This window comes from Grampus griseus (genome assembly GCF_964374135.1).
Source record: "Grampus griseus genome assembly, chromosome: 5".
In the NCBI taxonomy this organism is placed as follows: domain Eukaryota; kingdom Metazoa; phylum Chordata; class Mammalia; order Artiodactyla; family Delphinidae; genus Grampus; species Grampus griseus.
In genome coordinates this window covers 72,185,417-72,307,312 of record NC_138998.1, presented here as the reverse complement: position 1 = coordinate 72,307,312, position 121,896 = coordinate 72,185,417, and the positions used below count along the sequence as shown (strand labels likewise).

General features: G+C 42.1%; 6 protein-coding genes and 1 pseudogene across 8 annotated transcripts; 2 read left to right on the top strand and 5 right to left on the bottom strand.

Moving 5' to 3' along the window:
• Positions 1-1,889: 1,889 nt before the first annotated feature.
• Positions 1,890-15,277, bottom strand: ZDHHC19 (zDHHC palmitoyltransferase 19; the record flags this gene model as incomplete). Its single annotated transcript, XM_082655309.1, has 8 exons — positions 1,890-2,018; positions 5,937-6,141; positions 6,486-6,571; positions 12,501-12,606; positions 13,012-13,184; positions 14,013-14,152; positions 14,682-14,803; positions 15,153-15,277. 8 exons carry the CDS (start codon positions 15,275-15,277, stop codon positions 1,890-1,892), a joined length of 1,086 nt encoding a protein of 361 aa, XP_082511435.1.
• A 1,534-nt stretch (positions 15,278-16,811) lies between these two features.
• Positions 16,812-17,043, top strand: LOC309823269 (cyclin-dependent kinases regulatory subunit 2-like; annotated as a pseudogene). Its single transcript has one exon. The product of its transcript is annotated as a cyclin-dependent kinases regulatory subunit 2-like (transcript).
• Positions 17,044-22,684: 5,641 nt separating this feature from the next.
• Positions 22,685-40,297, top strand: SLC51A (solute carrier family 51 member A). Its single transcript, XM_082655181.1, has 9 exons — positions 22,685-22,923; positions 23,537-23,631; positions 34,639-34,793; positions 35,577-35,650; positions 36,061-36,219; positions 36,769-36,880; positions 37,167-37,313; positions 38,839-38,944; positions 39,497-40,297. The coding sequence occupies exons 1-9, from the start codon at positions 22,886-22,888 to the stop codon at positions 39,652-39,654; spliced, it is 1,044 nt and encodes a 347-aa protein (XP_082511307.1). The 5' UTR covers positions 22,685-22,885; the 3' UTR covers positions 39,655-40,297.
• A 108-nt stretch (positions 40,298-40,405) lies between these two features.
• On the bottom strand, positions 40,406-84,822 carry PCYT1A (phosphate cytidylyltransferase 1A, choline). Its single transcript, XM_082655180.1, has 9 exons — positions 84,702-84,822; positions 67,608-67,734; positions 56,735-56,834; positions 51,250-51,366; positions 50,361-50,512; positions 48,053-48,131; positions 47,436-47,578; positions 45,799-45,987; positions 40,406-44,903 (listed from the first exon to the last, which is right to left on the bottom strand). The coding sequence occupies exons 2-9, from the start codon at positions 67,722-67,724 to the stop codon at positions 44,697-44,699; spliced, it is 1,104 nt and encodes a 367-aa protein (XP_082511306.1). The 5' UTR covers positions 67,725-67,734; positions 84,702-84,822; the 3' UTR covers positions 40,406-44,696.
• On the bottom strand, positions 70,378-70,569 carry LOC309822831 (translation machinery-associated protein 7-like; the record flags this gene model as incomplete). Its single annotated transcript, XM_082654871.1, has 1 exon — positions 70,378-70,569. The coding sequence occupies one exon, from the start codon at positions 70,567-70,569 to the stop codon at positions 70,378-70,380; it is 192 nt and encodes a 63-aa protein (XP_082510997.1).
• A 2,543-nt stretch (positions 84,823-87,365) lies between the features above and the next one.
• DYNLT2B (dynein light chain Tctex-type 2B) lies at positions 87,366-108,278 on the bottom strand. Of its 2 annotated transcripts, XM_082654865.1 has the most exons (6): positions 108,042-108,278; positions 105,117-105,250; positions 99,144-99,213; positions 93,683-93,740; positions 90,560-90,623; positions 87,366-87,505 (listed from the first exon to the last, which is right to left on the bottom strand). In XM_082654865.1, exons 1-5 carry the CDS (start codon positions 108,164-108,166, stop codon positions 90,594-90,596), a joined length of 417 nt encoding a protein of 138 aa, XP_082510991.1. In that variant the 5' UTR covers positions 108,167-108,278; the 3' UTR covers positions 87,366-87,505; positions 90,560-90,593. The 2 variants fall into 2 exon arrangements, with proteins under 2 accessions (XP_082510991.1, XP_082510990.1); XM_082654864.1 differs by lacking the exon at positions 93,683-93,740 and having other exon boundaries at positions 87,369-87,505; positions 108,042-108,272.
• Positions 108,279-113,635: 5,357 nt separating this feature from the next.
• Positions 113,636-116,751, bottom strand: TM4SF19 (transmembrane 4 L six family member 19; the record flags this gene model as incomplete). The annotated part of the gene is made up of 4 exons (XM_082655267.1): positions 113,636-113,816; positions 114,067-114,236; positions 116,171-116,248; positions 116,572-116,751. The coding sequence occupies 4 exons, from the start codon at positions 116,749-116,751 to the stop codon at positions 113,636-113,638; spliced, it is 609 nt and encodes a 202-aa protein (XP_082511393.1).
• Between the last annotated feature and the right edge of the window lie 5,145 nt (positions 116,752-121,896).

Sequence of the window (121,896 nt, the reverse complement as noted above, 5' to 3'; positions counted from 1 at the left end):
TTTTGTGAGTTTGCCTATGGGAGCCAAGTTACCAGGCCTCCAGGAGAAGAAAGAGTGCCCTTCCTGTTTACAGTCCAGGCCTCTGACCCATCCGGCCTCTGACCCACAGCGGGTGGTGGAAAGGGCTGAGAAGCAGGAGATGGGGACCCAGCCTCGCCTGGCCTCTACTTAGCTGCGTGACCCCAGGGCAAACCCTGCTGAACCTCTCCCTGAGTGCCAGTGCCTTGGTTTTCTTCTCACTGAGAAATAAGCTAGATATTCAATGTGGGAATACCCCTTCCAGTGTGGGAATCTCCAATGTCAGCAGCAAAACGGTCCCAACCAGAAGCAGCTGAGAAAGCGTGTGCCTGGCTTGGAGGAGGCCCCGGTCAGAGACAGACAAAGGCGCCCTGTGCAGGCCCTGCCTCTGGCCTGGCCCAGAGTTCTGGAGGTTTCCATGCCCGGGCCCAAGGGCTTCCAAGAATCACAGTTGAAAGTTATTACTTGAAAATTGTCAGACCGTTTACTTTGTGTTCCTGGAAGCTGTTGTCCAGGAAAGGTGGTGACGGGTCGGGAGAGAGACAGAGTGAACACAGGAAGAGCGTGGAAGACAGTGAAAGGAGGAAGAGGGGGAGGAGAGAGAGGAGATGGAGTGGAAAGGTGAGAAGAGGTGAGGCAAAGACAGACACGGACAGACTGGGAGGCTACAGAGAGAGGGCAGAGCTGGCAGAAGCGGCAGCGGTGGCTCTGAGCGAGGCCCGGACACAGGGTTCAGATGACCACAGCTTTGGCCTCCTTCAGCCCGGGCACTGCCCGGCCTCGAAACAGATGCAACAGGGTGCTTTCTTAAGCGGAAACCTCCTCTCCCATGAAGGGGGGCAGAGCCGTTGGGTGGTTATCTTGCTGTTCCCTTGAACACACTCAGCCCACACCTCCATTCCCCGTTGGCCGGGGGGACACAAACATTGCTTGATTTTCTGTAAAACACCACAAACCTCCCCTCCGAAGCAGCCCTTCTCCTTTGCTCCCCGGCCACCAGGAAACCCACACCAAACGGCAGCCACTGTGACTGGCATCGCAAAGGCCCTAGCAGGTCACAGAGTCCCGACCCAGGCATCACCTGGTTCCTAGTGCGGCGACAATCACTACCATTGAGTAAGCACCTACCACGTGCCCACGCTGGGGTCAAGCTCTCCACGTGCGCTGCACACCGAATCCTCATAAAGGCACAGTAGAGGCAATGATTCATCCCATTACACAGCAGGAAAGCAGGCCGGCCGGCTGGCTTCAGAGCCCATGCCTTAGCCACTACTCTAAGTTGAAATAAAATATAACTGCCTGTGAAGCACAGTGTCGTGACAAAGGCTAAAGGAGCTTGGCTCTGCCGCTTAGAAGCAGTGCCACCGCGGAGAAGTGGCTTGTTTGCTCAGTTCGGTTTCCGCAACTCTAAGACAAGAATAACAACTTCGGGGGTTGCTGTGAGGATTAAAGGAGATCATGTGAATCACTGAGCCCAAGCCCTAGCCCGGTGGGGCTCAGTAAAGTTTTGTTATTCAGGACAGGCCTGGCACACCTTCAGCCCAGCCTCCTCCCTCCACCGCGCTCGGCCTGCGGGAACTGGAGGAGGATGTGGGCGTCGCTGGAGCATCACCTGGGTGTCAGGCACGGTGCCCGGGTGCCCAGGAGGGTCAGCCAGCGAGGGGCCTGTACTCTGGGAGGTATTAGGATTCTGGCCCCCCGATCCCATGCCGCAGCCACCTCCTCTGTCCTATCTGTCCCACCCTCAGCCACTGGCAGGGCCCCCTTGGGTGGGGTGGGCAAGGCAGGGCAGGGCAGGGCTGAGCACAAGGCAGCAGGGCGTCATTATCGCTCCCAGCAGAGCTGGGGTCAGGGTTAAGCCTGCCTTCTTATCAGGTCCCCAGGCCCTGTGCTAACACGTGCTGCCTGGCTCTCTGGCGACTGGTAGGGGGGCCCTGAGGACGCTGCTCAAGGTCTTCCTCCTCTGAAATGGTCCCTGGAGCAGGAGTGGGAGAGGCAGCCTGGAAACAGAGAGAGCGCGCCTGGCTTGGACACCGTGTCACCCTAGGCAATCCCTTCCCTCTCTAGTGAAAATCTGTGAAATTGAGGGTGGAGGGGCAGCTGGATGACATGACCCCTAAGTCCCTTCCAGCTCTAAAGAGTTAGGATCCTGTAGCCACCTGTGAGCTAGCCACCATGGTCATCCTGTTTACAGACGAGGGAGCTGAGGCCAAGCAGGGGGAAGAGACTCGCTCCCATAACATACTAGTTGGTAGCAAAGCTGAGTGACACTCAGGCCTCCCAACTCCTGGCCCAATGCTCTTCCCACCCCACATACACTCTGACCTTCTAGAAGGTCATGGAGGAAAGGTATAGAGATGACAAGGGGGTGGCTGCTTCCAGTAACGATTGTTACTATTGTTGTCACTTTTGTGAGTTTGCCTATGGGAGCCAAGTTACCAGGCCTCCAGGAGAAGAAAGAGTGCCCTTCCTGTTTACAGTCCAGGCCTCTGACCCATCCGACCCTCCTTTCTTCAGGTTCCAGGAGTGGCCTGGGGACCTCTCAGAGGGGCTCCAGACATGTGGGCACCTGGCAGCCCTGCAGGGTTGGGGCCCAAACCACTCCTTGGTTCCTGTCCAAGGGAATGCAGGGACGGCAGGGCTTCCAGGCTGTGTGTGGAGAGCTGGCCCCATTTTCGGGCCCTGATAACACCCCTCCCCGTATCAGTGGGCCAAGGACTGCGAGGGGTGTGTCTGGGCATCAAGGGCAGGTTCGGCAGAAACGTGGAGGTAGAAAGGGAAGGTGGTGCAGCTCAACTGAGGCCTCCAGCCTGGCCGGAAAGAATCTCTGAGGGCGCCCAAGGCTTAGGGGAGACGGTGTGGGGAGTCACAGGAAAGGGTGAGCTAGGTCTGCTTACACCTTCAGGAGCAGAAGAGCCTGATCCAGGGGGCTTTCCTAAAGAAATCCTAGAAATGTCAGGTTGGGAGGGCCCAGAGACCCAGCATCTACATCCCAGAGCGGGAGGGGACATGGCCACCTCTGAGAATCTGAGGGAGGTTACGTCCTTGCCCAGTGAGAAAATGAGGCCCAGGCTGTGGGGGGAGGTGACTCACGTGTGACTGAGGACCTGCGAGGCCCTGCCTGAGACAGAATGAGCCCCCTGTAGAGCTGGAGACAGGGACCCGGTAGGTACAGTCCTGATGAAGCAGCCAGGACCACGGAAGGACGGCAGCAGGTCAGGCAGGACTGGGCCACCCCAGACTCTGTGGCCCGGCCTTCTCAGCGCCCTGTGGAGCTGGGGTTCTGGGCAGGCACCATTTGGGCACCCAGCCAGTTCCATGAATATCCCTCCATCCAGGCTTTGGCCCAGGTTCCTGAATCTTCTTCCTCTCTGGCGGAGACCCAGACCACCCTGAGGACTCCCATTTGGGAGGAGGACTGAGGGCCTCTCCTCACTGCTGAGCAGCCTGGGCTGAGCTGAACACACGCACAGAGGCCACTCATGCAGATCTGTGTAGCACATATACCCTGCGGTCTGGGGCTCAGAAAGTCTCATGCCCTCATCCCCTCACCCCGTGACCATGGACTGTGGGCTTCCTAGACAGGAAAACCTGCTTCAGCTTTAGGTGTAAACGTGGCCCTAAGGATTTTAAATGTGGCCACTGAGGCCATTTACAACAAAGCTGAAACTGGGCTGCCTTTTTCTATGGCAGTGAGTACCTTGCATCCCTCCCCAGAACCCAAGGTTAACCCTGAGAGAGCTGAGAAAAGGCTTGAACCCCAAGGGGGGCTTGGGACTGGGGAGACCCTGGGACCAAGGCAAAGGAGAAAGAACTGGAGACCCTGGGTTGAATGAAGCTGGCCAGGAGCCGGAGAACCAGAGCCACAGGGGTGGGCGAGGCTGGGCCTGGGGCTGCCAAAGACAGGGCGGGAGGAAGAGGGAAGGGCAGCTTTGAAGGCGTCCCAGCATAGAGAGAAACAGAGCCGAATCCTGCATCGTAGGTCACCCACCTCCCCAGACCGGGCCCTCAACACACAAGCACATGTGCACACACAGACACACACCTTCACAGGCCCCCGGGGTGCTCATCTGACCCTTTGGTGGTGTCCTTCCCTCTCACCTTCACCGCACCCCACTTCACCTGGGTACACGGGGGAGAGGAAGCAGTGTGGTCAGTGTCCATCTTCACCTCCTAAGGCAGCAATTCGGTAACTTCAGGGTGGTAGGATCCCATGGAGCACTTGACGGTAATTCAGGTTCAGATTCCTGTCCTCCCCCCACCCTGAGATTCTGAGCCCGTGGTCTGGGGCCCAGGTAATTCTGAGAAGGTGGTCCTTGGAGGGATGCTGAGTGGCCTGCTAGCTGTGTGGTGGAGAAAATCATCATAATCCTACTGGCTGCATTCATTGCGTGCCTACTGTGTACCTGGTGTTTCTCACGAACCACCTCGTTTCATCCTGACAGCCTTCCTGGAAGGTGCCATTATTTCCATTCCCAAAGTCACGCTCTGGCCACTAGAGGAGCCACAGTTTGACTTGGTTCCCTCCATTCACCCCAACCTACCCACACACACAGACTCACAGAGCCTGGGACCCACGCCAGGGACAGGACCAGAACCAGCATCTGACTCCCCACAGCAGGAGGAAATGGCTGGGTGAGACCCACCTGCAGGAAAGTTGCAGGGCTGGTCTGTGACGGAGAATACTCCCACCCACCCACCCCACCCGGGATGAGGCAGGGGGACCAGCCCACCCGCGAGGCTCCAGGGGTCACGGCTGGACCGGGCCAGTCTTGGCGAATTCCCAGGTGACGGGCGCCGCCTGCAGCCAGACAGGGGTGGTGCAGGGCAGAGGCAGGACTTCGGGCTCACACCCCGGCATTGCTGGGTTTTCTCTTCCATAGTCTCCAGCCGTCGCTGTGGCTGTTATGGTTGCCCCATTTTAAGGATGAGAGCAAGGTTGAGTGTCTTGCCCGAGGTCGCAGAAGGCCCTGGCTCTTCCCTCCCAGGGGCTTCGTCCCAGCCCTTCAGAGCCCGCCTCATCCACACTCCCTCGCATCGAGGACAGACAGTGCAGCAGGGCAGTTGTAGGAGGTTGGCAAAGGGTATTTAATGGGCTTTGGGGGGGGGGGTGGTCTCAGCACTCCCGCCAGGCGAGTGGGCAAGGGCAGGGCACAGAGGTCTCCACAAGGGGCTCAGGAGGTGAGGTTCGGCTGCGGGGGCTCCTGGCATCTCCCAGTGCGAAAGGTCAAGAGGTAGGCGGAGCCTCGTCTGGGGGCCTCTCGCAGCAGGGGCAGCACCGGGCTGGCGTGGAGCTAAACACACAGTGGGGGGGATGGGGGCTCTCCCTAAGCCCCGCCCCGCAGGCCACCCATTGGGGAGCAAGAAACTGCCCAGACTGTCACCCACCAACAGGCAGAGCAAAGGGAGTGGGATGGCACCCCAGAATGTCACTGCAGGGGCTCTGGAGGGGCTGTGGGTTACCCACCCCTACATCACTCTTAACGCTCCACTTCCACGTGGTTCATAGACTGGGCTTCAGAGTAGAAGGTGCCTTTTAGTAAAGGAATTCCCCCTCTCCCACCCCCGCCAATTATAAACCACTGGACTAGTCTCAATCCTCATAAATAGCTGAGGAAACTGAGGCCCAGAACGTGTAAGTGACTGGTCCAAGGCCACCCAGCAAGTGAGTGGTGCAGCCTTTTCCCTTTGTGTTTCCAGGGACCCCTGGTGTGTTCTGGAGGCCTGTGACTCTACTGTCAACACTCTTCAGGCCTGTAATGCCCCTCTCTCGAGCTCTAAGTGCTCCAGCTTCAGGGCCAGCCCAACACTGGGGGGCTTCTCCCAACACCTGTACAATCTGCAGACGCCCCCTCCCAACACACACAGGCACACATGCATGCTGCACACACACACACACACACGCACACACTCCTCACCTCCTGGAGGGCTGCAGCCTCACCACTCCCTGGGGGCCCCTTGCCTGGTTGGTTGAGACCCAGAGGTTGGGACTGGGGGCCAGACCCAGGCCCAGGGAGGTCTGGGGGACTGTGCGCGGAGGGGCACATCGGGAAGTGAGGGTTCTGCCTGGGCACCCAATCAGGCCCCACCACTCTCTGCAGCCAGACAGCTTCGGCCATGTACCTGGGGAGCAACAAGCCAGATGCGAGTGGTTGTGGCCCTCCTGGCCTGGTCCCCCTCAGCCTGGGGAGCACACAGCCTGGGCATGGCCCTGCAGGGAGCTGTCACCAATCTCATCCAGGCTGCCATGCCCCTCTAACCCCATTTCTTGGAGCAAGAACCCACAGAGGCAAGGAAGGGGAAGCTCCAGAGACTCCCACAATGCCCTGGAGAAAACTCCAAAAGAAGGAAAATAGTGAGCGTAAGGTGCTGGGAGCTATGCTAAGGGGCCAGCGGAGACGCCCCAGCTTCACCCCACCCCACCCGCGCCAGGGGCCACCGCTCAGGCCTCTGCTTTGCCAACTCACTTGGGTCCCAGCGGTGCACAAATTGTTAAATACCAGTTGCTGGCACAGCCATGGTCGAAGGGGTTGTGTCCTTCCAGGTATCGGCACTGGGCGGGGGTGTGGGGGGTCGAGGACAGGAAGAAGAGCTCAGATCCAGCAGGACTGGGCAGGCCACCCCCACCGGCCCTCCCTGCACCGGTCAGCTCAGCCCAGGGCTGCAGCAAGACTCCAAGGACAGAGGAGCCAGGAGAGTCAGGCGCGGCGTCCCCAACCCACTTCTGAGCAGCTCTGGCACTGCACCCACCTCTCCTGCCTGCTCAGGGATCCCTCCCCATCACCTTGTATCCCCTTTCGCACTGTCCTCCCCCACTGTCTCATTTGGCCACACACATCCTCCTGCTACCTCCTTCCAGATCCTTTTGGATCTTCCTTTTGCTGATAAACTACTCCAAAGACAGTTCTCCACCCATGTTCCCTCAACTCCTCTACTTTCCCACATCTCATTCTTCCTCAAATTGTGCCTTCACTGAATTTCACTATCTGGAAGGACAGTTTGTGGTGCCTAATCCTATTTCCCTAAGCAAAATCACATGGCCTTGGAAATCTGGGCTGAAGCTCCTGAGCACCCAATGCTTGACCAATGTCAAGCCCAAAGGTCAAGTCCTCCCCTGGAAACTCTTGACCAGGTTTTCTCCTCCTCCCCTCCTTCTGCCCATCAGCCTCGCCCCCTCCTCCTTCCCAGCACAGGCTGTCTCATGGGGACCTCAAGAGCCTTAGCTACAAAGTGTTTGTCACGTCCTAAAGTGGCCCAAGAGCACCTCTGCCCACCACCAGCTCGCCTGTGTCCCATGCCCTTAACCATTGTGATTTTTTGAGTTCTCCCTACTTTAAGGTGTTTCAAGAACTTAAGGGAAACTGGCATTCTACTCTCAATTTTAATTAAATGGTTAGAAGAGTTTGATTAAACTTACAATCAGAATTTTAAATCTAGAGAAATAAATTTTGATTTATTAGATGTACACGAAGAATAGAAAAATGTTGATTGCTCAGTGCTTAAAGGGATGGGAATTGTTTAATGAATTCATAAGAACTGACTAATAAAGTAGAGCCCTTTCTCTCCCCATATGGGACCCTCATCCATGAAGGGAATCCAACAGCTCGGAAGTTCCCAGACCGTCCTCTCTCACCGGCTTCAGGCCTGGTCTCCTGCTCCAGTTCTGTATCTCAAACGCCCTCATGCTCCACAGACCAAAACCAAAGTGGGTATCTACTCGCCCCATCTCCTGCCCAATTCCCTGCTGCCTCTGCTCTCTCTCCCCTTCTTCCCCAGGGATCGGGGAGTCAGACTTCTCTCTCTTTCTCTCTTTCCTTCTCTCCCAAAGCATTATGGATTCCTTTGTTTGTAGGTTCACTCATTTGTTCATAAATATTTGGGGACCTCAACACTGTTCCAGGCATTGCTCTGGGGACTGAGGACACACCACAGACAACAAGGCCAGCCTTAACTTTCAGGGTGCTGAGGGCAGTTGGGGAGTGGTCAGGGCAGCACAGAGAGGGGATTGGTGAGAAGAGCAGGCCGCCCGGCCAACACTCCAAGGTGCAGGCAGGGAAGCAGCAGCCCAGGGCAGCAGAGAGAGCTGGACCCTGAGAGGCTGGGGAAGGGCCACAGCAGGTACGTTCTGTTTCAGATGCTGCTCTGTGCAGCCTGGAAAGATTAGTCTGAGGATTGCCCGCTGGCTTTGGCCACTTGGAGAGTGCAGCATCAGTATGACAGTAAGGACGGAGGCTGGGCTGAAGTGGGCTGAGGAAGGTGAAGAACGACGCTAGTGAGCACAGCCAATGCTTTCAGGAAATCTGGTTGCGCTGGAGGGGAGAGTACAACAGGGGATGTCTGCGATGTTAAGGGATGTTTGCTTTGTTTTTAAGATGTGAGAGACAAGAACATGTGTACTGATGATGGGAAGGAATGGCAATAATGATGACCTATGGGGCACTTACTCACACCAGCCACTGTTCTATGTATCTCACACACATTAACCCATGCTGTCCCCTTTTACGGATGGGGAAACTGAGGTACCAGATGGCTAAGTAACACAGCCAAGATCTCCCTGCTGGTGTGTTGTGAAGCTGTGATTTGAATTTATGTGGTCTGGCTCCAGAGCCCTCGTGATCTAAGCAAGTGGCCCAGCAGAAGTTGTGGTCAAGGGATGGAGGTAAGAAGGCAATAAAGTTGAGGTGTGTGAAGAATGCCTGAAATGGGTTCTGGTAATGGGAAAGAGCCCTGCCTGGTGAATCACAGAGTGCAGATCACATTTAGGTTTCTTAAGGCTGGAGATCCTGGATTAGGACAGCCCCATCTGAGCAGGGGAGGGAGGGCAGGCCTATGGCCTGACCTGGGCTAGAAGAACCACAGGACATGGGAAGGGAGAATGCTGCCCAGGAGAGGCTGAAATGAGGGACTGAGGCTGGAGAGAGAAGACATGCAGACCACAGGGAGCTGATGAGTCAGGGCTGCACAGAGGAGTCACAGGTGGGCTGGGAACCAAATATGGGTGGGGTGGAGTGATTAAGTGGTGACTGGAAGGATGGGAAATGGTGGGCAAAGAGGGTTCCTCTGTCCTTTCAGCTGTCTCAAGGTCTCAGGCCCCTCCCTCATTGATGTGACCTACGACAGTCTTCCTAAAACAGCCTTTAGTCAAGTCATTGCCATGTGGAAGGAATCCCATGGCAAGGGTGTTCACTTTTACCACTCCTAATCAACACAGTACTGAAAGTCCAAGACAGTGCAGTAAGAAAAGAAAAGGAAATAAAGCCATACACATTGGAAAGGAAGAAATGAAACTGTCCTTTTCACAGATGACATGATTTTCTATGTAGAATCAACAAAAAAACTATTAGAACTAATGAGTGAGCCTAGAAAAATTGCAAGATTCAAGACTAATAAACAAAAATCCATTGTATTTTCTTATAATAAACAAATGGAAATGAAATTTTTAAAAATTATAATAGCACACAAAAATGAAATACTTAGAAAAAATCTAACACAATGTAGTCAAGATCTACACGATGAAAACTGTAAGACATTAATGAAAGAAATCAAAGAAGCCCTAAATAAATGGAGAGTTATACTACTTTCATGGGTTCAAAAACTCAATATTGTTAAAATGTCCATTTTCAAAATTGATCTCTAGGTTCAACACAATCCAAATGAAAATCTCAGCAAACATTTTTTGCAGAAATTGACAAGCCGCTTCTAAAATTTATATGGAAAATCAAGGTAACTAGAATAGCCGACAGAACTTTGAGAAAGAACAAAGTTGAAGAACTCACATTGTATGATTTCAAGACAATATAAAGCTACTAAGCGAGGCAGTATGATACTGGTAAAAGGACAGAGAGTCCAGAAATACACCCACACCTCTATATTCAATTGATTTTTGACAAGTGTTCAAAGGCAACTCAATGGAAGGATAGTCTTTTCAAAAAATGGTGAACAACCCATAAGCAAAAAAAAAAAACACAAAAAAAACCCATAAGCAAAAAAAAAAAATCTTGACCATACCTTGCATCATATACAAAATTTAACCCCAAATGAATCATAGTCCTAAATATAAAACCTAAAACTATAAAACTTCTAAAAGAAAACGTATGAGAAAAATCTTTGTGACCTTGGGTTAAGGAAAGATTTCTTAATTACACACCAAAAGCACAATCTATAGAAGAAAAAACTGATAGAGGGACTTCCCTGGTGGTCCAGTGGCTAAGACTCTGTGCTCCCAATGCAGGGGGCCCAGGTTCAATACCTGGTCAGGGAACTAGATCACACATGCCACAACTAAGAGTTCGCATGGTGCAACTAAAGATCCCATGTGCCACAACTAAAAGATCCCATGTGCTGCAACTAAGATCTGGCAAAGCCAAATAAATGAATAAATAAAAATAATAATAAAAGGAAAACGTATTTAAAAAAGAAAAGAAAAAACTGATAACATACTTCAAAATTTAAAACTTCTGATCTTTGGAAGACACTGTTGAGAAAAATGAGATGACAAACCACAGACACGGAGAAAATATTTGCAAACCACATGTCTGAATCCTGAATAAATAAAGATTTCTTAAAACTCAATATTAAGAAAACTACCCAATTTTTCTAATGGGCAAAAGACTGGAACAGATATTTAATCTAAGACATACTGATGGTAAATAAGAACATGAAAAGATGTTCAAAATCATTAGTCATTAGGAAAATGCAAATTAAAACCACAATGAAATGTCACTACACATTTATTAGACTGTCTAAATTTTTAAAAAAACTGACAAAGCCAAATGTTAATGATGCAGAGCAACTGGAATTCTCATGTATTCCTTACGGGAATGCAAAATGGTGCAGCCATTTTGGAAGACAATTTGGCAGTTTCTTATAAAGTTAAACATACAGTTACCATATGACCCAGCAATGCCAGCCTTAAGTCTATACCCCCCCAAAAATGAAAACTTGTGTTCACATGCCTGTACACCAATGCTTATAGTGGCTTCATTTATAATCACCCCAAATTGGAAGCAACCCAAATATCCTTCAATTGGTGAATGGGTAAACAAGCTGTGGCACAGCTATATGATGGAATACCACACAGCAATAAAAAGGAGGAAGCTCCTGATGTGGGCAACAACATGGATGAATCGCAAATGCATTATGCTAAGTGAAAGAAACCAGACTCAAAAAGCTATGATTACATTTATGTGAGATTCTGAAAAAGGAAAAACTATTGGGACAGAAAACAAATCAGTGGGGACTTCCCTGGTGGCACAGTGGTTAAGAATCCGCCTGCCAATGCGGAGGACACAGGTTCGAGCCCTGGTCCGGGAGGATCCCACATGCCGCGGAGCAACTAAGCCCGTGCGCCACAACTACTGAGCTTGTGCTCTAGAGCCCGCGAGCCACAACTACTGAGCCCGTGTGCCACAACTACTGAAGCCTGCGCGCCCTAGAGCCCATTCTCCACAAGAGAAGCCACCGCAATGAAAAGCCTGCGCACCGCACCGAAGAGTAGCCCTGCTCCTCGCAACTAGAGAAAGTCCGCGGTGCAGCAACAAAGACCCAACGCAGCCAAAAATAAATAAATTAAAAAAAAAGAAAAGAAAACAAATCAGTGGTTGCCAGGGGCTGCAGATAGGGAAAGAAACTGACTCAAAAGGCCATGAGGGAATTTGGGGGTGGGGGGGGTTGGGGTTGATGGAACTGTTCTAAATCTTGGTTATGGCAGTGGTTACAGGACTTATGAGTTGGTCAAAATTCACACAACTGTGCACGTAAAAGGGTAAGTTTTACTGTATGTAAAGAAAAAACCCTATCAAGGCTCCCGGGTTTCCACTGCACCAAGATTAAATTATCCACCTGACTTCTTTGCCTTTTAAATCTGGCCAATCCCAGGCAGACCACTTGCCCATGCCACAGCTGCTCCAAATAGAACTGTTTCCTCATCATCCTATCAACATTCCACAGGCTTTCAGGCTTCCCAACTTTTCTAAAAGCTTTGCCCATCACTGCAATGCCCTTCCCTCGATTTATGCCCGTCCGAAACCACTAAGTGGCACGTCCTACCCTACACTGAAGTCCTCACTGAACTCTCAGTGCTCTCTCTGAGTCTGTGCTACACAACGTAGGCAGGCCCCTCTCCCAGAGTGTTCGCGGGTGTCTGGCGAGGGTTACTCTGATTTCCGGTTCCTTGTCAACGCAAGTGCAGGAGGCAGCCTTACTCACCTTCCCGCCCATAGCTCAAAATAATGAGCACGCGCCTAGCACACAGTAGCGCACCTTCGACGCAGCGCACCCAGGAAGGAGAGTGACCACCAACCTCCAGGAGGACGTGAGATCTGAGCTGAATTTGGGTCTGGAAGGACTAATGAGGCACCTTCGAGAGAAGTCAGGCCATCAAAGACCAGGGCGTTGCAGAAAGCGGAAAGTGCGGAAGTCCGGAAGGGGCAAGGTGACCACCCACAGCCCGATATAGTGGCGCCCCGCTCGGCCCCACGTACCTTGCCCTCGTAGGAGCGCTCGGCCGCGCTCACCGACATGGCCTGGATCAGCAGCAGCAGGAAGAGTGGCACCAGGAAGCCGGCGGCGGGTACAGCCACCACGATGCTGCGCACCGGCTAAGGAACAGCGCCTCCGGCCAGTCCTCCTCGGCCCCGCCCTTCACCCACCCCGACCCCAAACTGCCCCGCCCACGAGCCCCGCCCACCCTCTCTCTGCGCTCTATCCCAGTGTAAACCTCACCTCACCCTGCTGTCCAGGCCCCTGTGCCACCTCTAGCACTTCCCCTCCTTGACCCTGCTAGATGCTCACCCCTTTGCAGTTCCTCCTATCCCCACCCACCTGCCCGACTCTACCCACCGTCACCTAGTCCCACACTGGTCCTCCCGAGCGGCTTCGCGGAAAACCCCGCCCACCACTACCTCTGCACCGCCCCCTCCCCGTGACCCGCCTCCTCCGCTGTCTCCGCCCTCCCCACAGCTCCCCTCGTGGGTCCCGCAGCCCCTCAGATACGCAATAGCCTTGTCCATGGAGAAGGGCAGGTGGGTCGTGCGCACCAGGAAGATCAGACAGGTGACCAGCATGGCACCTGAGTAGAGGCATAGTGACAGGACGAGCAGCATAAAGAAGCGAAAGTTGCGGTGACCAATGCAGTTATTGACCCACTTGCAGTGGTGATCAAAGTCCTAGGTGAGAGGGAGAGGGGGACCTCGAGGACCCAACCTCTGACTCAGGCTCCGTTGCCCCCAAATCTGAGGCCTTACCCCCACCCTCTAAGCCCTTGGCCTCATGCACTGGCTCCCATTCCTAGGGAGACACTGAGCCACAAAGTCCCTAACACTGCTGGCATTTCTGTGGTTAGAGCACCATACGGCTCTGTGGCTCACATAGTTTCATGTCAAGAGGCCTTTAGAGCCGGGGCCTGCTAGTCTTCTCTGGGACACATCCTGGTGTAACTTCAGGCAGGACATAGAATATTTCTGGGCCTCTGTTTTCTTATCCACCGGATGAGCCTAATAATAACATCCTTGCCCAGCCAGTCTCCCAGGGTTGTAAGGACCAGTTAAGACAGCACATTGGTAAACTGTTGCAGGCTGTGCACTTAGAGCCCAGGAGACCAGGAGACCCTCTGGCCTGGACAGCCAGAAGAGGACAGGCAAAGTTCCCCTGGCCAGGCCTGCAACCTGCCTGAGGGCCTCGGGCATCTAGTGTCAGTGAGCCCTCGATAAGTCAGGGGTATCTTTCCTTCCCCTGGCCTGACCAGGCCCAGCATAGATGTGGATGCCCCTCTGCATGTCAGCACCAGTGCAAGAAAGGGCCAGCCTCCCAGGAAAGGTGCAGGCACAGTGGCAGTGACTTGTATGAGTGACCAAGAGTGACTGGGAATTACTGCCACCCTTGGTCTTTAGCAGTCCTGGAAGTAGTTTCACACTGACCACAGGCCCCCGTGTGAGTGGGCCTCCTGGTCCCCGGCAGGTGCTGGGAGGGTAGGTGGGCAGGTGAGAGGCACTTACCTCCACACAGATGTTGCACCAGGGGCAGTGGTAGGTCCGGGGCGGACGGTGGAAGCAGCACTTAGGGCACCACTGCAGGCGGAAGGCCCTGTGGTTCACCCATACCACATGCACCATCGTGGGGCCCTGTTCATTGGAGCCTGGCATGGGAAAGGGATTGAGCAGCAGCAAGAGGCCCTTCTGTCAGTCTGCTGCAGCAGAAGGGTGTGGGCACGCAGCCCCACAGCATCACTGGGCTCCAAGAAGGGTGGGGACCAGGTGGGCAGGGGACTCCTTAGTCCCCACTGAGCAAGCTGGCCAAGCTTAGAGAGGCTGGCAGTCAAAGGGAAGGTGGGTTTCCAGCCCGAGGAGTTCTTTGAGAACTCAGGCCTTTGCCACTGTGAGCGATGCTTTAAGGAATCTGTGTGGTAGGAAGGAGGAAGAGAAAACTGAGTGGTTGTGAAGAGCTGGCTTCTCTACCCAGCCTACCCTAGCCCTCCCCTCCAAGGCTACTGGAAAACCTCCAAAGTTCTGTTTTTCCACACCTCTGTGGCTTGAGCACACGAGGACATGGGGTGAAGGGGTCCTGAGGCCCCAGGCGGGGAGATGGAAGGAGCACTTTAGGAGTCATCCCAGCAGGCAGGAGCCCTTCGGGTGCTGCCTCCTTCTCCCAGGGGGCCAATGTCTCACCTTGATGCAAGATGCCAGGGTCTGAGAAGTTGAGTGAAACGAGACTGAAGAAGGTGAGGATAAAGAGGAGGCCTGTGACGATGGGAAAGGCCCATTCCCCGTTCTGGGCCAGCCACCTGCAACTGAGACCAGAGTAGGAGTCAGCCCTGATCTGGGGTGGCCTGAAGCTCCCCCAGGACCCAGTCCACCGGGTCAGGACCCCCAGACCATAAATCCTGGTCTAAATATCCAGGCTAGTGACAGATCCATAGAAACTCCACCAAAGGTCATCGAGTATTACCAGCCACCCGCAGCTCCCAGGTGCACCAAGCACTCTGTACCTCTGTGCCTTCGCACGTTCAGTTCCCTCTGCCTAGAACCTCTTCCTTTCCCTGACCCCTCTTCTATACTCTCCCTGTCTCCATACTATCGTTATGTGTTTTCCTTTCTGTTGCTCTGTAAGAAACCTGTCAGCTTGTGTGGGAGACTTACGGGAATGCGAAGAAGAGGCCACTGAAAATGACCAGCAGCACCACGTTGAAGGCGGCAAATAGGCTCGGGAGGATCCAGGGCGGTGGGGCCTGAGGCGGGCTATGGGGTTCCTTCAAGAGCGGCATGGCTGGACCTCCCATGGCCCCAGGGGAGACTAGGGCCCCCAGGCTCCCTCCCCACTGCTGGCTCCAGGGGCCCCATGGCCACAGCAGCCTCAGAAGCCACAGCCCAGGGTGGAGGGAAAGAAGTCGCAGTGTGACATCACAGAGGCTGAGGAGAGTGGGGTCTAGGGGCCCTTCAGCAGCCCTGTCTGCCATCTGTGACCGTCACTTCCAACAGCAAACCATACCCCTACTTGTGCTGGGGACAGAGAGGTCCTGCCCCTGCGAGGTTCGAGACTACATGAGATTAGAGCAACACGTGGGGAGAAGCTGGGTGATACTACTCACCGTTTCAGGCTCAGTGCTAATCAAAGCAAACGGTGTTCATTGTTCTATCTCCATTTTTTCCTTGTTGTTGTTACAAAATTGCACTTTGGGGGAGGAGGCAGCTAACTCTTCCCTTGTTTCCAGGTTTGGCTTCACAACACAATTCTGGTCAATGAGACATAAGTGGATGTCTGAGGGTTTCTAGAAAGGCTTTTGCTTTCCTGATAAAAGGGGGAAAAGACACAGTTGGTGCAGCTTTGCCCCTTTCTTCCTGTTTTGAACCTGGACGTGCTGGGCTTGGTCCACCTCGACCCATTAGGCAATAAGTCAGCATGGGACACGAACAGAATGACAATAATGACACTGAGTCACTGCCCCAGCCTTGAACCGCCTCCCTCTGAGCTGTTTATTATGTGAGAAAATAACTGGGTTTTCTGTTACATACAACTGATACTTGTCATTTATTTTAGTCACTGAGCATCTGAACCCCTCTGTGTTTGGAGGATCCCTGAACTATAAGTCTTGATGAAGGGCAAAGACTTTCTCCATCCCAACTGAACCTGAAAATGCCAGATACTTGCATTCGAAGCCTCTCTTGCAGCTAACACACAGACCTGTGACTTGGGTGCCACCAATTAACCTCAGATCTGCTACCACCAACCAACTGAGGAGTCCACTGAGATGCAGCAACTGTCCTTTTAAAACTTAGATCGTGGCCTCCGATTAGAACCTTCCAACTGCTTCCCTGCCAACTCAGAGTAAAGTTCAAAGTCCTTACCATGGCCTTCAAGGCCCTCCCTGATCTGGCCCCACTAACTTTCTGACCTCATTTCCCAACATTCAGCCTCATACTCACTCCACACTCGCCAGGCACACTGGCCTCCATGCTGTTCCTCAAACACACGTGGTATAGTCCAGTCCTGGGTTCTTCACACTTGCTCTTCTCTTTCCCTGGAATTCTCTGCCACATATATTCACAGAACTTGTTCCCTCACTTCATTGTATTCTTTGTTCCAGCGGTGCCTTCTGCCATTATCCACATGCCTGCATCTCCAACTGTTTCCCTACAATAGATTCCTAACAGTTGGATTTAGGGCCAATGAATACGAATATTGAAAACATATGTCAGAGTCGAGTCGTTGCCTTACCTGACTTGGACGTGTCTCTCGCCTGCGTCCACTCTTCGCGTCCTGTCATTCCAGTCTTGTGCTGCCCAGTGCCCGCCTGCAGGATGGCCCACGAGCAGATCTGCTACTCGAACAAGTACTTCGATGAGCACCACGAGGTGCTGGCGTGTCATGTTACCCAGAGAACTTTCCAAACATGTACCCTAAACCCATCTGATGTCTGAAGAGGAGTGGAGGAGACTTGGGAGTCTAGGCTGGGTTCATTACACGATTCATGAGCCAGAAGCACACTTTCTTCACTTCATACGACCTCTTCCAAAAGGCCAACAAAAATGAAGTATATCTGGGGATCATCAATTAAATCTTTTTAAATTTAATGTATATGTGTATATAAGGTAGTATTCAGTGAATACTTGGAAAATGTACAAATGTACAGATCGTTCATCCATGTCTCTGCATGAGCTCTATTCTTCACAGCAACAGAGCTCAGTTAAATGCAACTGCAGGTAGGTTAACTATAAGGTGGTTAAGATAAAATTTCTTCTAGCCAGTTTTTCTCTTAATATAAATGCCTGTTTGACTTTACCTGTTACTTTTGTTAAATAAAGTTTGTATGTCACATTTTAAGAAAATTTAAAATAAAACATATTTTACATAATTTACAAATGCTTTCTAGAGAGTTTGTGCACGTTTATACTATTATGACCATACCCATATCATAATACTAACACTATAATTAGGTATTAATGTAAAATAATTTCTCCAATTTTATAGATGACAAATGATAACTTGATCTTTTAATTTATATCTCCTTAAATTACTTATGAAATTAAATATTTTTATATATCTATAGGTCATTTTATTGTAGTTTTGTGAATTGCCTGAGCTCTTTTTCTTATTGTGGTAAATATACATAACATAAAACTTATGTTATGTATAAACCATCACTACTATCCATTCCAGAACTTTTTCATCATCCCAAGTGGAAGCTCTGTACCATTAAACAGTAACTCCTCATTCCCTCTCTCCCCAGTTCCTGGTAACCACTGTTTTACTTCCTATCTCTATGAATTTGACTATTCTAGGCACCTCACAAAAGTGGAATCATACATCTGTCCTTTTGTATCTGCCGTATACCACTTAGCATAATGTCCTCAAGGTTCATCCTTGAGCTCCAGCAGTCTTGGAAGTTGGTATGTTGTAGCATGTATCAGAATTTCCTGGCTTTTTAAGACTGAACAATATTTAATTGTATGTATACGGCACATTTTGTTTATTCATTCATCCTAAACGTTGATGGACGTTTAGGTTGTTTCCACCTTTTGGCCATTGTGAATAATGTTGCTATGAACATGCGTGCACAAATGTTTATTCAGGTTCCTGCTTTCAATCTTTTGGGTCATATGGTAATTCTATGTTTAGTTTTTTGAGGAACTGCCATAGTATTTTCCATAGCAGCTGCATTATTTTACATTCCTGCTAACAATGGACAAGGGCTCCAATTTCTTCTCATCCTTGCTAACACTTTTTGTTTTCTTCTGTTTTTGTTTGTTTGTTTTTTTACAATATCTATCCTAATGGGTATGAAATGATATCTCATTGTGCTTTTGATGGGAGTGTTGGGTTTTTCTTTCTGATTTGCAGGAGCTCTCTTATATTAAAAATTTTGGTCGTGTTTATTACAAATATGTTCCCAATTATTGTTTGCCTTTTAATTTTGCATGCAATATTTAGTGTATAAAGTTTTTGTTTTTATATAATCAAATCTATGGATCATTTCCTTAGCATCATCTTATCTTATTTCTATGTCTTTCCCCTCCTTCTATCTGATAAATATTTAACTATATTTAACTCCTTCTATCTGATAAATATTTAACTATATTTCTTGTTTTCTTTTTCATTTAACTCTTTAACCTACCTGAAATTAATGTAAGGGTAAGATACAAGGTAAAGGTCTATCTAATCGTGTATTTTCCTCATGTCGTTATAATCGGTTGTTCCAGCATCATTTATCAAATAAGCTTTCCTTTCCCTCTTACGACAGATACTAAGTTCTTCATGTGCACTAAGATCTGCGGGTAGCACTATGAGATGCCTCCCAGAACCCCCTTCAGGAATGAAGATCTTATCCCCCCAGTGGCTAGAAAACAGCCTCAGCTTTGGGGATTGCCTCCCCTAAAGAAAATTGCCTCACCCAGGGTCCCACCTCCTTCCAGGGGCAGGTTGCATCCAAGGAGTGGTCCAACATGAGGTTATAAAGGCCCAGACACTTTGCCCCAGTGCAGGACAAATCCGAAGGGCCATCCTAGCCCCCATGTGACCTTGCAGTTGGCTGAGGCTTTTATTAGGCCCTTACCACAGATTGACTTCTCCCTTTGCTCAGCCCTGCTTCCTTCCCTTTCCTTTCTTTCCCTTGCCTTCCACAGGTGTTGGTCCCAAAATCATCCCCTAATAAACACCCTATGTGCTAATCTCTAGAGTTTGTTTGTGGACTTTTTCTTTCATTGATTTATTGAATTTAGCACCCTGTATTTCAATGTTTGTAGTTTTAGAATTCAGGAGCCTTTTTGCGTTCTTAGTTGTCATCATCTGAATCCCTAAACTTATAATGTTGTGTAGTAAACAAAAACATCAGAACACAAAAATATTCACTAATGAATGAGAAATGAGGCCCCACTCAAATATCACCTTTCCTTTAATACTAGCATCTTCCTTTTACATCTCAACTGCAATGCAAAACAATGCCAAGTACAGGTACAATGACAACTTATTGCAAAGTGACATTTTAAATCTTGCAAAAGAAGCAGCATCTTATGATGTTGATAGGCATTATATTAGAATGCAATTTAAATTTTTTTAATTTTAAAAAACTGTATTTTTATTAACACTGGTTTTAACATTATATACTTTTCATGTGTAGGACATTATATTTCCAATTCTGTATACACTTACAGTATGTTCACCACCAAAAGTTTCCATCCATCAACATGCAGTTGATCCCCTTTATGCATTTCATCCTCCCTCCCGCCCCTTACCCTCTGGTAACCTCTTGGTTACCAAACCAAAACTGATTGGTTTTGGTTTGATTTGGTTCGTTTATTTATTCTGGGTTTTTTTTTAAAGAGATAATATTATTTAAATGACCCCCAAAGTAATCAACCAATAAGGGGCTAGTCTAAAACAGCTTAGAATTGAAGAATGGGATATCAATAAGGTTGATAACATGGTAGACTCTTCAAAAAAGAATGCCTAAGGCTTCACTGGTAAATTATACCAAACGTTAAAGAATAATGAACACCAGCCCTTCTCAAACTCTTCCAAGACATAGAAGAGGAAAGAAGAAAGAACACTTCCTAATTCATTATATGAAGTTAATATTACCATGATACCCAAGCCATATGAAGACATTACACACACACACACACTCACAAGATCCCACATGCCACAGGGCAAATAAGCCCACGCGCCACAACTACTCAGCTTGCACACCTCAACGAGAGAGCCCTAGTGCCACAAACTACAGAGCCCATGCTCTCTGGAGCCCGTACGCCACAACCAGAGAGAGAAAACCCGCACGCCACAACTAAGAGAGAAGCCCACACCCCTCAGCGAAGATCCCGTGTGCTGTAACTAAGACCGACACAGCCAAAGAAATAAAGAAAATAAATAAATTTTTTTAAAAAGAAGAAATACAGTATTTAAAAAAATAATAAATATAAAATGATTGAGGAGTACTAGGGAAAACTGATGAAATTTATGGTTGGTTGGTCTTTTTTTTTTCAAAAATTACCCTTACACTGAGAAAGCCAAAACTGAAGTGACAGATGTCTTATCATGTTACCATATGGTTTTGTGGAGAAAATTAAACCCAAAAAAAGAAAAATGAAGTGAAGAATTCGTTCTTTTTCTTTAATAGGTTATTACTTTTTAAAATATTTATTTATTTATTTGGCTGTGCCGCGTCTTAGTTGCAGCACGCAGGATTTTTGTTGCTGCATGCAGGATCTAGTTCGAACCTGGGCCCCTGCACTGGGAGCACGGAGTCTTAACCACTGGACCACCAGGGAAGTCCAAAGAATTTGTTTCTCTTGATTCTAAAAATCAGTGTTTGACAGCTAGCAGTCCTAAATTAGCAAGAGAAGAACCTGATTGGCTGGTCCAGGTCACCTTCCTGATATGCCTTAGCTATGGATGGCTCGGCCTTAACTAACTCATGGGTCCCACTGTGTAGAAGATAGGGACTTTGGTTCAGACAGAAGTACCACATCAGCACTAAAGCCCTCCCTCTCACCAACTCCCTGCCATTCTTCCTTCCATCATCATCCATCCTGAGGATTAGCCAGTCTCCCCTGGGCCTCCCAGTGCCTGCTGCCCGGCTGCGGAAACATGAGTGTCAGCCCAGCAGCCTTCCCTTTCCAACTCCCTCCTGCTCTTCAAACCTCCTCTCCTGCCTCCACCACCCCCGACCCCCCATTTCTGTCCCAAAGAAGTTTCAGAGAACATCCTCAGCACACTGTGTTCTCCTATAGGGAAGTCTAAAGTTCAGGGCTCTGGGCGGTTAAGCTCAAGGCCTCTTACCGGGCTAGAGATGAATGACCCAGGGAGGATGGAACACTCCTGTGGAAATGGTTGAGGAAGTTGAGTCAGCCTGCGCCTTGCTAGGGTGGGGCCCAGGCGACTGACCCTCCGGAGGTTAGTGCCCTTGTCTTATGTGTTGTGCCCTTCCCTCTACCTTAGGAGGTAACTGGCCCCTGAGACTCCTGGATCACTACATTGTCCTGTCCAGAGAACTGTACTTTAGGAGAAGGGTAAAAAGGGAGAGGGCTCTTCTTGAAACTCAGGAGATATTTTGAGGTGCTGTGGGACAGGAGGAGGGAGTCTTCTTGGTCCACATCAGTAACTTCTTCCTCTGATTGTATTTACTTACCAGCCCAGAGCGGGGGGATTTCTCTACCTTCCCAGAACTGATTCTCTTGACCCTCTCATGGGCCTTTTTTCTTCTCTCTTCCGTTTTTTTACCATCGAAAACTTCATCTGAGTCTCAACACAGCCCCTGACCCAGGTCCCTTCTGCCTCTCTCCACACCTCCATGTCTTTCTATCCAACCTGGTGTCATAACGCCTCTGAGCCTCAGTTTCATTATCTGTAACGTGGGAATAAAGATAGCATTTACCTCATAAGAGTAATTGTAAGGTTTAAATGAGATAAGGAACATGCAGCAATTCCTACAGCACCTGGTGCATGAATGCTCAATATACATTAGCTACTGTTGCTATGATTTTATTATTTTATCATTCATGCAACCAATTCTAAGGAGCACTTACTATGTGTGAGGTCCTGTGCTGGGAACTTAGGGGTACTATGCTTGGCCTTAAATAGGTTTAAATCTACTTGGAGAGAGAAGAGAAACCACCAATCAATAAAATAGTTCAGAAGCATACAATTTGGCGGTTTTTCAGAATCTGTCAGAATGCCCAGAAATCTCACTCAGTAACTCTGCCTCTTAAATACACCCTCCCCCACTCCCCATTTGCTGCATCTTCGGGGGTTGTGGCGGGGGGTGCTGTTTGGCTGGATGAGCCTGTCATCAGGATGCTGTGGGCTGGGCTTTGGGAAGCCCACATGGGCCTTGTCTGGACTTCCCGGCTAGCCCTCCCTTCCACACTCCAAGCCAACAGCACCAACACAGTCAAGGCCTCAGCCCTGACTTCCATCTTCAGGGGGACAGAGCCAGCGTTCCAGCCAGATTCTGAGGGAGAGGGTGTTGCTGACCAGGGGGTTTTGCCGGGAGGACCAAGGATTTTGTCTCTAAAAGGCTCCTTAGGAGGGATGGAGGGTGAGGGCGGGCTGAGGGCAAGGGGCAGCCAGAGGTATTTGTGGGAGGGAGGAAGGAGGGGCCACACCTACCGACAGGGAGGAGTAGGAACCAGGGAACTCAACCAGCCAGCCGAGGGGATCAAATTCCTCTGCGGTGAACTCTGAGATAGGAGCTTGTGGGCACGGAGGCCTGAGAAGGGAGAGAGCCAGAGGGGAAGACCCAGCCACTCCACCTACCCACAGCCCAGTCCCGCAGGCAGCAGAGCCGGCAGGAGCCACCTTCCCCGGGGCCCACGCCTGCCTGTCCCTCCTGGGTCCTCAGTGCCTGCCAGGAAGGAAAGCCGGAGAGAAAAAGGAGACAATGGAGCCAGACAGGACTCAGATAAAGCTTGATCCCAGGTGAGTGAGGAAGGCAAGCCCCGAGCCAGGAGCCGGTTGCTAAGCAGCAGGGGCCCCTCTCACTCTGACCTGTCCCTACCTCCCTCTCAGGGCCCTTTGGCTCCCAGCACACAGAATGACCCAGGACTAATAATGGGCTGGCCATCCCACAAGGTCCTCAGGGACACTGTGGGGTAGGGCGAGTGTATGACCCTTCAGAGCCTTGGCTTTGGCCACCAACCAGGGACAGAAAGATCCCAGAGGTGGGGGCAATGGGGGGCATGCACAGAGCTGGAGATCCATTCCTGGTACTAAGGGTCCACTCCTTCTCTGGGACCCTGCTGTTTCTCCCTAGCCAACCTCTGGGCTTCTGCCCCAACGGAAGTGGAGAAAATGGACTATGGGCTTTTTGAGCACTGCAGCCAGACCTACCCATGGCCTAGGTGGCAGCCTGCCTTACACAGTGACCCAGGCCAATTCTCCATTCCCTCTAAGAGTCAGGGCCTTGAGGGGAGATGGACAAGCTCCCTGAACCCAGGAGTATTTGAGGGAATGTCAGGTTGCTGGTGTTCCTTCTGCTACCCTCCCCGTCCCCAGGTCCCCATATTCTGAACACATGCTGGTGTCTCTCCAGGTACACGGCAGATCTTCTGGAGGTACTGAAAACCAATTACAGCATTCCCTCTGCCTGCTTCTCTCACCCTCCCACAGCAGCCCAACTTCTGAGAGGTGAGTCAGGGACCCTCTGTAGAGGGAACTGAAAGGAGGGAAAAACTGAACATCCCGGGGGAAGTCAGAAAAGCTGAGAGGAGCTGAGGAAAGGTGGTCCTGAGCTAGCCAGCCTGGAGGGCCTGGGAGGATGACTGGCCCAGTGTCTGTCTGTCATGGTAAAAACCTGGGAGAAGAACAACTCCTAGAGGAGACAAAAGGCCAAAAGAGAGGTGCGACAACATGGCCCACAGACAAAGCTGCATATTGGGCCTCCCCAGCTCAAATTGGGGACAGTGGTCTGGAGCATTTTTCAGACCCCAGGGCCACCCAGGGACTCAAGCTGGTGCCCAAAGCCCCATAGAATGCCCTTGAGGTGTGCGCAACATCCTCCTCAGGAGAGGGTCTGTACGATTCTAGTGGGATGGTTATTATGAATAATGTTCTGAAAATTTAGGTGAACCTGTAAAAGTATTCTGACAGTGTTGGCCAACTAGATCCTATTACTGAATTGCTTTTGAAAGTGAAAGGCAGATGATGGGACTCTTTATTCCTTGGACACGTAAAACAGGACAATCAAATGACCCTAGCATCTTGAAAAGCAAATGTGGCTCCCATCCACATTTTATTTGGTTTCCCTACTGCGTGACAACACACCAGTATTGTCAACCAGAGGCAATTTTGTCCCACTGGAGACTTTTGACAATGTCTGGAGGCAGTTTCAGTTGCCACAGCTAGAGGGTGCTACCGGCATCTAGTGGACAGAGGTCAGGGATGTTGCCCTGGAAACAAAGGAAAGTCCCCAGGACAAGGAATTATCTGGGCCAATGTGTCAATAGTGCTGAGATTGGGAAATCCTTCCTTACACAATGAAAATGGATCTCACATTGCTTTGCTACAAAATATGCAAATAGAAGCACCAGGGATGTTCAAAGCAGGGAGACCATTCTGAGCCTGGTAGTCTGGAGAGCTGCCTTGTCCCCAAGTGGAACTGTTGGAGTGGGTAGCAGTTGGAAAGTGGAGAGCCGGTGGTGGGCACGGCTGGGGTTGGGGTGGAGATAGAAGGTGCAGGCAGGTTCTCCAGACACTGAGGAGCTGGATCTGGCAAGAGTCAAGGTTACAGGTGGGGAAGCAGGGGACAATTGAGAGGGCTGGGCAGGTAAGGTGGGGCCTGATGAGTGTCAGGCAGAGGAGTTGTACTTTATCCCGCAGACAGAAGGAGCGGACAAGGGCTCTGAGATTGGGAGGGGCTGGATAGTGTTTCAGGATCATTAATCAGCAATCAAGATAGACTTTGGGGAAGAAGAGCCTTGAGAATCAGGGGTATAAATTGGAGGTTATTGCCCCAGCCCAGCAGGAAGGGCAAAACCTGAGCCATATCAGTGTCAGGGAAAGGAAAAGAAGATTGGAAAATACAGGCAATCCAAAGAAAGAGCAGGCAATCTGGTAAATATTTAGACAAGGTAAGTGAAGGAAAAAGAAACTCTAAATGATGACTCCGAGAATCTGGACAGTGGTGATGACACTGACAGAAATAGGAGAGTCAGGAAGAGGTGCCCATTGGAGGATGTGGTGAAACCCCTTCCTCCTTCATTTATAAACTCTGTTATTCCTTAAATTAAATGCCATTTAAGAAAGAACTATTCTGGAAGAACTATTGAAACTTTCAATAATCTGTTTTTGAAATGCCTGTGATATGATTGCAGTTATAATCCCTACACAATTATTTTTTTAATGGACTGATCCAAACATTTATTTGTGGGAGTCAAGGACCAAGAAAAGCCAAGACAATTTTGATAAAGAGTAAGGAAGGTATGTGCCCTACCAGATATTAAGGGTTATATATCAAGACTAGAGTAATTAAAGCAATAATGTAATAACTGCAACCACACAACTCAGATTGGGACTTGAATCCACTGTCTTTTTTTTTTTTCCTTTAAAAAAAAAATTTATGTATTTTTGGCCGCACTGAGCGGCATGTCACATCTTAGTTTCCCAACCAGAGGTCAAACCCATGCACCCTGCAGTGGAAGAGAGGACTCTTAACCACTGGACCTCCAGGGAAGTTCCCCACTGTCTTTTCATTGAAATCACATGTCTGGTCTCAGGACTTACTGAAGCCCAGGTTCTTTATGCTTCTGCACAGAAGAAATTCAGTGAACGGCAAAGTGATAGGTAAGAAGTAGATTTATTTACAGAGCTACACACTCCATAGACAGAGTGTGACACATCTCAGAAGGCGAGAGGCCCTGAAATATGGGGTGATTAGTTTTTGTGAGCTGGGTAATTTCATAGGCTAACTAATGGGAGGATTATTCCAACTATTTTGGGGAAGGGGCAGAGATTTCCAGGAATTGGGGCACCGCTCATTTTTTGTCCTTTTATGGTTGGCCTCCAAACTGTCATAGCACCTGTGGATGTGCCATTTAGCATATGCTAATATATTACAATCTGTGTATAATGAGGCTCAAGGTCCACTGGAAGTTGAATCTTCCACTATCCTGGACCTGGTTGTTTCTAACCAGTTTATGTCACATCCTCAAGAGCTATGGTTTTTAGAGGTTGTGTCCTTCCCCCTTCCCTCCTGTTTCACAAGGGGCCTGACAAGCAGAAAAATGAAATAAAATAGAGGGTCTAGAAATAGACCCATGGCCACTTGGGGACTTGCTATATGAAAGGATGGTATACACATCAGTGGGACAGGATGGACTCTTTGAGGAGTGATGCTGGACAATTGCCTGTCCCTATGGCAAGTAAATAAACATGAAAATAACTCCAATATAGCTTTAATCCAGATAGATTAAGTACCTAAATGTAAATGCAAACATTTTTACAAAAGAAAATATGGAAAGATATCCTTATAGTTGGAAGCAGAGAATAATTTCTAAAATAAAACACAAGAAAGCACAAATGATCTTGAAGATTGACTACATAAAGCAAACAAAATTCTGTACAACTAAAAACACTATAAACAATGTTAAAAGCCAAACCAAAGACTGGGAGAAGATATTTTCAAGCCTTATAACCAACAAAGGATGATTAGTCAGTATAAGAAAAATTACCCAATAAAAATTAGATAGAATAGATGATCATACAATTCATACTAGAAGAGGAAACCCAAATGGTCAATAAAGGTACAAAAAGATTATCTGTTTTGTTAGGAATTAGGGAACCTCAAGTTAAACAATGAAATAACATTTCACTACTCTCTCAAAGATGAAAATTGAAAGTCTGATAATCCCAAGTGATGGTGAATTTAAGGTGAACTGTGAACTCTCATAGACTGCTGGTGGGAGTACAAATTGGTATAACCACTTTGAAGAGTAATTAGATACCTTTAACACTGAAGATTCTCATCTCCTACAACCCAGCAATTCTAAGTGTTTGAACAGAGGAACTCTCCTGTACATGCCAAGGAGACACATTTAAGAATGCTTATGGTAGCATTTGTTTGTCACAATGAAAATAATAACAACCATGAAAGCAATGTTGAGTGGAAAAGCATTTCACAGGATAATACCATTTATATAGATTTTTTTAGTGCAAAGCAATATAATATGTTGAGTATGTACATATATTGTAAAAAATTAAAACATACAGGAAAAGATACACCTCAACTTCAGAATAGTAGTTAGCCCTGGGAGGTGAGGTAGGGAAGTGAGAAGGATCCAGGAGGTATATACAGGGGCCTTCAAGTACATCTGTAATGTTTTATTTTTCTAAGAATAACTTTTGAAGCAAAGTTGGCAATATCATAACACTCTTTAAAATGGATTATGGATATATTAATATTTGCTCTATTACTATATTTATTTTTTAAATCTCTATAATTTTAAAAATAATTATAAAAATAATTTTTGACAGGCTGTGATGAAATGTTAGATAAAAAAACAGAATGCAAAATTTTACAGTATGATTGCAGTAATACAATATGTATGAACTTTAACCAGGATGCTTTTTTTTTTTTTAACATCTTTATTGGAGTATAATTGCTTTACAATGGTGTGTTAGTTTCTGCTTTATAACAAAGTGAATCAGTTATACATATAACAGGATGCTTTTTTAAACCTAGTTTTTACTGAGCAAATACTACATTCCATGCTAAGAGGTTTAATTGGAGGATAAACAACCTGCCCAAGATTATAGAGCAAGGAGTAAATGGAATATTACTTTGAATTCAGAGCCTATGCTCTTAACTTCCATGGAAATACATTATGCAAAAATGAAAATAATTTTTGGTTAGGAACTAGCTAGGATTATGGTGATACTCTTTTTTCAAAGTTTTAATGTTCTTATATTGTTTTCATTATTTAAAAAAGTAATCTTCACTGTTACAGATACAGTGGGAAATTTGCTAGTTGCTAAAGGTATAATTGTATTCAAACAGGTGAGTTAGACAAGCATTTCCCAAAACGTGTTCTTTGGAATACTAATCCCAAGGACTGCGCCATGAAAACAGAGCCTGTAGAAAAATAAGTTTTGCAAAATCTATATTCTGTAACCTCCTTTTGGAAATTAACAATATAAATCAGATTTAAAACTTGGTATACTCCACAGGAAAGAAACATGTTTAACCTTGTTTAAAGTGTTTCCAAAGATCCTTGTGCCACTGGATACTTTTGTTCCAGAACTTTTGTTCTGTTAAGATGCAGAAAAAAAAAAGATAGAGGACAATCTTCCAAGAAGATAGATGAATTTGAAGTAGAGTAGTGGTGTCAGGCTATGTATGCTAAGGAAGTTCTCTCTCTCATACTTTTCTGTTATGGAAGTGGATACAAGAGTCAGTAGATGCTGCAAGTATGAACACCAAAGCCAGCAGATACAAGAAACTGCAAAAGCACTTCCTTATTGAAGAGTTGGAATATGGCTCACCTCCACCTTCATCAACTTAAGCAACCTTAGGGCTGCATTTGATCATTTATATCACTCCACATTTCCTTCCATAGCTATGTGAACACACACCAAGAGTCAACATGTGTAATGGTGAAGAGAATGGACTTAGGGTCAGGAACCCCTGGGTTTAAATCCCAGCTCCATCACTTCCAGGCTGTGTGACCATGGGTGAGGTGCTCAACTCCCTAAGCCTAGTTTCCTGAATAAAACCTATAAAATGGAGATGACAATAAGAATTCTCATGGGGTCATTTCTTTCATTCAACAAATAGTTACAGTTACTGTTCCATGCACTTGGAGATAGAACAGAAAACAAGCCTGACAAAATCCCTGCCTTCACAGTTTATACTACCATCACTCCGATGGGGATAGACAACAAACAAGTAAATAAATATGTAAATAACCTAACTGTTGGGGGCAGCTTGGGGGAGAGGAGGTAACACCACACTGGATGCTCAAGGGAGGCTGGCTGAGGAGGGGGGTTTGAGCAGAGAGCTCAGTGATAGGAAGGAGCCCGCCACAGGGAGCTCAGGGAGGAAAGACGAACAGACAGAAGCCAAGTACCATAAGGTTCTGGAGGTGGAAACAGCTCAGGTGGTTGTTGGGAGGCTGAGGAGTGGTAGGGAAATCCTAAACCTCAATAAACAGAAGAGGCAAGAGGGAGCGATTGAGTTTGGAGAACACAGGGTACGGGAGAGGATGAGGAATCAGTAGAGGAGACCTAGGGTCAGAGACCAGGAGAGGAATCAGGAGAACTGTGGTTCTGGGGGTCAAGGGGAGGGAGATTTTCAAGGAGGGGGAACAGTCAAGGACAGTGAACACTTGTTGGCTTCTGGAAGGGCTGTTTCCACTCTCAGCTCTCAGTGAGCTGATGAGGACAAGAGTCAAGTAGGGGGTGGGGGAATCCCACAAGGAGAAGCCTGCAGCGGTATGCCCCTTCCCAACAATGGATGTTGGTTTTTAGAAATCTACTGAATTAATTTTGGTTTCTGCCTATCTGGACTTTATATTTTATCTGTATTTTTTTAACTAAACATTTCTATTGTAAAAATAATTCAATGAAGTCAGTACGAAAATAGAGAAAAGTGAAAAGAGGAACAGTCATGTATGGTCCCACCACTCAAGACCAGCACTGCAAATATCGTAGCATAAGTTCTGTTTTCTATGCTTTTATTTAACATTAGTGGAAATCATACTATACTACAATTTTATGTCCTGTTTTTATAAGCATGATATCATATGAATTTTTTCACGTCATTCTATGTTTGGCAAAGTATGTGTTTAAAAAAAACTTTTTGTTATAATATACGTATTCACTATAGAATAATTGGAAAAGAAAGAGGACAAAAGCCACCCACAGTATCATCACTCAAAGACAGCATTGTTAATTAATTTCTAGGCTTTTTTCTAGGCAATGATTTTTTAATGTTTTTATTTTATCAAAGTAACACATGAACATGTGTTAAAAATTTAAATAGTACAAAAAGGCTACTAAAGAAAATCAACTATCCCCTGCCCTATTTATTCTCATTTCTTTTTTCTTTAAAAAAATTTTTTTTTGTCCATGCCACACGGCATGCAGGATCTTAGTTCCCTGACCAGGGATCAAACCCGCACCCTCTGCAGTGGAAGAACAGAGTCTTAACCGCTGGACCACCAGGGAAGTCCTCCTTTTTTAGCTGATGATTCATCCTCCTTTTTTAGATGATGATTATTCTGATAGTTACCTTCAAATTACCATTATTTCCTGTGGTATCAATTTTGGACATTATCTGTAGCTGCCTCTATAATACGTGAAAGTTTAATTCACTTAGCACCAAACTTCTTCCACTCTTTCCACATAGTTATGTCAATATTTTTAGTTGGTTATCTGTATAGCTGTATATACTATACCTATATTTTATTTCTTATTCTGCCAACTATGGACAGTACTTCTTCACTTTCCATTTTATATGATAAAGATATTAGGGCCCCACTCTTTCCATCAACTCTTTTCTACCTTTCTCTCCCCAAATCCTTTAAACATGGTTATAATTTTACCACGCTACTTATTTTTATTTTTTATTTTTATTTATTTATTGGCCACACCACGCAGCTTGCAGGATCTTAGTTCCCCTACCAGGGACTGAACCCAGGCCACTGGCAGTGAAAGTACCAGGTCCTAACCACTGGACTGTCAGGGAAATTCCCTTTGCTAATTTTGCATTCTGCTTTGTTCACATAAAGATTTGTTTGTTTTAGTCATAAATTACATACAGTAAAGGACAATGATTTTTATTTTTATTATTTTTGGCTGCACTGGGTCTTCGTTGCTGCGCGCAGGCTTTCTCTAGTTGCGGTGAGCGGGGGCTACTCTTCGTTGTGGTGTGCAGGCTTCTCATTGCGGTGGCTTGTCTTGTTGCGGAGCACAGGCTCTAGGCGTGCGGGCTTCAGTAGTTGTGGCTTGCGGGCTCTACAGCGCAGGCTCAGTAGTTGTGGCGCACGGGCTTAGTTGCTCCGCGGCAATGTGGGATCTTCCTGGACCAGGGATCAAACCCGTGTCCCCTGATTTGGCAGGCGGATTCTTAACCACTGCACCACCAGGGAAGCCCATATCTGTATTCTTGTTGAAGAACATGTGGACTGTTTCCAGTTTTGGCCATTATGAACAATGCTGCTCTGAACATTCTTTTGGTGATTAAGGCACTCATTTCTATCAAATATGTTTCCGTGAGTGGAATTCTTGTGTCGCAGGGTAGGTGTATGTTAAGCTTTAATAGATACTACCAAACTGTTTTCTAAAGTGGTGGCACCACTCCCAATAGCAATGTGTGAGAGTTCCAATTGTTCCTCATCCTCACCAGCACTTAGAATCATCGGTCAAAGGATGATTAAAATTAAAAGCAATTCTAGCCCTTTTGGTGGGTATATAATGGCACCTCACATTTGTATTTCCCCAGTGACTATTAATATTTAGCACCTTTTTATGCTTCTTGAACATTTGGATATCTTCTGTAGAAAAGTTACTGTTTAGGTCTTTTTCACTTTTAAAAATTGTGTTCTTTTTCTTTCTGATAGGAATTCTTTATATATTATGGATACGAGTCTTTTGTTGGGTATTTGTATTGCAAATATCTTCTCTCGGTCTGAGCATGCCCTTTCATTGTCTTAATGGTTTTCTTTGTCAAATGGAAATTCTTAATTTTAAGGAAGTCCAGTTTATCAATTTTTTTTCTTTATGATTAGTGCTTTTGTGTCCTATTTTAAAAGGATCTTTGCCTATCTCAAAGTCATTAAGGTATACTTCTCTGTTTTCTTCTAAAAACTTTATCGTTGGGCTTCCCTGGTGGCGCAGTGGTTGAGAGTCCGCCTGCCGAGGCAGGGTACACGGGTTCATACCCCGGTCCGGGAAGATCCCACATGCTGCGGAGCGGCTGGGCCTGTGAGCCATGGCCGCTGAGCCTGCGCGTCCGGAGCCTGTGCTCCGCAACGGGAGAGGCCACGGCAGTGAGAGGCCCGCGTACCACAAAAAAAACAAAAAACAAAAAAAACTTTATTGTTTTAACTTTCACATTTAGGTATTTTTGTATGATGTGAGGGAGGGGTCAGTGTTCTTTTTTATCACTTTGCATATTAAACGAGATGCAATTAACCCAGCACTTTCTCAAAAAGAATCCTTTCCCCCTGAATTGTAGTGAAGCCTTTGTCATAAATCTGATGACCATAAATGTGTGGATCTGTTAATAAGTTTTTCTGTTTTTTAAAACAGTGTTAACACATTTTTTTAAATATTAGTACATAGTCTTTGCAAAAATTTTGTTATGGTATGCACAAATTTTTCACACCTGCATAATATTCTATTGAGTAGTTTACATAATAATTTCAGTATTGTTGGACATTTACGTTTTTTAAAATGTAGGGCTATATATTACTGTTATTTTGCTCTTCTCTGGCTGCTAGGCAGGTTGACTATTTTCCCACTTCCTGAACTGTGTCAGTATCATTTTCCCATTTGCAAGAGCCTTCTGTTTTTGTTATTTTCTTCATGTAATAAAAATTTTAAACTTGTGTACACATTTATTAAACATGCTTTCTCCCAGTCTGTTTGCTGCCTATATATTTTTTTAACATTCAGAAGTTTAAACTCTTTATGTCAAATTTGACCATCGTTCTCACTGTGATTTCTTGGATTACACCTAAGCTTAGGTAGGTCTTCCCTCTCCAAAGTCTTGATGCAGATACAATTCTCTCTTTTCTTTTCCTTCTCTCAATTTTCCCTGTTTGATTTTTAAAGGTTTATCTCTTTAATCTATCTGGAATTATTTTGATATATGGAAGGCTTTATGTGTATCTCATGATAAAACAATCATAATTGTTTTAAATCCACATTTTTATTGTATAAGGGTAAAACTGTGTCAGCCCCCACCCCATGATGTTTATATTTTTAAAGTTTCAAGGAAGGAAGGTAAAGTCTCTTTTTAATAAAGGACTGCAACCAGGTGTTTTTTGGCTTTTGTTTGTTTGTTTTGTTTTGTTTTGTTAATGTTTAAAATTTGCAGAGCCTACTGGAGCAATATCTGTAGAGGTAATTGAGAAAGAGGCAACAGAGTTAAACAGCAACAGCAATGCCAAGCCAGTAATTTGGTCACCCAGAGGGCTGTATCCTAATTAAGTGGAGGCGGGGTGGAGGCAGGAATGGGGAGGAGGGAAGAAAAATAGCACAGTCCTGTCTTTTGAGGCCTGTAATAGAATGGAAAAGCTTACTACTGACTTCAGAAGTACAACTTGGGACCTGGAATCCAAGGGCCACCTTCCCCATGGCAGGTCCTCTGGATTGATCACAGACCTAACTGTGGTCAGAGGTAAAGGGCCTCTTGGCTAAAGTAAACAGAAACAGAGAGAAAAATGTGTGCCCTGAAATAAGAACAACCAGGATCAACATATTTTTTGACAAATTCACCTTTGTCCTGGTTGCTCCTTGTGGTGCCACCAGGTATGACTGACCCAGATGACAACTCAAGTCTTTACTGTGGTATGGTCTCCTTCCTCCCTGTTTTGGTGTCAGCGTTAATATCTCGGCCTGAGCTGCCCCCAGTCACCAAAACATAGGGCAGACCAGCCAATGCCTTCCTCATACTTTACTCCCAATGTAATAAGACAGTGGCTTGGACTCTGGCAGTCTTCCCTCAATTCATCTGTCATCTAGCCAGTTAAGTGGCTTAAAGGAAGGAGTCTGCCAACTAGGGAAGAGACTTGGATAAATGAGGGTCCAGGCTTAGTCACTGAGGACACAGAACCCTTTGTTTAAAACTAATTGTTGCATTGGTTAGAAAATGTTCAGAAACAAATATTGTGACTCTATTAATGTTTTCCTGTTAGCAATGGTGAGGCCAGAGGAGCTTCACTGGTGTTTGTTGAAAAATTGTTTGTTATCCTCTGACCATTATCAGGCGAGCTTGTTTAAAATGTGGATTACTGGGTCCATCCCAGATCTGTTCCAGATCTGTTGAAACAGCATCTATGCGGATAGGGCCTGGACAGCTACTTTTTAACAACTCCTCAAATGACTTCAATAAACACTAAAGAGAGCTACTGGGCCACATTGAATGTAAGACTAAGTGTGAGGCCAACGTGGGTCATATGTCCTTGGAGTCTTTACTCATACCCATTTCTTTTGTTAAAGTCCCTTCCTATGTCCCAGTTTTGTGACATAATTTTTGAAATCAAATTTAAACAGTTCTAAAGTAAACCAAGAGTTATATTCTGCTTTAATTATAATGTTAATTGGTCCTTGTTCTGCTAGCAAAACACCTGACACTGAAATAGAAAACTGAATAAACCCTGTTGACCTCCTAATTTAGAATTTTTGCTAATTATGTACAAACTTGTTTGGTGTCTATATCCTGGTTCAGATAAGCCTTACCATACCTAGAATTATCTGGTCTAGTCTCTCATGAATGCAGAAGAGTGACTATTTCTTAGTCACATGTTGGATACTCTAGATCTAACAAATAGCCCATCTTCTGCATGAGGGGGCCTAGACCAGGTCATTCTAGATATGGTAAAGCAATTTAGATCCACATGAGGAAGCCCACATCTTCTGCTCCTCAGTCCTGATCTTCAGCTCACTGGAGTCTGCCCTCTCTTTCAACTCTAGCATCGGGCCCTGTGGAAATTTCTCTCACGGTCATCATGACCTTGCTTGCCCTGGGCTCAGTTGCCATCTTCCTGGAGGATGCTGTCTACCTATACAAGAACACTTACTGCCCCATCAAGAGGAAGACTCTGCTCTGGAGCAGCTCTGCGCCCACGGTGAGGGCCCTGTAGCTGCCTTTTGAGAGGGACTGGAGGGGAGGCAGGGTCCATCTTGAGGATTCCTTTAAACTCAACAATTCAAGTTGCCTTCCTCTACCACCTTAGGGTGAGGGTTTTAGTCTGATATCTGCAGTCAGGACCCCATGCCTGGAAGGTCAACAGGCAGTGGGATGGAGCGTTTGAAATATCTTAGAGCCACAGAAACAGCTGAAGAACCCTCTCAGCCCACCGGCAGCCTCACTCGCTACTCCCCTGCTACAACATTGCAAGCCTCCTTCTTGGACACACCAACTCCCTGTTCCTCAGAGGGTAGGAGGAAAAGAACCTTTTCCCATGGGGTCATGCTCACTCTACGCTTATGTCATCGGTCTTTTTAACTCGCTCCCACAGCTATTAGATAGGTCTTTGGCATGTTCCCAGGTCATAAAATGGGACTTCTCTTTCCATGTGGTGAGCTCTGTCTGTTTGGGGGGAAGAACAAAGCCCCTGAAGTCCTTTCCTGCCAGATGACATCTGCCTGGGCCATCTCAAGACATCAGATGCTCTAATAACATCTTAAAGATGAACTGACCTACTCTTACCCCAGTGATATAAGTTGAGATAGTCTTCAAAAGAGCCCCCTGACTCAAGGTCACTTTAACTAGTTATTTTTCCAGCTGGTCACTTAGAAGTAATGGTGCCTCAAATGTTTAGGTTTTGCTTCCTTGAGCCCTTGTTGTAAAAGGTGAGCACGAAGCCTCCTTCCTTGCCCTAACCAGCTCCTTGCTCTTCTCCAAGCAGATAGTGTCTGTGTTCTGCTGCTTTGGTCTCTGGATCCCTCGTGCCCTCATGCTCGTGGAAATGGCCATAACCTCGTGAGTGTCCTGCCCTGCCCCCAGCTGAACTGGATATCCTTCTGCGGTCCCCCACTCTGCTCCCCTCAACCCCAGGACTCCAGAGTCCATGTCTTCTTTTATCCCCTATCCCTTCCATAAATCCGTGCAAACCAACTGATCATAAATAGAGCCCTTGAACTTCCAGTTCATCCTCAGGCACCATTTCATTCCCACAGCCTGAAATTGCCCTCTTCCCACCCTGTCCTCTCTCTCACTTCCTCTTGGGTCACACACTCAGAACGCCTAGCCCCTACCTGATCCCCTCAGGAAGCCCCACCTCTCCCTGGCCCCTTTGCAGTCTGTTTTTCTTTGGCAGGAAGGGCTGTCCTATCAGCTGCTACCACCTCCCCTTCTGTGTACTCTCAGGCCCACCTCTCCCCCAACTCCAGGTTTTATGCGATGTGCTTTTACCTGCTGATGCAGGTCATGGTGGAAGGCTTTGGTGGGAAGGAGGCAGTAGTAAGGACACTGAAGGACACCCCAGTGATGATCCACACAGGCCCCTGCTGCTGCTGCTGCCCCTGCTGCCCACAACTCATGCTCACCAGGTAAGGTGGGAGGGAGAGGCCGCCTGGAAGAACAGGTTAGCCTCTTCCTGCACTCTCCCAAGAGCCTCTGCTGGCTCTCTCAGCCCTGCTTCAAGCCTCATGGAATTAGGCTTTTATGGAACAAACCCAGTGATGAAAGGGCGGGCATCCCGCAGCCAGGGTCCACACACTGGGCACCCACACAGGGGTAAGGGGAGCAGAGGAAGGAGAACTCCAAAGTTCCCATCGCTTAAGCTCACTGTCCCCTACAAACTTTACCACACAGAGCAAACTGGATTTTGGACTATTTACTTTCCCCTTCCATCTATTTCGGTTAATGAGGTTGGGGTCAACACTCAGTTCTTACTCAAAGGCAGCATTCTGGTCTGAGGGTGAGTGGGAGGCAAGAAGGAGGGTTCCCAACTCTCTCAACATTCTGGCTTCTTCCGAAGTCCCCATCCATTTGACCATGTTGATGTCTATGATGGCGGAGCCCGGTGAGGGAGCTGGAAGGTCTTCTTGGGGTGGGTGGTTTGTGGGTCCATGGTCCTAACCCTCTTCCCACTTCAGGAAAAAGCTTCAGCTGCTGATGTTGGGCCCCTTCCAGTATGCCTTCTTCAAGATAACACTGAGTCTGGTGGGCCTGTTTCTCCTCCCTGATGGCATCTATGACCCAGCAGATGTAAGTCAGGAGTAAGGGGCAGCAGAGGCCAAGATTCATTAAATACCTGTGACTCTAGAAGGAATAGCTGGAGCCAATATCCCCTAATTCAGAGCCCCAGGAATGGGGTAGCCCCAGGGACAGGGTGGCTGTGGAAAAGTAGAGGCTCAGGGACTCTGATGGGGAGAGAAGAAATGGGAAGGGGCCAAGGCTTTGGGGCTTTTTTACCTTTCCCACCATGGGAGAGGGGAAGTAAAAGGAGAAAAGGGCTTGCTTCCTCATTGACTACTTTCTGGCCTGCCACCAGATTTCAGAGAAGAGCACAGCTCTATGGATCAACGTTTTCCTTGGTGTGTCCACCCTGTTAGCTCTGTGGACCCTGGGCATCCTTTTTCGTCAAGCCAAGCTGCACCTGGGCGAGCAGAACATAGGAGCCAAATTTGTTCTGTTCCAGGTAACTATACCCTGGGAGAGAAAAGATGGTTAATAATGAGCCACAAATAATAGGGGTTAGGAGCTGAGACTAATAAAGGATAAAAGTGGGTCCGGGAATCTTCTTAAGCCTTAGGTTTCCTATGAGATTTGGAAAAGAATCCCTGCCCTTTCCCAGTTTTTGCTTTCCTGTGCTTTAATAGCTTCCAAGCCAACGCTTGGAAGCAAAAATATCACAAACTGGGTGGTTTAAAGCAACAGAAATGTGTTGTCTCACAGTTCTGGAGGCCAGATGTCAGCGGCCCGTGTTCCCTCTGAAAACTGTGGGAGAACCCTTCCTTGACTATTCCTGGCTTCCGATGGTTTGCAGCAATCCTTGGCATCCCTGGCATGTCACATGGCATTCTACCCTCATGTGTCTGTGTCTTGTGTCTCTTTTCTTATAAGGACATCAGTCATATTGGAATAAGGAAGGACCCACCCTACTCCAGTATGACCGCATCTTAACTAATTATGTCTAATTAGTTACCAAAACAATGATGCTTTTTCCAAATAAGGTCACATTCTGAGGTACTAAGGGTTAGGACTTCAATGTGTCTTTTTGCAGGACACAATGCAACCCATAACAAATGTATTATCAAACCTTAATTTCTTATACCTTTGCTTTTTTCTTTTCTTTACTACCCATTACTTCTAAAAACCTGCAATTCATCACCACCAGAAACATCAGCATTATCACAGCTACAACTATGAAGTGTCTATACCACATACTAGGCACTTTTCATACATTAATTACATTTAAATTCACTATAATCCTCAGAGTCATTATTATTTCTGTTTTACAAATGAGGAAACTGAGATGTTATGGGGCTTGTTCAAAGGCTCATAAGGGATGGGACTGGAATTTAAACCTAGATCTGTCGACTCCCAGACCCACATCTCTTATCACACTGCCTCTTCATCTTCACATCTTTTCTGACAATTCTCTAAAACTCACGTTTGTTTACTTTTTACACTTTCCATTCTCTAAGCCCAGAGATAACCTTTCCACCAAATGCAGTGACTTCTAGCCCAATATTGTTTCCCTTCTCACTTCATTCTTTCTGTCTCCTTGCTGGGCCCTTCTCCTATTCCCAAGGCACAATGACTCCTTTACAGTTAACAGAGTGATTTCACAGAAATTCTCATTTGATCTAAGCAGGTGCCGCTTACAGGCACATAGTAGGTAGAATTGGAGGGTCCAGAGGAAGACAGAGGACAGAAGAGCCTAAAATAGAGTAAGGGACTGAAGGGGCACAGAAAGGATCTGGGCCCCAGAAGCACTCAGGGTCAGGCTAGCGGGTAAAAGCCCTGTGATTGCCGAGCCTGCCCATGATTATTGTGGGGAAGCCTAGAAAAGCCAAGTCTGCCCTGAAGAGGCTGTGCTTCAGAAAAGTGTACTCAGAGAGGGCAAGTACAAGACACATCTCAAACACAGCAGTGGGCCAGCTGGCCTCAGTGCCGGGGATGCTGAGCCCCTACCCTCACTTCTCTTTTCTCTTCTGCAGGTTCTCCTTATTCTGACTGCCCTGCAGCCATCCATCTTCTCAGTCTTGGCCAACGGTGGGCAGATTGCTTGTTCGCCTCCCTTTTCTTCTAAAATCAGGTCTCAAGGTGAGCACGTAGGAGCTCCTATTCTATTCCAGGATGGGCAAAAGGGGGAGGTCAGGGAGGAGAGGAACTTAGAACGGAAGTTGGGCCAGCCAATCTCAGAATACTCAGAATGTTCTGCTCAGAATACTGAGAAAGGAACCTGCAAGAAATCTAGCAGAAGCTCTAAGCAGACTATGACCTCTCTGATCACAGAGAGGAGAGCTGCAATCCCACAGCTTGAGGCCAGCCCTGATGGCCAACCCAGGAAGCCATGGGTTCAACCCTCAGCTCCAGGGAGAGCAATGGGTGTGGTTAGGAAGCAGAAGTCATGCTGATGAAACATGCAAAAGAAATGTTTAGTGCTAGCCTCAAATTGCAGGAGGTAGAGGGCCAAGTTCTGGCTCTGGTTCTACTATTAACCTGCTATGTTACCTGTGACAACTCAATATCTCTAGGTCCTGGTTTGAGGACAAATTGGAGAAAGTGTTGTTCAACTCATATGCCAAGGCTACTAGTGGTATACCACCTCTGTAAGTTAGTATAACCTACATTATATTTTGCCCCATGCTGCAGTGATGAACTGCCACCTCCTCATCCTGGAGACTTTTCTGATAACCGTGCTCACACGAATATACTACCGAAGGAAAGACGACAAGGTTGGATATGAACCTTTCTCTTCTCCAAACCTGGATTTGAACCTCAAAGCTGGAGGTGGACTGCTTGGACAATGAAAGAGACACTGCACTCATTAGATGGGCACAAGATTTCTTTACTGTTCCTCAGCTTTGACCAAATGGGGATGGATTCCATTGTCAGAGCAAGCTGGCTAATGGTATACACTTGACTGTAGACACGAATGTGAACTATGCAATAGGATGAAATTGTTTTGGATCTTGCCTGAGGAAGGTGTTTTAAGTTTTATAATAAACAAACAGGATGGAGTTTGATGTTCTACAACTGGGCACACTGCCTCTGTGTGTGCCACTACTAGCCCATAAAGCTTGTATATTAAAAGGTTACTCTGAGGTTTCCCAAAGCAAATGAAAGGGGGAAGAGTATGTGATAGTTTTACTGGTATAATAACAGGAATAGAACTCAGCCAGGCAAAATAGTATCAGCCCAAACTCTCGAAGAAACCAGGCTTCTGAAGAACAGATGAAAGGTGTTCTTTCCCTTACAGATGCGTCAGTAGGGCACTGATGACATTAGACCTGGGAGATCTGGATCAGCCTCCCTTTGTGGGACAATGGCTTTTTTAGTCTTCTGTACCAAGCAGCAAAAGGAATCCCGATAATATGGTCATGGAGTTATTATGGAGAGACAAATTAAGATGCAAAAGCAAAGGAAATGATCATACAGGTAAAACCCCCAAATTAGGATGCAAAAGCAAAGGAACTGATAGTACAGGTAAAAGCCACAAATACATAAAACATATCATACACATGTATACAAGGTCAAAAACACAGAAAATGGAACATTACATAAAATCACTTTTCCTTTATTTGGCTAATGACAAAAGCCAAAATAACTGAACAATTTAATAACACTCAGACAGGAAAGCAATATACTGAACACCAATTGAGGAAAACGTCCTTGTGGACACCGGCACTGGTGATGGGGCCAACATTCATGCCAAGGCCAGAATTTTTTTCCAAGACTCGTTCTGTTCAGGATCCTCAATATAAAACAACTCAACCAATCAAGTCTCTGTGTTCAAAGCAGTCAGTGCCTCCCTAAGAAGGGTGGGAAAGCCCACTTGGAAGCTAAAAAAACCACAACTGGAGTCATCCTAATGTTAAACCAAGTACTTTTGTTCTCTACCCCAATCTGAATACTAACATTAAACTTTGGCAGAGTATCTTTCTCCTTTGTTTTAAAGAAAATTAACATTTAAGTATAATCCCAAGAACATGTTCTACTTACTTGGAAAAATAATAGCTAGGGACCACTCTTTATCCCATGACAATCTATTCTGTGAGAGAAAACAAGAACAATCATTGCATGACCTTGAAAAATATAACTTTAAAAATACTTATATTGGTAAGGTTAAAAAAAAATACCATTAGTTAAAAACATTGTTAAGGGAGCTCTTTTCCTACCTGTACTGATTCAACTTCTGGTGATAGTTTGTGCTGACAGAAAATGTAAAAGCTATGGCTTTTAGGGAATTAAACAAAAGCAGTGAAATATACTTGATTTGGAAAGGTTTTAGATATAGGGTCTGGAACAGGATTAAAAAGGCAATGAGCTCCAGAAAAACAAAAGCTACCCATACATCAAGAAACAGAATAAAAATCACTGTGAAGAACCATTATGGAGGGAATATTCAAAGACTGCCTGGACAGCTGTGTGGTCAAAAGTAAGAAAAATGTAACTCAGGTGCTGCCTAGGAAGTTATCAGTGATCAGAAAAGGTCAAAAGCTCTCTTGACCTCCCTCAAATTTTTTCTCTCATTCAAGGTTTTCAACCTCCTTGCATCCCCAACCTTCTTACCCAAGCCTCAGCAAGGTAATGGTCTTTGGCTCTAGCTATCAGAAGCAGCTGCAGCAGTACAAACGATCCATTTTTATTCCTCTACAATTTCAACCTCCATCCTTCAGTGCTACTGAGTGTAGTGTATGAAAAAAGCAAACTTTTTGCCCAGCTCATCTCAAGGTAACTGCTGAAATGGCACCTCCTCAGCACCGGCTACAGGGCTTCTGTCTCCATTTCCCTTCTATCTTACAGCGAGAGGCTCTGAGGCCAACCAACTTTTTTTTTGGCTGCGTTGGGTCTTTGCTGCTGTGCGTGGGCTTTCAATAGTTGCGGCAAGCAGGGGCTACTCTTCGTTGTGGTGCGTGGGTTTCTCATTGAGGTGGCTTCTCTTGTTGCAGAGCACAGGCTCTAGGCGTGCGGGCTTCAGTAGCTGTGGCACGTGCGCTCAGTAGTTGCGGCACGCGGGCCCTAGAGCCCGCGGGTTTCAGTAGTTGTGGTGCGTGGGCTCAGTAGTTGTGGTTCGCAGGCTCTAGAGCACAGGCTCAGTAGCTGTGGTGCATGGGCTTAGTTGCTCTGCAGCATGTGTGATCTTCCTGGACCAGGGTTTGAACCTGTATCCCCTGCATTGGCAGGTGGATTCTTAACCACTGGAAGCCAAGCAACTTTTAAGGCTCTCCCATTTCTGCCACATTTGATCTATTCAGGCTGACAGCTTTGTGTGTGGGATTCAGGGAAACAGCTAATTAAAACTAATGTTAGAAGTTAATATTAACAATAATATTTAAAGATTTACAGATCACATGCATGGTTGTGGAATGCGAACCTCTAACCTCATTTAATTAGGCACAGATGATCAAACAATGCATCATCCCAATAGCTTCTTCCACCCACCCACCCTTGTCCGGCATGTAGGATCACATTTATCCCAAAGTATCTAGCATGCCACGCCATAAAATTTTTTGCTTTCAGTCAAAATTATTTGAAGATATACTAGTGTTAGGAGACTGAGGCCACAGAGGTTCACCAAAAGGAGTGAGAGTTTTCCAAGAACATGTGCACATGCTGGTGCTAGCAGTCTCATGGAGCTTGTCAGCCTAGAGGTCATATTCCAAGGACAGGATATGCCCAAAGCAGCCCATTTACAGAGCGGAGGAGGAGGACCAAAAACTTAAGATCCAGACAATACACGTGAGAAGAGTGACTACAGGGAGGAAAATCATACTCTGGGCACCTCATTTTCCAAATACACTTGGATAACATGTGTACTTTGAGAGAACACGTAAGTGGGCTTCAGTGGTGATTTCACTGCTTTCCTATTGACAGAAACGGGCAGAATTCCCAAAGAGGCAAGACTGAAGCAGCAAGTTAAAATATGTGATCATATCAGCTTGATCATATCAAGCTGAGTAATATAGGAAAACATTAACTTCAACTGTTCCAAAAAAAGGATTCCAAGCCAAAGCTTGTGTAAACCAGATTTGATAGTAAAAATAGCACTTCATGAGAACAGTTAGAAATGTAATTTTCATAGGCCATCAGGACAAGAGGTTTCCCCCTCTTTGTCCCTCTACTCTGCTGTGCTCTGCCTCTCTGGATGATCTGAGGACCTAGGTAGTCCTGCTGTGCAGGCAGGCAGTGATTCTAGTCACCGACCCTCAGGAAGAAGAGCAAGTTTTAACAGAAGGTGTTTGGGGGGGGACTATGAGATGCTCACAGCCCTAGCAGAGGGGCAAGGAAAGATAAGATGTGGTTTTCTTAGCTGAAAACACTAAAACGCCACCCCTACAAGGGGTATTTATGAGTGATGGGATGGTGCCTGGACATAAGCAATTTTTCACCCTGAACCCAGCTACAGGATTATGATAGATGATGATCTGCTAGGTCATGTACTGTAGGATGCTAGAGGTTTAAAAGGAGCTTATGCTCAACAGCAAGTGTTAAGCTTCAGCATTCTCTGACGTGAAATTTGAGCAGTGAATCCCCTGGGCAACAAACCAGGGGAGGTGGAACCAGGCAGAGTGAGAGGGAGGGAACCTACCACACTCTTGTAAAGTGAGCCCTTGCTCGGTGACTTGCTGGAAGGGCAGCAGACGGGAGTCCCTGCCAGCTGCCAACTCTCAGGGGAAAATAAACACCTCATGCAGCACTGGTTCCAGTCAAGGACACTCTTAAGAGGGGAAGAGGTCAAGAAAAGGCTTTAGAAAGGGGTGTGTTTCCTTATGCTTTTGTGCCTATGTTCTGTGCAAATCTCTCTGAATATTCGATATGGCTATGAGCAACATGGATTAACAGATCATGTTCAAACTGCAGACATTTACAAAGTATCCTCTGTAAAAAGCTAGGTAATAAGTATTAAAATAGGAGTCACAGGGCCAGGGACTTACTCTCAGGAAGAAAATTAATCAAAACTGACTTTGCATAAGATCGAGTATTGTCCCACTCCCCTCCTTAATCAGACTAAACCTGGAAGTGTTCCTCCCTTTAAAGGTAGATTACAGGAAAGAGATTGAAAAGAGCTCCCAAATAACTGGGCAACAGAGTTTTCTGAGAAGATGAACACAGCAGAAAAACCGTAGCAGATGCCATGTGGTCTGGTTCCATCCCCATCAGTGTCTTCATGGACCCCATTGGGTCCAATAAGAAACTCCTCAGGGAGCAAGAAAAGTTAAACTCAGATCTCCTTCTTCCCATAGCCACATTGACACATGTGCCAGCAGTACACTTAGGGGATTTGTGACTGTTACTCAGCTTTTTGCTTTTTTTAAAGGAAATCAAAATTATGATATTTCCCCTCCAAATCACCCATCAGCATGGCTCCTTGCCTGAAGGACTTGGCAAAACAGTTTGCCTCTTTGCCTCAGAACGGAAGGCAAATACTATAGTGTATCAGGAAGAAAAGGCCTCTGGGTATTACATCGCTTCCTTCTGCCCGCTCCTTGGGGGCAAAAAATTAGTTCTATTTACTACATTTGAAAGACTAATTTTTTAAAAATTAATAAAAATGACAATTTCCCTGTCAAGATCACATGAACATAAACAGTAAAGCAAAGTCCATGGGGAAGGTATATGGATGCCAAACAGGCTTCTAAGATGTAGTTAGCCTCTTTCTTGGTGGGGGTGGGTGATGTCTCTCAGAGGATAGGCTGTCTGGTCCCCCCATCCTAAGTACTCTTGCCCCAATTGTCTTTCCTTTGTAGCTGTCCTTAGGTTTAGTGTTGGGATCACAATTCAGAATTCAACAGAGAGCTTCTGAAGGTGATGGGACAGAGGGAGGGGAGAGGAAAGGAGAGATGAAAAATTAGTCTTCTTCATCCTCACTGATATCATAGGCTGCAGACTTGTGTCTGGAGAGGTTTGCTGGGGAGGAAGGCGGGGAAGTCTTGCCAGAGAAGGGCCACCGGAAAGAGGGAGAGGGGGAGCGTTCACGAGTGGGACTGCTGCTGGGACTCTGCCTTGGACTGATGGCCTGCAGCATCCGGCCTTTCCCCTCTTTCAGCATATGTTTCTAGGGAGACCAAAAGAAAGAGTTAGAAGAAACCTATGGATCCTACTGAAGCACCACTGGAGGATATGAGACTTCAAATTATCACGAGTGCCCTCTGTAATGTCAAAAGTGATCAAGTAAGCCAGAGGAGGAACATAGCTATAATCCTAAGCAATTTCCTCTCCAAAGTGCTCTATGCTATACTATGTATCTAAGGGTTCCCACCTGCTATCCACTGTCACCCAATCCTTGACCTCTACATCAAAGGAATTCTTAAAAGGCTACTTGGGTCTGTAGTCTAGGCTGTAGGCAAAAACAAAGGAATTAACTCAGACAAAAGGGTACCTATCCTAGTTTTGGAGTTCTCTGAAGAGAAAATTCCATACACTCCCAGAATAATCTATTCTGGCATCCAAACACCCTCACAGTCAGATCGTTCCTGATATCCTAGGGCTCATCTGCTCATAGCTACACAGGCACCTTTTATTTGGCTCGAAAAGACCCTGCTACTCCTCAAGGACAGAATTCCCACCGTACCCAACGGTCCTGCAGCAGCTGTGTGTAGTGCAGGCAGCTTTCTTTTTACTGCTCTTTGCTCTTTCCTTCCCTTCCATCTAAAACTATAATGTAGAAGCAAGCTGGGCAAGGCTACTCACTTATCTTGTCACCATATTTGGAGGTTGATAGAGAGCTGGCAAAATTATTTAGGAGAATGTATAACCTCTTTCTGTAAAGATTTTTAAAAACTTTCTGGGGATAGTGGAAATATAGTTCTGCCGAACAAGGGGAACAGATTAGATAACTTCTTAATGTCAATGTCCCTTTCTGCTCAAGGATTCTATAATTCCTTCCACAGCATGAGAATTCCCCAGATTTTCATGAATTTCCCTAAATTATCCAGCAAGAAAGAACATACCAGCGCTCCTTCTGGACCAAACATTTCCAGGAAACTTCCAATGAATTCTCGGGATTTCTCCTCCCATTTCTGAATGAGGTCAATGCTTTTTTCTTCTACCTTCTGAACAAATTCTTTTGACTTTTCCTCCACATCTTTCACTTTCTTCTTTACTTTGTCAACTCGCTCCTGCAAGTGGTATTTCTTCTCCTGGATAAAGAAATAACTGCTCTGAGAAATAATACTCATTCTGACCTTCCATACTAAGGGGAAGGAAAAGACTTGGTTTGGCACTCTACTGACACTCCTTTCAGTCTTGAGAATTTCACTTTAATCTATCCCATACTTCTCCAGCATAATAACAGATAAGATATGCTCTGGATGGTCATCTTATACAAAAGTGTAATAATTCTAAGATTGTAGAGCCCAGGACTAAACTAAATGTATAGTGTAAGACCAGTAACAGACAGGCACATACCAAACGAAGTCAGATTTTTTTAAGATGAAACATAAACTTGGAAGATAAACATGCCTAACAAAACCCAAACCCCATTCTAGATGGAGATGTATAGGGAGAGAGCAACAAGATCACTGCACAATATTGCCAACAATAAGCCAACTGTAACAGGTTGAAAAAGGAAATAGTGGGCCTTTTACTTAAGTAATTCATCTATTGTACTGAATTTTTTTCCTCCATCAGTGGCTTATTCTATGATTACAGAGGAGTTGTTTTTTTAATTTTTTAATATTTAGAGGTCTGTTTGCTCATTTGCAAAATAAGGATGATACTCTTTGGTCCTACAGGCTTCCCTAAAGATAAGGGAAAATGGTATGAATCCTCCCAAAGGGAGGGGAGGGGAGGAGTCTTTAGCCAAATGAAAACTATTCTCATTTCCAGATCATAAAGGGGAAGGGGAAGGCGAATATGTTTAGGATTTTTAAACATCTAAAGATAGATTCTGCAGTATAACAACAGTTAGATTGTTAACAACAGCTAGGGTTTACCTGAATAGATAAATCATATTTAAATGAAACCATTTCACCTACTCATAATTCACAGAGCTGGGAGCAAGTGAGGGAGCATGGTAAACTACTTATGTAGAAGATACAGTTAGCAGCTTTCTTCTTCTTTTTAAATTAACTTTACTGAGGTATAATTTGTATACAAAATGTATAGCAGTTTGTTTATTAAGCTAAAATAAACGTGCTTTCATAAATCAAATTTTAAAAGTTAGGTTCATGTGCCTTGAGAAATTGCATGCAAAATGTTGTGTGTTACTATGCACACAGGGAGAGGATCCATAGCTTTCATCAGATTTGCAAAGACCATCCAGTCAAAAAGAACAAAGGTTAAGAACCACTGTTTTAAATATATTTGATATAAGTACTGTACTTTGTAAGTTCCACGTTCTTATTTATTTAATTGGCTGTATGTCCTTATATCGACGTGTTGATACTAGCTCATAAAGGCAGAAAATGCCTCTAGATATATCCATATGCTCTTTGTAAAGAGCCTGGCATAGCGTTATGTGCAAAGAGGTATCCACTGAGCTTTTGGAGGTGATAACAGCAGACTGAAAAGCAAGTTTAACTTAGATGAAGTGAGAGGCAACATGTCCTATAGGGCCAGGGAACTCTAGGATGAGGTTGGAACTCACATTGATAAAGCTGACATTGAGTTCCTTTGCCGTGTAGCCCCTCTGTAGGTTCCGTCTGGCATACACATCATAGTCGCGGACAATTCGGGTGATGATGTCTGATGTGGAGATACCTTCTGTCCTCTGTGTTGGAGCAAACATGCCTAACACAAGAACACATACAAACACTGTGACATTCTGATTAGCTCAGGCAGTAGGACTAGATGGAAACTGGGAGCCACATTCCTTTTCTTTCCTCATAAAGCAGAGTCTGTTATTACTAAGTAAAGTCTGGAAGGAACACTGAATCAAAAGTTAGTAGTAAGGAACATACAGAAGGAACACTGAAGGAACACTGAATCAAAAGTTAGTAGTAAGGAAAGGCCCTAATATTAAGAAAAATATGGGGCTGGAGAAGGGTTTCCTGAAATTAAGAGATATCAAAAGTAGATGTTTAGACTGAGAATTGATGGATATGATGCTATGCCCATCTTAACCTCTTAAGCAAAGTGTGACCTGAAACTGGATGTTAAAGTTCTCACTGTATAAATTTTCCTCTGTAAAGTAGTGATGTGGTTGAATCTCTTGTCACTGCCCCTAAGACTCCATAAAATGAGGATGCACATCAACTTACTCACCTGCTTCCTTGATGTGCTTATAAACATCATCACTCCCAGCAGAAGAGTAAGGGATGTCATCATGGGCTACAAAATCAATCTGAAAGTAAGGAAACATGTTTAAAACCCAGCATAACTGCCATTCAGAAAGAACCAGTAAACACTCTCAGGACCAGAAAAAGGACAAGGAGAGGCGAGGCCTCAAATGAACTTCTGTCTTTATCTCTCTTTGCTTTGCTCATAAATTCCATGATTCATTCACAAGCCACCCAACCTAATTATTCATGGATCATAAACATGAAGCTAGCCAGCTTCTTTTTTAGCTATTCCTCCTGGTCTACTGGAAGTGCTACCCTCACACTGTATACCAGTCACCATGCTGTGGTAAACAGGCCTAGAGGATTTTCTGGTATGCTAGTTAGTGGGTGGAATCAAGGAAAGAAGAAAGGAAATCTCCCCACCCTCCTGGGTCTACAAGGATGGGTCAAATAGGGTTTCTAAAAATATAAGAAAGAGGTCACTTCTTTGTTAACTGGTTTCTCAGTCCATGAGATGAGTGGGAATACAAAAATAGCAACCAAGAGCACTTTTACTAGAATAGATACATCTGTACTCCTGAGAAATGCAAAGCCCAAGGCCATAAAAGACCTTTAAGTCTCAGATCTATTACTTTACTACTGTCAATACCTCTCACACTGGGATCAATTATCTTTCTAAACCTCACTCATTTACTCCTTCCTGAATAGGCCATATGCCCTTTGCTAATATAATTGCTAACACCACCACACCCAGCTCCCAGAAGCCACTGTAATGTGAAGTACGCTCATCAGGACTATGTCAGGGACTCTCGGCTAACATCTCAATTACCCATGAACAACTTGTCAGGGATCCATAGGCAGCAAATTGAAAATAAGAATGGTGAGCAAGCAAGACTCATGGTTGAGGATACACTGCTAACACGGAGGAAAGGGAATATGGAAGTTCCTCTAACCTCTTCTGCCTGGGCTTGCCTGGCTATGTTGCTGAGAATAATCTTGCTCATCACCCTTGGTACCACTGGCTGCTAAATGTTGAAGCAGTAAAGCTAGAGAATTATAAAAGTTCTGTCCTAATCCTAAACAGTTATAACAAATATCCCTTAGCTTCAGGCCTACCCAAATACTGCTTTTGAAGCACTTTGGCTACTTTTGTTCTTTCCTGCCTCGTTGAACAATTCACCTTCAACATTCTCCACACCACTGTAAGAGAACTGACAATATGCTTGCTGGTTCCTCAAGCTCAAGGGCCTCCAACATGACCTGATAAGTTCTTCTCAGCTATCAGCTATAAACCCCTCTTTTGTAGGAAACGTGTTGCTTTAATGTGGGAAAATAAAAAGGAGATAAGGGTTTTTTATAATACCAACTCACTGAGAAAAAGTGAGAAACCTCCCTGGTTTCTGATCCCACATAACTTCTAGCCTGAAATCAAAAGTCTTGAAACTAAATTTAAGTCAATACAAGAGAAGTCTATGTTTATATATCTTATTTCCTGGAATGTGAACTCCTTGAGAGCATGTCTGGGGCTGTGTATACTCTAAAAAGACCGGTATGCTGTGAGGATGGATACGCCTATAATGGGGGGGAGGAGGTGCGACAGACTCACATAACTGAAGAGTTCAATTTCTTTTTTTTTTATAAGATTTTTTTTTAATCATTTATTTTTGGCTGCGTCTTCGTTGCTGCGTGCAGGCTTTCTCTAGTTGTGGCGAGTGGGGACTACTCTTTGTTGCAGTGCGCAGGCTTCTCATTGCGGTGGCTCTGCAGTTGCAGAGCACGGGCTCTAGTCGCGCGGGCTTCAGTAGTTATGGTGTGCAGGCTCAGTAGTTGTGGCGCACAGGTCCAGCTGCTCCGCAGCATGTGGGACGTTCCCGGACCAGGACCCGAACCCATGTCCCCTGCATTGGCAGGCGGATTCCCAACCACTGCGCCACCAGGGAAGCCCTGAAGAGTTCAATTTCTAGCCCTGCTAGAGTGTGACCTGGTTATTTGGCCTCTCTGGCCCTGTTCTCATATGTAAAGTGGAAATAACTAATAACTACCCAATAGGATTTTTGTGGGGAACAAATGAAATATAATGGATGCAAAAGTGCTTGTAAACCATCAAACCCAAGAAAAATGTCAGGGATGACTATTATTAGAAGTAATAACACTGTTACCTCTTCTATGTGAAATTTACATAGAAGATAGAAGTAAAATAAGGCTAGTGGAAAACTAGCCATAGTACCAGAAGTCTTGAAAGTTGAAGAAATTCCAGAACAGGGAATGGAAACATGTGTTCAGTTTCTTACCCGGTGTTCTGCCAGGAACTCTGGTGTCAGGGTCCAGGGGGCATTCCTCACCACCTCATCCACATAGCGGCAGTGCTGCACTGCATCATAGCGCTCATTTTCATTCATCACGGTGAAGCCTTTGAAGTTGTGTGTTAGCTCATCACTGCAAACTGAGTTCACCACAACATAAGGTTGTAAGTCAAAGTCCCCTCTGCTTAACCACTCCTCAATCATCAACCTCTCATTTCCCAACCTCTCATAACCAATCTCCCCAGCCTGTATAAGAGTCTTCTGGATTTGGCTCAGTCTGGATAACAATGCTTTTCCTAATCCAAGATACACCTTCAGGAGCAACATTCACTAAATATTTTCACACTTTGGAGAGGAGAGGATACAATGCAGGACTAAGATCTTTGGCTTTGAAATGAAACTACTGTGCATCCTGTATCAATTAACAGTTTTAAAAAATGTTTTCCTATTATACTTTTATTAGACTGGACTGGACAACATAACATTAGCTTAGCAGACTTTTGTACTTCAGTTGACTCAGAATGATAAACTGAAATCTAAAGCAAATGCTCTTCTTAAGTAGCATTTATTCTTAATGCTATTCTGACCACCCCCGCCCGCACTGGGGGTCAGACTGCAGAAACCCGGCCAAAACCAGCGAGATAAATCCTGGACGTCTCAAGTCAATGAGCTTAGAGCTTCTCTCTCCAGGTTTATACAGTTCAGGTTTTATATACTTCATGTTCTTCATATATTTCACATTTTAAAGAGGCTGCACTATATCTCTCATTTGAAAACCAACATAAGAGGCAATGTACTTGGGTTATAAAGATAGGAGAAAAGAGGCTACCATAATTTTTTTCTGGACAGCACCTAAAGTCATCAGATGTTTTCTTACCTCCCACAATGAGATATGTATTAGGGAAAAGGTTCTTTGCTTGCATCAGGGCCCGGGCATGACCAGAATGAAATAAGTCAAATATTCCATCTGCATAAACTCTCACAGGCCGTTCACCTAAATCCAAAGGAAAGAATTTATCACAGAAATACATTGATTCAATACCTCACATTTAACAAATGGAAATGGCACTGTGTGACTGTTCCACCCCTGCAGAGCCCCCTTTTAAGGTGTTCTCTGGATATTCACCTTTATTGGGGGTACTTTGGGGTTCTGAGGAATAACATCACAGGCTTCCTTGACTACAAAAACACTCTTGGCATCATATCCACTAACTCTCTTTGTTAGACTGGTTGTACCAAACTGCTCAGGTAATTGGATTTCATGACTGCTTTTTCTTAAAGTTATTTTAGAAGTGAAGGGAAGAGTTATACAAGAGCTACATCTGAAACTTCAAAATCTTCACCTTCGGTTTATGTTTAAACTGTAGCTATGTTTAAACAGAGTATAATTAAACTACGCTCTGGCTGCCTGCTCTCTGTTTTTCAAGCTGCCTTGATTACTAATAACTAATACTTTGCTTTGAAAATAAAATACTTTGCTTTGAAGGTAAAGAGTGATGCAGAGGGGTGAGATTGCTTCACAGTCCCAGATTCACCCTTAATAACTGCTCTGTGATAACAGATGGAGTTCCTTCAAGCATTTCTCCTTGATAGTGAGCATGTTACACTTTCTCAGTAGAGGGTGATATATCAGGTATTTGAAAATCAAATATAAATATTTTAGGACTTTATATTAGAGCCTTTCCTCTTCCCCTGTCCATTAGTGAGAATAACAGAGAACTGATTGTCAATTTATTTTTAGTGGTAGTGGACTATGAAAGAAAAGGAGGAAATGATTTCTTGGGGTACAAGCCTAATTCCAAAGCCAAATAAACACACTGAGAATGGAATTGATATAATGGTTCAGCATGCTTCAAATGATAAACCTAATGGGTCCTAGTAACATATTTCCACTACTTGAATAAAGGAAGAGCTGTCTCACTGTAGCAGGAGAAAATAATAGTAGGAGCATCTACATCATTCTTCGAAAGAAGGGCCGGAGCCTCACCAAATACACCATACTGAAGGTAAGGATAAGATACATCTCCTTCCTGCCTTGAGGACGGTGAATCAAGGGGGAGGAAACTGGTTCTCAGGAGGTTTATGGACTTTTCTTTATAGATAGCTTTATCCATACAAAAGTCGCTTTTAAACTGAGAAATTATACACTGCTGATAGAAGTATAAATTGGTACAACTCTTAAGGATGGCAATTAGGCAATATCTGTGAAAAGACAAATGACAAATGTTTATACCCTTTGGCCCAGTTATTCCAATTCTAGGAATTTACCTCACAGATATGTTTGTAAATATGTATGCAGATTGCATTATTGAATGCAGCACTGCTGGTAATAGCAAAAGTTTGGAAACAACCTAAATTTCAGCGGAAGACTGAATATGACATGATCCACCCATTAAAAGTGTGGGAAGATTTATATATTATTTGCTTAGATATCCACAAGATATTGGTAATACTGGGCTTCCCTGGGGCAGTGGTTAGGAATCTGCCTGCCAATGCAGGGGACATGGGTTCGAGCCCTGGTCAGGGAGGATCCCACATACCGTGGAGCAACTAGGTCTGTGCGCCACAACTACTGAGCCTGCAATCTAGAGCCCGCGAGCCACAACTACTGAAGCCCGCGCATCTAGAGCCCATGATCTGCAACAAGAGAAGTCACCACACTGAGAAGCCTGTGCACCGCAATGAAGAGTAGCCCTCGCTCGCCGCAACTAGAGAAAGCCTGCACACAGCAACAAAGACCCACTGCAGGCAAAAATAAATTAAATAAATAAATAAATAAGAAATTGGTAATTCTGGTTACCTGTAAAAGGGATACTAGGTGGCTGTGAGACAGTAGTGAGAGGAAGTCATTTCACTCTGTGTCTTTTTTGTACTTTATGAATGTTAGGTCACGGGAATGTACTAATTTTATAATACAGGAAATAAAAATTTTAAATAAAATAAATACACTAATACAATGAAAAACTGAGAAATAATATGACGGATTTAAAGAGTCAGAAAAATTATAGCCCAAGCTTGCCAACCAGCCTCACTCCTTTGTAATCTTAATCTCTTTAAGCCTCAGTTTCCTCATCTATAAAACAAAGCAAAACAAAACAAAACCTGAGTAATATAATCTCTCTTCTACATCCTAGAAATCATGACCATGAAGTAACTAATATACTTCTATCTTTCCTAAACAAGTCCAGAGTGGCTATGATCTCACTTTATTTGATCCTAAAAGACAAACGATAGAATATAAAATTTGAGAATACTGTACTGTTGTTTCTACACCAAGGGCAAAGTGAGATGAGGGAGATTTAGCCAGTAAACACAATTCCTGTATAGTGGCAATAGCACAGACACTGTTGATTAAGTGGCTATTTGCCAGCAGTTAAACATCCCATATTAGGCCAAGCCACCTCTGAACCCTTTCTTGGAGCAATCCCTGATGTGCCTCTTGCCCTCTTAGCATTTCCCCAGCTTCCCAACCTCTCAATTCCCCATGACTTAACCGCAAGTCTTTGGCAAACCCAGGCCTGTATATTAACCAAATGACCAGAAGGGGCCACTGTTGAACTAAAAATCTGGGGAGAAAGCATGCGTTATCCATTCTTTTACCAAGTGGCTATTGGTCAGGATGACTATACCCTCTGATTTATATCTGTTGTTCCAGTTCACTATCAAGAGCAACTGCTTTCATTCTCAAAAATACTCTTGATTTGGGTTACAAATTATAGTCTTTTCACTACTGCTAGACTAAGTAACTAGATGTTCTCCTTTAAGCAGAAGAGACCTGGGTTTCAATTTATTATCTCTTTTGATATATTCTCTCAAATAGCTACCACTGAAACATTCATCTTTAACAGATTTCCACTGCCCTTCAGACTTTGCCTTTTTCTTCCTTTCTCCAAGAGAACATACTGCTGGGTTTTTTTCTTGGATTACTCCAAGATTACACAAACTTCCCTCTTGTACTCCCTTAACCTCCCTAAGTGAAAACCTGGGGGCAGGGGGAGGGATGCCCCTTGAACCAGTTATTGGTTTAAAATTCACTAACTATATGGCATGTGTAGATTCTTTATTTGTTTATTCCTTGTCTGGCACTGGCATGAAGACAGTCACTTACTTGATTATTTAACATGAAACTGAACAGACAGAATAAGATGAAGGAAAAACCAGAGGTCAAGTTAGACTGGCAAATTTTACAGGCCAATTTGTGACTATCTGTTCCACCCAAACTTCAATCAGCTTGCTGATAAGCCTTCTATTATTTATAACTAATGTCTATATAAAGAATAGCACCACTCCAGGATGAAAAGAACACAAAGATGGAAAAACTTAGGTTTTTAGCTTCAATTCTATCACTAATTATTTGTTTTACTGTTTCACTTCTTAGTTTCTATGGACCTATATTCATGTATATAATGAAGAGAGTATAAAGTATATAATCTCATAAATGACTTACTTATAAAATTTTACTATTCTAAAATTTAGAAAGTAATTTATTAGTGTTTGTTAATTATAAGTTGCAAAACTTGGGAACAGTATACATATACATACATACATTTTTCCTATCACAGATGGTATGTGGCTAGATTAGCAACAAGGTGGCTAATATAACTAATGTGATCAGATCTGAGTGAGGTACTGCATTCTGAATGTGTGTCATTAGAGAGTATATGAAAAGTTCTTGCCCTCAACAGGCTCTACTATCACATCTGAATGTGATCCTTGAACTGTCTAGTGGCATTCTGAAGTCTGACCTGCCACCACTACACTGTTACATACAGCCTGTCTTTCCTTGTTGTCATTTTACTCTGCCCCATTAGCCTGCCTATTACTGAAGTAAGAGGAGCCAACCCCAAAAAATCACATCATAAACCAGAAGGGTTGTGATCAACATAAGCTATATCTAAACACTTTTGCAAAAGGAAAGCATTCTCTTTTTGAGGACCCCAAAACCATACTCCATACAGCCAAGATATAACCAAGGGGTATTGGGACCCCTAGCCTAACACTGTCCAGCATTCATTTCTATTCATATTTCAGTACTCCTAAGTTACAGCAGAGAGTAAACATACTAACACAATTAAGAAGTAACTACAAATATCTTCTATATACTGAAAATGTATAGATTTGTGGCTATAACTACCTCTTATTCCCTAGTGCTTGCCTGGGTTGAGGCCAGCCCTACATTTACAGAGTAAACACTCACCACAGTAATCAAAAGAAATGAAAAAGGATTGGGAAAAAAAGGAGAAATGGAGAATTTACAGAGAAGTAAGAACAGATGCCTATAGGACTTTGTAATCATAACAAATGCTTGTGGAAGTTTCTATTTATGATAATCCCTAAAACCAACTGCCCAAAACTATCTGGAATACATATTAATAATTTATGAGGCCAGAAATTGCTACTTAATAATGTAAACTAAGTATATAAATAAAGAGTATGGGCTTTGAAAATAATAAAGCAAGTCTTTTTTTAAAAAACCTGGGGGCTTCCCTGGTGGCACAGTGGTTAAGAATCCGCCTGCCAATGCAGGGGACATGGGTTCGAGCCCTGGTCTGGGAAGAGCCCACATGCCATGGAGCAACTAAGCCCATGTGCCACAACTACTGAGCCTGCACTCTAGAGCCCACGAGCCACAACTACTGAGCCCGTTCACCTAGAGCGGTGCTCTGCAACAAGAGAAGCCACCGCAATGAGAAGCCCACTCAACACAATGAAGAGTAGCCCCCACTCACCGCAACTAGAGAAAGCCCGCACTCAGCAACAAAGACCCTATGCAGCCAACTAAATAAATTAAAAAAATAAAAATTAAAAAAATTAAAAATTAAAAAACCTGGAAACCTATAATATCAATAAAGATAAAATTAAGTGATAAGCATCTCCCAACTTAGGATAGCTTTGTCTGTCCTCTATCAGTCAGCAGCATCATACTAGTGTACTGACTGACAGAAAGGAAAACTTAGTGGGAAATTCTGAAGGCTATTAAAAATGTGACAGTCTGACATATTATTTGGACCTTTATAAAAACAGACAAGATTATAAACCCGCTCAGGCTAATATCTTATTGTCTCTGCTCCTCTATATCTCACCTCACAGCTGTGATGATAACAGCCCCCCCAAAAAGTGTGTACCACTGTATCTCATAGCTGTGACAAAATACTGGGAAATTAGTATACAATATAAATGAAATTTTATGGAGTACAGTTATCCTCCCAAATAGAACAGCAAGTGAGATGCGAGAAACCCCTCTCAAGCAGCTTTTACAGGTAAACTGAGGGAAGAATATAGTGAGTAGGTATACATTTGATAAGTACAATTGAATGCTAAAAACAATAGTAAAACAACAAAATAATTCGTCATTTACTTACAAGGAGTTCCTCTGCTGGCTTCTTCCATGGTTACCCTGACATAGGGCTTACTAAAGTCTACTTCAATTTCATCAGAAAAAGGCGCTGGCTGCCGTAAGCCCTTAAGAAGAGGAAAGTGAAGGAAAAGAAAAATTCAATGGTATAAACTAAAATACTCAAAAAATGGCAGCTTTAAAGAATAATCAGTTATTCAACATGCTGTGATTAAAATTTTTCCTAAAAGTTCATAACCTTAAAAAGAAAAAAGATAAAAGCATTCCAAAATGACAAGTGAAAGTTGCAACCTTTTACCAAATGGGCAAATCATGGCATGAAAGATAAATGTCTTGATGGTGATTTCACAATAGGACTGAGGAAGGTGGCTGAGAACCTAAGCACAGTCCCAACTAACTGGGTCCAGAATGACAGCTCCTCTGCCAGACGGCAGAACAGCCAACCCTGATCTATGTGATGAAATTGCCAAGGTTCACAAGTGCCTTTTCATACCACTTCAACTATGGGACTGGGAAGGCAAACAGCTGCCATGTGCTTTAAGTACAATCATCACTGTATAATGCTTTACACTGTAAATATGTTCTAATTCTCATTAACAGCCCTGTGAGGCAAGTAGTACAATAGTTAGTATCCTCAATTTAAAGATGAGGAAAATGAGATTCAGAGAAGTTATATGAATTGCATGCAATTACTCAGAGGCAATGCTGAAATAAAAATGTAGGTATGCTCTTTCCTCCTTAGAGGAAAGCCTTACTTAAGAGCTTTTGTTAAATCTATTCCTAAGTATTTTATTCTATTTGATGCTTTTGTAACTGTTTACTTAATTTTATTTTTGGATTGGTCCTTGCCAGTATATAGAAATGCAATTGATTTGTATGTGTGTATGTGTATCAGTGTGAGTAATTTCAGTTGACTCATCTCCTGTGGCTTTGTTAAACTCAATTATCAGTTCTAGCAGTTTGTTTGGTAGATTCCTTAGGACTGTCTACATATGAGATCATGTTGCCTATGAATAAAGACAGTTTACTCCTTTCCAATCTGGATGGCTTTAACTTCCTTTTATTACCCATTATTGCACTAGTAAACCTCTAGTACAATGCTGAATAGAGGCGGCAAAGACAAATATCCTTGCCTTGTTCCCAGTCTTAGGGGAGAAGCATGCAATCTTTCAACACTAAATTATTATCTTAGCTGTAGGTTTTTCTTAGATGCCCTTTATCAGGTTGAGAAATCTCTCTTCATTTTGTAGTTCGCTGAGAGTTGTTTTTTTTTTTGGCTGTGCCATGAGGCTTATGAGATCTTAGTTCCCCGACCAGGGATCGAACCCAGGCCATGGCAGTGAAAGTGCCTGGGTTCGATCCCTGGTCGGGGAACTAAGGACCGCCAGGGAATTCCCTGTTGAGTTTTTTAATGAACGAACATTGGATTTTGTCACATGCCTTTTCTACATTATTGAAACAATCATATTTTGGTTTTGTCTTTTATTTTATTAATTATGGTGTATTAGATTAATTGATTTTAGAATGTTAAGCCAACCTTGCATTCCTGAGTGAAATTCTTCTTGGACACATTGTATAAATCTTTTTATATGTTCTTGGATTCAACTTGTTAATATATTGTTAAGGACTTTTGCATCTAAGTTTGTGAGGGATTTTGAACTATAATGTTCTTTTCTTGTGCTGTTTTTGCCTGTCTTTGCTATCTGGCCTCATAAAATTGGTTAGGAAATGTTCTCTCCTCTATTCTCTGAAAGTGGATAGGATTGATATTATTTCTTCCTTAAATGTCTGATAGAATTCACCAGTGAAGTCATTTGTGTCTGACTTTGTCTTTGTAGGAAGATTTTTTTAAAGACAATTCAATACTTTACTTGGCATAGGTCTATTCAGATTTTCTATCTTTTTCTTGGATCAGTTTTGGTAATTTGTCTCTTTCTAGGAATATGTCTATTTCATCTAAATTGTCACATTTTTTTGGCATGAAATTGTTCATAACATTCCCTTACAATTCCTTTAATTTCTGTTGGGCTATAGTGATGTTTACTTAGATTTTTAAATTACACATAGATCACATTGTGATTGGGCTAAATTCAGAAACTGGGAAGACATTGTTTTGTTTTGATTTCAGATAAGGATAGATTTTTAAAATAAGGCTTTAAAATTAAAATATATTTCTTTTAAAGAGCACTTATATAAGCTTAGTTTAAAATATGCTAAAGCTATAAGAAAAACATTTTAAGGAAATGTGTGTGTGTTATCCTTTTTTAGAACGTTTTTTAAAAAAGGTTAAGAATAGACCAAGGACACAAATGTGTGATTTTCTGAAGTTATTAGAAATTTACCTACAGATAAAATTAGAAAAAAACAATTTATCCTCTAGCAGTTAGTATGCAAAGAGTTGCCTAACAGTAATTTGTGTTTCTAAAAGTATATGCTAGTCACAAAATAATAGACATTCTATGATTCTATCTATACGAAGGTCAAAAACAGGCAAAGCTAATCTATGGTTAATAGAAGTCAGAGAACAAAGAAGACAAATCTGGGGAAAGAGGATACTGACTAGCAGGAGTGTGAGGGAGTCTTCTAGGTGTACCAGTGATTACATGGATGTATACATATATAAACATTTATTGAGCTGTACACTTAAGGTTTGTGCACTCTACTGTATGTAAGTTATACCTCAAGAAACAAATGCCATTCAGCCATAAAAAAGAATGCAGTACTGATACCTGCTACAACATGGATGAACCTTGAAAAAATTATGCTAAGTGAAAGAAGCCAGCCACAAAAGGCCACTTATTGTATGACTCCATTTATATGCAATGTCCATATGCAATGTCCAAGAATAGGAAAATTTACAGACAGAAAGTAGATTAGTGGTTACACTGGGATGGAAGGGTTGGGGAGAGATGGGGAGTGACTGCTGATGGGTACAGGGTTTCTCTCTGGAGTGATGAAAATGCTCTAAAATGTATCATGATGATGGTTGCACAAGTCTGTGAATATTCTGAAAACCACTGAATTGAACACTCTACGTGTGTATGTGAATTACAATGGTATATGAACTATATCTCAATGAAGTTGTTTATATATAAATATATTTATACATAATATAAAATGTATGAAACAAATAGAAAAAATTGTGCTTATAGTACATGTAGATAAAAGACAGCCTTACTGTGTTCTCTGAAATTTATTATCAATGGTGTGCTGGAGTCAGTTTTTAAATATTTACATATTTTGAGGGCTGGTAGTTTGAAATCAGCCACAGAAATCAGTAAATGCTATATATCAGAGGTTTGTTCCCCCCAGTTTATCAGGACACCACTGGTTATTCTGCATACTTAGAAAGAGATCAGTTCAGAGGTTATTACAGGGAGGAAGAAATGGATTTGTGGATTTTTCCGTTAATATTGAATAGAGAGAGTGATAGTTAAAAGATTCTGTGAAGGAAGAATAGGTAGGACATGGTAAAGAGAAAATATACTGTCACTTGAGAGAGGAGTTTATAATAACCGAGCTTTTGAACCGAAGAAAATAAGACTGTGGTACCATCAGCAGGAATAGAGAAGTTTTTTAAAAAGGAGTGGAGATCAAAGAAAATGAGAACTGACAGTCTTTGAATCTGGAGATTCAAATGACTATTGGAGACCTCCTAGAATATATTAGTGAAAGTCAGAACACCAGTGCCTTTAAGAAAATAGGAAGACAAGGAAACAGATTAGTAATAATCTCTCATTAGAGATGTATAGCCATAAAGGGAATGAGAAAAACAGAAAGGTACCTAGAGGGGACAGAAGGATCAAGTAGCAGGTTTTCTTAAAAGTTGAGGATATCTGTACATGTCTAAGACAAAGGAAAAGGAGCCGAAGAGATTGAAAATATCAAGAGAAGGAAAAAAACAGACAATTAAGGAAGGAAGAGTCTAGAAGAATGACAGGGAATGGCCTCAAAGGAGAGCAGGTTGGTCCTATAAGTAATTAGGATCACATTTTTCTGAAAGCAGAAGAAAGGAAAGGTGATAAAAGGATAATACTGGATGTAAAGGAGGAAGGATGTATATAAACTTACATTCTGATGCCATCAATTTTCTCAGTAGAGCAAAGAAGAAAGTGAAGTTCCCTATAAAGAACAGGGACTTTGGAATGAGACTGAAAACTTGAGGAAAGTACAAAATATTTAGAATAGCTGTTGTGGGAAATGTATATATTTGAGCATCAGCAAATGATTAATGGAACTCCTGAGCACTATATTCAGCCCAGATCAAGCTAGAAACTTTAATCTTTAGAAGGCCAAGTTAATAGGTCCAGGAGGAAAAACAAAGAATTAACAGAAATGGAAAGATCTAGGGTTAGGTCCTGGTGAATGGAAGGTAGGCAGAAGAGGGAAGAGAAGAGTTAAGGAAAAAGAGGTATCCAGACATTTCTCCAAAAAAGATATACTAATGGCCAAAAAACACATGAAAAGGTGCTCAGCAATATTAGGCATTATGGAAATGCAAATCAAAACCACAATGAGACCCTGCTTCACATCCACTAGGATGGCTAAAAGCAAAAAGACAGGCAACAGTGATGGCAAGGATGTGGAGAAATTGGAACCTCTGTACACTGCTGTGAATGTAAACTAGCACACAGCTTTGGAAAACAGTTCTTCAAAATGTTAAACAAAGGATATATATGACCTAGAAATTACACTCCTAGGTATATAAGCAAGAGAACTGAAAACATATCTTTAAAAAAAACCTTGTACATGAATAATAGAACATTATTCACAATAGCCAAAAAGCAGAAATAATCCAAATGTCCAACAACTGATGAATGGATAAACAAAGTAGTATGTCTATATGGATTCACCTATAAAAAGGAATGAAGTATTACTAAACACTACCACCTGGGTGGACCTTGAAAACATTGTGCTAAATAAAAGAAGCCAGAGACTTCCATGGTGGTCCAGTGGGTAAGACTCTGCGCTCCCAATGCAGGGGGCCCGGGTTCGATCCCTGTTCAGGAAACTATATCCCACATGCATGCAGCACCTAAGAGCCTACACGGCGCACCTAAGAGCCAGCAACTAAAACATCCCGCGTTGTGCAACTAAAAGATCCCACGTGCCACAAATAAGATCTTGCGCAGCCAAAATAAATAAATACATATTTAAGTAAGTAAATAAATAAAAGCCAGACATAAAAGGCCACGCATTGTGTGATTATATGAAATGTCCAGAATAGGCAAATCCCTAGAGAGAGAAAGTAGATTAGCAGTTGCCAGGGAGTAGAGGGAAGGGGGGAATGACGGAATGACTGCTAATAGGTACAGGGTTTCTTTTTGTGGTGATAAAAATGTTCTGGAATTAGTGGTGATGATTGTACAACACTGTGAATTTTCAGTATTAAAACCACTGAATTGTACACTTTAAAATGATTAAAACGGTAAACTTTATGTATGTGAATTTTATCTAAATTTTAAGAGATACCTTATGTATCCTATCTTTCATAACTCTGTTTCTTCAATCTTCCTTGTATACTGTGTACATTCCAAGGCAGAAGGCAAATGCAACTGTCCCTCCTGGCTAGAATTTGTGCTGAATCGATTCCTCCTAAGTATAGAGAATGAAACCTAAGGTTCTTCAGCTAAAACAGATCAGCAAAATCTTTAACTCTCTAGAGCTGCCTCCAGTTAGAATGAGTAGTATTTTTTAAAACACCCTATTATTCTCTTCTCAGTTAGAGAACATTGTCTCTAAAAGCTGATGTTTATATAAAAGTAGGACTAAGTATTTCTACCTGTGTTCTCCTAAAACAAACCTCCTTCATTTTAACCTCCAAGGAATCCTATGGAATAATACTGCTTTCAAGTCTTTTGACTCTCTGGTAGCAAGGTATAAGTGAAAGGGCAAGGGTTTAGGACTTGTAAAAAACTTAGATCTAAATCCCAGCTCTATCACTTCATAGCTGTGAAATCACAGCAAGCTTCTACAGCTTTCATTTCACCTGCTATAAAATGGAAGATGAGACTTCCCTAGTGGCACAGTGGTTAAGAATCCTCCTGCCAATGCAAGGGACACGGGCTCTAGCCCTGGTCCGGGAAGATACCACATGCTGCAGAGCAACTAGGCCCGTGCACCACAACTACTGAGCCTGAGCTCTAGAGCCCGCGAGCCACAACTACTGATCCCGAGTGCCACAACTAGTGAAGCTCGTGCGCCTAGAGCCCGTGTGCCACAACTACTGAAGCCCGCATACCTAGATCCCGTGCTCCGCAACAAGAGAAGCTACCGCAATGAGAAGCCTGCACACCATAACCAGAGAAAGCTGGTGCGCATCAACGAAGACCCAATGCAGCCAAAAATAAATTAAGTAATTTCTTAAAAAATGGAAGATAGTAATACCTGCTCCATAAGGTTGCTATGAGGATTAAATAAAATAGCATATGCAAAGTAACTAGCATAATGTTACACATACGAGTAGGCACTCAACAAATCTACATTAGCTCATTTTCTCTTCCATTCTATGGAACACAGGTTTCATTATACCAACAAAATTAACTAAATTGTATTAATCTAAAAGGTTAGCTTCTAAATGCTATATAAAGTTTCTAAGTCTATGCAAATTATAACTAATACTATTATAACTAAAACTTAAAACTTATAATGATCATCATCTCCCAAATTATGAATGAACTTCTGAATGCAATATTGCTTCCATAAAAACTTTCTCCTGGGCTTCCCTGGTGGCGCAGTGGTTGAGAGTCTGCCTGCCGATACAGGGCACACGGGTTCGTGCCCCGGTCCGGGAAGATCCCACATGCCGCGGAGCTGCTGGGCCCATGAGCCATGGCCGATGAGCCTGCGTGTCCGGAGCCTGTGCTCCGCAACAGGAGAGGCCACAACAGTGAGAGGCCTGCGTACCGCCAAAAAAAAAAAACCAAAGAAAAAAAACTTTCTCCTGATTATGTTCACATATATTAACTCACTACTCCTCAAAATTCTAGTGAAAGAGAAGAAGAGATTCTGGTGTCCTTACTAATAGGAAAGAGGAGGTAACTAAAATAATATAATACTAGAACTTGATATTGGCTTCCCTGTATGTATTCTATTTCCAAGGATTCGTAAGCATTTTTCAGCAAAAAGTTTCATAACGGCACAGAGAAACATTTCCCATTTACCCAAACATTCTGCACAAATGGTAACATGCCCTCCTGAGTTCCAAATTATTTCAATAATGCCAGGAAAAAGGCTCTAGATTCAAGAGGAATACGAGGTGGTGTGAGAAAGAAGGGATAAGGAACAGAGCAGAAAGAAAAAGAAAGACAATCATTCTCCCTGATTCCTGTTGCCATTTCAATGGATGTAAACAGTGAGCTCACCTATTTAACTATTTGGATGCCTCATAGACCTTCTAAGTTGAACCTGTACTAAACTCATCACCTTCCTCCTAAAACAGCTCTTCTTCCTCTATTTTTCATCTGAATGAGAAGCACCCCATCTACACAAACTACCTAAGGCTGAAACCTAGCAGTCATCCTTAACACCTCTCATCCTCTGCATCCTGATAATTTCCAAGAATTGTCTATTTCACTTCCTAAAAACTTAAAATTTGTCTTGTCCTCTCTGTATCTACTGCCTTAGTTTAATCCTTCATCATTTCTAACCTGGATCATTACAATAATCTCACAACTAGTCCTGTGGCTTCTGTCTATCCCTGTTTCAACTGTTCCTTTCCAAAGCAATCAGGATGATCTTCTAAATTGTATATCTGATCATATTACCTATAGGACAAAGTTCAAATTCCTTAGCACAGCATACAAGATCCTTCATGAGCAGGCCCTTGCTTTACCTTATCTATTGCAGATTCTTATTCTGAAGTTTAAGCTCCAGTAATGTTACTTGTAGTTTGCTAAACATACTATTATTTCACACTTCTGAAGTTGTACTCTATCTCTTGTCCATTTCTTGAATTCCTATTTAGCCTTCAAAGTTCAACTCTGAAATAATCTCCTCAATGAAGCTTTTCCAAAACCACTGTTCCCACCCCTCGGTCAAAGTTAATCTGTTGCTCCTCTAGAGGGTCACTGTACCTCTAACTTACTTCTATTTGGCCCTTTTCATACTGTATCTTAATTATTTGTCTCTTTCCCCTATTTGTCTATGAGCTTCTTAAGGGCAAGGCCACCCTTCCATCTTTGTAACTCAATGCATAGCAAATGACACACAGAGGTTCTCAATATATGTAGTTTGAAATGAGATTGTAAGATCTATCTCCATAAGCAGAACTTCGGCCAATTAACCTCAGAGTTTAAGTACTCTGTGACTTATTCATACATATGACAAATATTAAGATAGTCTAAATGTCTATTCTTTATAAATATTTCTGTGATCCTTTTGATTTTACCTTTAGAAACATCTGTTTCAGTAAATTCTTTATACTTATAGACAAACTAGCCATAAAGTTATCCCTTAATTTTTCCGCCTTAACTCTTTTCTCTCCCTTCATGCATTTTATCCTGACCTACCAACCCAGCTACCAAATACTTGGGGAGGTTGGGAGGAAATGGGGAGTGACTGCTAATGGGTATGGGGCTTCTTTTGGGGACAATAAAAATATTCTAAAACTGGCTGTGGTGATGGTAGCACAACTCTGTGAATATATTAAAAACCATTGAATTGTACAGTTTAAATGGGTGGATTTATGATCTCAGTAAAGCTATCATAAAAAAAAGAAAAAACCTTGTTCATTTTTGCTACAGAGTTGAAAGGGATTCAGAGATGGAAAGCACATGTGTACAGTGGAGATGACACACAAGTTTATTTAGCAGACACTCTTCATTAGAGTCAGTCCAGCCTGTTGGGTGAGTGAATCTTTGACCATTAGCCCATGTTAAATAGCCGGTGTGTACCAAAGAGGAATGTGAAATAGGTAGCAAGCCACTTAACTGATCTGTGACATGAATATATGAAGCAGAGTAACTTAAATCATTGAAATTCCTCAGATTCTAAGAACCAAGAAATTTAAGTCTTCTCAGAGCCCATTCCACTAAGATTGGCCTTCTTTGGTCTATTCGTGGCTTTGGTGATTGGCTCAGAGTATTACCTACTTGGTTATAACTTGTCCCTACTCCAAATAAGAGTGCTGAATTGGTGCCCACCACCATCCCCTTAACCTGAATTCTCTAAGAAACATTCAGAAATTAAAAATGCCCTGTTAGGGACTTCCCTGGTGGCACACTGGTTAAGAATCCGCCTGCCAATGCAGGGGACATGGGTTCAATCCCTGGTCCAGGAAGATCCCACATGCCGCGGAGCAACTAAGCCCGTACGCCACAACTACAGCCTGCGCTCTAGAGCCCGTGAGCCACAGCTACTGAAGCCCGCGCGCCTAGAGCCCGTGCTCCGAAACAAGAAAAGCCACCACAATGAGAAGCCCGCGCACCGCAACCAGAGAAAGCCCACACGCAGCAATAAAGACCCAAAGCAGCCAAAAAAAAAGCCCTGTTTTGTTGACTGCTGAGTCATTTTCTGAGTTTACTTGCTGTAAAGAATAATGGCCCTCTAAGGATGTCTACATCTTATTTTCTAGAACCTCTGACTATGTTACATGGCAAAAGGGGCTTTGCAAATGTGATTAAAGGATTTTGAGATAGACAGATTATCCTGGATTAGCCAAGTATGTCCAACGTAATTACAAGGGTCTCTACAAGTGAATGAAGGAGGCAGGAGATTCAGAATCAGAAGATGTGATGACAGAAGCAGTGGTCAGAATGTTGTGATTGCTGGCTGGCCCCTGAGCAAAGCAATACGGGCAACTTCTAGAAGCTGGAAAAGGCAAGGAAACAGTTTTTCCCCTAGAACCTCCAGCCCTAACAACACTTGATTTTAGCCTTTTAAGACCCATTTCAGCCTTGTGACCCCTAGAACTGTAAGATAATATATCTGTATTGTTTTAGGCCATTAAATTTGTGGTAATTTGTTACAACAGCAATAGAAAACTAATACACTTGCCCCCAACATAAACATCAATATCAGGCCTGAAGCATATACCTACTATTTGTGGAGTCCAGTTGCTTTTATTGCTCAAGATAGAATATTGTTTTATAACAACTAGTAATTGTGTCCGAGTAGAAATGTTTTTCCTTTTGGGTTATGAAGCTCCAAAAGTAACCAGTGGGAACTGCAGTTGGATCAATGGCTAATGGTCAATATAGGTACAAAACATACAGAAACATATAATTCTGTCACTGGGATTTTAAAACATGGATTTCATAACAACACTGTATATCAATAATAACTCCAACTGTGTATAAATATTCTTTGACATATTTTTTTTAGGGGAAGCTTCAGGAAGGGTACCAACCCGAGACAGGATGAGCCATTTGGAATGGGGTCTTTCATCAAAGGCTTGGAAGTGGTTAGGAAATACAAAGATATCATCCCAGAGATAAAGGAACATAAGGTAGGCAGTAATAGAAAAAGGTTCTCATCTAAGATATAACCAGTAATAGAGTGGAGGAGTGATATGAGAGAAAAGACAGTAAGACACAGAAAACTAAACACCATGAGATGATGCTAAGATCAGATCACTGCCTGGAGCTACAATTTCTCTGTTTCATTAGTTTGAATTTGATATTTTGCCTAATATATGTACAACCTCCAAATTTTCCTAACATTCTTTTTTCAATTCCAGTGTAAAGCTCTTACAACTGAGCTGTGAATTATAATCTGCATAAGAGTTCCAACAACTGGTGGAAAGTTACTATTCACACTTACTATTCATTCTTTCCATTATTTAAGAAGACTTGTAATGTTGATATTGTCAGTGTTATATCAGTTTCTACCCTCCTCCTGCCAGGTTAAGTGTTCAACAAAGAAATCTCTTCCTTACTTACAATTGCACAGCGTGGCATTTTTGAAGGAATTCCATCATCCTCTGCTGCCCCATTGGGTCCAGGTATCTCTTTCCTCCTCTTCCTCATGTTGACTTTGGCTGAATTCTGTGCATCCATCTTCTTCTAACTGGTGATAGAAAGTGAAAAAGAATTTTTGTCTCATTGGGGTGGGAAAAGCCTGTCACCAGTATTTCAGAGATGTTAATATGGAGGCACTTAGTATCAATTCCATAGCACACATTTCACAAAGATGAACCAATTGCAACCGGCAAAAACAGCAAAGCTTCACAAAACCCAGGCTCTAGTAGAAACAATGAAATGCCTCTCTGTGGAACAATGGCACAATTAATCACCTGGACCTTGTAAATTATTTCCCAACCAATACAGCCTGTATACCAACTGCTAATTTCATATCCTGACTGCATGCAAAAACCTGGAAGAACCTGGCTGAGAAAGTTAGTTATACAGACTTTCCACTGCTCTTACATCATATCTCTAGGACACCTAGAAGTATGACAGGTGCAAGGAAATGTGAAAGGTATGTCTTTGGTACAGACAGAGAAAAGAGCCTTTTTTTTTTTAAAGGATGGCCACCAGCGATTCCTGGTTTAACAAAGCATGGATTTCTTAACTCTAAATGCTCTGTATATTTCAGAGACCACTTCTCCAGGATGAGAGCTATGAAAATTGTAGAGTAAGTGTACTTGTATCTTTTAAATGTCTTTCCTCTTCCTTTTTCAATTCATTTCCCCTCCCTTTTTCAGAGTCTTAGCACCTTAAGCTTGCTCAGAGTCCCCAACTACTAAAACCCCACCCAGGCTTCTCCTTCCCCCAAGGAAAAACTTATTATTGTCTCATTTAGCAGAAAGTGTCTAGCAACTAACTATTACAGAAAAGTTCTGAATATTTGATGTTTCATGTTTAGATGTTGGCTTGTGCTACACCTCCAATCCCCTACAAGGATATCTGCATTTTTCTTAGGTAACATAATTTGCACAAATAAATTAATTTCTTGATAATGATGAAATTTTAGATATCAGCCAGAAATTGGAGATAGAGGAACTTCAATGATCAACTGCCATCTCTGCCCAAGACGTGGTACAGTGAAAGGTGGAAAAAAGATCCTTAGAGCAGAAGCAGAAAACAAAACAAAATACTAGACAGAATGAGGACTTTCTACTCTGCCTCACTGCCTCTAATAAGCCCTCCAGAATACATGTTTATCTAAACAATCGCAATTGTGCCTTTCTTTCTTTCCTCTGGTTAAATTAAATTCCAAGTGGCAATGTGATAAGATCGACAAGAAACCTAACCTAATTCTTAGAGACTGAAAGAAACACCCCATGAGTCATGGCTAAGTATTAGGCTGGTATGAAAAAATGTCAGAATCTAAAGTGAAAGATGACCACCACCCAGAAACTTCCTTTCATCACATATTCAATTAAAATTAAAATGTCTCTTCATCACAAATTAAAATAAAATGAAACGAGGGTACTGTATATTTAACAAGCTTTTCCAGTAATGATGATCAGAGATTTTCTTCATTATTTTTATTAATTATTCTTTTGAAATATCCAGAGGTCAGATTTACTACTCCCATCTCAATGGTCTGAGAGGCCTGCTAAGAATGCCTAATCAGTTCAGTTAATGACTGTTTCTAATTTGCATACAACAGGACTTTGCTGCAAATATCTGTTAAATTCTCAGAGTAGGTAGACAAAATCCATTATGAGAAATATAATCAGCAATCTGGTGTCAGGTAGCTCAAGGTCAGGCAGTCAATAATATTGAGTATTTATTGTACACAAGGTATTATAACATAATTTTAAAAGTAAAAGTTATTTTCTCAAGAAGCCTTCAATCAAGGTGAGGAAACCACATGTTTATGATTAAAAAATGCTCCTTAGGATTGCAAAACCATTGGGGGAAAGTTTGTTTAGGAACAGTTTCAAAGTAAATATCTCCCTATCAATGACTTATTAATTACAAAGTAAAAAGAGTTACCTTCAAAGTGAAAAAAATCTGAATTGGGAGATTGGGATTGACATATATACACCAATATGTATAAAATGGATAACTAATAAGAACCTGCTGTATAAAATAAATAAATAAAATTTTTTAATGTACACTATTAATAATGTAAAAAAAAGTGAAAAAAATCTCTCAGCTAAGTAATTAAAGCTAATTAACATCACCAATAATGCCTCCTGATGTGAGGCACTGAGGATACATCATCTGCCAAAAATGCATAACCTGTATGGCTTTATGAGGAACAATCAGACAAACCTCAACTAAAGGACATTCTACAAAACAACAAGGCTGTATTCTTCAAAAAAAAGTCTATCATGAAAAACAATGAAAGGCTGAGGGACTGTTCCAGGTTAAAAGAAACCAAAGAAATGACAACTAAATGTAATGCATAATTCTAGATTGGGGGAGAAACTGTTATAAAGGATAGTTATTAGGACAATCAGTAAAATTAAAATATGGATTCTGTATCAGATAATAATATATATCAATGTTAAAATAAACTTCCTTAAGTTGATCATTATACTGTTATATAAAAGACTGTCATTGTTTTTTTTTGTTGTTTTTTTGTTTTTTTGTTTTACAAAAGTTTATTCTTAAATGTACAATAGGTTCCAAGACAACACTTCATTCTAGTTATAGGTGGCAACAGATGTTATGGCAGGGAATCCAGATGTTTAATCCAGATGTTTAAACAGGAATGGAACTAAGGATCATCATTGCCTCAGGCACAAGGAACAGCTTACTTTTTGCCAGATTTCTTAATTCCACCTGTGGCCAGGGGGCCTTTCCCCGAGGCCTTCGCTTTTAGCTCCTCAAATTTCTTTTGCTCCTCCTTCTGTTTCTGCTTGAATGCCTTATCTTCCTCGTCCATCTCCTTGGCTTGCTTCTTGGGCTGCTTCAGGGGCTTCTTGCCACCTTCGCAGCCCAACATGGCACCTGCCACCCCTTCCCCAGACCCTGCCACCGGATGCCTGTCATTGTTTTTTTATGCTGAAGTATCTAGGGATAAAGGGTTATGATCTCTGCAACTTAACCTCAGCAAAAAAAAAAAAAAAAGAAAAAGAAAAATGTGTATATTATATTACATTTAAAAAGGTAAAACAATATGGCAAAATGTTATCAATGTATGAAGCTGAGTCAGGCACAAAGGAGTTCATTTTAATATTCTTGCAACTTTTCTAAAGGCTTTACTTTTTATTTTTAAGTAAAAAGTTTACTTTTAAAAATGTTCAAGGGCTTCCCTGGTGGCGCAGTGGTTGAGAGTACGCCTGCTGATGCAAGGTACACGGGTTCGTGCCTCGGTCCGGCAAGATCCCACATGCCGCGGAGCGGCTGGGCCCATGAGCCATGGCCGCTGAGCCTGCGCGTCTGGAGCCTGTGCTCCGCAACGGGAGAGGCCACAACAGTGAGAGGCCCACGTGTCACAAAAGAAAAAAAAATAGTTCAATAAACATTTTCTACACAGATAGGCCCTCATCTAAGGTTGTCTTTTGGGGTCTCCAGAAACAGATTTCCTCTCCTTCCTAAATCTTTGAATCAGTGTAGATGATACATATATTCCAAGAAGTATGTTTTAGGAATCTAAATGTGTTGGAAGAAAGTAAGATAATAACAGCAAATTCATAATAATGACTTTTTTTTTTTCAATATTACCAGTGCCAGGCACTGTGCTAGGTACTTTATATACATTATTCTCATTTAACCCATATAACCTGAGAAGCAGGTATTTTTAGTCCCAATTTACAAGTGAGAAAACTAAGGTTCAGGGAGGTTAAGCAACCTATCCAGAGATCACACAGCTAGTAAATGAGAAAGCCAGAATACTGTCTCCCAGAAATTCACAGATTTTTTAAAGAAGCTGTCTCATCATTACTGCTGCTTCCCTCAATCAAGAACATTTTTTCCACAGCATGGGTTCCTGAAGTTTTTGTAAACTTAAGTCAGACCAGCCTACCTGAACAGTGGAACAAAAGGTCACAGTCACTTAAAGGTAAACAAGGTCCCAGCACCAATCAAATAGAACTGACATGGCTATTGGCCTGATTCCAAAGTTGCCTGATTTGTCAGCTGTACAGATCTTTCCTACTGGAAAAGTTTTGCTAGGATTTCCTGATAAGCTTTCAACGTAAGCAAAAAAGAATTAATTCTCTGCTCATCTCTCTTCTGACATTACAAATAGGTGGTGCTTAAGTCACCTGTACTTTTCATTCATGATACAAAATAGAGTTTTAAGGATGCCAAAATAAAAAGGGAATAAATGTCATGTCATATTCTCACCAGTTACTTTCCATGACTTCAAGTTAAAATTCCTTAAAGTTTAATAGAAAAATACTTAACACATCCAAAGACATGTTTATAGGAACTTCTCAGAAGTCTTTGCTCTGTATGTGTGTCGGTGTGTGGGGGGGATTATGTGTGCTATAATATTTTTACAGCTCTACTGAATGAACTATAATTAACATACAATAAACCATATATTTAAAAGTGTATAATTTAATGAGTGTTAACATTATATACCTGTGAAATCATCAAAATTAAAAAACATATCCCTCGCTCTCAAGTTTCCTCATACCACTTTATAATCCATCTCTCCCTCCCTACTCTGACTTTGCTTTGCTTTTTTGTTTTGTTTACATTGTGGTAAAATATACATAACATAAATTCTACTTTGCTTTTTAACTGTTTAATTCTTGAAGTACTGAACCATCTTGCATAATTCAACTTAACCAGCCAAATACATGGTAGATATCATCATACTAGAAAGAAGCAAAGGTGCTAAATACTGCCCTTGTGGTTTTAAAGATATTTTAAAGTCAAATTGATATCTGGAGTCACTAGATATTGTAACACTGGATCTATTCCACTAGATTAAAAAAATCATACAAAAAATATAAAATATCACAATGAGAACTCAAGGGAGGAGAAAGGAGGTATCTGACTACCTATGTAAAGCTAATGTAAAATTCATGAACAAAGAATCAAGTCAACCATTAGTATTAGTACTGACACATTGCAAAGCCCATTGGTAAATAATAGTAATACTAACATATTTTACCTGAATTTCAGTTGAGTACATACATTCTTCAACAAAATCTCTCCTTCTGTCTTATATAAATACCTCTAACCAAATGTCTAAGGCAGTGTTTCTCAATATTTTTTATCCATGCTCCATTTTGAGAAAAGTAAAAATCTTTAACCTCACTCCGTTAGTATACTGTAGTAATTAAATAGAGGTCAGCCCCTAAATCATATTACCTAAATATGAATCCCATTTCTACCACTAACTAGCCATGAAAATTTGGACAAATTCCTTTATCTCTCCAAGTCTTAGTTTCATCATCTAACAAATGTGGTTTAAATGGAATAATCCATGTAAAGCCTTACTTAGCTCAGAGTCTGGCACACAGTATGTGCTTGTAAACATTAGCTACTATTATTATTTCATAGTAGTAGTAGTTGCCATCATCTGCCTTAAAGTCTATCTTCCGTGTATCCCCTATAGCCAAGAAGATTTTGTCAAGTTTTCACCCATGATTACTACTATAAAAAATGTACTTTTAATGTAAAAGTATGATAAAACATGAAGTATGCTCCATCTCCCCATCTTATCCTTACCCCATTTAAGAATCACTGCTGTGGAACTTCCCTGCTGGTCCAGTGGTGAAGAATCTGCCTTCCAATACAGCGCGTCACAACGAGCTCCCGTGCCTCAACTAGAGAGCCTGTGTGCTGCAAAGTACAGAGCCCACTCGCTCTGGAGCCTGCGCGCCACAACCAGAGAAGAGAAAACCCGCACGCCACAACTAGAGTGAAGCCGGCGCACCGCAGCAAAAGATCCCGCCTGCCTCAATGAAGATCCCGCAAGCCGCAACTAAGACCCGACGCAGCCAAAAGTAAAATAAATAAATAAACAAATCTTTTTTAAAAATAAAGTAATTTAACAATTGAACATCCTTGCCCAACAGACACTAATTCAAAAAAAAATTACGATTGTAGCAAGAACTCTTCTAGAGTCTGATGTTAAGCTATGATGAAGAAACACCACTATTACTACTACTACTACTACTACTACTACTACTACTACTACTACTACTACTAGTCAGCATTTATATAACACCTGTATGTCTAAAAACTTTAAAAATATTAAAACTCTTGGGGCTTCCCTGGTGGTGCAGTGGTTAAGAATCTGCCTGCCAATGCAGGTGACACGGGTTCGAGCCCTGGTCCGGCAAGATCCCACATGCCACGGAGCAACTAAGCCCGTGCGCCACAACTACTGAGCCTGCGCTCTAAAGCCCGGAAGCCACAACTACTGAGCCCGCATGCCACAACTACTGAAGCCCGTGCACCTAGAGCCTGTGCTCCGCAACAAGAGAAGCCGCTGCAATGAGAAGCCCGCGCACCGCAACGAAGAGTAGCCCCCGCTCACCGTAACTAGAGAAAGCCCGCGCATGGCAATGAAGACCCAATGAAGCCAAAAATAAATAAATTAAATAAATTAAAAAAACACAAAAAACTCTCTTAACATTCACAACCCTTTGACATAGACGTATTATTTTTATCACTATTGAAACTGAGGCACAGAAAATAAGATCACACAGCTAGTAAGTGGCGAAGCTAGGAATCAAATTCAGTCAGCCTGGCTGCAGACTACACACCCTTAACTACTGTGGTATACAACAAAATGCGACACTGTACTATACAAGAAGGTACCTAATAACTATCTCTAAATATCTGAATGCCTGTTATGTTGGATGGGGCAGACACTTATTCTGTGAAAGTCCAGATAATAGAAAATGAATCACTAGTTGGAAGATGCAAAGACACAAACTTTAACATAATAAAAACCTTTTTAGGAACGAAGAGTTATCTGAAAAGGGGCTGAGTTACCTCGGGGGCATTTCATTTTGGCATACCAGGACATTCAAGGAGAGGTTGTGTAGAAATACTTTCATTAATTTTATTAGTCATAATCCTGTAAAGTCCATCATGGTTGATCTTTTTGTTTGTTCTCATCTTAAAATAATTTCAAATCATGACTGCCATCTATCACACTAGCATTCACAATGTTATGTAACCTATAAACTTGAAAAGCATGTTTTTTATGTTTCCATCCATGTTAGTGCTGAAAGTATTGATCAGGATAGATATATGTCACCATACACCAATGTGACATACCACTGGACCCCTCTCTCCTCATTGAGATCCACTCTTAATGCTCTAGGTTAGTACAATATAAAACACAGGAGAGTTTATCTTTAGAAAACAGGATAGAAAAATATATTTAGAATTCTTAATGATTAAGGTATTCAATCAGATGTAAACCCATTTCATTGTACTATCACATAATCTACATTTCTCTATCACAGTCCCAAAGATTATGATAATAGTGATGATAAAAATTACAGCTAACACTTACAGAGTACTTCCTTTGTGCCAGAAAGTTATAAACCTTTTGCATATATTAAATAACTTAATTCTCACAACAGTCTTATGCGATAGATAATATTATTTGCTCTATTTTGCAGATGAGGAAACTGAGGCACAGCTGGGTTAAATGACTTGACTGAGGTCACACACGTAGGACAGGGCAAAACCAGGATTTGAACCAAGGCATTCTGGCTCTAGGATCTGTGTACTTAACAACAACACTGCCTAGTATTTATTTACTTATTATGTGCTGCCTAGTATATAAAATGGTCATACATGAATTTAAACAAAACCACTTACTGCACTCTGGTCATGCACTACACTGTGCCAAACAGGATTTTAATTTCTTCTTTCACAAAGACTGGGCTCCTTCTCACTGGGCATATCGCTGACAGACCACTTAGGAATTCCAAGGGGCTTATTTTGGTTTGGGCCAGAGTAGAAGAGTAGAGGGTGCAATAGACCAGGAATCATATCATATAAACGGGGACTTCATTCTAGCTCCTCCCAGGGAATTCCCTGGCAGTCCAGTGGTTAGGACTCGCGCTTCCACTGCAGGGGGCATGGGTTCAATCCCTGGTCGGGGAACTAAGATCCCACAAGCCTCTCAGCCTGGACAAAAAAAAAAAAAAAAAAAAAAAAAATCTAGCTCCACCTAGTACCTTAACTCTAAGTTATAGTGAGTGCAAATGAGAGATTAGAAAACAAACTCCCTGATGTTGCTTCTTTACACCGTTCAATTCTCCTGCTCTGAGTAGAGCCCATTTTCATTCGGAGACTCAGTATCATTCGGTCTGTGTGATCTTCACCCTTAGCCATACCGTCAGATGCCACGTGCCTAACCTGAACCAATCAGCACATCACTCTCTCAGGCCACAGACTGGGGGAGGAGGGAGGTGGGAATGGCAGTGATTGGTGACCTAAGATAGTCCAATCAGAGTGAATCTCAGGACTCACCAGATAGGAATTCTTGGACAAAGATTATCACTTCTTTCTTTGTGAGTTCAAGCCTGGAGACCTGACTCTAGGAACCATCCTGTAACAATCTAGTGGTCATCCTATAACCAGGAAGAGAGTCTTTCTCAAAATAGTCACACAGAGAAAGCAATGCTGATGATGGAGAGAAGCCAGATCCTGAACTGCCTAATTGTGTCAACCAATACATCCCCCTTTTTGCTTAAGCTCAGTTAAGCTTGGTTTTTTATCACTTAGAACCACAAAATCATAATTAATGCATTCAATACTTGGCAATGAGCCCTAGCACAAAGTAGGTGCTCAATAACTATTTGAATAAATGTAATAAGTGGAAAAACTCCTTTGAAATTTTGAAAAGCACTACTTACGTTAGTATTTTGTTTTGATGGAAAGAGGTCAAGTACTTGTCAATTTATAATGTATCAAAGATGGCAAAACAAAGCTCTCATCCTGTCAAAAGTATTTTTTCTTATCTGCTTACAGTTCTTCTATTTTCCAAAGATGACTTTTGTGTCATATATTGTATTTTATACTATACTCTTTTTTAAAATTTATTTATTTATTTATTGGCTGTGTTGGGTCTTCGTTGCTGTGCGTGGGCTTTCTCTTTGACGCGGTGCGCGGGCTTCTCTTTGCGGTGGCTTCTCTTTGTTGCGGAGCACAGGCTCTAGGCGTGTGGGCTTCAGTAGCTGTGGCATGCAGGCTCAGTAGTTGTGGTGCTCGGGCTTAGCTGCTCCATGACATGTTGGGTCTTCCCGGACCAGGGCTCGAACCCGTATCCCCTGCATCGGCAGGCGGATTCTTAACCACTGTGCCACCAGGGAAGCCCCTTATACTATATTTTAAACTGAACATTACACATCAGACTTAAACTGAAGTTTTAAGATCCTCTGGATTTAGAACAAACACATCTAATACTTTTTGTTTTATAATGCAAAACACTTCTATATCTTCTCCACTTTCTTAGGAGATGGAAAACACCAAGATCACAGTCATTCCATAATAGTGACCCTAAAAGAATTCAGAAATTATAAAGAGATTAACCCTCACACCTTTCCTCTAGAACTATTACTAATTTTTAAACTTTGACTTTATAGGTCTCTCAAGTTTTTCATTTTTCACTGGCTCTCTTAGACCACCCCCATGTTCCTCACATCTACTACCTTATACACTATGAAAGTATATATAAAAATTTAATAATTAGTGCCTAAACTGATGAAAAAAATTACCCCCAGCTTCCCTAAAGTTCCAGTAGATGTCTGCTAGGACACATCAAATTTGCTACTGAGAAAAGGTATGTGGGAGGATGAGGGCATACTGAGGGTTGCAAATATATGTTGGCTTTTTAGTTCATTACACTGAGACTTAGCTTGATCTAAAATCACACCACCTTTACAATACTCACAACTGCCCAGTAACCACTGAATACCTCCAACAATGAGGAATAATACTTCGCAACTCTCCATTTATGATAACTGCCCATTTGCAACCAACCAATACTAGTCAAGTAAAAGTGAGTGATGACGCTGGAAAAGAAGACTTTAAATATCTACATTCCAGAGGGAACACACACACACACACACCCCAACACAGGCTGCCTTAATATCTGTTTGTCCAGTGGGTAATAGGGTTGGGAAAAGATGACACCTCCTCAGAGCCAATACAGGACAAGATCAAAATGGGGCTGGGGAGCAGGAAATTGCCCAATGATTTGCAGGTGGAGCCTGGCTTCCAGCCACAGCACCCACATTAATTAAGCTGGGATGAGTCAAAATGAAAGCAGTTGGAGATAGAATACACAGCCTCACTTATGAGCCCATTAGGGTGGGCCAAAACTTCCTATTTCCTTAGCAGTTTATCCTCCCCAAAAGTTTCTGTCAAAAGAAGCTATAACAAAAGAGAAAAAGGGAGCTGGCAGCCAGAATGCAGCACTTGTAAGGCCTGATCTTTCCAACACTGCTACATATTCAGTCTCGAGATAAGTCACCTTATCTTAGTCAAATTCTCCATTCAAGCACAGATTCTAAATATGGACATAAATACCCACACCACCACCATCACTACCATAACCCAACCCTGCCTATTAAGTGCCTTAATGTCTCCAAATTGCTTTCAAGATACGGAATGTGGTATCTGTTCCTGTGATTTTTACCCAGATTCACAAAATCTGGCTCCATTTCTGCTGACTAACCTCCCAGCATACACTGCTTGCCTTGTTCTTTAATGTTCCAATAGATGCCTGCTTGGATGGATTAACTTTGCTATTAAGGAAGTACACAGAAGTAGAAATGTGTGTCAGCAGGGAGGGGTGGCAGGGAGGAGATACTGAGGATAAATCTAATCAAGTGTCTTTCCAACGTGAATATCTTGAAGGAGACAAAATCTGGGCGCTGGTATGCATATGCTTCTGTTTTAAAGATGAAGGTCTCCAACAAGTGCAGTTTTAGAAACTCCCACCCAATCCTCTCTATTCTACTTCCTTATTGTCAGTAGATTTAGTAAGCACCCCAGGGTGAAAGAGGAGGTGGACTCTGCTTCCTAAGCTATGCAACAACCTAAATAGTAGAAGTTGCAATAATGTATACTCTTAAAACTAATTCAAATTTGACTGATTACTACAGGGAACTATCTGTGAAAAGAGGAAACATGAATTTTTCCTTTGCATTCTATTCCTGCTTCCCCTGTCTCTGGGCCTACAATTATCTTCCTCAGTAAAACCCTGTGCTCAGTAATTTTCTACTGGCATACCAATGTCCAGTTCCAAAGCTGAGTAAGCAAGCATACTTTGTACTTGGGATCTTTATCGGCTTCTACCCTTGTGGAGCTTAATAAAGTAGTGCTCTAAGAGGCAAGCTCTGTGAACTCCTAGGTTAAAGTGAATCAAATACTGTTGGCATTAATCATGTCATCTGCTGTACAATCAGGCCTTCCCACAGATAACAGTGCAGTCACATCACCCCTTGTGTAAAGACCTTTGAAGCTTGAGGGAGGATATGTCTAACCCATAGTGGGGAGGAGGGACTGGATTCAAGAACCAGCAGAACTCCTAGAGCAGCTCACAAGCCAAATATGGCCCACTGCCTGTTTTTGTAATTAAGGTTTTACTGGAACACAGCCACGCTCATTCACTGATGAATGAATGAAAAGTGGTCTATGGACACTTTTGTGCTACAACTGCAGAGTTGAGTAGTTGCAACAGAGACTGTATGACCTGCAAAGCTGAATATTTACTATCTGGCCCTTTACCTAAAAAGTTTGCCAACTCTATTCTAGATGAAAACAGGATCAGTTTTATCATTAATTTGGTAGTGAATTCTGCCTAGATTATGCAAACAGTTCTAAAGTGGAGGACAGTGCTAGGAATAGAATTATTTCAAGAAACTGTACCATAACTTTCTGATACAGGATTTCTACAGTTTATGTCACTAACCTGTATATATCACCACACTGTATAGAATAAGTCAAAAGAATGTCTGATTTGGGAAGTTCTAAATGTAAAAGTGTTTTCACAACATGATCTGCACAGATGATTAGTTTTAAATCAGAGCTCAATGTTATTCCTCAATATTTGGGACCTGTAAATTGCCACATCTAAGATCTTAGCTCTGAACTTGATCTCTTCCCTCTAATTTCTCCAGAGAAACCCTTATTCAACAAACGCTGAGTGGGCACTTACTCTGTGCCAGACCCTGGGTTAGTCCTGGACCAAAATAAAGTTTCTTCTTGGGCCTGACCACACAGTAGGATATTTCAGGAAAGAGATTATCCTAAAAACCACAAGGGACACTTGTAATATCTCTTACAGTTGAATGACTTTGCTCTGCCACTATTCTACTAGAAGAATCAGTGAGTAAACCCTGTGTTTAGATTTTGCTCTTCCTAGAGTGGGTTATGGAACTTATATCTCTAAGGCAGGGTCTACGACAGATTCAGGGAGTCTTGGATTTGGACCAAAAAAATTATATCTTTATTTTCACTAGCCTCTGGCAAATTCAGCATTCCTTCAATTATGAACGTAAGCGTATGAACGTAAATAGTACACTTAGTAGAACAGACTTTGTCACCAATAGAAATCATAGATATTTTCATATAATATCACACTCATTACAAATATCTCGAAATACTGTTTAAACACACAATCATTTAAAAATTATCATAGCTATTAGACCCACTGATAGACAGTAAATTTTATTTACTATGTTAATAAAAACTACATGTGCTATATCACACATTTTAAAAATATTTTTATAACTATATTTCAACATAATTTGTTTCCTTTATAATTCTATGTATTTTTTTGCAATAAAAACATTATCCCAAAAAAGGAGTCAACAAGGTTTCACCATACTGACAAAGAGGTCCACGGCACAAAAAAGATTAAGACCTAGGGGCCAAAAAATAAACAAATAAACGTAAATCACATCTGAGGTAATTCTACGTAGATAAAAAAACTACTGTTTTCTGTTAAGTGCCATACACTCATTTTGTTCTCTAATATAAAGCAAAGACTATAAGTCTTTTTTTTTTTTTTTTTTTTTTAGCGGTATGCAGGCCTCTCACTGTTGTGGCCTCTCCTGCTGCGGAGCACAGGCTCCAGACGCGCAGGCTCATGGGCCCAGCTGCTCTGCGGCATGTGGGATCTTCCCAGACCGGGGCACGAACCTGTGTCCCCGGCATCGGCAGGCGGACTCCCAACCACTGCGCCACCAAGGAAGCCCTATAAGTCATTATTTTTAGCAGCCCTCACTTCAAACTGGTTTGCAAATAGTTGTGAATGTGATATATAACAGCCTAGCAGATCCATGGGTTCCGCTGCCAATCATTCTAGTCCAAACATAGAAAACTTCAAACTAACATAACTTTCAACAAGAGAGTTACCAAAACAAAGGGAGAAAAAAGACAACAAACAAACAAAAAACCAAAACACAACCCTGCTATATATCTATCTACTAATCTGGTTTGCAAACAGTAAAACACAGTCAATACAATTACTTATATTAATGAGATAATGTATGTAAACGAACCAAACACAGTGCCAAATATATACTAGAGACTCACTCTTTTTTTTTTCTTCTGGAATGGTGCCCTGGCATATACTGCAAAATAACGTATGTAAAAATGTATATTCCCTAAATTTACTGACTGAATTACAGAGGAAGGGAGTTAGAATTTAAATTTTGCCACAAATCATTCATAAACAATTGACAAAACAAATCATACTTCATACACGTGTCCAGGTACCCATTTGACAGGAATATTGTGAAAAGGGAACTTCAGGACTAGAAACAGAAAGGTTTATGCTTAGGAAAGAGAAAGTGCTAGAAGTTACCCTCTGGGTATATAAGCAGGAGGGCTGAGCCCTGCTCTTACACTCTCCTTCCTATTGTTTTCTTTTTTCTTTCTTTTTTTGTCTTTTAATTGGGGTATAGCTGTTTTACAATGCTGTGTTAGTTTCTACTGTACAGAGAAGTGAAGTAGAGCTCCCTGTGCTATACAGCAGGTTCTCATTAGTTATCTATTTTATACATATTAGTGTATATATATGTCAATCCCAATCTCCCAATTCATCCCAGCCCCCCCTTTACCCCCCTTGGTGGAAGTCCATACGTTTGTTCTCTACATCTGTGTCTCTATTTCTGCCTATTGTTTTCTAATGTGACTTATGTACTGATAACAGAGGTAAAAGATGTAGAAGCAGCCACAATGTTGAGTAAAAAGGAACTCTCACAGTTCAGTGATGATTGGGAAGTACTCTGATTTCAGGGTTTCTCTAACAGAAAAAATTCCCCCCAAATCATGACTTTTAGAAAAATTTATTCTTTCCAATCTATTTTAGGGTAACACAAACGTTAGTATAAGACAGACCTATTTCTGTTTGATTCAGTAGGAGGAATTACCTCTATTAGTAGAAAAGCCAGAAGATCTGGTTTCAGATGAGAGTTACACAAATACTTGGAAAGAAAAGCATAAGAAAATTACAATTATAACTAGATATTCTGTCCTTATCCATCATTAAAAATAATAGCAAATTATTATGCTTGCTTTTTCTATGAATATTTCATAAATTAATCCTCCTGAGAGTTTATAACATGAAGAGGTTATTCAGCTCCCATAGGAAAATCATGAATGAGGTCAGGTGGTTTACAAACTCCATGAGATTGTACACTAAATTTGGTGAGTATGCATATATTTCAGATTCTTAAAGGGCCATTTAATCAGAAGAACAGTTATCTCTGCCATAGAAAATCTAAAGCAAGAGAAAGCAATAATTCTTCCCAGAGACACAGAGTAAGTCAGTGTTAACATCAGATAAAGTAACCAGGGACTTCTGAATCCAAGGCTCTATCTGACTAGATCATTCTCCTTAAGGGATCACATATCCAAAGAGGAGATTCCCCAAGAAAAATAAAACCTCACCTGTTTATGGGAGAAGAAATCATAGGCTGAGGAAGGAATAAAAGTTCATTCTTTATCAATCAGGCCATTATACTGGTTTTCAAAGGAAGTTTGCAAAGCAGGGTAAGTCAGAAAGAATCATCTCATTCAGCAGACACAAATGACCCCAGAGGCAGTGCTGCAGTCCCCAAGTCTAAATGTCTTCCCTTCTGTGGTGAGTTACCTTTAAGCATTATATTCTGTTCTAGGAACAAATTCTTGAGTAGTTCCTTTTAGTTACGTTGAATGTAAGCCAAGTAAACATCTAATGTTCTAGAAAAAGCAATTTTTTAGCTAAACAAAGGCTATCCCTCACTATTCCCAACTCATTCCCATTCAAGAATCTTTCTGAACTCTCTTCCCCTATCACAAAATGTATGTGTGTGTAGAGGGTGGGGTGACTATTAGGTTATCAGATAAATACAGTGTCTGGTAAGTTGAAATTGCCTCAAGCTTCTTCTATTAGATATATTTTTTAAAACACTGGGTGACACAGTAAGTAGCACCTTCTACAAAGGGCTGTAAAAGAGGAGGAAGTAGTGAAACTCACTTTAGTTCATTTCATCTGCATCACTAACAGCCCTCATGAAAGGGAATCGGTAGGAAATAAAACCAGAGCTAAAACATCATTTGAATTATCCACAGCATGGTAACATTCCCAGTATGCCAACCTTGGCCTCCAGTGCACAAACCATTGAACTGGATAGCTAAAAACAGTAAAGCTTCTCCGCTGTGGCATTCTAGTCACAATTGTTGACCTTCCCAGATCATCCTGTCTTCTCCAAGATAATCATCTGTTCACCACTGATTCCTGCACCAAATTCCATTCTCAACTAGTTTCTTTTTACTAGCAATTCTCTGTACTTGCAGAATCACTAAATATCAAGATTGAAAAGGACCCTGAAGGTTGTATCTCCCTACTCCCACTTTATTTCTTGGCAGAATCTTTTCTGTCTCTATCTTCAGTTCCCTTTCTAAGCTTTGTTCCTACCCTCCTCGAAGCTTCCACGCTTCCTCAATGTCTATTCCTAGCAGTTTTTCCTATCACAAACCCCTATATCCTCACTGCCTTTATAAATACCACTGTCCCTATTTCAATATATACCTGTTGGTTCTCCCAACTGAGAACCTGAGTTTCAGTCCCCAGTCACAACTGGTCACTTCGATTCTATTTGGGAAGCCTTCTCCAGTTAAGTCAATCTGATAAAGCCTGTGCCCCAGCCCCGGATTCAGTCTTCCTAATTGCATCTTTGTACTTCCAAACAGTCCCCTAATCGTAGAATCGTTGCATTTTAGACCAGAAAGAAAACTCAGAAATAATCTGGTCCGATGTTTTTCCAACTTTTTTTTACTACATTTTAAGACACATGAAATCCATTTTACATCATAATCTCACACACACATAACTGAAACACGTTTCATGAAATAATATTCTTACTCTGCGAACACACTGAAAATTTCTAGTCTATTTTTTTTTTTTTAATTTCAGGTTCCATCCACTAAATAGACTTCACAACCCAATCATAGGATGGAAGCCACAGTTTAGGAAACATTAATCTAGCCCAAACTTCCCATTCACGGAGGAAGAAACTGTAGCTCAGTGGTGAGGTGAGCCTCCCAGCCACAAGAAGGTTGTCCATAAAATTAAACTCGGGTCTGTCAGATAAGTCCCAAACCAGTGTTTCCCACTAAGACCTTCTCCACCCAGTCACCACACCCCGTACCCAAACACCATGCTACAGTACCCTGTCCAGTCACTGATCACACACTCTTCTCCAACTCAGCCCCTCAAAGTTACTGCTCGTTGGTAGGAATCCCCCTGCAGCCGCCGCTTCATGTTCCCTTACGTCAGAGTCCCCTCACAGTTACTATCCATCGATCGGTCTCCTCCGATTCGTTGGTCCTTGGTCACAGTTCCCTGCTGTCACTGCTTCATACTTCCTCGGTCATAGTCCCCTCGCAGCCTCTGCCTCGTGTTCTCCGAGGTCAGAGTCCCTCAGCATTCACTGCTGCGGGTCGCAGACCCCTCGCGAGCAGCTGCGTCTCAGTCACAGTCCCCTCGTTGTCAGTGCCCCTGGGTCACAGTAGCCTTGCAGCCCCAGCCTCACACTCCCTTCACTGTCACTGACCCACTCTTCTTTCAGTCAGTCTCCCCGCGGTCCCAGCGCCACAGTTTCTCCTCTCAAATAGAGCCGCAAGGATAGGCACACACCGAGTCCTCACCTGCAGCTCACGCTCCCCCGGTCCCTGTCCCGTCGAATTTCTCCTGGGCGCCGCGTCACGGACAAGGGAAGTTGAGGGGGTTGCGGGGAGACGCCCGGGAAAGGCAGCTGACGGAACCGTGGGCCGGAAGTCCCGCCTACTGCCCGCCCTCTTGTCACTCCGACCACGACTGCTCCCTGAAAACCACGACCTCTGACACAGTAGTTCCGCCTCCATAGAGGCCCCGGGGACGGAGTGACTGAACCGAAATCCCCAGAGACAGAAGACAACATGGCAAAGGGTCAGTCTCCATGCGGAACTAGAGTATGCGGTGGAGATACAGATGTATCTTGTAATGAGACACGCTGTGACTTGTCACTCGTGCTCACTGTCAGTCCTTCAAGAAGTGTTAACGCGATGGCTCCCCTTTTGCCCAGCTCCGGGCTCGGTCCCTTCCAGGAGGACCTGTCAGTCTTGGTCCTTCCTACTCTACCCCAGCGCCTGGCGTGGTGCCAGGCACTCGTACCAGCACATTCACAATGCAGATGGCCGCGACGCCTTCCACCCTTGACATCCCCTACCTCCACCCCATGGTCTGCGGCTGCTTCACACAGAGCCACCTTTTCCCTACTTGGTGATGTAAAGAGAATTCCAACCAAGTCCTGTGAAAAGCCCTCTTCCTGTTATTTCTAACCCAGGTTGGCTCAACAAAAGGTGATCCCTAGGCATAAACTGGGGGCTAGCTGAACAGGAACGGATTCAAGGGAGGCCACTGGTAGGAAATCACATGGCAGGGTGTCTGGTGAAGAGAAACTTTTTCCTTTGCTAGAATGAAACTTTGGAGGGGTCCCTTTTGATTCTATAGATGTAAGGCAAGTAAATACCCAATGTTATGGAAGAAGTATGTAAAAGAACTTTTTACATGCTTGACTTGAAAGTGACTGAGAAGAAATAGGGTGGGTAAAGTTAAGCATCTGCTAAGGAGCCTCCAGGCGAAAAAAAGGCTTGTAACCATTCCCTTTCCGGTTTCAAACAGTTATTTGAATAGGGGAGATAGATTAAGGTGCTGCAGATAAGGACAGCTAGCTGGAGAAGACACCAGGGACTCTAAGGGGAAAATTACTACAAAGATAGTGGGAATTGGGATAGTAACCAACATAATCTCCGAGAGTCTTAAGGAAGAGCTAATTTCATATACAGGCTGGAAACTCTCAGACCCTGACACTGGGCAAACCCTGGAGAAAACAAATACATGTTTAAACTAACAAGCTGTGGAAAGTGTAGAGTGGCAAGAGCTGAGCAAAAACACTGGGTGAAAGATAAAAGCAGTAATTCAAAATGTAGGAAAAGCAGTGGGGCTAATGGCAGACTCCAGGAGGGTTCACGCCAACGAGTACTTCCCAGAACTTCTGCTCCCAGTGTCCTTGTCCCCACGGTGAGCCACAGCCACCTCCTGCCTCTGCAGGAGACCCTCCAGCACTAGCAGGTTTCCAAAACTTGACTCCGTGGCTTAGAAAGATCAGTTCCTTTGCGTGGTCAGTGAACGGATGGATGCCAGTTTGCATTTCCAGGAATGATATTCATGTTCAGAGCAAAAAAAAGGAGACTGTTTGGAACTTTGCATGTCAGCACTAAATGGAGTGTAAGTGGTGAGAGAGGACATCCTTCCCTTTTTCTTGATCTTAAAGGAAATGCTTCCAATAATTCACTATGAAAAATGATATACAGAGTTATTCAGATCTGCTTCTTGAAACAAGTTTGATCCTAAACATGGGCTAAGTGCTTGACCCAGACATCCAGGGCTCAGCAGGATCAACGTAGTCTCTGAGCCTCTTGCTCTGATTCCAACAGTATGATCACATCGCCCTCCATACAGGGCCTTTCACGTTGTAGTTGATGGAGCAGTTGGTGTCCTACCTGAACTCCATGTGTATGTGTATGCACTGTACCTGCAAGAGCCTGTCCTACCCAGAACCTCACCAGCTTGATGGCCTACAGACAACTCTGTCCATGATGGCGTCTTGGCAATGATTAGGTTGAAACCATCTGAGAGGATCTTAGGACACTGCATATTGACCTAAGGAGCATCTTGACATGTGGAGAGTAAACTCCAACCTTTTTTGACAAAACTGTCTTTAAGAAACTGGAGTTTTCCAATTTCCTTAAGCTCTTTTCCTATAATTGCTGTAAGGTGATATTAATATTTCCTATATGGGAATTCACTGTAGTTATGTTTGATTAATAATATATTATTTGATATTCCTCATTTCCAAAAAAATTTAGGATAAAAAACTTTATGCACAAATAAACTGATCTCAGTGTTATTTATAATAGTGAAAAATTAGAAATAATCAGTCCCTCAATAAGAACATGGCAAAAATAACCAATGGTGTATAACCTAATGGAATAAGTACAACTATTAAAGTATGCTAGTGAAAACTGCGATCAAATAAAATGGCAAAAAAATTGCATATGACATTATGAGAAGTGAAAAATCAGGTTACAAAATTGTATACATGATTTTTTTAACCCTGCAAAAAAAAAAAAAAAAACACCGCTGGTTATGTTTGAACAATTGAATTATGAATTTTCCCTACTTTTTTCTCTACCTTCCAAATGTAATAACATGTTATAAAGAAATCAAAACATTAAACTATAAGGCCTAAAACTCAACAGACTCCGTTGCCAAACTGCCAACTTTATTTTGTCAAGATATTTAACAATATAAAAAACTTCATATTTCTTCGTGGTCATATCTTTTTCCAGCTTTCAAAGATTCAATAGTAGAAACAGCCAAATGCCGCTACAACACAGAATAAACTGTCCTAAAAAAACAAATAAAACAGAAAACAAACACACAAATCCAGAATGTTAGTACTAATGAAGGACTAAAGGCAGCAGGGACGTGAAATTAACATCTCAGATCTTTGCCAATTTTCAATCATGAAGACTCTTTCCCTTCTTTAAGAAAGAGGTTTTCCAGAGTAAAATTATAAATTTGCTTGCCTCGGGGTAGCTACAAAATTGCTTGCTAAAAGGGTAGGATGAGTAAAGAATTATATTTTTTGAATGAAGAAATAAAATGCAAACTAATGTACTTTATGTAACGTTTATTCATAAAACAAGTATTCCTGTTTTTCCTGATTTATCAAAGAAATAATATAATTAAAATGCTTTGAGTTTCTTGGAGTAAATGCATTACCCAACCCAAGGATATTATAGTTTCACAAATAACGAAAATACAGCACCTTGTCATAAATTCTGGATAAGGACAAATGATATCTGGTTGTTTGTTCTTAATTGATAAAACTCATTTGTCCATCTTTTTTTTTTTTTTTTTGCGGTACACGGGCCTCTCACTGTTGTGGTCTCTCCCATTGCGGAGCACAGGCTCTGGACGCGCAGGCTCAGCAGCCATGGCTCATGGGCCCAGCCGCTCTGTGGCATGTATGATCTTCCCAGACCAGGGCATGAACCTGTGTCCCCTGCATCAGCAGGCGGACTCTCAACCACTGCACCACCAGGGAAGCCCCCATTTGTCCATCTTTTATCTCAGAATCTCAAAATGTGCTCCAGATCCTAGTTAAATTTGTTAAAACACTTTTTAGGTACTTATTACAGGAGTTCCACCTGCCTCAGCATCTCCTAACTCACCAGCCTCACCTTCAGCCTGGCAATGATGGGAGAAAATATGAGTTCAAGTACCCGATTATTAACCAAAAGCAAATTCCGTGGTTAGCCCAGTTCCCTGGCTTCTTGGAAGGGATTACTGTAAGCTGTGTTCTCAAACAGTGCTATCTGTGGTGAGGGACCTATTTTTTTGTTTGTTTTAATTGCCAATCCCTTATGAACTGATACTTTCATAAAGTACAATAGAAATTAATAACTAAGAAAATGAAATGAAAAAAGAAACATACAAATATAACCAAAACTTATTAGATTCAATGAACATAAAATTACTTGGTCAAATTCCATGAGCGTTTCTAAACCCTTACACATAATTTATGTACTTATCTTATTGAAGACCTATAACAAACAGTTCATTGACTGGCACTGGTCTGTGGACCCCACTTTGACTGGCACTGTTCTTACAATGCCACCCAGAGTTCTCCATCAGGACTGAGCCCTGGTTATCCACAGCAATTATCAGCTCAATAGTATATGCTTTTCTCTCCCCTCTCTCATTTCCTCATATTCTATTGGTCCTTCCTGGGATCTTCTCCCAAATAAAGTACTTTAAGTTCTAAAAAATTAAGCCTAAATAAACACTCAACAAACTGAACTAAAGATACAGTAGACTAAGTCAGCAACCTAGACCAGGTTTTCAAAAATTATTTTTAGACAGCGCCCCAACTAATCCTGTATTCTAAAACCTGATCCTGATAATCTTTAAAGCAGCCACAACTACTGAAGCCCGCATGCCTAGAGGCCGTGCTCTGCAACAAGAGAAGTCACCGCAATGAGAGGCCCACGCACTGCAACGAAGAGTAGCCCCCTCTCACCGCAACTAGAGAAAGCCCGCGCACAGCAACGGAGACCCAATGCAGCCAAAAATACAATAAATAAATAAAAATATAAATAAATTTATTTTTAAAATATATATATATAGGCCACTACAGAAGCTGGCACATAATAGGAGCTCAGAATTATTTGTTGAATGAATGAACTGTATTATATAAGGACTCAGAAATATGCAGTTTTAACTCCAAAAAGCAGGAAAAACCACTACCTGAGCTTTATTTACCCTTCCCCTAGAAAGCTGATAAATGAAGATTTACATAGTACTTCCCACTGTTCAGCCTTTGATCCCTAGGGCAGTTGAGCATAAAATAAAACTTTGGTAGGACCATAGAATTTTAGAGCCAAAAGGTACCTTAAGATCATCTACACAAGCAGCTTCCATACCTGGCAGTAAGTATAATCATGTGGAGAACTTTTTTAAAAATTCAGAGTCACTGATCCAACCCCTGGCTTGTTTGATCAGAATCTATTGAGCAGAGCCTTGGCATCTGTATTTTAAACAAGTTCCTCAAATTATTCTTAGGCAGCCAAAGCCAGTCTTTAGGAAAATCTAGTACAGCTTCCTAGTGTTACTGATACAACCACAGAAAAGTTCAATGACTTACCTAAAGTCATTTAATTAGAAAGTTACAGAGCTAGAAATGGAACCTCTCTCCTAATTCACCCAATCTAGTTCTTTCCCACTCTACTGTACTTTAATTCTGACTCTACTAATTCACAACCTGGGAGCATTTGGATAGAAGGTGGGAATATTTCTGGAAGCAAGTATAAAATAACAACATGATTAAAATACATGACATTCATGTCAATAACATACCAATGTTTAAATGAAACCTCTTTTTAAAAATTCCTCTTTTGTTTAGTTTTGAGAAATAGCTTTAAGATAAAGTAATTAATTTTATTACTGAAAGAAAAATCACCTTTGCTCATGGAATCCCTGCCACCCAAATTTCTTTGCAGCTTAGCAAACGGCTATATGTCTATTAGCACCAAATAAATAATATACGATTTCCACATCCAAACTTGTGAAGAGTTACATCATAAAGTATCCTTGCCTATAAGCAGCACTCTATGTTTCTGCTTTAATAACACAAACGAACAGTAAAATCATCTTATCCAGAAGAAGTCTCAGACAAATGTCTAAAACTAAAGTGTCCTCAGGGATTTCCCTGGCAGTCCACTGCAGGAGGCATGGGTTCAATCCCTGGTTGGGGAACTAAGATCCCACATGCCGTGTAGCACGGCCAAAAAAAATAAATAAATAAAGTGTCCTCACATCTTAACAAATAGTAAGTGATTTGATTTGGAATGCCCACGTGACCTTGAGAAAGGAAAAAAAGGGTTCCAAATAGGCTTACATTCATGAAAACATCATGAGTACAGTTGTCAGCGTCAGCATCCCAGAAACAGCGAGCAGCCATGCTAAAAAGTCAAAGAATAGAGTATTATCAACAATATAACAAGGATCTGAACTATATATATCTGCCACAAGCAAAAGTTTTCCTTGATACATTCTTATACATCAGTGCTTCCAAACCTTTTCACAGAATGAGATGACATACAGAAAATCATATTTGTACAGCAGAGTATACTGGGTAAACTAGAAGGGACTAGAGTCATAGATGAGGCTGCTTGCAGCTGGAGGTGACCAACCCAGGGGTCTAGCAGCCTCAGACTCTCATGGCTGCCTGATGGCCTAAGTCACTGGTAGTCTGGGTGGGAAGCTCAGTTATAGATTATTTCAGATAAGATATCTATGTATGACTTTTAGAGGAAATAATACCTAAGACTTATGGCTAAAATGGGCTCAATTCCTGCACAATAATATGAGAAGGTAGGTCTAGAAAGGACCCAACAAATTATTTAGCCCAACCTGATCATTTTAGAGAGTCACAGAAAACAAAGGGGCAAACTCTGAACTAGAATTCAATCTTCTAACTAATTCTAAATCCAGTATTATCTCTAGAGGATGCTATACGACCTCTAAGTTGTAAAATTAGCCATTCTCCTCTCCCCAGTTCTTGGATAAGAAAAAATGTCAGTAAAAATAAAAGCCTATTTAAAAGTGGAAACAACTTAAATACCCAGAAGTATTGGATTGGTAAACAAAATTAAGGTATTTCTTAGCAATGAAATTCTATGCAGCCATTAAAGGTATTTTTTACAAAAAAAAACTTTAAGAACATGAAAAGATGTTCACAATAAAATGTTAAGTTTAAAAAGTAATTTTAAATTTTTTTAAATTAAATGTATGTATATGATACATCATTAACATTTATTGAGCACTTACTTTGTGCCCCACTGGTCTAAGAGCTTTACATGTATTAACTCAATCCTATGAGAAAGGCATTATTATTATATCCATTTAATAATCATGGAAACTGAGAGTCAGAGAAATTAAGTAAACTTGTCCAAGGTCATTTATGTAGTAAGTGACAAAGCTTGGCTTTGAATCTAGGTGGTTCAGCCTCAAGTCTGTAGAGAAAGTTATATATACACCATGCTATATTGGTTTAATTTTAAAAGACTTTTTTTTCAGTTTTACATAGAAGAGCTCCCCCCAGCCTAATATTTCACACATTTTTAAATCAAAAAAGTTCCACCTATTTCCAAACTGTAACAGTATGAAATAAAATTAATCTACTTAACTGATCAGTCAACAAGTATTTATTTAGCAAGTACCGTTTGTCCAGAAAGAATAAAATCCGCTTTGTCCTCAAACAATTCTCAGCTTAAATAGGTGAAAAAAAATTAATACACACCAAAAGAATAAGATAATGTATTGCTGGTGCTGATTTATAGGCTATTAGGATTAAAAGGGATTATAATGTCTATCTAGATCAAGCCTTCAAGTCCAAGGTGCACAATAGTTGAATTAAATCTGTAGACGTGCTAAAGAATTTTAGAGAATTTAGAGAGGAGAAAAAGCCAAAGAAGATTTCACGAAGGAAGTAGTGCTTAAGCTGAGCAGAACCAAGTGAAAGCACGAATACAAAAATGTGTTTAGTAAGTATTTGTTGAGTATTATATACGAGCAAAGTGCTAGGTGCAAATGATACAAAGATGCATAAAATACAGTCTTTGCTTTCAAATTGTGGTCTCTTTACACAATTTCCCAATAAAAGGAACCAGAGCTCCTTGGAGAAATGGCCAATTCTAGGGCCACGGCTGTAAATGTACAAGATAAACCTGGGACACTTGGGTCATATCAAAACCCTGGGCTATATCAAAAAGAATTTTAACCACTGCACCACCAAAACCCCTGGTGGTGCAGTGGTTAAGACTCTGCACTCCCAATGCAGGGGGCCTGGGTTCGATCCCTGGTCAGGGAACTAGATCCCACATGCATGCTGCAACTAAGAGTTCGCATGCCACAACTAAGGAGGCCACCTGCCACGAATGAGACCCAGCGAACCAAATAAATATTTTTTAGAAAAGAATGTTATATTTAAAAATATACATACACACATTTATGTATATATATATATTTTTAACACATATGTGTATATATATTTATATTGATAAAGTTATGTCAAAAGACTTAGAAGAAATATGATGGAACACTTTGTAGCAGGCCAATGCTCCCACCAAGTCAATTAGAAAAAAAGAATAAAATGAATCAGAGAGCTGCTGAAGCAAATAGGACTAGGGGAGCCAAAATTCCAGAGAAAGGTGAACCACATGAGGTAAGTTGATATTCTGCAGCAAAGTTCTCCCTGGGGCATTTGCCAGCTCTGGGCACAGAGCTAGAGGCTGAGAGCCTGGGCTTCGCCCAGGTACAGGACCAATTACTAAGGGAAAAAGAAACCAGCAGAACTGCTGGCAGTCTTGCAGGGCTGGGTGGGATAAAATTGGAGGCTTGAGGGACCAAGATCCATGTTTAAAAGGAGAGAGTAGAACTGAGCCGGTCACATAGTAGGTTTCCTCTCAAGACATGTGCTGAATTCTGAAACTGCATAAGCAGGAACCTAAAAAGCTATATGTGGTAGGCAAAATAATGGCCCCCCCACCAAATATGTCTATGTCCTAAACCCCAGAACCTGTGAATATATTACATGGCAAAAATGGTTTTACAGATGTGTAACTAAGGATCTTCAGATGGGGAGATTATCCAGGTGGGCTCAATGTAATCACAAGGGTCCTTATAAAAGAAAGAGGGAGGCAGGAAGGTCAGAATCAAGAGATATCTGAAGATGCAATGCTGTTGGCTTTGAAGATGGAGGAAGGGTTTATGAGCTGAGGAATGCAGGTAGCCTCTAGAAGATGTAACAGGCAAGGGAATGGACTCTCCCCCAGAGCCTCCAGAAGGAATACAGTCCTGCCAACACCTTGATTTTAGCTCCACAAAACCCATTCTGAATTTATGATCTCCAGAACTGTAAAATAATATATTTTTGCTTTTTAAGGAAACTATTCATTAAAAAATAAGCCTCTGAAATGAAGAATAGTTTAATCCTGAGGAAAGGACTAAAAGTCAGTACCTGCTGAGGCTGGGGTTCCAATGAACACTCCAGGTTCTTCGTTGAAAGATCTGAAGGGCTATGTTGAAGACAGAAGGGTGAGCTAAAGATAGAGACTTATCAAATCAGCAACCCAACCTCAACTCAGCTCAGTATCTGATTGGATTATGGTAAGTAGCCCATATTCTACCTGAATTACAAAGGAAAGAGTTAAACTTCTCTGGAGGAAAATAATATTATCTGGAAGTTTTACAGGTTTTTTTTTAACACAATGTCCAGGACTCAAACTAGGCATGCCAAGAGACAGAGCCACATGAAAGATTAACAAGACAAAAAAATAATCAAAGGAAACAGACTCACATGTGATCCAGTTACTAGGGTAAGCACTGTTATGACCAAAATGCAAAAAAGGAGGAGAGAGGGAGGATGGAGAACATAGATAAAAAATAAAGAATTTCATTATACAATTAGAATATACAAAAAACAATTTTTATGAAAAAAGAATTAAATGGGAATTCTAGACCTGAAAAATATAATAACAAATTAGGAATTCAGTTGGTGGGTTTAATAGCAGATTAGACACAATGGAAAAGAGGATTAGTGAACTGAAGGACAGGTCAATAGAAAAATATCCAAACTGAAGCACAGAGAGAAAAAACAAAAATTCAGAAAAGAGCATCATAAATTACAGTAAAAAGATCTAAATACTTGTTATTGGAGTCCATAAAGGATAGCAGAGAGCAAATGAAGCACAGGTAATATTTTAAAAGATAATAGCCACATATATAGCACCCAGATCTTAGTTTCTAATGCCACTCTGCCGTACAATGAACCAAGGCTCCTTAGAGAAATGGCTGATTCTAGGGCTGGGGCAGGGAATGGATAAGGTGGGGCATCTTATAGTGCCAGTAAATAAGGTTGTGCTCAAAAAACCCACAATAGTAGGGTATGTGAAAGGGACCCAGTAGTCAGCTGAAAGAGCTCTCAATGGCCAAAGCTGGAAAAATTTGAGCAACAAAATAAATAAAGTAGTACTGGATTATAATCCAAATTATAAAAATCCATAGTCCATACTGAAATAAATAAATGACTGAATAAATAAATAAATGAGAGAGAACAGACAAATCTCTTATGCTGAAAAATTCCAAGTAATTTATGTAGACACTCTGCCCTCAAGGAGGTGGAGCATAACTCCTTGCTCCTTAAGTGTGGGCTGCACATAGTGATTTCTTTGTAAAAAGTACAGTATGGAAAGGGGAAGAAAGAGTAACTTTATAGTGAAAAACCTGACAAATACTACTCAGGCAGGGATCAAGGTTAACATCAACAGTAATATGTAATGTTGACAGTATGTACCCTGAAATGAATGATATAATGAGAACAGCATTTTACCTCTGTGATCTTCCTCCCGAAAATCTATAATCCCAAACTAATCATGAGCAGACAAATCCCATTTGAGGCATATTCTACAAAATACCTAACCAGTACTTCTCAAAACTGTCAAGGTCATCAAAACCAAGGAATGTCTGAGAAACTGTCATAGCCAAGAGAAGACTAAAGAGACATGTAATGTGGTATCCTAGATAGGATCCTAGAACAGAAAAGGGACATTAGGTGAAAACTAAAGAAATCCAAATAAAGTATGAACTTTAGTTAATAATAATGCATCAATATTGGTTCATTAATTGTGACAAATGTACCATACTAATAGAAGATGTTAATAATAGAAGAAAATGGATGTGAAGTAGTTAAGAACTCTCTGTACTATCTCTGCAACTTTTCTGTAAATCTAAATTATTCTAAAAGATTTATTTAAAAAAAAGAAACAAAGATAATGGTTAAGACTTTTCCCAATCTGATACAAAACAGATTCAAGAGCCCACAAATTCAAAATGCCCTGAGAACCCCAAGTAGAATAAGTACAAAGAAAACCATATATCATCATAGTCAAAAGGCAATGAGAAAAACATTTTAAAGTGGCTAGGAAAAAAGACACATCACCTCCAAAGGAACAATAATAAGACTTAGAGCTGATTTCTCAACAGAACCAACTGAAATCAGAGGACAATGTAATCACTTCTTTAAAGTACTGAAAATGGAAAGGCATATATGCTTTCCTTCTATGTCTTTCCCTTAAGGAATGTAAATAAATGTAGTATTGAGCCATCTTCGACCATGCAGATGAGGACACAGCAGAGCAAGACAGGAGGGCCTATATCCTTGACAGCAGGGAAGCACCTCACCAGGCTGGGACTCCTATCTGGTGTGTTTTGAGAAGAGAAATAAAGCATCTGTGTTTTTTCAAAAACAAAACAAAACAAGGAATGAAGGAAGGGAAGGAAGGAAAGGGAAGGGAGGGGAGGGGAGGGGAAGAAGAAGCTACCAATGGCCAAAGATGGGACAATTTGAGCTTCAGTGAAGATACTAACTGCAATTGATTTAAACACATCACATATATTTAAAACCATGGGTTCATGGATAGAAAAAAAACTCATTGGTAACCTTGGGAGGATGCTAGGGAACCAATTCATTACTCTGAAAATAGGTAAATTTATCCCTCCTTTCCTATACAAACTGTATCTCATTGTAATGAAACAAATGAAAAAAAAAAAAAGTCATTCTTTTTCTTTTTTTTTGCGGTACGCGGGCCTCTCACTGCTGTGGCCTCTCCCGTTGCGGAGCACAGGCTCCGGACGCGCAGGCTCAGCGGCCATGGCTCACGGGCCCAGCCACTCCACGGCATGTGGGATCTTCCTGGACCAGGGCACGAACCCGCGTCCCCTGCATCGTCAAGCGGACTCTCAACCACTGTGCCACCACGAAAGCGCAAAAAAGTCATTCTTAATAGAAGAATTCCAGCTTATAAATAAAGAACAATGATAGAAGATCACTATCTTGTAACCTGTGATGAATAATGGATCTAGGACAGATGCTAAAATCATTAATGGTAAAGCTGATAGGGAACTTTATAATAGATGGATCTATCCAACAACATCTGAACTCCATGATCAATCTTAACAATAAATATAGGAACAGCCAGACATTTTTGTGCCTCCTGATAAGATGCAATAGAACGTATACTAAACACCTATGTACTATTCTTGCCCAAAACTCAAATCTATCACTGATTAAGACTAGATCTGGGCTTCCCTGGTGGCGCAGTGGTTGAGAGTCTGCCTGCCGATGCAGGGAACATGGGTTCGTGCCCTGGTCTGGGAAGATTCCACATGCCGCGGAGCGGCTAGGCCCGTGAGCCATGGCCGCTGAGCCTGCGCGTCTGGAGCCTGTGCTCCGCAACGGGAGAGGCCACAACAGTGAGAGGTCCGCGTACCACATTAAAAAAAAAAAAAAAAAAAAGGCTAGATCTAACTACTTATTTACAAGAAATACAGGAGCTAGAAGACGTACTAAACAGTACCATGGGGATACAATCCTCAAATACCAGAATGTAGGAAACTCTACAAGACAAACAACCTAATTTCCTCAACAAATAAATGGCAAGGTTAAAAAAAAGGGGGCTGAGGGAGAAGAAGTAAAATGGCAGACTAAAAGAAACTTAAGAGACATATTAACCAAATGCAATGCATGGACTTTGTCTGTATCCTGACCTGAACAAACTGTAAAAAAAAATACACATACACACGCACAAAAACACACATATACATACATGCACATGTATATATGAGACAACTGGGAATAATTAAAAGCTAACTGAATGTTTTATAATATTAAGGATTTTCAATATTTACATGTGATATTTTATTATGTTGAAAAGGGCCCTTATATTTTAGAGATATATACTGTTGTATTTACAGATTAAATGATATGATGACTAGAACTTGCTTCAAGATAAACTGGTGGGGTCAGGGAGATTAGATGGAGGTATAAATTGAAACAACATGGGTGTGTGTTAATAACCTTAAAGATAAGTAACAGACATATGGGAGTTCCTTAGTCCATGTACTTTTTCATATGCCTAAAATTTTAGATGATAAAAGTTTTAAAAGGAAGTGGGGAAGGCCTTATATGCCATGCTTTAGAGTTTAACCTGATCACATTGAACAAAGTCAGTCAGGACAAGTTTGAGGAGTTTATACTATACACGATTTGAAATAAACTCTATAGAGTTTATGAAAAGGAGGTGAGGGTGTACTTCTGGGAGACTGGTCTGCTGTGTAAATTGCAGAGGAGAGAGATCAGAGTCTGGAAGTGCTGATAAGGGGCTGCTAAGCAACCCTGGCATCCAGGTTACAGTGCGTGCAATGAGAGAGAGTAATGGCTACATAAGATAAAAGAGAGTTCCACACTTTGAAGCCTGAGTCAATGGAATCTTGGTAATAAGGCAGGAGACAGAGAAATGAAAATGAGAGGCTTATTTGAGGAGAGGAAGGGGAAAGAAATATGCAACTCTATTTGAACATATTGACTCTGAGATGACAGAATAGTAAAGTATTTCTTAGTTTCTCTGTGGTGAAGAACTCTACTGAAGCCTTTTGACTGAATGGTAGAGGGCACCATGGTGAAGAGTACTGTGCGAGGAGTCAGAAGCCTGGGCTCTATTAGTGAGCCTGACGCCAGCCAGATCTAGAATTTTGGGCAAATCATGCTGAACCTCATAAGTGTCATCATAAAATAAGGGGACTGGACACCAGAAAGAATCTGCATTCTCTTCCCAAGCTAACATTCTATAGTGAAAATTCTCAGTGATAGTATCTACAAGGTATTTTTTTAATTCATCCAGCAAATATTTTCATACTTTCTTATAAAATACTGGACTAGGCACTGTTTACAAAGGGAAACAGGAGATTAACACTTGGGCACAGGAAAAGACAGGAAATACAGATTTTGAACTTGCCAATACAGGAATGATGGTTTGAGGTAATGAGAATGAATGAGCTCATTGAAAAAGCACACAGAAGAGCAGAAGAATAAGAACTGAGCCTTGAAGAAAGCTCACAGCTGGGGATGTAGGGGAGAAAGAGGAACCAGTTTAGGAGAGAATAATCAGTTAGAAAAACAGAAGAGAAACAAGTTACACAAGTGACATCAGGGCCAAAAAAACCAGAGTGAATTTTAAAAAACAGAAGCCCAGGCCAATAACAATAGCTATGAAAATTGTCACTCAGACAACTTTAAAAATATTAATTTAGGAGAATGGTAGGACCAAAAACCAGGCAACAAGGAATATGGGAGGAAACATATATACATAATCCTGCACTCTCTTTGGGAGCATATATACATAAACCCTGAAAGACGTACTAGCCTACAGATACTATGAGAAGTGAATTACCCCATGGAGTCCACCCAGACTGTCAACCTCGCTGCTCAGTACCAGGATCTCTTCAGTTCACAGCTGCATTTTATTATACCGTCCATTCCTCTCACTCTTGCAAAGACACTGTCTTACTGGATTGTCGAGAAGATGAACACCCAATAAGAAATATATAAAAATAAAAAGAAGAAGGAAAAACCAACTACTCACAATACACCTTCCCCTCTTTGTTCTCCAATCACTACTTGCACCACCATTTTATATCGGTCAAATCCCATTTCTGGAAAGAAAAAATAAGAAAGTTATCTATAAGCAAATATATGGTAAAATTACTTAATGAAGGCAAATTTGCCTAGAAATGAACATAAGCATTCAGTCTACAAGCACTTACTGAGTATGATTATAAGCTTAGGAGTCAGACTTAAGGACAAATTCTAACCATAAGCTTAGTAAGTGTGTAACTTTAGACGAGTTATTTAACGTTTTAGTTTAAATCTCCCTCAACTGTTAAATGGGAATATCACTACCTTCCTCCTGGGCGTGTTGTGAGGAAGTGGGTAGAGACAAGCTGCCTCCTGTCTCTACCCATTTCTCTTCCATAGTAGACTCTCAGTAGGTCTTAGCTTCCTTCCTTTCTCCCCTACTCTAAGTCAGGAAATGAGCTAGGCCCTCAAGATACAGAGATAAATAAGATGCTCTTCTTGCCTTAAAGAACTCATAGTAGTTGGGAAGGCAAACATGGAAAATAAAATGAAAATGCAATGTAGTATTAATTCAAAGAGAGGCATGTATAAGGTACATTAGGAGCACAGAGCTGGATGGCTCCTCCCTTTGACTGGGCAACAGGGAAGGGATGACCAGAAAAGACTTCTTGGAGGATACGATAAGTGAGCTGAGTCCTGAAAGACGAGTGAGAATTTACCAGATGGGCAATGTTTCTCCATTCTATGGAGGGGGATAGCATATGCAAAGACATAGAGCATGGGATCTTTAGAAAACTGCAAGCTGTTCAGTAAGATAGAAAATAAACCATAAGATTCTGGAGAACACTGGTATGGCCTAGGACAACTCAGCTGCTTCCCCCAAAACTATACTGCTGAAACAGCAAAATCGTGAAAATTCTCCCCAACAACAAACCTGGGGGACAGAAAACTGAATGGGCATCTTTATCTTCCCTCCTTTCTGACCAAGGAATAGGGGAAACAGTGAAGAAGAAAAAAGTGAAACAGGCAAAGTTGAGACAGAGCCAACCTCTTTTTTTAAAAAAATAATCTTTCTCTTAATTTAGTCTTATTTCGTTTTTTTATATATATAAATATATTTATTTTATTTATTTATTTTTGGCTGTGTTGGGTCTTCATTGCTGTGCATGGCATTTCTCTAGTTGTGGTGAGTGGGGGCTACTCTTTGTTGTGGTGTGCGGGTTTCTCATTGCGGTGGCTTCTCTTGTTGCAGAGCACGGGCTCTACGCGCATGGGCTTCGGTAGTTGTGGCACACGGGCTCAGTAGTTGTGGCTCGCGGGCTCTAGAGCGCAGGATCAGTAGTTGTGGCGCACAGGCTTAGTTGCTCTGTGGCATGTGGGAACTTCCCAGACCAGGGCTCGAACCCATGTCCCCTGCATTGGCAGGCAGATTCCTAACCACTGTACCACCAGGGAGGTCCCAGAGCCAACTCTTTTTGATGAAAGTAAAAGCTCCAGGATTATACAGTAAATTAGGCAAACAATCTGAACACTTATAGGAACCCTTCCATTGTGGGACATGAACCCTAATGCAGTATACTTAAAATCTCAGAAGGAGACAGAGCCCAAGTTATTTTTAAAAAACAATGCGCACAGCTCAGCTGAGTTCCTCCTTTCTCTACCCATTCCTCTTCCTCCTTTTCTCATACCCATGCTTTAGAAATGTGGCTAGAATATTAAATGCTCATCACTTAAAACACAGTTCTGAGGGAAAAATAAAATAGTCTTAGACACCATAAAACTCCTAGAAGACAGCATAGGCAAAACATTCTCCGACAAAAATCATACCAATGCTTTCTTAGGTCAGTCTCTCAAGGCAATAGAAATAAAAACAAAAATGAACAAATGGGAGCTAATCAAACTTACATGCTTTTGCATAGCAAAGGAAACCATAAAAAAAACAAAAAGAAACATACGGAATGGGAGAAAATATTTGCAAATGATGTGACAGACTAGGGCTTAATCTCCAAAATATACAAACAGCTCATACAGCTCAACAACAAAAAACCAAATAACCCAATTGAAAAATGGGCAGAACACCTTAATACAGACAGACATACAGATGGCCAGTAGGCACATGAAAAGATGTTCAACGTCACTAATTATTAGAGAAATGTAAGTCAAAGCTACAATGGGGTACCACCTCACACCCGTCAGAATGGCCATCATTAAAAAGTCTACAAATAACAAATGCTGGAGAGGGTGTGGAGAAAGGAGAACCCTCCTGCTCTGTTGGTGGGAATGTAAGTTGGTGCAGCCACTATGGAAAACAGTATGGAGGGTCCTCAGAAAACTAAAAATAGAATTACCATATGATCCAGCAACCCCACTCCTGGGAATATATCTGGACAAAACTATAATTCAAAAGGATACATGCACCCCATGTTCATAGCAGCACTGTTCACAATAGCCAAAACATGGAAACAACCTAAATGTCCATCAACAGATGAATGTATAAAGAAGATGTGGTACATATATACAATGGAATACTACTCAGCCATAAAAAAGAATGAAATAATGCCATTTACAGCAATATGGATGCAACTAGAATTTATCATACTAAGTGAAGTAAGTCAGAAAGAGAAAGGGAAATACCATATAATATCACTTATATGTGGAATCTAAAATATGGCACAAATGAACCTATCTACAAAACAGAAAGAGACTCATAGACATAGAGGACAGACTTGTGGTTGCCAAGGGGGAGGGAGGGAGGGAGAGGGATGGACTGGGAATTTGGGGCTGGTAGATGCAAACTATTATATATAGAATGGGTAAACAACAAGGTCCTACTGTATAGCACAGGGAACTATATTCAATATCCTGTGATAAACCATAATGGAAAATAATATTAAAAAAAGTATGCCTCTATGTGTATAACTGAGTTACTTTGCTGTACTGCAGAGATTGCCACAACATTGTAAATCAATTACACTTCAATAAAAAAAATTAATAAAATAAAATAGTCTTAGATACACTGGGAGGAGAGTAAAAAAAAAAAAATTCACCCACACCACATCAGAACAAAATTAAAAGAAGCTGAATGGCAATATGTAAAGGTACAACAGCAAAAACAAACCAAAGAATAACAAGAAAAGAAACGTACTGCTTAAAAGACCAAAAAACTCAACCTAGGAGATAATATAAATCAAGGAACAAAGAGAAATTCCTCACAACTGATTCATAATATAGAAAAACATAAGCCCACAAATTCAGTAAAATAAGAACTCAATCAGATTACAAAACAACAGAAAGATGAAAGGGGAGATTATAGGCCTAGGAAACAAACTGAATACTCATATGATATTAGTGCAGAGCTAATCAATTAAAAATGGCAAGAGAGGGGCTTCCCTGGTGGCGCAGTGGTTAAGAATCTGCCTGCCAAAGCAGGGGACATGGGTTCGAGACCTAGTCCCAGAAGTTCCCACATGCCACGGAGCAACTAAGCCCGTGCGCCACAATTACTGAGCCTGTGCTCTAGACCTCGCGAGCCACAACTACTGAAGCCTGCATGCCTAGAGCCCGTGCTCCGCAACAAGAGAAGCCACCACAATGAGAGGCCCACGCACCACAACGAAGAGTAGCCCCCTCTCACTGCAACTAGAGAAAAACCCACGCACAGCAACGAAGACCCAATGCAGCCAAAAAATAAATAAATAATTTTTTTAAAAAATGGCAAGAGACAAGACAGACACAAATGAAAACAAATACTGACAAGGTGATCATAAGTATATGTCAAAGAAAAAGGAAGAGATTACAGCAAAGATAATAGATGTGGAAGACAGAGATGATTCAACGCATCAATATTTGGTGTCCTAAGGTAGATAATCTAACAAATGGAACCGGAAATGTACTCAGAGATAGAAGAAAATTTCCTTGATATGGAAAAAATAAAATCTGCAGATTAACAGACATAAAATGCTCAATACCAAGCCATACCCTAGAAAAACTACTGAGCATCAAGGTTAGGGACAGGATTCTTTCTGCAGAGAACGTCAGACTGGCCTCAGATTTCTCCACAGTAACATTCAATGCAAGAAGACAGTGAAGCAACATCCACAAAATTCTCAAAAAATAATTAACTCAAAATATTATATTCATCCAAAATATATTCTCGTTTAAAGGCATTCTCAAACATGAAAGAATCCAGGGAATACAGCATTTCTGAGCCCTCCCTGAAAAAATTTACAATAAAATCTCATCAGGTAAGAATTGAACCAGAAAAAAGAACTCAGCAATGGAAATAGCATGGTGAAAGGACTAAATAGTGGGCAATCATTCCATTTAAATATAGAATGAATGCTGTAACACTATGGGAAACAGTCTATAGTATACCATTGTTTTTAAAGTATTTATCTGTATATATACATAGAAAAGAGGACTGGTATGATGGTCACGTAATATTAATGATTCTTCTTGGGTGGGGGCATTAGGAGTGATTTTTCTAATTTTAATTATTTTTCTACACTTTATTTTTTTATAACAAGCATGTATTTTTTTACAATAATTTAATAGTGAATTTCATTAAAAATCTGAAAACAAAAATGCTAATATACTAAAGTTAATTTGGATGATGGAAAGAGAATTGCTATTTTATTCTTAGTATTTTTCTATATTTTTTATTTCTAAAAATTAAAACATATTAATAAAAATACATCAAAGTATTAAATAGTAACTACCATGGACAACAGACTTTTATATCATTAAAAAAAACACTTTATGGGCTTCCCTGGTGGCGCAGTGGTTGAGAGTCTGCCTGCCGATGCAGGGGACACAGGGACACGGGTTCGTGCCCAGGTGCGGGAAGATCCCACATGCCGCGGAGCAGCTAGGCCCGTGAGCCACAGCCACTGAGCCTGCGCATCCGGAGCCTGTGCTCCACAACGGGAGAGGCCACAACAGGGAGAGGCCTGCGTACCGCAAAAAAAACAAAAAAAAACAAAAAAACCCAGAAAAACACTTTATGTGTATTGTCCAGGTTTATTACAATGAAAATGTATTATGATTACAAAGACATTTCTTCCCTCCAAAAAAAATCTTTAGAAAAGAGTAAATAGGGAGTTCCCTGGTGGCCTAGTGGTTAGGATTCCGGGCTTTCACTGACGTGGCCCAGGTTCAATTCCTGGTTGGGGAACTGAGATCCCGCAAGCCGCGTGGTGCAGCCAAAAAAATTAAATTAAATTAAATTTTTAAAGGGTAGATAGAAAGGACTTTTCAGATTGTATAACACTATTAACAAAAGAGACTGAGAGAGGTAGAAAGACAAAGAACAGGGAGGAAAAGCACAAGATCTGCTCTGCAGATGTAGAGTGAAGCAGGAGTGGAGTGGTGAGTAGGGCAAGTAGTTAAGGATTTGGCAGGAGAGATGCCCTGAGGTCAGACTGTGAGGGTACCGATGGGAGGCTGAGGACTTGTTATCTTGGTAGAAAAAACAACCAAAAATTATGCGGGAAAGGAGCCCCTGTATTTTCTGGTCTTTCTGCATACTGGGAATTCTTGGATAGTAGTTCGGTACAACTAGGTATTTCACACCTTTGCTCTTTCCCACCATCTACAAAAACCTACATGAGTAAAAGTTACCAAATAATTGAGATGACTAGACAGTGAAGAAAAATGTGTGTTTAATAGAATCCACAGTTATGTTCCTTATTTAAAAATAAAGAAGGAGGGGGCTTCCCTGGTGGCACAGTGGTTGAGAGTCCGCCTGCCGATGCAGGGGACACGGGTTCGTGCCCCGGTCCGGGAAGATCCCACATGCACATGAGCCATGGCCACTGAGCCTGCGCGTCCGGAGCCTGTGCTCCGCAACGGGAGAGGCCACAGCAGTGAGAGGCCCTCGTACCGCAAAAAAAAATAAATAAATAAATAAAATAAAGAAGGAGGCAAATGAGTAAAATTGGATGTTTGAAGGGAACGAGTCATTTCCAATTACCACCATTACCTTTTAATTTATCTTTAATATTTTCTGATAAACGTTTTGTGAGCTGAGGCATTTCTTCTGGAGAGTATTCAGCATTTGCCAGTTCCTCCTTGAGCACAGCATGGATACAGTCTCTAACCACAGAGGGTCTGAACCTAAAAGAAACAGTTTGAAACATCCAGTTGGTAATTCCAAAACCCTAATTTACCTTCGCAGCTTAACTTCCCCCAGTTTTTTGTCATGACAACCATTTATTCCTTCTTTTTCATATTTTTATTATAAAAGTAATAAAAAAAATTAAGAAAACAAGTCATAGTGCAAACCTGTATCTCCAGCCTCTCCCTTGAACTTCAGACCACATATTCCCACCCATATTCCATCCAGATGTCTAGTAGGCAACTTAAATTTAATACATCCAACACTGAGCTTCTGATCATCTCCTCTCCCCAAAACAAGGTCCTCATCTCAGTCAATGGTAACTCCATTCTTCCAACTGCTCAAGCCAAAAACCCTGGTGTCAGTTTTGTTGCCTTTCTCTCTCACAGCCCTCATCCCATTCATGAGCAAATCTTATCAGTTCTACCTTCAAAATAATCTAAAATTCAATCACACTCACCACCCCACTACCACCACCTTGCTCCAAGCTACCACTACTTCTTTCCTGGATTACAATGGCCTCCTAACAAGTCTCTCTGTCTCTGCCTTTGTCACAAAATCCTGTTCTCAACAGAGCAACTAGACTGGTGCTATTAAATACATGTCAGATCATGACACTCCTCCGTTCAAAATACCCCAAATATTTCCCACCTCACTCAGAGTAAAAGCAACATTCTGTTATTGCAAGGTCCCATATGATCTACCCTACCAAACTCGTTGACTTTGTTTTCTACTACTTTGCCCCTAGTTCTCTCCACTCAGGCCACACTGGCCTTCCCTATGTTGTTTGACCACACCAGGCATGGAAACCTCAGTGCTTCTGCAGTTGCTGTTAACCTCTGCCTGAAATTCAATTCCTCTCCTTATATGTATAGCTCCTTCCTTTCTTTCAAGTCTTTATTCAAAAGTCACTTTCCCTAGCCACCCTCTCTAAAACTTCAAACCACCCTCCTACCACTTTATATCTCCCTTCCCGGTACTTATTACTATCTGATACACTATATGGTTCACTTAGGCATTTATCTTGTTTGTTGTCCTTCTACCCAGCTAGAACACAAGCTCCAAAGAGCAGAGATTTTTATCTGTTTTGTTCACTGTTATATCCCCATTCCTAGAACACTATCTAGCACATAGTAGACAATATTTTTTGAAGAAATTAATTACTGAATAAATGAAGACAGAGAAAAAATTCTCCCATTTCACCACCCTAACAATACTATTAGCATTTTAGTTGTATTTATTACATATTACAACACTAGGTTCCTTTATCTGGGCTATATATATATATATATATATATATATATTTAATATTTATTTATTTAATTTGGCTGTGCGGGGTCTTAGTTGTGGCACATGGGATCTTTGTTGCTGCATACGGGATCTTTAGTTGTGGCATGCGGGATCTAGTTCCCTGACCAGGGATGGAACCCGGGCGCCCTGAATTTGGAGCGCAGAGTCTTAACCGCTGGATCACCAGGGAAGCCCCTGGGCTGTATATTCTATCAGTTGATTTGTCTATCATGTGCCAAGTTACCAGAATGTTTTAAGTTTTGAGTTTATAATGTGGTTTGGTAGTACTAGCGGCCCCTTATTTCTTTTTAACTGTATTCTCTTTAGTCTCTTGCTTGCTTATTCTCACAGGTGAACTTTAGAATCATGGACCAATTTCTAGGATTTGATCTGTTCAAAATGTGGTCTTCCTATTAACAAACATACTATATCTGGCTCTTCCCTTAAGCCTTTTCCACTCTCAGTAAAATGCTAAAAGTTTTCTTCAAACGAGTCACAAATAATCTCATAGAGCTATTCCTACATAACATATATTTGTTGTTAATCTTGTTCTGTTTTACAACAGAAATACAGGTGAATGGCATTCTATGTATTTAGAATCTTTTACCAAGATAACTGAACATATTTTTTAATGTCCCTTCTACCCACCATAAAACTGCTACATGAAATTTTTTATCACATTATAACTAAAGTTCCTGGGTTCTAGTATTTGCCAAGCATTTGATTCAGGAATCTAGTTTCAAAAAACAGAGGAAGGAAAAAAAAAAAAAAAAAAAAAAAAACAGAGGAAAGGCTTAGGAAAGTCATTCTTTTAATTATTTTTTTTAATCTTGTGAAAATGAAGTTAGTGATGGATCCTACAGCCCTAACTGACTGTCCTCTGCAGGAGACGTTGTGCCTTAATTCTGGGAAGGTATTAGGGTGGCAGGCCAAAAGCCTCCAGATACTACTTGGGTAAGACTGTACACATACAGGTCTCGCGCCCTGAAGAAGAGTAAGCGCTTTCTGGCACACGTATGCACACAGTAACCCTCGAAACAGGGCTGAATGGCATTCGATGCAAGCCGCTTGTTTTCTGCCATGCAACTATCTCAATTCCTCTGTGCCCACATTCTGGATCTCCTAGAGTCAACCATCCATACTGTGCTTGTCTAAGGGACTACCTCCCGGCGCGTTAACCCTGCAACCGCAGGTCTGGTCCTCTGCTGCCCCCTGCAGCTGGGAGCCCAAGGAGAACAGCGCCCCACCCTCTCCCGCCCAGTCCCTCCTTCCCCGGTCCTGTCCCTTCCTCCATCGCCTGTTCCCCCGCAAAACCCGGCCTCCTCTCCGGCCCGCCCCTCTGTCTCTAGCCCCGCCCCTCTCTCCCGCCCCGCCCCACCCCGCCCCACCCCGCCCGTCACCCGCGGGTTCCTTCGGGACGCCCCGGCTATCAGGCAAGCTCTGCCTGCAGGAAGCATCAATCACGCAGGTCGGCCACGCCGCAATGCGTCTGCTACCCGCCTTTGCTGGAAAATGGGCCGCAGAATATAGGTATTCTCGGACTCTCCAGCGTTCTTCTCAGTCTCAGGTAACCCTTCGACCGCAGAGAAGGACGTGCGCTTTGAGAAGGGTGCGGCGACCGACATGGCCTAAGCTCCTTGGCCCCGTATTTCTCCCGAGGAAGGCTTAGCTCTCGGCGCCACGGAGCTGGGAAATGGTCGCCAGGGCGACAGCGCCACCTTTGACCCTATGTGCGGCGGCTGCGCGCTCTGCGCTGTGCGACCCGCCCTTCTTGTCGTGCTCGCACTGCCCTACCCGCGCCTGCGCGCCGGATGCTGGACCAGAACCGGCGGAGCTGCAGTGACCATAACTTCGGCAAAGACTGGTTTGTTTCTGTTCCGTTTACAAAGCACTTAAACACGCGTCAGCTCTTATTAACCGCGCTGCAATCTTAGAAAATGACACAGAACCTGAGGCCCATAGAGGCCCAAGGATACACAGCTAGTAAGCAGCCGGAGAAACTGAGCTGGACTCTGGGGTGAGGGGTGGGGGGCGGTCCAGTGACAGATCCTGTGAACTTGGCTTCTTGCTTGTGAAAAAAGCTTTAGTCTCCTAGGCCTTTCCGAGTTCTAAAGAAAAGACTCTAGCAGTTAATGTTTCGAAAAATGGAAAATTAGTCAAGCAAGAAAAGTAATAATAAACAATAGGTCAGCCATAAAAAGAGTTACAGGATTCCTATCTTCTCCTTGAGGGATATAGGTAACCTTCTGATGCACATTCTTTTTTTTTTTTGATGGTTGTACAACATTATGATTGTATTTATACCCTTGAACTGTACACTTAAAAGTGGTTAAGATGAAAATTTTTGTTATGTGTATTTTACCACAAATAAAATTGGGGGGAAAAGTACCTAAGGTGATTGATAACCTTTGACTCCAGCTAAGAAAACATTGCCCTCATCCACTGCTGATGCACATTCTTAAATTGTTTTCACAGAAACCAGGACCCCCACCAGACGGAAACTGCTGACTGCAAATGCTAGACCATAGACTGGCTGGAGCCAGAGATTCGATGATTGAGATTCCTGAAACTTCACCCAGTTACCTCACCACTAACCAATCAGAAGAATGTCCAGGAGCTGATCACACACCCTGGGACCCTCACCCTTAATGTTGCACTGAAAGCCATTGGGGAATATGAGTCTTTTGAACACTAGCTCCCCATCCTCCTTGTTTGTCACCCTGCAATAAACGCTGTACTTTCCTTCACCACAACCCAGCATCAGTAGATTAGCATTCCGCAATATTGGCAGAATTGAGCAGTTGCAAAAAGAGACCATATGGCTCTCAAAGTCTGAAATATTATTTGGCCAGGCAAAACTATAAAAAAAAAAAGATAACTAAGTGAAAAAATATATAATCTGGGCCTTTACAGAAAAAGTTTGTGGTGTACTGATCTAATCCATAATTGCCAACCTGCAGTTCCCCCAGCCTCACCACACTCCTGCTCCAGGGCAAAAGTCAGGAAGGAGCAAACTTAGGATGCATTTCCTGCTTATGAGCACCAGTCCTGGTCCTATTTTAGAAAGCTGTATTATCCTGCCAGCTTCAAAAACTAAGAAGAAATTCCCCCAATATGCATCCTGAACAAAGATCCCAAAACAGGAGAGAGGGAGGTGCTCTGCTTTCCACATTTCACAATGAAGGAGCTGTGGCATCACAGTTCTCCACCCACAGCATCCTGTGTCTCCCCTTTTGAGCTTCTATTTCCTCTGATGGAAAAATGCTTCCTTCCCTCTTTGCTGGGCTAACCATTTCAAGAATCAGTTCAGACATGACTGATGCCTTCCTTCATCTCTCACAGATCCTCTCCTTAGAGGTTCCTGGTTCCTTCAAGCTCTCATTACATCCTGGCTTGACCTCTAACATGGTCCCTACCATATGACATTCAAATTATTAGTAGATGAGTTTCCCTAACATGACCATGAGCTCTTCAAGGACAGGGCAGGGCCCAAGGGCAAGGACCATGTCTCAGTCATTTTTGAATTCACAGCATGCATGGCAGTGCTGAGCACACAGTGGGCACTCAGTATATACCACTTATTGAACGGCACTGAACACTGGTGGATTAGTCAGCTCAGGCTGCCATAACAAAATACCACAGACTGGCTGCTGGCTGCTGTGTGGTTTAAACAATGGAAATTTATTTTCTGGAGGCTAGAAATCCAAGACCGAGGTGCCAACAAGGTTGGTTTCTACTGAGGCCTCTCTCCTTGGCTTGCAGATGGCTACCTTCTGGCTGTGTCTTCACATGGCCTTTTCCTCTGGGCTCTCATGGAGAGACAGATCTGGTATATCATCCACTTTCTTTTTCCCCACATCTCTTTAGCATATACTAAATTCTCACAAATATTTATTTCTATCTCTGAGCTCCCTAGTCTGATGCATAAATTTGTCCATTTAATGTACCGCACTGTTTGAATTATTGTAGTTTTATATTAGCTTTTAATATCTAGTAGAGTTAGTCCCACCTCACTGCCTTCTTCAGAAATTTCCTGGCTGTCCAAGCTTGTTCATTTTTCATGTGAACTTTAAAACCAGCTTATTCCATATCCTCTTCCACCAAATCTTGGTGATTTTATTCATCATGTTAAATTTATAGATTAGTTTAAGGGCATTTATATCTTATGATCCAAGTTCATGGCATGCCTTTATATTTGTTCAAGTTTATTTTTTATCCTTTAGTAATATTTTAGTTTTCTTCAATAAGTATTTCACATTCTTGTTTTGTTGGTAACTAGGTTTTTTCTTTTTTTCCTTTTTTGTTTCTAATGTAAATGGGAGTTCCCCATCTGCATACCTGTTAACTGCTTGTTGTTTGTATACATGAAGATTTTTGATTCTGTACATTTATTTTGTACCCAGACATTGTATGAAATTCTCTTATTGTTTGTAATATAATTTATTTGGGTGCTCTAGATGTGTAATCATATTGTCTGAATATAATGATAACTTTACCTTCTTTCCTATTTTATATCTGTTAATTTCCTTTTGAATACTTGCTTGGGCTAATACCTCAAGAACAATATTAAATGATAGTGACAATAGTGAGTGTCATCATCTTATTTGCAACCTTAATGAGATTGTTTCTAGTATTCCTTCATTAAGCATGATGCTGACTTTTGAGTTGAGATAGATATGTTGTATTATGATAAGGAAGGACCTGTCTTTTCTCATTTTCTTAAAGAGTTTTATTAAGAATATATGTTGAATTTTATCAAATGCCTTTTCAGCATTTATGAAGAAAATCATTAGGATTTTTTCCTCCTTAAATCTATTAATATAGGTGAATAAACTTTCTGAAACTTAATCATGCTTTTATGCTGGAAATACACTCTTACAATGTCATTTTTCTAGGTATGATTGACATATAACATTAGATTTATTTCAGGTGTACAATATGATTTGATTTTTGTATATATTGCAAAATGATCACCACAATAAGTCTCATTAACATCTGGCACCATACATTAGTTACAAAAAAATTTTTTTTTCTTGTAGTAAGGACTTTTAAGATTTATTCTCTTAGCAACTTTTAAATATGCAATACAGTACTATTAACTATAGTCACCTTGTTGTACATTATATCCCCATGACTTAACTATTTTATAAGCAGAAGTTTGTACCTTTGACTCTCTTCACCCATTTCTCTCACTCCCCAGCCCCAGCTCTGGCAACCACTAGTCTGTCACTGTATCTGTGAACTTGGTTTTGTTGCTATTGTTGTTGCTTTAAATTCCACATGTAAGTGATATCATATGGTATTTGGCTTTCTCTGACTTATTTCACTTAGCATAATACCTTCTAGGTCCATCCATGTTGTCACAAATGGCAAGATTTCATTTTTCTTATGGCTGAAGAGTATTCCATTGTGTGTGTGACTGTGTGTGTGTGTGTGTACCATATCTTCTTTATCCATTAATCCATTGGTGGACACTTGGGTTGTTTCCATGTCTTGGTTATTGAAAATAATGCTACAGTGAACATGAGGGTGCAGATACCTTTTTGAACTAGTGTTTTTGTTTGCGTCAAATAAATACCCAGAAGTAGAATTGCTGGATCATATGGTAGTTCTTTTTTAATTTTTTGAGGAACCTCCATACTGCCTGCCATACTGGTTGCACCAGTTTACATTCCCACCAACAGTGCACAAGGGTTCCTTTTTCTCCGTATCCTCATCAACATTTGTTATTTCTTTCCTTTTTGATAATAGCCATTCTAACAAGTATAAGGTGATATCTCATTATGGTTTGGAGTTGCATTTCCCTGATGATTAGTGATATTAAGCATCTTTTCATGTACTTGTTGTCTCATCCTCTTCTCATAAGGATGCCAGTCTTATTTGATTAGTGTCCCACTCCTATGACCCCATCTAACCTAAATTAGCTTCTTAAAGGTCCTATCTCCAAAGTCACGTTGAGGGCTAGAGCTTCAACCTATGAATTTTGGGAGCACATAATTCAGTCCATTAAGCTAGTGAACTTGAATTTAGAAAGTAGAGGGTCAGGTATTGACTTTACCTGAACCTAACTGACTGCTTTTGGGCAGCAAGTCCATTATCCTCTAGGAGCCTCAACTTCATCTGTAACATGCGGCCAATTTTATGGGGCTTTTGAGAGGCTGAAATGAGATCATGGCTGGAGGACATTTTATGGACTATAAGTTCCTACACAATAATAATGATAATTATTTCTTCTACTACTATATCATTTTGCAGTTTACAATGTGATTTTTTAAAAATTAATTTATTTATTTGGCTGCATCATGTCTTGTTGCGGCACGTGGGATCTTTTTGTTGCAGTGCACCAGCTCTTTGTTGCAGCGCGCGGGCTTCTCTAGTTGTGGTGTGTGGGCTCCAGAGTGCGCGGGGTCAGTAGTTGCAGTACGCAGGCTCTCTAGTTGTGGTGCACAGGTTCTAGAGAGAGCAGGCTTAGTTGCTCCACGGTGTGTAGGATCTTAGTTCCCTGACCAGGGATCAAACCCTTGTCCCCTGCATTAGAAGGCAGATTCTTAACCACTGGAAGTCCCTACAATGTGATTTAAAATGCATTGTATCATTCAACATACATGCAAGGAATTATTATTGTTATTATTACTACATGACTACCTAAAAGGGAAATTTGTTTATAATTCATACCCACTCTTGCAGAAAAGATTCAAGGCAGCTCATGATGAAAACACTCATGTTTAAGAGGGAATTACCGGGACTTCCTTGGTGGCACATTGGTTAAGAAACTGCCTGCCAATGTAGGGGACACGGGTTCGAGCCCTGGTCCAGGAAGATCCCACATGCCTCGCGACAGCTAAGCCCATGTGCCACAACTACTGAGCCTGCGCTCTAGAGCCCGCGAGCTACAACTACCGAAAGCCCGTGCGCCTAGAGCCCGTGCTCCACACCAAGAGAAGCCACCGCAGTGAGAAGCCCGCGCACCACAACGAAGAGTAGCCCCCACTCGCCACAACTAGAGAAAGCCCGTGCAGCAATGAAGACCCAACTCAGCCAAAAACAAATTAATTAATTAATTTTTAAAAATTTAATTAAGAGGGCGTTACCTGTTACTTCTCACAGAGGCTGCAGAAAAGGCCCAGGAAGCTGTTGATGAAATGAATGACCACCAGGAGAATCTGGAGGAGGCTGATGCACAGAAGGGCAGAGAAGAAGCACACGTGCCACATGACAGCTTTAGAAGGCTCCAGGCAGACAGAATTCCAGAGTGAATGGTCATACAAATAATTCCTATCCCCAAAAATAAGGAGATCAGGGGTTGGAATAAGGAAGAAAATCCCAGCAACTTTGATAGAAACCTGGGTTCTCCCTCAGCTCAGGTCGTAGGACTAGACTTTTGAGGGTGACTATTGTTGCATTTGCAATTTTCTGAGCATCAGAGAAGCAAGATGCTAGAATGCTGACTAAAAGGAGTTTGTAGTCCCTTTCTGTGTCTTTCTTTCTCTGAAGAGACTGCAAATCCAAGTTTCCATCCATTTACCTGTTTTGCAGGTCTTTGAATGGGTAACCATGTTTCCAAGCCTGTGTCTGATTGAAGGACGAAACATCGAACATGCAAAAAGGACCATCTTTCAGGGCTACTCCAGAAGTGATAAAGCAAATCAAGGCCCCAAGAAAAGCCAGGCCACTTGACAACAGAGCAGTAAGCATCTGCAGAAGGAGAGAAGAAACAGTGAACCTGAGAGGGGGTCGTGACTTGTGGGCTGATCTGGACAAATCTAACTTCTCTGGTGCTCAGGCCTTCCCCAGTCATGGGGATGATCCTACCCACAGCACCTCCTTTAAAACATAGCCAAGGTAGGGCTGGCTGATGAGGTCACTGGGTAGAGCCGGGAGGGGGTGGGAAAGAAGGAATGGAGAAGGGGGAAACACTGGCACCTGGTCCCAGCAGCAGGTTCAGCCGGATTCAGCAGGCTCTTCAGAGCTTCTCAGCAGAGTGGCATCAAAAACTTTGTCACTCACACTGCAGGCATTCAGTCTCTGGCTTAAAGGGTCAGATTGGTTATCGCAAGCCCCCCTCTGACCCTTTTAAAAGAAAGCTGTATTTTTTCAAAAGTTCCAAGCTGCCATCCCTGATTCCTCTCTTTCTCAGATCAAGCATGAAAGGAAGGAAGGGAGGAAGAGGGGAAAGAAGGAAGAAAAGGAGGGAGGGAGGGAGGCAGAGACAGAGAGAAATTACAGTCAACTCTGAAATAACTCGAGTTCTGTCATTGTACTTTTCTGGTCTGTGCACCACTCATTTCCTTCCCAAAAGATAGCAATGTGTTTATTTCCTCGGCAGGATTCTAACTTCCAGATTGGTTTCTTTCTCAGGATACCAGATTTTTTTTTTCTCCTTCTCAAAAAACACATATTTTAAAATTTTAAATAAAACATATATATATATATATATATATGTGTGTGTGTGTGTGCGTGTATATATATATATATATATATATATAGTTTTTATACAGAATCAGAGTCGTTTTCCCACTGATGTCAGACTGGTTTAGAACTCGAGAGGGGCCACAGAAAGCAGTGTAGTAAGTTTTGACTCTAAGTTAAAAGATTCAAGATGAATCAGTCTGACATAAGCCTAGGACAGAGGTTCTAAAAATGTGGTCCCTGTCCCAGCAACAGCACATCACCTGGAAACTTGTTAGAAATGCAAATTTCCCCCCCTCCCCATCTTGCTCCACCCCAGACCTACAGAGTCAGAAACTCTGGGCGTGGGGCCCAGCAATCTGTGTTTTAACAAACGCTGCAGGGATTCTGATGCACACATTCAAGTCGAGAACCACTTGCCTAGGGGAAAACCAGACATGACTGAGAACAGATAGTGAATGAAATGTGTGGTGTTTATACTTAATTCTTTAACATATAATTCTGAATCAGCAGGGTTCCCAACATGTGGGCTGTAGATATCAAAGCAGGATGCAGAGTTACTGTAAAAAGGCCACAAATTCATGTGTCTGAGACTGAATGAGCAATATATCTTATACATTTATGTACTGAGATTTTTCAAATATATATAGATGTTGCTGTAATTAATACAGTGCAAATTTATTCTGGGCCTCAGCTTCATTATCTGTAAAATGGAGAGGTTAGACTAGAATCTAGTCATCAGATGATCTCTGGAGAATCTTTCAGCTCCAAGAAAAATTAAGAAAAATAGCCAGGAAATTTTCTATCAATGACACATGACTACAATGTACATAACTCATGTCCATATGGTTCAATAGGCTAAAACTAATAAGAACAGTTCATGTATAGCTGAATCGCTTTGCTATATAGCAGAAATTAACAGGACATTGTAAACTATACATCAATAAAATAAAAAAGAACAGTTCCTCACATGTGTGTAGACATTTATGGTTCATTAAGCACTTCCTCCCTGGACTTGATCCTGTTAACTTTCGTTTTACAGAAGGATCCGAGATTCAGAAAACTTGCCCAAAAGCTTAGGGTTTTTAGACCCTTAGAGAGGTACGGTCAGGACCTGACTTCAAACGCCAAGACTGAAATTGTCTCTTTATCACTCTGCCTCTAAAGTAATAGAATGTGGGGACATTCTAGGTATTAGAAGAGTGGAATCGGGTGCTTACACTTTGGCAGGGCCCACTCTTACTGAAGCAGCCATATCTCCAGCCCGTCAAGGAGATGAGGGTAGCTGCAGTGAGAACCTGGGGGAAGAGGGAAGAGTGTTAAAAAGAGATTGGGTAATTTACATCTCTAGCTGCCACCTGTGGCCAGTTTGGGATGACTAGCCTAATGTGACTCTATGAATGGCCGCGTTCACACCAAGCCTGCCTAGTCCAAAATTCAGCAACATTTGACCAGTCTTCCTAGAGTCTTCTATCCCTTGGAGCTGCTATAGACCCCACAGTCAGCTTGTTAGTTCAAGCTTTTTTTCAAGGAATCAAAACACTACCCCCACCCCCACTTCACTGCTCCACCTCTAAGGGGCACTTTGGGAGTTCACACCCAGGGAACCCCAGACACTCACCATGAGGCCTCCTCCCCAGAGCCCAGAGCCCAGCATGGCATGCCTGCCAATGAGGCCCCTCAACAGGTAGGTCACATCCCAGTTAGGAAGGAGCAGCACTGTGTTGGCTGCAGCAGCAAACAGGGCTGTAGTCCCGAGGCTCAGCCCCAGTACTTGGGAGCAGGTCCGTGAGCATGCCATCACACAGAGAGGACACTGTCCTGGAACCAATGGAAAGAGGGTCAGGGTAGCTGTGTTACTGGGAGCTGGTGGCTAGGGGAAACCCCAGGAGCATAGGGTGGGGAGGGGGAAATAGACCAGAGGCACTGTCACCTCCTAGGGTCAGATCAAGAAGAGCCAAGGAACTTGCTTAAAAACTCTGCGTCTTATAAATATTTCCCAATGGATACAATTTAATTGCTCCATTTTCTGCCAGCTCCCACTCACACACACACACACACACACACACACACACACACACACACACACACACTCCTCATCCCATCATAATTTGCTTGTACCTCTATTAAAGCCAGTGATTATTTCTACTTGATACAGAAAAACAAAAAAAAAATTTTTTTTTGAAGATGTTGGGGGTAGGAGTTCATTATTAATTAATTTATTTTTGCTATGTTGGGTCTTCGTTTCTGTGCAAGGGCTTTCTCTAGTTGTGGCAAGCGGGGGCCACTCTTCATCGCGGTGCGCGGGCCTCTCACTATCGCGGCCTCTCTTGTTGCGGAGCACAGGCTCCAGACGTGCAGGCTCAGTAGCTGTGGCTCACAGGCCTAGTTGCTCCGCGGCATGTGGGATCCTCCCAAACCAGGGCTCGAACCCATGACCCCTGCATTAGCAGGCAGATTCTCAACCACTGCGCCACCAGGGAAGCCCAAAAAACAAAATTTTAAAGGTGTCATCCTCTTGCTTTAAAAGACGTCATTTTAAAGCTGTCCGCTGTTACCACTTCCATTCAACATTGTACAGGAGGTCCTTTCCAGTGCAATAAGAAAATAAAAAGCGGCAAAAGCCACAGGTATGAAAGAAAGAAGTAAGAATATCATTATTCACAGTAACATGATTATCTGTGTAGAAAATTGTAAGGAATCTATCAAAAAGTTAATAAGTGAGTTTAGCAAGGTTACCGAATAAAAAATTAAATGTACAAAAATTCTATTGTATTTCTATATACAAGCAATGATAAATTATAAAAGTTAAAAAACAACATCATTTACAATAACATACAAATAGAAAATACTTATGGATAAATTTTACAAAATCTGTGTAAGACCTGTACACTAAAAATTATAAAACATTACTGAGAAAAATTAAAGAAGACCCAAATAAATGGAGAGATATACCATGTTCATGAATCAAAAGGCTTAGTATCAGTGCAATCTCAGTCAAAATCCTAGCAGGGTTCTGTCATAGAAATTGACAAGCTGAATCTAAATTTACATGGAAATGCAAAAGACCTAGATTTTTCAAAACAATGTGGAAAAGAAGACCAAAGTTGGAGGGCTTACATCATGTGATGTTAAGACATTATAAAGCTACAGTAATCAAGACAGCAAAGTAATGGTGTATACAGACATGCAGACCACTGGAACAGACTAGAGAATTCAGAAATAGAGCTATACAAATATGATCAAATGATTTTTGAAAAAGATGGTATTTTAGTAGGAAAGGGAGAGTCTCTTCAACAAATGATGCTGGAACAATCCATATGCAAAACAAAAATATATATTTTTCCTATTACTGCAAACCCTATTCAATAATTAACTCGAAATGGACCATGGATCTAAACCTAATAAAAATTTTACAAGAAAACAACAGAGAAAATCATCGGGATTTTCGGTTAGATAAAGATTTATTATATAGAACACAAAAAGTACAACCTATAAAAAGTGATAAATTAAACTACTTCAAAATTAAAATTTTGCTCTTCAAAAGACACCATTAAGGAAATGAAGAGACAAAACACAGGCTGGGAGTAAATATTCACAATACATATTTTGTAAATATGTATGTGAATGTGACCTCATATACCTCTGACAAAGGATTTGTATCTAGAATACATAAAGAATTCTTAAGACTCTACCATAAGTAGACAAACAACTGAGGGACTTCACTGGTGGTGCAGTGGTTAAGACTCCACGCTCTCAGTGCGGGGGGCCCAGGTTCAATCCCTGGTCAGGGAACTAGATCTCACATGCATGCTGCAACTAAGGAGCCCGCGAGCTGTGACTAAGGAGCACGCCTGCCGCAACTAAGACCCAGCGCAACCAAATAAATAAAATAATGTAAACAAAAAAAGAAGGCAAACAATGGTTTTTAAAAATGGGAAAACGATGTGAACAGACACTTCATTTCATCTCACAAAAGAAAAGCTATATGGATGACAACTAAGAACATGAAAAGACACTCAACATCATTAACATAGGGGAGTGCAAATTAAAACCAAAATAAGATCCTACTACATACCCACTGGAATTGTTACAGTTAAAAAGTTGGACTAGGGGCTTCCCTGGTGGCGCAGTGGTTGAGAGTCCGCCTGCCGATGCAGGGGACACGGGTTCGTGCCCCGGTCTGGGAAGATCCCACATGCCGCGGAGTGGCTGGGCCCGTGAGCCATGGCCACTGGGCCTGCGCGTCCGGAGCTTGTGCTCCGCAACGGGAGAGGCCACAACAGTGAGACGCCCGCGTACCGCAAAAAAAAAAAAAAAAAGTTGGACTATACCAAGTGTTGGTGAGGATGTGGAACAACTAGAACTCTCATAGATATGTGGTGAGAATGCAAATGGTACAGCCACTTTGGAAATAAGCTTGGCAGTTTCTTAAACCATCACTTACCAATGATCAAGTAATTCCACTTCTATATATTTATCCAAGAGACATGAAAACACATGCCCACACAAAGACTAGTACTTGAATGTCCATAGGAGCTTTATTCATAATAACTAAAAATTAGAAACATGGAAACAACCTGTGTCTACCAACAGATGAATGAATGAAAAAAAATATATATATATATATGTGCAATGGAATATTATTCAGTCATTAAAAGAATGAAGTTCTGTTACATGCTGCAACATGAATGAAGCACGAAAACATTATGCTAAATGAAATAAGCCAGACACTAAAGGACAAGTATGTATGATTCTACTTATATGAAATATCCAGAATAGGCAAATTCATAGAGACGGAAAGTAGATTAGAGGTTATTAGGGACTGAGGGGAAGGGGGAATGGGGAGTTATTGTTTAATGTTTACAGAGTTTCTGTTGGGGGGTAATGAAAAAGTTTTGGAAACAGGTAATGGTAATATATAGTTACACAACATTGTGAATGTAATTAATGCCACTGAGTTGTACACTTTAATATGGTTAAAATAACAAGCTTTAAGTTATATATATTTTACCACAATAAAAAATCAATTAAAAATGAGAAATACAAAAAAGTGAGAAATAACTCAAATGCTCATCAATAGGTGAATAGATAAACTGTGGTATATCCATACAATTAGTACTACTACTAGGCAATAAAAAACAATAAACTACTGATACATGAAACAACATGGATGAATCTCAAAATCATGCTAAATGAAAGAAGCCAGAAACAAAAGACTACTCACTGTATGATTCTGTTTATATGAAATTATAAACACTAGAAAAGGCAGAACTAGTGACAGGAAGCAGATCAGTTGTTTCCAGGGGCTGAGAATAGAAGAGGGGATTAATATCGTACATAAGGAAACTTTTTGAGGTGATAAAAATGTTCTATATCTAGATTCTTATGAATATACAACTATATATATATTGACAAAACTCATCAAACTACTCTTAAAATTGGTGAATTTTATTATATTTTAATTATATATCAATAAAATTGATTACAAATTAAAATGTCATGTCTAGATAGGTTGTAAAATGCCTCCTCCACACCTTTACTTATAGCCGTTTCTCCCTTTTAAATTTTCACTGATCTGTGAACTTTTTATTATTTTTTAATATGAATTAGAATAGGACTAGTAATATTTGGGTACACTCATGTCAATGTGGACCTGAAAAAAGTCAGTACCATGACATCCCCAAGAAGTGGTTTGTTGCCACTTTGCAATTCAGTTACATGTCTGGCTCAGCTTAAGGCTCTTGACGCTCCCCTCCTAACACACAGCTTTGCCCATAACCAGAAAATATGTATAGATCAAAGCCTCCACCCCAATCTCTCTTTTACATATATACATACACCTACATATATAATGAAATATTTCAGAGTTAAAGAGTGAAGCATAATGTATATAATATATTTGCTCTTGCTAGTTGTGTGGAATAATTGAACAACACCTATGTAAACACAACTGGTTTACAAAATAGATTCTTACCACTAATACTATTGAAGCCCCAGGTGTGCCCTCTCTATCATCTGCCTGTACTCCTTCCTGGGAATGACTACCCTAAATTTCGATTTTATCATACATTTTTAAAAACGGTTTTACAATTTATGAACTTAATTTAAAAAAAAACAAACTTGATTAGCCTAGGTTTTTTTTGTTTGTCCAGACTTCAGCTTATATAGAGACTCGTGTTAGACACAGCACTGAGCAGGCCATTTGGTTGGGGCAGGAAAGGGGGTGCTCTTGTCCTGCCCGCCCATACCCCCATTCCCCAGCCTCCTCAGCCCTTGGTGACATTTGCTTCCCTAATCTCAGAGCCCAAACTCATCTCAGCTGCTCCTCCCAGCAGGAAACTTTCTGATGCAATTGCTAATATTTTAGTGGGATGAGTTGCCTTCACCGTGTGCCCTCTCCACAGGGTATTTGCTCTCTAAGCCATGTTTCTCAAACGGTGAATAAAATAACTCATCCCTGATGAAAGGAAGTTCGGATCTTTGTGGAGGGGGGCACACGCTGGAGGAGTTGGGGGTAGGATACGGAGGAACAGTGGCCCTTACTCCAAGGATACAAGGGACCTGGAGGGAAGAGGGGGCCCCCTCCCCCAGAGGCCCACCACAGAGACCTCTTTTCCTGAAGTGTCCTCCAAGCTGGTATGGTACTGGCTGATTTCTCCACGGGTCCTCAGGGTGAGGAGCCTGCTCCGCTGTCAGCGGGCAGGGCATCTGTATGATCACAACCCACCCAAACAGTTTGTGATGCAGCCTCCCTCCCCAGACCTTCCTGCCATTGAGAGCCGCACTCTCAGTGTGTGTCCAGGGTGTTGGCAAGTAACGACTTTAACCCACATGCCTCTCAGATGACTGACATTTTGTCAGGGGCCCAAGAAAGGACTGGTGTGTGGTCGGACATTGAGGCACACTCTAGACCACCGGCTGGAAGAACCTTTTGTTCAGGAAT

Coding starts and splice junctions, on each gene's coding strand:
- SLC51A (XM_082655181.1), top strand. CDS start 22,886: ATGGAGCCAGACAGGACTCAGATAAAGCTTGATCCCAG. Junction 22,924..23,536: donor CAGATAAAGCTTGATCCCAG/GTGAGTGAGGAA, acceptor GTGTCTCTCCAG/GTACACGGCAGATCTTCTGG. Junction 36,881..37,166: donor GCATCTATGACCCAGCAGAT/GTAAGTCAGGAG, acceptor GCCTGCCACCAG/ATTTCAGAGAAGAGCACAGC.
- PCYT1A (XM_082655180.1), bottom strand. CDS start 67,724: ATGGATGCACAGAATTCAGCCAAAGTCAACATGAGGAAGAGGAGGAAA. Junction 51,367..56,734: donor AGCCAGCAGAGGAACTCCTT/GTAAGTAAATGA, acceptor CTTTGGATTTAG/GTGAACGGCCTGTGAGAGTT. Junction 45,988..47,435: donor TCAATGTCAGCTTTATCAAT/GTGAGTTCCAAC, acceptor TTCTTTATCCAG/GAGAAGAAATACCACTTGCA.
- DYNLT2B (XM_082654864.1), bottom strand. CDS start 108,166: ATGTCGGTCGCCGCACCCTTCTCAAAGCGCACGTCCTTCTCTGCGGTC. Junction 105,251..108,041: donor CGGCCCATTTTCCAGCAAAG/GCGGGTAGCAGA, acceptor TGTTTCTTTTAG/GTTCAGACCCTCTGTGGTTA. Junction 99,214..105,116: donor TATTAAAGATAAATTAAAAG/GTAATGGTGGTA, acceptor TTTTCTTTCCAG/AAATGGGATTTGACCGATAT.